This window comes from Hemitrygon akajei, chromosome 2, assembly GCF_048418815.1.
Source record: "Hemitrygon akajei chromosome 2, sHemAka1.3, whole genome shotgun sequence".
Classification (NCBI taxonomy): domain Eukaryota; kingdom Metazoa; phylum Chordata; class Chondrichthyes; order Myliobatiformes; family Dasyatidae; genus Hemitrygon; species Hemitrygon akajei.
The window spans coordinates 183,574,878-183,719,056 of NC_133125.1; the positions used below are offsets into that span (position 1 = coordinate 183,574,878).

Sequence of the window (144,179 nt, forward strand, 5' to 3'; positions counted from 1 at the left end):
CCTGTGTGGGACCTTGTCAGAAGCCTTTTGAAAATCTAAATATACAACATCCACTGGCTCTCCCCTATCCACTCTACTAGTTACATCTTCAAAAAATTCTATAAGATTCGTCAGACATGATTTTCCTTTCACAAATCCATGCTGACTTTGTCCGATGATTTCACCTCTTTCCAAATGTGCTGTTATCACATCTTTGATAACCGACTCTAGCATCTTCCCCACCACCGATGTCAGGCTAACTGGTCTATAATTCCCCGGTTTTTCTCTCCCTCCTTTTTTAAAAAGTGGGGTTACATTAGCCACCCTGCAATCCTCAGGAACTAATCCAGAATCTAAGGAGTTTTGAAAAATTATCACTAATGCATCCACTATTTCTTGGGCTAATTCCTTAAGCACTCTGGGATGCAGACCATCTGGCCCTGGGGATTTATCTGCCTTTAATCCCTTCAATTTACCTAACACCACTTCCCTACTAACATGTATTTCCCTCAGTTCCTCCATCTCACTAGACCCTCGGTACCCTACTATTTCCGGAAGATTATTTATGTCCTCCTTAGTGAAGACAGAACCAAAGTAGTTATTCAATTGGTCTGCCATGTCCTTGTTCCCCATGATCAATTCACCTGTTTCTGACTGTAAGGGACCTACGTTTGTCTTAACCAATCTTTTTCTTTTCACATATCTATAAAAGCTTTTACAGTCAGTTTTTATGTTCCCTGCCAGCTTTCTCTCATAATCTTTTTCATTTTCCTAATTTGCCCTTTGTCCTCCTCTGCTGGACTCTGAATTTCTCCCAATCCTCAGGTGTGCCGTTTTTTCTGGCTAATTTGTATCTTTCTTCTTTGGACTTGATACTATCCCTCATTTCCCTTGTCAGCCACGGGTGCACTACCTTCCCTGGTTTATTCTTTTGCCAAACTGGGATGAACAATTATTGTAGTTCATCCATGTGATTTTTAAATGCTTGCCATTGCATATCCACCGTCAACCCTTTAAGTATCATTTGCCAGTCTATCTTAGCTAATTCACATCTCATACCTTCAAAGTTACCCTTCTTTAAGTTCAGAACCTTTGTTTCTGAATTAACTATGTCACTCTCCATCTTAATGAAGAATTCCACCATATTATGGTCACTCTTACCCAAGGGGCCTCGCACGACAAGATTGCTAACTAACCCTTCCTCATTGCTCAATACCCAATCTAGAATGTCCTGCTCTCTAGTTGGTTCCTTGGCATGTTGGTTCAGAAAACCATCCCGTATACATTCCAAGAAATCCTCTTCCTCAGCACCCTTACCAATTTGGTTCACCCAATCTATATGTAGATTGAAGTCACCCATTATAACTACTGCTCCTTTATTACACGCATTTCTAATTTCCTGTTTAATGCCATCCCCAACCTCACTACTACTGTTAGGTGGCCTGTACACAACTCCCACCAGCGTTTTCTGCCCCTTAGTGTTATGCAGCTCTACCCATATTGATTCCACATCCTCCAGGTTAATGTCCTTCCTTTCTATTGTGTTAATCTCCTCTCTAACCAGCAAGGCTACCCCACCTCCTTTTCTTTCCTGTCTATCCCTCCTGAATATTGAATATCCCTGGATGTTGAGCTCCCATCCTTGGTCACCCTGGAGCCATGTCTCTGTGATCCCAACTATATCATATTCATTAATAACTATCTGCGCATTCAATTCATCCACCTTGTTACGAATGCTCCTTGCATTGACAAACAAAGCCTACAGGCTTGTTTTTACAACACTCTTAGCCCTTATACAATTATGTTGAAAAGTGGCCCTTTTTGATTTTTGCCCTGGATTTGCCTGCCTGCCACTTTTACTTTTCACATTACTACTTTTTGCTTCTACCCTCATTTTACACCCCTCTGTCTCTCTGCACTTGTTCCCATCCCCCTGCTGCATTAGTTTAAATCCTCCTGACCATCAGGACTTCCTTGAAACTCTTTTATTGGTTGATAAAATTAAAGAGATTGACAAGAAATATTCGACTACTCCTAGCATGGAACTTTATAAACAAAGGGTTGAACTTCAAATGGAACATAGTTTATTACTTACATCTCCAAATGAAAATCAATTAATGAAAACCAGATCTGATTTCTATATACATAGTGATAAATCGGGAAAACTGTTAGCTAGTCAGCTGAAGAATGTTTCAGTTAAACGCCAAATCACTAAGGTTCGACAGCAGAATGGGGATTTGACAGTTAACCATGATGAGATAAATAAGTCTTTTCAAGACTTTTATACCTCCCTGTATCAATCTGAATTCCCTCAGGATCATAATACCATGTGTGATTTTCTTGGGAAATTGAATTTTCCAAAACTATCATCTGATGATCTTTCAGTAATAGATACTCCATTTACGGATGCGGAAATTAAAGGGGTTATTTCCTCAATGAATTCTGGGAAAGCACCAGGTCCAGATGGGTACACAGTAGAATTTTTTAAATGTTTTTCTGCTACTCTATCTCCTTGGCTATGCAAGGTTTTTGAAGAAGCAATTAGATTGGGGAATTTGCCACAATCTTTTTATAGAGCTTCCATTTCTTTAATACTGAAGAAAGATAAAGACCCTACTGATTGTGCATCTTATAGACCAATATCTTTATTGAATGTGGATTCTAAGATTTTTTCCAAGTTGCTGGCTTCCAGGCTGGAGAAGGTATTACCCCAAATTATTTCGGAAGACCAAACCGGTTTTATTAAAAATCGCTATTCTTTTTTCAATGTTAGGAGATTATTGAATATTGTTTATACTCCTTCACATAATACTTCAGAATGTGTTATTTCATTAGATGCGGAGAAAGCATTTAATAGAGTTGAATGGCCTTACTTATTTTATGTGCTGGAGAAGTTTAATTTCAGTCCAACCTTCATTTCTTGGATTAAACTGATATATCAAACTCCAGTAGCCTTGGTGTTTACTAATAATCAAAGATCTCAATTTTTTCGTTTATTTCGGGGCACTAGACAAGGTTGTCCTCTTAGTCCATTACTATTTAACATCGCTTTAGAACCTTTGGCAATTGCCATCAGAGAATCACAGGATATTTTGGGTATTAATCGTGGAACAGATATTCATAAGGTATCTTTATATGCAGACGATTTATTATTATTCATCTCTAACCCTGAGAAATCTATTCCAGCAGTTTTATCATTGTTGGCTCAATTTAGTGAGTTTTCTGGGTATAAGTTAAATCTTAATAAGAGTGAATTGTTTCCTTTGAATAGACAGGTCCCAAATTATGATATTTTACCTTTTAAATTAGCTAATGACTCTTTTACTTACTTAGGGATTAAAATTACCAAAAACCATAAAGAATTATTTAGGTTTAATTTTCTACCCTTAATTGATCAGATTAAAGGTTTGTTTACTAAGTGGTCACCATTATCTTTATCTCTGATAGGTAGGATTAATGCTATTAAGATGGTTATTTTACCTAAATTTTTATATGCTTTTCAAGCGGTACCAATTTTTATTCCAAAATCCTTTTTTACTAATGTTGATTCAAAAATTTCTTCATATATATGGCAGAATAAAAATCCCAGGTTAGGTAAAATATACTTACAGAAGACAAAGAAGGATGGTGGGTTGGCATTACCCAATTTCAGATTTTATTATTGGGCAGTTAATATTAGATATTTGATATGTTGGTTGAAAGAATGGGATGGTCCTTTTGGCCCTCATTGGGTGAGTTTGGAAACTAAGTCGGTATCTGCTTATGCTCTGGGTTCTATTTTAGGGACATCTCTTCCTTTTGCTCTTTCTAAATTGCCGAAGCGAATCGACAACCCGATAGTTAAATATACCTTACGTATATGGTTTCAATTTCGGAAATTTTTCGGGTTGACTCAATTCGTGTTAAATAGTCCTATTGTATCTAATTGTTTTTTCCACCCCTCAATTATAGATCAAGCTTTTTTGGCTTGGAAAACTAAGGGATTATTAAGATTTTCTGACTTATTTTTGGACAACTGTTTTATGTCTTTTGAGCAATTAGCTAATAAATATAATTTGCCTAGATTTCATTTTTTTAGATACTTACAGGTTAGGCATTTTTTAAGTACGGTACTTCCTTCGTTCCCAAATTTTCTGTCTTCAGATATTTTGGAGAGTTTGTTTGAATTAAACCCTTTTCAAAAAGGGCTTATATCAAAACTTTATAATATAATTATGAAGATACGTTCAGTGCCCTTTGATAAGACCAAAAATGATTGGGAAAGAGAACTTAATCTTATTATTCCTATTGAGAATTGGGATAGAATTCTTCAATTAGTTAATACATCATCTATATGTGCCAAACATTCATTAATACAATTTAAGGTTGTACATAGGGCCCATATGTCCAAGGATAAATTAGCTCATTTTTATTCTCATATAAACCCTATTTGTGACAGATGTCAATTAGAAATCGCGTCTTTAACTCATATGTTTTGGTCATGTCCGCTTTTGAAAAAATATTGGAAAGATATTTTTGATATTATTTCGGCGGTACTGAACATTGATTTACAACCCCATCCTATTACCGCAATTTTTGGTTTACCGATGATGGACTTACTTCACTTATCTCCTTCCGCCTGTCGAATGATTGCTTTTCTCACTTTGATGGCTAGAAGATCTATTTTGTTAAATTGGAAGGAAATTAATCTTCCCACGGTATTTCATTGGCTTTCTCAAACTATGTTATGTCTAAATTTAGAAAGATTAGAAGTGCTGTATTTGATACTTCTATTAAATTTGAAAAGATATGGAGACCATTTATTCAATATTTTCATATGATGTAATGGCCCTGTGCCAGGCTTATCGGTTTTTTCAGCTTTAATCGTATGTATGTTGAGAGGATCGGATTTGACGTCATTGATGTTTATGTATGCTTGTGAGATACTATGAACAGCCTTTTTTTTTCTTTCCTCTTTTGTTTTTAGTTTTTTTTTAGTTTTTTTTTCCTTCTTTGTTTTTTTTCTTAGATATTAGATTAGTAGATTAGTTAACTTTCATATATAGATTTATTATTTTTTTCTCTTTTTTTAATATTATATAATATGGAATATCTAAACTTACCATGTTCATATATATACTATATGGTTTATGTTTTGGGAAAACTTACTTATACTGTATTCATTGCTTATGTATTCCTTCATGTGTAATGGGAGTCTATATGTTTGTAATCCCTTATCAATATTTTAATTGTATTTCATTTATAATATTTTTAATACTAATAAAAAGATTGAAAGAGGACTTCCTTGACTTATTTCTATTTTCCTCTTCCTCGACCCTAACACCCTGGTTTCCTTCCCCTTGCCAACTCAGTTTAAACCCGCCCCCCCAACAGCTATATTAAACAATCCCGCCAGGATATTAGTACCCTTTGAGTTCAGGTGTAACCCATCATTTCTGTATAAGTCATGCCTTCCTCAAAATAGATCCCAGTGATCTAAGAATTTGAAGCCCTGACCCCTGAACCAGTTACTTAGCCACACATTCATCTGCTTAATTCTGCTATTCTTACCATCATTAGCGCGTGGCTCAGGCAGTAATCCTGAGATTATTACTCTGGAGGTCCGGCTTTTTAATTTACTTCCTAGCTCCCAGTAATCTTCCTTCAGGACCTCCTCTCTTTTCCTGTCTATGTCATTGGTACCAACATGTACCAAGACTTCCGGTTGCTCGCCCTGTCTCCTGAGAATACTCTGGACCAGATCTGAGATATCTCGTACCCTGGCACCAGGGAGGCAACACACCATCCGGGTATCCTTGCCCGACTCACAGAATCTCTTGTCTGTTCCCCTCACGATGGAATCCCCTATAACGACGGCATTTCTCCTTGCTCTCTTGATCACAGCACTGGGCAGAGTGCCAGAGTCCTGTTCGTTGTGGTCTTTCTCTGTCAGGTCAACCTCTCCATCAGTATCTAAAACTATATATCGATTCCTGAGGGGGACTGTCACGGAGGTGCTGTCAACTATTTCTCTATAGGCACTATCGATCACCTCCTCACTTCCTCTAATAAGCTGAAGGTCATCAAGTTGTTGCTCCAGATCCCTCACACGATCCCTAAGGAGCTTCATCTCATTGCATCTGGAGCAGATGTACTCCTGGGGGAGGCTGGGAGTCTCCCAAGGTCCCCACATCTGGCACTCCAGGCACAGCACTAATCCTAAATGCAAACCTCTAATGCTACTGTTAGCTCTAAATAAATAAACCTGTAACCTACCACTTTACTGTAAGACTCAACCGTCACAGGCGACTTTCTCAATGAATATTGACGACTTTCTGGCATCACTAGACCTGGAGTTATTAGCGAAGGTGAAAAAGAGTGATGTATCTGAGATTGCTAGTAGGTTTGGACCTTAAGGGTATTTCGAAGGCTACAACAAAGCCTGTAATTCAGAGAAAAATCGCGTCACACTATGTAGATTCGGGTGTTTTTGATGAAGCGATATTAGATATGTTTCTAATAAGTAAACTAGAGATTCAGTTACAAATCGAACAAATGAAGTTAGAACAATGTAAAGCTGACTTGGAACTAAGTTGGTTAGAAGCTGCAAATAATCAGAGGGAACTTGAAGCCAAAGAAGCTGAAAGAAAGAGGGAGTTCGAGCTAGCGACAGAGAAATTAAGGTCCGAGAATCAGTCCTCTGGTTTTAGGAAACAGTTTGTTGCTAGCCAAGAAGTTATATTAACTCCTCCATTTAATGAAACAGAAGTGGATAAATATTTCCAGCATTTCAAAACTTGCTCTGATTTCAGAGTGGCCGACAGAAAAATGGCCAGTGATGTTACAGAGTGTAATTAAAGGCAAGGAACAACAAGTTTATACAGCTTTAACTGCTGAGCAAGCTCTTGATTATGATATTGTGAAGCAGCATATACTGAAAGTGTATGAACTGGTTCCAGAAGCTTATAGAGAAAGATTCAGAAATTTGAAGAAATCTGTGGAAAAAAACTTGCGTGGAATTTGCCTACGATAAAGCTGTGTGTTTTGAGAGATGGGTTTCCTCTGAAAATGTGAATGGGGACTATAATAAATTGAAAGAGTAGATTTTAATGGAGGAATTTAAAAGGAGCATCCCTGTTGAAGTAGGAGCATATGTAAATGAGAGGGACACTGCTACATTGCAGGAGTCTGCTAAATTAGCTGATGAGTATGCCATAACCCATGAGTAAATTTCCTCAGGGTAGAACTTTTAAAAGGAAAAATAGCACAGAGTCAAGGTAAACTAGAAATTAAATCGGAAGTCAGTGAGAAAGGTAAGGAGGAAGGAAAACGTGAAGGAAGGACAGTTTGGTCCCATTTGTAACTATTGTGAGAAACCTGGTCACGTAATAGCTAACTGTTTCCGATTGAAGAAGAAGGAGAAGGAAGCAGTCCCAGATGCTTGTGTGCAACACATTGAAACACTTGTGAATCCACAGGGTTCGATAAATGCAAATGAAGCTTTGTCAGAGTCTGACCAAGTTAAGGAGAGATATGATCATTTTATAACTGAAGGATTTGTATCTTTGAAAGAAATTAAGTATATGTTAGAAAATAATATTATTAGACCTTCTAATTGGAATTGGAGTTCACCTTGTGTTATGGTGCCTAAGTCAGACGGTAGTATTCGGTTTTGTACTGACTACAGGAAGGTGAATGCTGTAATGAAAACAGATGTGTGTCCAATCTCTAGAGAGGATGATTGTGTGGATAAAGTCAGAAAATCAAAGTTTCTTACAAAGATTGATTTGTTAAAAGGATATTGGTGTGTTCTATTGATGGATAGAGGGAGAGAGATTTCTGCATTTGTAACCCCATCTGGATTATATGAATATAATGTTCTTCCATTTGGGATGAAGAATGCCCCAGGTTCTTTCCAGCGGGTGATTAATTCTGTGATTTATGGGTTTAAAGGTACAGATGCCTATATTGACAATTTAGTTACAGGAAATGATACTTGGGAAGCACATGTTACTGCGGTGGAGAAGCTATTTGAAAAGCTTTCAAAAGCTAACTTAACTATTAACTTAGCTGATAGTGAATTTGGTCATGCCAATGTGACTTACCTTGGTTATGTTGTAGGTCTGGGCTTGGTTAAGGAAATAAATAAAACTCCAATTTAGCAACAAAGGTTTGATGTTACAGGAGTATAATATTTTGATAACTCTTATTAAAGGCAAAGATAATGTGATTGCTGACTATTTATCTAGATGTTGAATGTACAATATAATTTTTATGGAGTATTATGTCAACATTTGTAATACTCATATATTAATTAGTAAGGTGCTGTATGATAATACAATGTATATTGTGTAGATTATAGATTTTATACATTTGTATTTTTTTGTAAATAATTGTTAAAATTTTGCTCTTGACTGATCAGTATTTTTAATTGAGTATCTGGTGAGCATGATGTAATGGTCTTGTGATGGTGGGGTGATGTAATTTCCTGCCAGTGTGAGGTCACGTGATGTTGTTTTCCCGCCAGAGTGAAGTCAACAGATATAAAACAGGTCAACCATGTTCTCAACAGGTATAAAACTGGAAAGCCTGCTGTGATGCAGGAGTTTGTGTTGAGACCTCGTTTAAGTCGTCAGTTACCCTGTTATGCTGCGTATTTGGTTTCATGGTACAGTTTTGATTTAAAGTGGAGTTTTACTTTCTAACTTAAGTCTCAAAGGTTATTGCCAGCAGTTTCACCAAACGTTGCCAGTTTTGGTTTGATCTGCCTTTGCAATTCATTTGGAGAGTGAAGAATTTATCGAAGTACGGGAACCTGAAGAATCGAGTAAATTTGGTGTCGTCGATGGTTTAATACAGGATCAACCTTATTGGATCTTCATTCAAGGAAGTAGTAACCTGCATCCCAGATAACCCCTGCCTTGTAAGAGCAGAAAGGGTTGGAGCAGTGTTATTTGCCAAGGAAAAGGTCAGTTACTTTAAGCGGATTTAATTTCCTTCATCGTGATTCTTTTGGGCAAGGCATATTTCGGCTGGGATCAGCAGTAACGTCACATCGTCAAGGAATTCGTTACTTCAGGGAAGTCTCTCCTAATTGACTGTATAAATCATTTGGACTTTCACATTTACCTTTTTAAGAACTGTGTTCGCATTTATTGCTTTAAGAACTGTTGGAGTTGCCGTATAGCAGTTAACTTCTGGTTAAGTTAGTTATTTGTTTACTTTTCATTTTTGTTGAGGAGAGTTTAATAAATTGTTTACCTGTTTGTAAAAAACCTGTCTCAATTCTATATTCATTGTTGCCGGAGATGTACTGTAACACTTGGAGAAACTGGGAGAATGGAATGGAGTCACTCACAACAAGAAGTGGGGAGGGAATTACAGACAAGATGGGTGTTTGAATCTTGGCTTGTAATGGATAGTGGTGATCAGTGTATCTCCTGAACTATGATGGAGAGATCCAGGAAGGGAAGAGAAGAGACAGAGAAGCACCAAGGGAAGATGAAGGGAAGGTGGAAATTGGCAACAGTGGAACTTCTGTGTTGACTAAGTGCAGGAAACAGCACCAACAGATTTGTCAATGTACCAGAGAAGGTGTTGTGGGAGTGAGACACTGATGTTCCAAACAGGAGGACGATGAATGTTTTGGCTGAAGTGAGTGTCCATAACGAGGCCTTTGATATGGAAAATGCAGCTGAAGGAGAAAGTGTTCAATGTTAGGATGAATCTGATCATCAGACCCTCCTGATCTGAGACACCAGTGCAGATGGATTGCAAATCCATGGTGAAGATAAACTGACTGGGAACATGGAATTGTCAATATTCTGATAAAATTCAAAGATCATTTTTACTTTGCTCAGTTTATATTAACTCTGATTTATTTATTCAGTGATACAGTGCGGATTAGGCAACAACCAGTGTCCATGGGTGGGCTCGTAAAAAAATAAAAGTTGTTGGGTGATTAAAAATGAGCAAACATACCAATGAGGGAACTCGACTGATACAGACACTCAGTGGCTACTTCTGGAGGTACCTCATAAAGTGGCATTGAGTGTGTGTTTGTGTTCTGCTGCTGATATCGCCAATCCACCGCTAGGTTTGATGTGTTGTGCTTTCTGAGATGCTCTTCTGCATACTGATGTTGTCACAAGTGGTTATTTGAGTTACTGTCGCATTCTCGTCAGCGTGAACCAGTCTGGCCATTCTCCTCTGACCTCTCTCATTAACCCACAGAAATGCAACTCACTGGGTATTTTTGTTTTTCACACCATTCTCTGTAAACTCCAGAGACTGTTGTGCATGAGAAAGCAGGAGATCAGCTGTTTCTGAGATCATCAAACCATCCCATCTGGCACCAACAATCATTCCACAGTCAAAGTCACTGAAATGATATTTATATTGTATTAAATTATATTTCTTCCCCATTCTGGTGTTAGGTTTGAACAAGGACTGAATGTCTGCATGCTTTTATGCATTGAGTTGCTGCCACATGATTATCTAATCAGATGTTTGTATGAATGATCGGGTTTCGGGGTCTATCTGATAAATGGCCACTGAGTGTATTAGACAAGATGGCATTCAGTAATCAGTGAAATATCGGAAAGATATTCTTCACAATTTGTTCTTCAGAAGTATCCTCATTACTGTACTTGGTCAGGGACAACAGATAACAGGAATGAAAAGTTGGAGTAAAAACAAAATGATAAAAGAACGATAGAAATAAAATATTTTAACATAATCAGTCCCACAAGCTGAGCTTTTGAAGAAATACGCATGAACAGTAGAAAGCAGAAAACCCTGAAGGGAGGCAGAGATAGAGAAACAGCAGCTGAAAGTACACTTGACCAAAACTTTGTGAAACTAGATGCATGCTAAAGAAATGTTTACAAAATCAGGAGCTTATCTAAACAGCCCTACCTCTGGGAAAGAAAACCTATTGATCCACTGCTTTCACCAGAATGGAAAGGGAATGAATCGTACCCCTTGTCTGATTTCACACTTTCCAAAACATTCCTACCTGGGGCGAGGTGGGAATTCCCCCGAGTTTAGCGCAGGATGTACAAGTTAGTAAACAAAGTGTAGAAATACACAAATGCCATAATATAAGTAACAAATTTTTCAAAGTTATCATTTGTACCAAAACTATACGGAAGATGTTCAGAGTCAGGAAAACAGACCCTTTTAAAATGTTCCACAGATGGATGATCTGTGAAGTGGATAAGTGACCGAGATGAAAGTGTAGATGGGTGGGTTAGTAAGTTTGCAGTAAGTTTAAGATGAGTAATGTTGTGGGTAACGTAGAAGACTGGCAGAAATTACAACGGGACATAGATCATTTGCAGATATGGGCACAGAAATAACAGATGGAGTTTAACCCGGCCAAATGTGAAGAGTTGCACCTTAGTAGGTCAAATGTAAAGAGACACTACACTGTTACTGGCAAGATCCTTAACGGCATTGATGAACAGAGGGATCTCGTGGTCCAAGTTCATAGCTCATTGAGAATGGCTACACAGGTTGATGGGACAATTCAGAAGGCATATGGCACGCTTGCCTTTATTATTCAAGGCATTGAGACCAAAATCAGGAAGTTATGTTGCAGCTTTACGCAATACTCCAGATGCGGCCTAACTAGAGTTTATAGAGTTCCGGTCACTCTTGTAAAGAGAAAGGTCTCTGCTTCCACATTGTTCATGGGTGGTCTCATAAATAAAACCATGGGGTGATTTAAAATTGAGCAAACAGATCAGTAAGGGAACGAGACTGATCATACACTCAGTGTTACTGGTGACCCTCATGAAGGGGGTGCTGTGTGTGTGTTTGTGGTCTTCTGCTGCTATAGACAATCTGCTGCTAGGTTTGACGTGTCGTGCTTTCTGAGATGCTCTTCTGCACACCACTATTGTACGTGTAGTTATTTGCGTTACTGTCACCTTCCCGTCAGTTTTAACCAGTCTGACCATTCTCCACTGACCGCTCTCATTAACAAGGTGTTTTCACCCACAGAACTGCCGTCCACTGGATGTTTTTGTTGTTCACACCACTCTCTGTAAACTCGAGAGATGCTGTGCATGAAAAAACAGGAGATGAGCAGTTTCTGAGATACTCTCACAATCACCAATACACTCTACGAAAAGTTTGTGAAACTAGATGCATACTAAATAAATGTTTGCAAAATTCAGGAGCTTATCTAACCAACCCCACCTCTAGAAAAAGAAAAATTGCTGATCCACTGCAAAGCAAACAAATCATCTCCCTTATCTGATTTCACATTCTCCAGAGCATTCCTACCTGGGGCAGACAGAGGTGGGGGGTGGGGGGATGCCCCTGCATTCAGGGCAGGATGTACTGGCTGGAAAAGAAGTGTGGGAATACACAAATTCCATAGTATGAGTAACAAATGTTTCGAAGATTATCATTTGTACCAAAACTATACGGGAGATGTTCAGAGTCAGGAAAACAGACCCCTTTTAAAATGTTCCACAGATGGATGATCTGTGAAGTGGATAAGTGACCGGGATGAAAGTGTAGATGGGTGGGTTAATAAGTTTGCTGATGATTCGAAGACTAGTACTGCTGTGGGTAGCGTAGATGACTGTCAGAGATTACAATGGGACATAGATCAAACCCAGCCAAACATGAAGTGCTGTTTCTTGGTAGATCAAATGTAAAGAGACAGTATACTGTTAAGGACAAGGTCCTTGACATTTTTGATGAGCAGAGGGATCTTGGAGTCCAAGTTCATAGCTCATTGAAAACGGCTCGACAGGTTGATGAGTGGTTAAGAAGGTGTTTGGCATGATTGCCTTTATTAGTCGAGGCATTGAGTTCAAAGGTCAGGAAGTTATGTTGCAGCTTTATAAAACTCTAGTTAGGCCGCATCTGGAGTAATGGAAATAGTTCTATAGGAAGGAAGTCCAGGCTTTGGAGACGGTACAGAGGAGGTTTACCGGGACGCTGTCTGGATTAGAGGGCATCTGCTGTAACGAGCGGCTGGTTAAACTTGGGTTGTTTTCTCTGGAGCAATGGAGGCTGAGGGGAAATCTGTTAGAGTTTATAAGAATATCAGAGGCATAGATAGAGTAAACAGAGAGTATATGTTCCCCAGGGTAGGAATGTTTAATACCAGAGGGCATGGATTTAAGGTGCAAGGGGATCATTTCAGAGGAGATGAAAGGGCAGGTTTTTACACAGAATGGTGGCTGCCTGGGGTGGTGGTAGAGGCAGAAACATTAAAGACTTTGAAGGGACATTTTGATAGGCTCATGAATGTGAGGAAAATGGAAGGATATGGACAGTGTATGGAGATTAGTTTAGTTCGCCATTTGATTACAATTGTATTGGTTCAGTACAACATTGTGGGCCGAAGGGCCTGTTTCTGTACTGTACTGTTCCATGTTCTATGGATCATCCATGGTGGAAGTTGAGAGGAAAACGAGGTTCAGTGTTTCTGTTGAGGATTTTTTATTAATGTGTAGCACCAGACAGTCAGCCGTTCTTGTCTGGCATGTGGTGTCAGGATTGGTCTCCTTTCGGATTAACCAGATCACGATATGAACGTTCCTGACTCGACCCTTTTTTCTTTAACAAGGCCGAGTGGCTAGCTCGACGCTCACCGACACGGATGGAAACCGTGATCAGGGGGTGGCCTGACTAGGATTCGAACTCAGGAGCCTTCGCTCCGGAGTCCGGTGCTGATGCCATTGTGCCACCTGCTGGCCCCTGTTCAGGATGACAGCAGACAAGAGATTATGACAGCAGCTCAAACTATCAGAAACCACGAGTACAACACACTGAATTAGTGACGGTGACATGGACAGTTAGTGATTCAGAATAATTGGGGAGTCATAGAATCATTGAGCATTACACCACAGAAACAGGATCTCCAGCACATCTAGTCTGTGCTGAACTGGTATTCTGTCCAGTCCCATTGACCTGCACCTAGAACACAGCCCTCCATACCCCTCCAATCCATGTACGTATCCAAACCTGTCTTAAACGTTCCAGTCAAACCCTCATCCACCACTTCTGCTGGCAGCTCGTCCCATGCTCACACCACCCACTGAGTGAAGAAGTTCCCTTTCAGGTTCCACTTCAATATTTCACCTTTCACCCTTAACCTATGACCTTGCTCCTTACTGTCTGCGTCACCCAGGACATGTCCTCTTCTCATTGCTACCATCAGGGAGAAGGTACAGGAAACTGAAGGCACACACTCAATGATTCAGGAACAGCTTCTTCCCCTCTGTCATCAGATTTCTGAATGGACATTGATTCCTTGAACACAACCTCACTACATTTTTTGCTCTTTTAGCACTATTTATTTAATTTAACTATATATACTGTAATGACTGTATATAGTTACTGTCATGTAGTTATTTTATTATTATATATTGCAATGTACTGCTGCTGCGTAACAAAAATTTCATGACAAACGCCAGTGATATTAAACCTGACTCTGATTCTGCTCTTCACTTTGTTTGTCACGTAACAAATTATTCTGCATTGTTACTGTGATGAATTGCTCTGGTGTTAAATCTGCTCTTCAGTGGGAGTTCAGTGAAACACTCTCTCAGTGCTTCTCCTCTGTGATCACAAAATACTTTATAGATTCTGGGGTCAAAGTAACACGTACAACACGCTGGAGGAACTCAGCAGGTCGGGCAGCATCCGTGGATACGAGCAGTCAACATTTCGGGCCAAGACCCTTCGTCAGGACTGAAGAGGGAGGGGGCAGGGGCCCTATAGAGAAGGTGGGGGAGGGTGGGAAGGAGAAGGCTGGTAGGTGCCAGGTGAAAGACCAGTAAGGGGAAAGGTCAAGGGGTGGGGGAGGGGAAGCAGGGAGTGGATAGACAGGAAAAGTGAAGAAGGAATGTACGGGGAAAGTAATATGGGTAGTAGAAGGAGGCGGAACCATGAGGGAGGTGATAGGCAGCTGGAGGAGGATACCGTTTGGGTAGTCTCCAGCCCCTTGGTATGAACATCGAATTCTCCAACTTCCGGTAATTCCCTCCCTCCCCCTTTCCCCATCCCAGTTTCACTCTGCCTTTTCTTCCAGCTGCTTATCACCTCCCTCATGGTTCCGCCTCCTTCTACTACCCATACTGCTTTCCCCTTACATTCCTTCTTCACCTTTCCTGCCTGTCCCCTCCCTGCTTCCCCTCCCCCACCCTTGATCTTTCCTCTGATTGGTTTTTCACCTGGCACCTTCCGCCCTCCCCCCCCCACCTTCTTTATAGGGCCCCTGCCCCCTCCTTCTTCGGTCCTGACGAAGGGACTCGGCCCAGAACGTTGACTGCTCATTTCCACGGATGCTGCCAGACCTGCTGAGTTCCTCCAGCTTGTTTGTACAACTGCATTGGCGCTACTTCATGCATCCATGCTGAGCTCGTCAATTTTATCAACTTTGTCTCTAACTTCCACCCTTCCCTTAAATTCAGTTGTTCCATCTCTGACATCTCCCTCCCCTTTCTCGATCTCCCTGTCTCCATCTCTGGAGATAAACTGTCAACCAGCATCTTTTATAAACCTCTGATTTCTATGATTATGTCGACTAACCTCTTCCCTATCTATTGTAAAAATGTTATTCCCTTTTCTCTGTTTCTTCGCCTCCACTGCATCTCGTTTGTGATGCAGCACAAAGTTTCGAAAGAGCTCAGGGAAGTCAGGTTTCTTTCTGCTGGCTGAAATCAGCTCTGGATCAATAAAAAGAAAGGAGGTGTAAGCACAGTGGCCATTGTCAGAGTGGGCCAGCGTTAGTGGTCCAGATTTGGCTCAACAGTCTTGGGCAAACATATTTGGAGGTTCTAAGTAAGTAAGCAAGAAAGTGCTGAGAGTGGATCCGGAGTTAGTGTGTGTTACTTGTAGAGATGTGGGAACTCTGGGAGACCTGCAGTCTCACTGTGCACCGAGTTACATCTCCTCAGAGACTGTGTTAAAGAACTGGAGCTGCAGCTGGATGACCTTCAGCTCATACGGGAGAATGAGGAGGTGACAGACAGGAGATACAGGGAGATAGTCACCCCTCAGGTACAGGATGCAGGTACCTGGGTGACTGTCAGGAGAGGGAGAGGGAATAGGCAGCCAGTGCAGAGTACCCCTGTGGCCGTTTCCCACAATAATAAGTATAACACTTTGGATACTGTTGAGCAGCGGCTGGGTCTCTGTCACTGAGTCTGGCTCTGCAGCTTCGAAGGGAATGAGGAGAAGAGGAGTCCGTAATGACAGGGGATTCCATAATTAGAGGATCAGAAAGCAGATTCTGGGGATGTGAAAGAGAAACCCGGATGGTCTGTTGCCTCCCAGATCCCAGGGTTAGAGTTGTCTTGGATCGAGTCCATGGCATTCTAAAGGGGAGGGTGAACAGCTGTAAGATGTGGTTCATATTGGTACCAATGACATAGGTAGGAAAAGGGATGAGCTCCTGAAGAGAGAATCTAGGGAGTTCGACAGTAAGCTGAAAAGCTGGACAATCAGGGTAGTAATCATTGGATTATTACCTGTTCCACGGGACAGTGAGGGTAAGAATAGGATGATCTGGCTGAGGAATTGGTGCAGGGGGCAGGGTTTCAGATTTCTGGATCACTGGGATCTCTTCTGGGGAAGGAACCACCTGTACAAAAGGACAGGTTACACCTGAACCTGAGGGTCCAATATTCTTGCAGGCATGTTTGCTAGAGTTGTTGGGGAGGGTTTAAAGTAATTTGGCAGCGGGATGGGAACCGCAGTGATAGGGCTGAGGATGGGCAGTTGGTATACAACTAGTTGCAGTGTGCAGTGAGGCTGTGAGGACAGACAGACAAACGATGGGGCAAAATTGCAATCAGTGGGATGAGTTAAATTGTAACAGGGGGCCAGAAACAAAAAGGGTGATGAAGGTGTACACAGTAGATGGAATAAGGGAGTTGATCCTGTGGCTCAGTTAGAGATCGGCAGGTATGATGTTGTGGGCATCTGAGTTGTGGCTGAAAGAAGATTAGAGTTGGGAGCTTAATATCCAAGTGTACACATTGTATGGAAAAGATAGGCAGGTAGGCAGAGGGGTTGGGGTGGCTCTATTGGTAAATATTCAATTAAATCCTTGGAAAGAGATCGACATCAGAAGATGTAGAAACCTTGTGGGTAGAGTTAAGAAACTACAAGGGTAAAAAGATCCTGATGGGAATTATATACAGGCCTCCAAACAGTAGGCAGAATGGGGGCTGCAAATTACAAAGGGAGATAGAAAAAGGGCAATATTTTGATAATTATGGGGTATTTAAATATTCAGGAGATTAGGAAAATCTGATTGGAAGCTAGGTTTCAGCAGAGTGGCCATTGTGTGAATGGGCCAGTGTTAGAATGGGATTTAAGGGTTTGGCTCATCGAGTCTTAGGGGAGGATTAGTCCGTAGGTAGATTTTTCTTTGCCATTTATTCTTTCATTCTTCCTTTTTGAAGATTTAGAGCAGTGGGGGTGCCAGACAGGGCAGTGGAATGCTCTTCTTGCAGGATGTGGGAAGGCAGGGAGACCTTCAGTGTCCCTGACGACAAAACCTACAAGAAGTGCATCCAGCTGCAGCTTCTAATAGACTGTGTGAAGGAGTTGGAGCTGGAACTGGATGAACTCTGGATCATTCAGGAGGCTGAGATCATTTGATAGACAGCACACACAGTCAGGTAGTTCCACACACTGTGCAGGACACGGGTAAATGGGTGACTGTCAGGTGGAGAAGGTGAGAGGCAGTCAGTGCAGAGTACCCCTGTGGCCTTTCCCCTCAACAGCAGGTAGGATGTGTTTGATACTGTTGAGGCGGGGTATCACCTAGCAGAGGAAAGCCACAGCAGTCAGGTATCTGGTACTGAGTCTGGCTCTGTGCCTCAGAAGGGAAGAGGGAGAAAAGGCAAGCGGCAGTGACAGGGGATTCAGATTGATGAGGGTAACAGAAAGGAGCTTCTGTGGCTGAGAGTGAGATTCCCAGATGATATGTTGCCTCCTGGGTGCCAGGATCAGGGACATCTCAGATGAAGTCCACAGTATTGTTAAGTGGGTGGGTGAGCGGCCAGAGGTCGTGGCCTACGTCAGTACCAATGACATGGGTAGGAGGGTGACGAGATCCAGCAAAGTGAGTCCAGGGAATTAGGTGCCCAGTTAAAGGGCAGGATCTCCAGGGCTGTGATCTCAGCATTGCTACCCAGGCCATGTGCTAGTGAGGCCAGAAGTAGGAAGATCATATAGTTTAACATATGGCTGAGGAGATGGTGCAGGATGGAGGGTTTCAGATTTTTTGATCATTGTGCTTTCTTTCTGGAAAGTGAGACGCTTTCTTTCTGGAAAGTGAGACTTGTACAGAAGGTATGGTTTGCACCCGAACTGGGGGACTAATATCCTAGTGGGAAGGGTTACTAGTGCTGTACAGGTGGGGAGGGGGAGGGGGTTGAGTGGTGGTGGAGTTTAAACTCGAGTTGCAGGGGGATGTGAACCAGAGTGCCCAAACAGATCATGGAGTGGTTGTAGAGAAAGGTGTTGTTCAGCCCATGTACAAAGTCAGGTAATTGAAAGATTGAGCATAGTGGGGCAAATGTCCTGAGCTGTGTATATTTCAATGTAAGGAGTATTGTGGGAGAGGTGGGTGAGCTTAGGGCATGGATCAGCCTGTGGAGTATGACATTGTAGTCATTACTGAGATTTGTTTGCAGGAGGGAGGACTGGCCGCTCAGTGTTCTGGGGTTCCGTTGTTTTAGACATGATGGAGCAGGAGGGGTGGCATTACCAGTGAGGAAAAATGTCATGGCCGTGCTCAGTCAGGACAGATGGGAGAGATCATCTCGTGAGGCTTTTTGGGTGGAACTGAGGAATGAGAAAGGTATGGCCAAGTTAATGGGATAATATCATCGACCATCAGCAGTCCACGGGATTTGGAGGAGCAAATTTGCAGAGATTGCAGACTGTAGGAAAAAGAACTCAAGGTTCTGATAATAGTCAAATTTATCTTTCCACATATTGACAGGGACTCCCATGCTGTAAAAGAGGTGGATGGGAAAGAGTTTGTCAAATGTGTTTAGTGAAGTTTCCTTAATCATTGCATAGAAATCTGAACGAGAGAGAATGTGCTACTACATCTCCTATTAGGAAACGAGACAGGGCAGGAGACAAAAGTATGTGATCATAATGCCATTAGTTTTATGGTAATTATGGAAATGGATTGATGTGGTCATTTTATGGTAATTATGGAAAAGGATTGATGTGGTCGGGTTAAGATGCTAAATTGCAGAAAGGCTAAATTTGATGGTATCAGAAAGGATATGGCAAATGTGGATTGGGACAGGTTTTTTGGGAAAGGTATACTTGGGAAGTGGGAGGCCTTCAAAAGCGAAATTTTGAGAATACAGAATTTGTATATTCCTGTCAGAATTTAAAACAATGATAATAGATTTTGGTAATCTTGATTTTTGAGAGATATTGATGCCCTGGTTAGGTAGAAGGAGATGCATAACAGTATAGGCAGGTAGGAACAAATGAGATACTTGAGCAGTACAAGGAATAGAAGAGAACAATATAAAGAATGTAAGAAGAATCTTAAGAAAGAAATTAGAAAAGCTAAAAGAAGATACGAGGTTGCTTTGGCAAGTAAGGTGAAAATAAATCTAAAGGGTTTCTACAGTTATATTAATAGCAAAAGTATAGTGAGGGATAAAATTGGTCCCTTACAGAATCAAGAGTGGACAGCTATGTGTGGAGCCGAAAGAGATGGGGGAGATTTTGAACAATTTATTTTCTTCGGTATTCACTAAGAGATGGATATTGAATTGTGTAAGGTAAGGGAAACAAGTAGGGAAGTTATGGGAATTATGATGATTAAAGAGGAGGAAGTACTGGTGCTTTTAAGGAATATAAAAGTAGATAAATCTCCAGGTCCTGACAGGATATTCCCTAGGACCTTGAGGGAGGTTAGTGTAGAAATAGCAGGGGCTCTAACAGAAATATTTCAAATGTCATTAAAAACGGAGATGGTGGCGGAGGATTGGCATATTGCTCATGTGGTTCCATAGTTTAAAAAGGGTTCTAAGAGTAAACCTAGCAATTATAGGCCTGCCAGTTTGGCATCAGTGGTGGGTAAATTAATGGAAAGTATTCTTAGAGATGGTATATATAATTATCTGGATAGACAGGGTCTGATTAGGAACAGTCAACATGGACGTGCGTGGAAGGTCATGTTTGACAAATCTTACTGAATTTTTTGAAGAGGTTGCGAGGAAAGTTGACGAGGGTAAAGCAGTGGATGTTGTCTATATGGACTTCTGTAAGGCCTTTGACAAGGTTCTGCATGGAAGGTTAGTTAGGAAGGTTCAATCGTTAGGTGTTAATATTGAAGTAGTAAAATGGATTCAACAGTGGCTGGATGGGAGATGCCAGAGAGTAGTGGTGGATAACTGTTTGTCAGATTGGAGGCCAGTGACTAGTGGTGTGCCTCAGGGATCTGTACTGGGTCCAGTGTTGTTATATGCATTAATGATCTGGATGATGGAGTGGTAAATTGGATTAGTAAGTATGCAGATGATACTAAGGTAGGTGGTGTTGTGGATAATGAAGTAGGTTTTCAAAGCTTGCAGAGAGATTTAGGCCAGTTAGAAGAGGGGGCTGAACGATGGCAGATGGAGTTTAATGCTGATAAGTGTGAGGTGCTACATTTTGGTAGGAATAATCGAAATAGGACATACATGGTAAATGGCAGGGCATTGAAGAATGTAGTAGAACATAGTGATCTAGGAATAATGGTGCATAGTTCCCTGAAGGTGGAATCTCATGTGGATAGGGTGGTGAAGAAAGCTTGTGGTATGCTGGCCTTTATAAATCAGAGCATTGAGTATAGGAGTTGGGATGTAATGTTAAAATTGTACAAGGCATTGGTAAGGCCGAATTTGGAGTATTGTGTACAGTTCTGGTCAGCGAATTATAGGAAAGATGTCAACAAAGTAGAGAGAGTACAGAGAAGATTTACTAGAATGTTACCTGGGTTTCAGCACCTAAGTTACAGGGAAAGGTTGAACAAGTTAGGTCTTTATTCTTTGGAGCGTAGAAGGTTGAGGGGAACTTGATAGAGGTATTTAAAATTATGAGGGGGATAGATAGAGTTGATGTGGATAGGCTTTTTCCATTGAGAGTTGGGGAGATTCAAACAAGAGGACATGAGTTGAGAGTTAGGGGGCAAAAGTTTAAGGGTAACACGAGGGGAAATTTCTTTACTCAGAGAGTGGTAGCTGTGTGGAATGAGCTTCCAGTAGAAGTGGTAGAGGCAGGTTCGGTATTGTCGTTTAAAGTAAAATTAAATAGGTATATGGACAGGACAGGAATGGAGGATTATGGTCTGAATGCGGGCCAGTGGGACCAGGTGAGAGTAAGCGTTCGGCACGGACTAGAAGGGCCGAGATGGCCTGATTCTGTGCTGAAATTGTTATATGGTTATAGGTTTATATAGTTAATTTACCCGTGTCCTGCACAGAATGCCATGGGAAGGAGAGTCCCTATTGCAAGAGGTCCTTTGTGCAGGTGGATATCTCCAAGGATGAGTGCCAATACTCATGAGAGAAAGCCAGTTTGCTGAAGATGGCCTTCAAGTGAAGTTAGGACTGTGGTGGGTGCTTTCAGGGAGACCGGGGGTTCAGTACCGTGAGTAACGGTTATACCCAGCTTTGGAAAAGATGAGCTCCAATATTTAGACAGGTTTAACTGTAATAAGCCCTTTTTTAACTTCTTTCTTTTCTTTAATAACTATTTGATGAATCTGAAATTGGTAAATACACTTTCTTTATAATATTATGTGGTGTATAATCTGTTATTTCTTGCAAATTGATAATTGGGTTTGGGCAGAATTTACAGAGCATTTGCTCAAATTGAGGTTTCTTTAATCAGAACATCATTACGTTCCTGTTTGGTTTGAACCCGAAATCATACCGACCCCAGATGTATATTGTTTATGAAAGGTGGCTTCTCACCGCTGAGTCACGTGGCTGTTGTTGCACCAGGAACGTTGAAGACAAGGCGTGGATGTTGTTTACATAGACTTTAGCAAGGCCTTTGAAATGGTCCCACGTGGGAGGCTGCTCAAGAAGGTTCAGTTGCTTGGCATTCAAAATGAGGCAGTAATTTGGATTGGACATTGGCTTCACTGGAGAAGAGAGAAGCCAAAGAGTGGAAGTAGACAGTTACCTCTCTGACTGGAGAGCCGTGACTAATGGTGTGCCACAGGGATCACTGCTGGGTCCATTAGTTGTTTGTCATCCATATCAATGATCTGGATGATAATGTCGTATTCTGGATCAGCAGATTTGTGGATAACACTAAGATTGAGGGTCTGGTGGATCGTGAGGAAGACTTTCAAAGCTTGCAGCAGGATCTGGAGCAGCTGGAAAAATGGACTCAAAATGGCAGATGGAGTTTAGTGTAGACAAGTGTGATGTGTTGCAATTAGCAGGATCATCCAGGCTAGGGCTTGCAAGATGAGGAGTAGGGCATAGAGGAGTGTTTGTAGAACAGAGAGATCTGGGAATGCAGATGCATAATTCTGTGAATGTGGCATGACATGTAGATATGGTCGTAAAGAAAGCTTTTGGTACATTTTGAGCACAGGAATTGAGATTCTATATTCAAATTGTATAAACATTGGTGGTCATAATTTGGAGTATTGTGTCCAGTTGTGGTCATTCCCATAAGATATAGGAGCAGAATTTAGCCCATCAAGTCTGCTGTGTTATTTCATCGTGGCTGATCCAATTTTCCTCTCAGCCCCAATCTCTGCCTTCTCCCCATATCCCTTCATACTCTGATCAATCAAGACTCTATCAACCTCTTCCTCAAGTATACCGTACATAAATACTTGGCCTTCACAGCTTCCTAGAAGCATAGAAACGTAGAAAACCTACAGCACCATACAAGCCCTTCAGCCCACAATTCTGTACCTAACATGTCCTTACTTTAGAAATTACCTAGAGTTACCCATTGCCCTCTATTTTTCTAAGCCCCATGCACCTATACAGGAGTCTCTTCAAAGACCCTGTTGTATCCACCTACAACAACATCACCAGCAGCACATTCCACGCACTCACCACTCTCTGCATCAAAAAACGTACCACTGACACCTCCTCTGTACCCACTTCCAAACACATTAAATCTGTGCCCTCTCGTGTTAGCCATTTCAGCCCCAGGAAAAAGACTCTGACTATCCACACGATCCTTGTAAATCTCCTCTGCACCCTTCCTATGGTTTCCACATCCTTGCTGTAGTGAGCTGACCATAACAGAGCACAGTACTCCAAGTGGGGTCTGACAAGGGTCCTATATAGCTGTAGCATTACCACTCGACTCTTGAATACAATCCCACTGTTGATGGAGGCCAGTGCACCATATGCCTTCTTAACCACATAGTCTACCTGAACAGCAGCTTTGAGTGTCCTTTATACTCAGTCCCCAAGATCCCTCTGATCCTCCACACTGCCAAGAGTCTCACCATTAATACTATATTCTGTCATCATATTTTGACCTACCAAAAGGAACCACTTCACACTTATGTGGGTTGAACTCCATCCGCCACTTCTCAGCCCAGTTTTGCATCCTATCGATGTACCACTGTAACCTCTCCAGTCCTCCACACTATCCACAACACCTCAACCTTCGTGTCATCAGCAAATTTACTAACCCATCCCTCCACTTCCTCATCCAGGTAATTTATATAAACCACAAAGAGAAGGGGTCCCAGAACAGATCCCTGGGGCACTCCACTGGTCACTGACCCCCATGCAAAATATGACCCATCTACAACCACTCCTTGCCTTCTGTGTGCAAGCCAATTCTGGATCCACAAAGTGAGGTCTTTACTTTCTCAATAAGCCTTGCATGGAGTAACTTATCAAATGCCTTGCTGAAATCCATATACACTACATCTACTGCTCTACCTTCATCAATGTGTTTAGTCAAAAAATTCAATCAGGCTCATAAGGCACGACCTGCCTTTGACAGGTAAGACCCATTGGTCTATAATTTCCTGGGCTATCTCTACTTCCTTACTTGAATAAGAGAACAACATCTTACCTACTTTTTTGAACTTTTCTTGACAAGATTTTCACAGCCTTTGTACACCATGGTTTCTGTACCCTACCATCCTTTCCCTGTCTCATTGGAATGTACCTATGCAGAACACCACACAAATATCCCCTGAACATTTGCCACATTTCTGCTGTATATTTCTCTGAGAACAACTGTCCCCAATTTATGTGTCCAAGTTCCTGCCTGGTAGCTTCATATATCCCCTTACTCCAATTAAACGCTTTCCTAACTTGTCTGTTCCTATCCTTGTTCAACACTATGGTAAAGGAGATAGATTTGTGATCACTCTCTCCAAAATGCTCTCCCACTGAGAGACCTGACACCTGACCAGGTACATTTCCCAATACCAGATCACCTATAGCCTCTCCTCTTGTAGGCTGATGTACATACTGTGTCAGGAAATTTTCCTGAACACACCTTATGAACTCCACCTCATCTAAACTCCTTGCTCCAGGGAGATTCCAATCAATGTCTGGGAAATTAAAATCTCCCATCACGACAACCCTGTTAGATCCTAAGACCATAAGATATAGGAGCAGAAGTAGGCCATTCATCCCATCGAGACTGCTCTGCCATTCATTCATGGGCTGGTCCAATCCCCACTCCCCTGCCTTCTCCCCACACCCCTTGATTCCCTGGCTAATCAAGAACCTATCTATCTCTGCCATAAATGCACCCAATGACTTGGCCTCAACAGCCACTCGTGGCAACAAATTCCACAGATTTACCATCGTCTGACTAGAACATCTCTGTTCTAAATAGATGTCCTTCAATCCTGAAGTTGTGACCCCTTGTCCTAGACTCTCCTACCATGGGAAATCACTTTGCCATATCTAATCTGTCAGGCGGCCTTTTAACATTCAAAACTGTTATTACTGGATCGTTCCAGAATCTGTCTCCCTATCAGCTCTTCGATGTCCCTGTTACTATTGGGTGGTCTATAAAAAACACCCAGTAGATTTATTGACCCCTTCCTGATTCTAAATTCCACCCGTGACTTCCTCCTTTTCTGCAGCCGTAACACTATCTCTGATCAATTGTGCCACGCCCACACCTCTGTAGCCTCCCTCTCTGTTCTTTCTGAAACATCTAAAGCCTGGCATTCTAAGTAGCCATTCCTGCCCCTGAGTCATATAGTCTCTGAAATGGCCACAACATCATAGCAGTGATCCACGCTCTAAACTCAGCTGTTTTGTTCATGATACTCCTTGCATTAAAATAGACACATCTCAAACCATCAGTCTGAGCGCATCCCTTCTCTATCACCTGCCTATCCTCCCTCTCACACTGACTACAAGCTTTCTCAATTTCTGAGCCGCTTCCTCCCTCTCTTCAGTTCGGTTCCCACCCCCCCCCCCAACCCCAGCAATTCCAGTTTAAACTCTTCCCAATAGCCTCCGAAAATTTCCCAGCCAGGATATTGGTCCCCTTCAGATTCAAGTGCAACCTATCCCTTTTGTACAGGTCACGCCTGCCCCAAAAGAGGTCCCAATGATCCAGAAATCTGAATCCCTGTACCCTGCTCCAATCTCTCAGCCACGCATTTATCCTCCACCTCATTCTATTCCTATACTCACTGTCGTGTGGCACAGGCAGTGATCCGGAGATTACTACCCTTGTGGTCCTGCTTCTCAGCTTCTTTCTTAACTCCCTGTAGTCTGTTTTCAGGACCTCCTCCCTTTTCCTACCTACGTCATTGGTACCAACATGTACCACGACCTCTGACTGTTCACCATCCCACTTCAGGATATCGTGGATGCGATCAGAAACATCCTGGATCCTGGCACCTGGGAGGCAAACTACCATCTTTGTTTTTTTCTGCACCCTGGGGCAAAGAATTCCTTGGATTCACCACTCTCTGGCTGAAGAAATTCCTGCTCATTTTCCATCAATACATGATTAAGTTTGTTATGGATCCCCAAAACCAAAGGACTTTCTACAGGGGCACAATTGAGAACATCCTGACTGGCTGCATCACTGCCTAGTTATGGGAACTGTACTTCCCTCAATCGCAGGACTCCGCAGTGAGTGATGCGGACAGTGGTGAGTGTAGATGTGGAGTGCAGGTAGTTTTGAGGAAATAAGGAGGCAACAGAAGGACTTGGGTAGGTTAGGAAAATGGGGAAAGAAATGGCAGATGGAATGTGGTGTCGGGAAGTGTATGGACAAGCACTTCGGTAGAAAAAATGAAAGGGTTGACGATTTTCTAATTGGAGAGAAAATACAAAAATCTGAGACACACAGGGATTTGAGAGACCTTGTGTAGGATTCCCTGAAGTTTAATTTGCAGGTTGAGTCTGTGGTGAGGAAGGCAAATGTGATGTTACCATTCATTTTGAGAGGACTAGAATATAAAAGCAAGGTTGTAATATTTCCAATCAGAACCGTGGGAATGATTGTATTAAACACTGAGCTGAGGCCAATAAACAACATCCTGACGTAAGTATTAGTATTGTCCAGGTGACCAAGGCTACAGATCAAGTCGCCCTACACAGCTTGGTCCTGAAACTGAAGTAAAATGTCCAGTAACATCTGTTCATGTAATATTACTCCTGTGCTGTAGTTGTCTCACTTTCACCTGCTCTACAGTTTAAATGATTATATTTTCTTTCTATTCTAATCAGCTGAAAGGGAAGAAGTGGTTGGTGTCCTTGGTTCATCAGTTTTACTGGATCCTGAAATCACCGTTGATTCCAGCAAGAATGAAATCCTTTGGACGTTCAAAGCCAACAACAAAAGCCATGATGTTATTTTGGATCACATCCCAGGTGTCGCCACATTGGAACTGAGTGAACAGTTCAAGGACCGTTTAATATTCAATGCTTTGAGTGGTGTACTGATGATAAGCAGATTAAATGCCAGTGACCAAGGAGATTACACCTTCACTGTTGATGAGAAAGAGTTGAAAATAATGGAGTTGCTTGTCATTGGTAAGAAGTTTCAGATATTTGTGATGTAGTGTGTGATTTATTAATGGCAGAATCTGCCATAGAAACTATGATCTGTGATTTTTATTTCCATCAAAGTCTAAGCAGGATAACCTCTGCTGTGACTCATCAACTGAGTCATTGGAGAGACATTGAAGCTGGTGATATAAAAACAGCAGAATTTCTGCAGAGAATCTGATTCTCCTCTCATCACACACAGTCTTACATTTTTCAAACATAAATAAAGTGAAAAATGAGTCACCACAATTTCAATAGCTATGATTTCCTACCGACCTCTAACATTTTGAATATTTGTAGAATTACATATTTACAATAGTCGTACATCCCAGCTAGTAGAATCCTTTTGAAAGCTTCAGAGCACAAACTCCAAACACCCAAAATACATCTCTTTTGTTAAAGTGCTGAAAGATGGCTCTCTGAATACAGAACTGGCCAGAATATTAACTATGTATTGCATTGAACTGTTGCTGCTAAGTTAACAAATTTCACATCACATGTCGATGATAATAAACCTGATTCTGATTCTGACAAAACAGACCTGTCCTGAACGATGCATTGTGACAGGGATACACTTTGACATTGTGCTAATGCAGACAATGGCCACTTAACGACTTCCTTGATCACACCCTGACGATTTAAATGACCACCAATCAACATGAACATTCATGTATTGTCTTCCCCTGGGACCGAATCAGAATGTTCCAGAAGCTCCAAAACCTGGGCCTCTGTACCTCCCCTCTTGACTTCCTCACTGGGAGACCAGTCAGGGCAGATCAGAAATAACATCTCCACCTTGCTGACAATCAGCACTGGAACACATCTTGGATGAATGCTTAGCCCACTGTTGGTGACAAGGAGGTGTACAAGAGTGAGGTAGATCAGCTGGTTGAGTGGTGTGACAAGAACAACCTCAAACTCAATGTAAGTAAGGCCAAGGAATTGATTGTGGACTTCAGGAAGGCAAAGTCAATAGAGAATACTCCCCAGTCCTCATCAATGGATCAGCCGTGGAAAGGGTGAGCAGTTTCAAGTTCCTCGATGTCAACACCACTGAAGATCTGTCCTGGGCCGAACATATTGATGCAATTACAATGAAGGCACAACATCGGCTATGTTTCATTACGAGTTTACGGAGTCTTGGTATGTCATCAAAGACTCATGCAAGTTTCTACAAATGTACATGGAGAGTATTCTGACTGGTTACATCACTGTCTGGTATGGAGGGGACACTGCTCAGGATCAGAAAAAGCAGCAGAAAGTTGGAAACTCAACCAGCTCCATCATGGGCACTAACCTAGTATCAAGGGCACCTTCAAAAGGTGATGCTTCAAAAAGATGATATCCATCATTAAGGAGCCCTATCATCTAGGATGTGCCCTCTTCACAATGTTACCATCAAGGAGGAGGTACAGGAGGCTGAAGACACACACTCAGTGTTTCAGGAACTGTTTCTTCCCATCTGCCATTACATTCCTCAATGGACAATGAACCCATCAACACTACCTCACTTTTTTGCTCTCTTTTTGCATTCTTTATTTAATTTATTTTCTAATATGCACTTATTGTAATTCATTGCTTTTTATTATTATGTGTTACAGTGTACTGCTGCTGTAAAAGAACACATTTCATGACCTATGTCGGTGATATTAAACCTGATTCTGATTCTGATTCAATGATTAGTTTCAGTCGCCTTAAACTGTCAGTTGAAGGTGGAGGGGCCGGTCGTGTTGAGGAAGCAGAGAGGCTGCGGAAGGACTTTGACAGATTTGGAGAGGTGTCAGATGGAATACAGTGTCAGGAATTGTATGGTCATGCACTTTGGTAGAAGGATTAAAAACATAGATGATGTTCTAAACGGGGGGGAAAAAAATGAAAAATCTGAAGTGCAGAGGGATTTGGGAGTCCTTGAGGATTCCTGAAAGGTTAATTTGTAGGTTGAATTGGTGGTGAGGAAAGTGAATGAGATGTTCACATTCATTTCAAGAGGACTGGAACATAAAAACAAGGATGTAATGCTGATGCTGTATAAATTACTGGTGAGACCTCACTTGGAGTATTGTGATTAGTTTTGGGCCCTTTATTTAAGAAAGGATGTGCTGACAGTGGAGAGGGTTCAGAGGAGGTTCACAGGGATGATTGCTGGAATGAAAGAGTTATCATACGAGTAGTGATTGAAGTTTCTGGGACTGAACTCAGAGGAATTTAGAAGAATGAAGGCGATCTTATTGAAACCTTTTGAAAGTTGTAAGTCCAAGATGGAGTGGATGTGATGAGGATGCTTGCTTTCGTGGGCGAATCGAGGACCAGAGGGCACAGTCTCAAAAGAGAGGGATGTCCGTGTTGGCTGAGGCTGAGTGACCTGGACAAGAAATGTAATACAGGAACTAATCATAGACGCAAAATTGGCATCTTTGAATGTGATCAGTGTAAAGAGAACAGTGTGATGTGTCAACACCTTACAATAACTGGCCAAGGTCAAGGCTGATGTGAGTTTTTTACAGGAATGTGGGCTAACACACTCTGCAACTACCAGAGTTGGTAGTGCTGGTGACCCCATGGTCCATCTTTGTGGTTGGGGGCAACGATTGTCATCCTTCTGGCCTGGGAATTCTGTTACATGGTGACAACTTCTCAATCACCCAAGTCAGAGAGGTGGTTGGGGTGTGGCTCCTTGTGGCATACATAATGTACTGAAACACTCTGCTCTTGTTAATGAACACGTACACCCCACCCGTGCGGAGCGAGCGGCTGGCCATCCTCGAGCCGCTCCCACCACTGCCGGTGACGTCACAGCTGGTCATTCTGGTTGGTGACATCATCGATGCAGCTGGTAGTGCCGACAACAGGCTGGACAGCACCTCCAGATTCCTGATGGAAACAGTTAAAATAGACAAGCTGCACAATGCCTTCAGCACCCCTTCAGAAGGATGGTGATGGTTTACTGACTGAGTTGTACTCGGCTACGTGGGACTGGAAGTGTGGAGTTTGCAAAGATTCAGCATGACATCTAAAACTCTGACAAACCTCTATAGATGTGTGGTGGAGGGTGTATTGACTGGTTGTGTCACAGCCTGGTCTGGAAACACCAATGCCTTTGATTGGTAAATCCTCCAAAAAGTATCGGATATGGTCCAGTCCATCATCAAGGAAAGCCCTCCCAACCACTGAGCACATCTACACAGAGTAATGTAGCAGCAAAGTAGCATTCGTCATCAGGGACTCCCACCACCCAGGTTGTGCCCTCTTCTCACTGCTGTCATCAGGAAGAATTACAGGAGCCTCAGGACTCACACCACCAGGTTCAGGAACAGTTATTACCCCTCAACCATCACCAGGCTCTGGAACCAAAGGGGATAACTTCACTCAACTTCACTTGCTCCATCACTATAATGCTCCCACAACCAATGGACTTGCTTTCAAAGACTGTTCATCTCATGTTCTTGATATTTGTTGTTCATTTATTACTACTATTATTTTATTTGTATTCACACAGTTTGTTGTCTTTTGCACATTGGATGGGGGGGGGGTCATTTGTGTTTCTTGTAGTTACTGTGAATGCCTGCAAGAGAATAAATCTTATTGTTGTATATGGTTACATATATGTACTTTGATAATAAATTTACTTTGTATTTTGAACTTTAAATAATTGCCTGGACTGGACTGAGAGGATAAAACTGAAATTGGGACTGTGGGGAGGATGCTCCCTATCGATATCTGGGAAGAACCTGGTCAACAAGTGTGAGGTTCTCTCAGGCTGCTGTACTTGGTGCAAGTGTTGCCCATGCCCCGCTCCTCCAGCTTGAGAATCACCCGAGCTGTTTTCAGGTTCATCTGGGGGTCCGAGATGGAGTGGGTGAGGCACAGATCACAACGTACAAATCCCTGTATAACGGGCGCAACAGTTTACCCAATGGGTCCCTCACCCTGATGACCAGCTTCATGTGTGGCTGCATCAGGCTGTGTGTGGAATCTAAATACATGGGCACCAGGTACCACCACGTGCTGAGGTTCTGCCCGTCCCCTGTGTTGCCAAGGTGTTGAAACTGAGGGATGCTCCTGAAAAGGGGATGAATGAACCCCAGAGAAATCTGAAGGTGAGGCAATTCAACTTTCTGAGAGATGGAGAATAGAGAAATCTGAAGCCAGTGAATTGCCAGTTTTGGAGCCAGTGTAGATCAGAAGCACTGGGATCTGGCTTGAACAGGTATAGTGTGAGAGTGTTGGATCAGCCAAAGTTGATGAGGGGTTCGAGGTGGGAGGCTGGGCCAGAAAGAATTTCCACAACATTCTTGTCTGAAAGACAAGTTCCTGTAACCCCAGTAAAGAGTGTCACAATACCTATTCAGTAGTATGTTCTCATTTGCTGTAGTTTCACAAAGTTCTCTGTTTAAGTGTTTCACAGCCACCACATTTTAAATGAGTACAAATATTTTTATTAACAGATACAGTTAAAGAAGAGGTTGGTCTCCTTGGCTCATCAGTTTTACTGGATCCTGAACTCAAAGTTGATCCCAGCAAGAGTGAAATAGTTTGGACCTTCATCGACAGGAGCATTTTGCATCATGTCCCAGGTCACAGCTTAGTGGAACTGAGTGAGCAGTTCAAGTTTCGTCTGCACTTTAATACTTCTAATGGTGCTCTGACTGTGAATGGATCAGAACATGGTGACCAAGGAGATTACACCTTCATCGTGGATGGACAAGAGCTGAGAATAATACAACTACGCCTTGTTGGTAAGTAGCTTTATTTTTCATAGAACATAGAACAGTACAACATAGTTCAGGCCATTTGGCCCACAATGTTATGCTGACTTTTTAACCTATTCCAAGATAAATCTAATCCTTCCTTCCCTCATAGACAACCATTTTTCTTTCATCCCTGTGTTTATACAGGATGTGATTGGGTACAGAACTCGCCATAGTTTTTGTGGTTGTACTTTCCAGTCGAGGCTAAGTTGGGTGACTCACCTGATAGAATAAACACTGAGGTGTCAGATATTGAATGCAGCCGTCATTCAAACACCATCTCTGTGAGTACCTGCCATCCCAAGGAGGAGCCCGTTCGGGATTTGATCCAACATTCATTGCTGCACTGGTGGGGTGAGAGAAGAAGAACTGTTTGTCAAACCTGAGGCTTGGGTTTTCTGTTGGAGAGAACAGAAGGAAATGGTTGTGAAGTGAAAGTGTGGATGGATGGAAAAGGTGGAGAAATGGAAAAAGTAGCAAGAGAAGGGATGGGAGGGGAGGGAGGTACAAAATGCATTAGATTAGTGTGGGAAATGGGGAAAGGGGTGTGACATGATGGTGAAAGAAACATCAATAACAATGATAATAAATAAAAGATGAAATTTATTTATCGAGCACTTTTCAAACAGATGATGTAGTTCAAAGTTGTTTGCAATGGGATAAAAGTACAAATATGAAAAATAAAATAAAATAAAAATAAATGTAAATAAAAGACAAAACGATGCTCATTAAAAAGCAAGATTAAATAAATAGATTTTAAGCTCTCATTTAAAGGTGTTAACTGAGTCTGCATCCCCTATGGTTTTAGTATTGAATTCAACAATTGAGGAGCGCAGTTCAGAAAAGCTGACCTGCCTATTTTCTTCTGAGGGAGATTTTTTTAAATATAAGAGACCGGTGGCAGAAAACCTGAGAGTCTGAGCAGGATTATGAAAGGAAAGTGATTCTGTGATGTTCTCTGGTCACAAACCATTCAGAGTTTTAAAAACAGGGAAGTCAAGTTTAATATTAATTTTAAAAGATACAGAAAGCTCCTAGAGCTGCCAAATTCCACCCCACCAAATTTTTATTGGCGTGTTTATGTGGGATAAAGCCATTCTCTGCACTGTGAAGTCAGCAATGTATTGTAATAAACTTTTCCATTCTGTTTGGTAACTCCAGGTACTGAGATAAGGACTAGAATATTGGGAAACTGACCAGGGAGGAAGATGGAGGATATAAAAAGAATTAAGATTGGTGTCTCTGTTTATGTTTTTGAAATCCATACAATGCTCACAATGATCACATTAATCTTGTTGTTTAAACCCTGCTTCTGACATAAACATTCAGCCCCTGGTGATCTGTGAGAAATATTTCGAGCCTGGCTGACAAAAAGGCAACAAACCTAAGGATGTTCTCTGAAATAACAAGACCAGAATCTTATTGAAAAAGCTGAGATGTCAGGGTATCGATGTTCCCTGTGCAGATGGGTTACTGTGGGTCAAAATGCACTAATGGAGTGTGAGGGAGGGGGTAATTCCACAGCCTATTAAAGGTACACCTTCCCCTTCCTCCTGAGGTGCCGAGTCTGATGGTTTCCACGGCAGTGCCCGTTTCATTGATTTCAATGTCTGTTCCTCATGACAAAAGTCAGTAAAGCATTTCCATGTGTGAGGCTGCTCAGTCCCACTGGGAAAACAGCAAGAGTTCTTGGAGCTGGTGGTAATTCTGGGATGAAAGGTGGTGATGAATCAACATATAGGAGGGAGACTGAATATCTGTCTGAGTGGTGCCACAGCAATAACCCCTTCCTCAATGTCAACAAGACCAAGGACCTGATTACTGACTTCAGGAGGAAACCAGAGGTCCATGAGCCATTCCCATCAGACGATCAGAGTCAGAGAGGGTCGGCAACTTTAAATTCCTTGGTGTCTCATTACAGAGGACTTGTGCTGGGCACAGCAGTTAAGAACAAAATGAAGAAGGTGCAGCAGTGCCTCTACTTCCTTCGAAATTTGTGGAGATTCTGCGTGACACCTGAAAATCTGACAGACTTCTGTAGATGTGTGGTGGAGAGTATATTGACTGGCTGCATCATTGGAAACACCAATGCCCTTCAACAGAAAATCCTACAAGGAGTAGTGGATACGGCCCAGTCCATCATGGGTAAAGCCCTCCCCACCATTGAGCACATCTACATGGAGAGTTGTTGCAGGAAAGCAGCCTCCATCATCAGGGACCCCACCACTCATTCAGAAACAAGTTTTGACCCTCAACCATCAGACAGTTGAATCAAAGCGGAGTGAGTGGGGAGATGGATGATTGGGAAGCTTTTAAAATCCAGCAAAAGGCAACTGAAAAGCTATATGAAGGGAAAAGATGAAATATGAGGGTAGACTAGCCAATAATATAAAGCAGGATACCAAAAGCTTTTTCTGTTATATAAGGAGTAAAAAGGGAGGTGAGAGTTGATATTGGTCCACTGGAAAGTGATGCCGATGAAGTAGTAATTTGAGACAAAGAAATGGCAGATGAACTTAATTGGTACTCTGTATCTGTCTGCACTGTGGAAGACACTAGCAGTGTGCCAGAGGTCTGAGTGTCACTGCTATTACAAAGGAAAAAGTGTGCGGCAAAGTGGAAGGTCTTAAGGTGGATGTCACCTGGGCCAGATGGACTACATCCCAGAGCCCTGAGAGAGGTTGCTGAAGAGGTAACGGATGTATTGGTCATGAACTTTCAAGAATCACTTGATTCTGGCATGGTCCCAGAGGACCAGAAGATTGCAAATGTCACTCCACTCTCAAAGACCATAAGATATAGGAGCAGAAGTAGGCCATTTGGCCTTCTGAAAATGCAAGTACACCACGTCCACTTCATCTGCTTTGTCTACCCTGCTTGTAATTTCCTCAAAAAATTGCAGCAGGTTTGTCAGGCAGGATTTTCCTTTCAGGAAACCATGCTGACTTTTGTCTATCTTGTCATGTGCCTCCAGACACTCTGTAATCTCATCCCTAGCGATCGATTCCAACAAATTCCCAACCACTGATGTCAGAGTAACAGGTCTATAGTTTCCATTCTGCTGCCTGCCACCTTAAATAGTGAAGTATCATTTGCAATTTTCTAGTCATCCAGTACAATGCCAGAATCTATCGGTTCCATCAGTTGCAGGAGTTCTATCCACCCTCAGACCATTAAGCTTCCTGAGCACCTTCTCAGTTGTAATTTTCACTGCACAAACTCAACTTCCCTGACATTCTTGAATGTCCGGTATACTGCAGTGTCTTTCACTGTGAAGACCGATGCAAAATACGCACTCAGTTCCTCTGCCATCTCAGCATCTGTCATTACAATACCTCCAGGGCCATTTTCTATTGGTCCTATATCTCACCTCGACTCCCCTTTACCCTTCTGTATACTTAAAATAGCTTTTAGTATCTTCATTGATATTAGTCCCCAGCTTCCTTTCATAATTCATCTTTTCCTTCTTAATGAACTTCTTAGTTTCCTTCTGCAGGTTTTTAAGAGCTTCCCAATCCTCTATCTTCCCACTAGCTTTGGCTTCCTTGTATGCCCTCTCTTTTGCTTTTACTTTGCCTCTGACTTCACTTGTCAGCTACGGTAGTGTCCTTCATCCATTCTGATTTGGAATGTATCTGCCTTGCACTTCCCTCATTTTTCACAAAAACTCCAGCCATTGCTGCTCTGCTGTCCTTCGTGCTAGTGTCCCTTTCCAGTCAACCTTGGCCAGTTCCCCTTAAGGAGAGAGGAAGAAGGCAAAAGAAAGGATATTGTAGTCCAGTTTGCCTAACCCCAGTGGTTGGGGACATGTTGGAGTCTATTATTAAGGATGAGGTTTCAAGATATTTGGAGACTAATGGTAAAATAAGTCAAAGTCAGCATGGTTTCTGTCAAGGGAAATTTTCCCTGACAATTTTGTTAGAGTTCTTCAAGGAAGTAACAAGCAATGTGGACAAAGGAGAGGCAGTGGAAGTCATTTGCTTGGATTTTCAGAAGGTATTTGATAAGCAACCACAAATGAGGCTGTTTAACATGATAAAATCCTATGGTGCTACAGGAAAGATTCAGCAATGGATAGCAGAACGGCTGGCAGGCAGGAGGCAGTGAGTGGGGGAAAAAGGGGCCTTTTCTGGTTGGCTGCCGGTGATGAGTGGTGTTCCTGGGGGGGTGGGGGTCGGTATTGGGACCGCTACTTTTCATATTGTTTGTCAGTGATTTAGATAATGGAATTGATGGCTTTGTGACAAAGTTTGCAGATGATATGACTTTAGTTGCAGGGGTTGGTAGTGCTGAAAAAGTAATGTGATTGCAGCAGGACTTTGACAAATTGGAAGAGTGGGCACAAAAGTGGCAAATGGAATACAGTGTTGGGAAATATAAGATAATGCTTTTTGGTAAAAGGAACAATAGTGCGGACTGTTATCTGAATGGGGAAAAGGTTCAAACATCACTTCCTGAGCCACTCATTCATCTGTACCATCATCCTATTCCTGCTCTGACTGGCACGTCTATGAACTCGCAAATGAACATCTAAAACAGAGATGAAACAGTTTTGAGTTTTTGCTTCCACAGCTCTGAAGAAGATAGTTTGGAATCTGAAAATTTTAGAGGGAGAGGTAGATAGATCCTGGATAAGCAGAGAGGTGAACTGTTATCGTGGGAAATGGGAATATCTACCATCAGGTTAGCTGTGATCTTGTGCAGTGACAGAGCAGAGTTGCGGGGTTAAATGGCTTTTATTTCCATTGTTGTGTATATATTTGTTGTGTAGAACCGACTGTGCTTTTGTTCCTTTGTACTTATCTGGTGCAATGTCACATGGTAAGATTGCATTCTACATCAAGATAGGAATATTATGGTTTCATATTCTCTCCTTTAGATGAGCTGTCAGAAGGTTCCATACTTACCAACATCGAATCACTGGGTGTCACGGTCGAGCTCACCTGTGAAGTCTTTGGAGATTCGAATGTGTATCAGTGGCAAAAGAATGGAGGGGAAATCTCCCAGCGTCACCAACTAACAGATGAAAACAGGACACTTGTTATCCCAAGCGCTTCATCTGAAGACTGTGGAGTGTACACCTGCATCACAACTAATCCTCTCAGCTCCATCCAGACAAACTACACCTTAATGTTGCAAGGTGAGCTTCATTTATGAATGACATTTTGCAGTTAACATTTAGACCATATTGGTGGGCTATTGAATGCAGCCGATGCAAATCAGTGTTGCAGCAGAGAGAGGCAAAAGCTGAATTAATTGGGTCCATGGAATCCCAGAAAAGTTATCACAGAGAAGAAAGCCATTCAGCCCTTTAAGAATGGATTGGTTCTATCACTGAGCAAACAACTGAATCCTTTTGTTCTGTCCTCTCCCCACAGCTCTGTAATTTCTTTCTTTCAGATAATTATCCAGCCCTCATATGAAATTACAGTTGAATACCCCTTCACTATTCCTGATGATGAATTCTAGACCCTGTCCACTACTGTGCATAAAGAGAATCCCCAAGATATTTTCTGTTCTTCTCCCAATCACCTTCATTCTCACTCACTACTGCTTTTAGAAAGTTTTACTATGATTTTGTTCCACTTTATGCCTCTATTCATGAAGGCAAAGATCCTATCTTTGTTAAACTACTTTCTTAACCCTTTCTATAAATCTCTTGTTGGTGTAACCCTTTTAGAATCGGCTCCTTGAGTTTGTATGCTCTTCTCATTCTTCCTACTCTTGGGATGGATCAATCGGCAGATAATGCACTTCACCGATCAATGAGAACAAACTGCCCACATGTGCATTTGTGTAGCAGCCCCTGACATCAGGTGGAAAGTAGCACCAGAGTGTGTGGTGACACTTGCAGGCTGCCCTGCCCTCAGCACATCCTCAGCTTGTGTTGGTTGTCAATGCAAACAATACATTTCATTGTATAAAAAAACACAAAATGCTGGCAGAACTCAGCAGGCCAGACAGCATCTATGGGAGGAGGTAATAACGACGTTTCGGGCCGAAACCCTTCATCAGGAGTGAGGTAACATGGGATGGTCGAGGGGGGATAAGAAGTGGGGGGAGGGATGAAGTAGAGAGCTGGGAAGTGATAGGCTGGAGGGAAATGGGCTAGGGGGAAGGTGGAGAATTATGGGAAATAAAAGAGAAAGAAAGGTAGGGCTGGGGGGAGAGATTATAGTGAGGGGGGAAAAGAGAGAGAAAGAGAACCAGACTAAAATAATAGATAGGGATGGGGGTAAGGGTGGGGGGCAGGGGTATCAACGGAGGTCTGTGAGTTGGATGTTCATGCCGGCAGGAACGAGGCTACCTAGGTGGGAGATAAGGTATTGCTCCATCGACCTGCGAGTGGCCTCATCTTGACGGTAGAGGAGGATGTGGACAGACATGTCGTAGTGGGAGTGGTCTGTGGAATTGAAGTGTGTGGCCACAGGGAGATCCCGCCACTGCTGGAGGATCGAGCGCCGGTGTTCGGCGAAACGGTCTCCCAGTCTGCGGCGGGTCTCCCCAATGTATAAATGGCCAGATCGGGAGCACCGGATACAGTACATCACCGCAGCTGACTCGCAGGTGAAGTGGTGCCTCACCTGAAAGGACTGTCTGGGGCTTGGGATGGTGGTGAGGGAAGAAGTGTGGGGGCAGGTGTAGCACTTCTTCCATTTACAGGAATGAGTGCCCGGAGGGAGGTCCGTGGGGAGGGATGGGGGGGATGAATGGACAAGGGAGTTGTGTAGGGAGCGATCCTAGACTATTCCTCCTCCTACCCTGTCTCCTGCAAAAATGCTATCCCTTTCTCTCAATTCCTCCACCTCCGCCGCATCTGCTCTCAGGATGAGGCCTTTCATTCTCGGACAAAGGAGATGTCTTCCTTTTTTAAAGAAAGGGGCTTCCATTCGTCCACTATCAACTCTGCCCTCCATCGCGTCTCCCGTATTTCACGCACCTCTGCCCTCACCCCATCCCCCTGCCAGCCCACCAGGGATAGAGTCCCCCTGGTCCTTACCTATCACCCTACCAGCCTACAGATCCAACGTATAATCGTCCGTAACTTCCGCCGCCTCCTACGTGATCCCATCACCAACCACATCTTCCCCTCCCCCCCCCCTCTCGGCTTTCCACAAAGATCGCTCCCTACACGACTCCCTTGTCCATTCATCCCCCCCATCCCTCCCCACGGACCTCCCTCCGGGCACTCATCCCTACAAACGGAAGAAGTGCTACACCTGCCCCCACACTTCTTCCCTCACCACCATCCCAGGCCCCAGACAGTCCTTTCAGGTGAGGCACCACTTCACCTGCGAGTCAACTGGGGTGATATACTGTATCCGGTGCTCCCGATGTGGCCATTTATACATTGGGGAGACCCGCCGCAGACTGGGAGACCGTTTCGCCGAACACCGGCGCTCAGTCCTCCAGCAGTGGCGGGATCTCCCTGTGGCCACACACTTCAATTCCACAGACCACTCCCACTCCGACACGTCCGTCCATGGCCTCCTCTACTGTCAAGATGAGGCCACACGCAGGTCGATGGAGCAATACCTTATCTCCCGCCTAGGTAGCCTCCTTCCTGCCGGCATGAACATCCAACTCACTGACCTCCGTTGATACCCCTGCCCCCCATCCTTACCCCCACCCCTATCTATTATTTTAGTCTGGTTCTCTTTCTCTCTCTTTTTCCCCCCTCACTCTAATCTCTCCCCCCAGCCCTACCTTTCTTTCTCTTTTATTTCCCATAATTCTCCACCTTCCCCCTCGCCCATTTCCCTCCAGCCTATCACTTCCCAGCTCTCTACTTTATCCCTCCCCCCACTTCTTATCCCCCTTCGACCATCCCATGTTACTTCACTCCTAATGAAGGGTTTCGGCCCGAAACGTCGTTATTACCTCCTCCCATAGATGCTGTCTGGCCTGCTGAGTTCTGACAGCATTTTGTGTTTTTTAATTTATTTCCAGCATCTGCAGATTCACTCGTGTTGCCTTTACATTTCATTGTATGTTGTAATGTACATCTGATAAATAAATGAATCTGAATAATCCATTCTTGACGGGTATAACGATGCATTGTGATTAATGATTCTCAGAGTAGAGTCAGTTGGTGTCGGCCTGGGTAACAGATCGGTGAGATTAGACCGGGGTTGGAACATTCCCTTCTCCGCAGGAAATTATGGAACATTATGGTTGTTGCATCATTTGTCATCCGCTGCCCGTGAGATGTTTAATGATTTGAATTTAATTTTAATTTCAGGGCTTTCCCTCAAGGACATTATACTGATTGCTGTATTGACTGCAGGACAGGTGATTTCTGCACCATCTCTTCATTCAGCCGTGTTACCGGACCAGTGGAGGTGGAAAACCCTCGAAGGTATCTGTCATTGATTAATTTGCTCTTGCATGAACTTTCAGACACCACCCAGTAAACCTGAATGAACTTTAACATAAACAAGGGAAAATGTGGGTAGTCGATTACACCTTTGACCCCTCCCCCCACTTCCCCTCTGTCCCTGTGACCTGTGGGATGCAATTGCCCATTTTTTCCCAGTTTTGAGGTGCTTTGCAGTGACACGGAATACCTGAAACAGTCCTGGAGTCACCTCTGATCAAATTGCAGAAGATATTTGGGAGAAGTGGCCATGAGAGGAGCCATCTTCATTCATTCATGTTTGCTGCATTGTGTTGTCTCATCTCACTGTGTCACCAAGTCTGTTTAGAGGTGGGACTGAGGGAAAGATGCCCTTTCATCCTGATGGTGACTGTGCCTTTGGAAACAGGGGCCTCATTCACACAGAGGGCAGAGTTGTGAAGGGAGTTCTACTCCCCATCTAGTGTCAGGGTTTGAACAGTTGTCTCTCAGACCTGCTGGTGAGCGTACAGTACATGTGGCTCTTTCTTTCAGACTTGGCAATTTCTCTTGGGTGCTTGTAAAAGTTAATTTTGAAAGAACCTCTCTTTCCAATGCAGTTTCCACATGGGACACCTCTGTCTCCCAGAACCCAAGAAGATGCAACACCTGCTTTATCACCTCTTCCCTTTCCCCACTCCTGGCACACATATAACCCCTCCAGGTAAAGCAGTGAGTGACTTGTACTTCCAATTCTGTGTCCTCACAGCAGTTTCCTGCACATTGGAGAAACCATTACAGGTTGTGTGACCACTTTACAGAACACCGAGGGTAACAGTGAGCTTCCAGTTGCCCATCACTTCATTTTCTCTCTGATTTCCCATCTTTAACCTCTTCCCCAGTTCCAGCAAAGCCCATTGAGGAGCAGCATCCCTTATTCCACATTGAGTCCCAGGAGCTGCAATAATGAATTCATCAATTTCAGATAACCAGCCATTACAGTTTATGTTCGAACTGACCACTTCTGATACAAGATCAGAGTGTGTGACCATAACTCTGTTTTCCACTCTCCACAGATGCAGAAATGGAAATCTAGAATTCTTTTTTATTCCAAATGTCCAGCAACTGCAGTGTATCGTACTCCATTGTTTTTCTTTCTCTTGTATTTCTCAGGATTTCTCTCACGCTTCTCTGTGACTAGAAACATCAAATCTCTGCACAGATGCTGCTTCTACTGCAGTGTACCTCCAGCATTTTCTCTGATACACTCAGTGACCACTTTATCAGCTCCCTTCTGTACCTAATAAAGTGGCCACTGAGTGTGTGTTCATGGTCTTCTGCTGCTGTAGCCCATCCACTTCAAGGTTCGATATGTTGTCTGTCAAAGATGTTCTGCTGCACACCACTGTCGTAACACGTGGTTATTTGAATTACTGTCACCTTCCTGTCAGCTTGATACAGTCTGGCCATTCTCTGACAAAACATTTTCAGCCACAGAACTGTCACTCACTGGATGTTTTATTTTGCTTTTTGGACCATTCTCTGTGAACTCTAGAGACTGTTGTGCATGACAATCTCAGTAGATGAGCAGTTTCTGAGATTCTCAAACCACCACATCTGTCACCAACAATCATTCCGCAGTCAAAGTCATTTAGATCACATTTCTGCCCCATTCTAGCGTTTGGTCTGAACAACAATTGAACCTCATGACAATTTTTGAATGCTTTTATGCATTGAGTTGCTGCCACATGATTGGCTGATTGGATATTCACATTAACGAGCAGGTGTACAGCTGTACCTAATAAAGTGGCCACCGAGTGTATTTCAGATTCTCAACATGTGGGGTTTTCCAGTCACTATATTGTTTTGGACACATTGTGTTCAGCTCCAGTCACCAGGCAACCGGATGGATTTGAATGACCAGACAGTGATGTTGCCATGGCTGAGTTGCAGGATTTTGCTTTTATTTAAATACAGAGAGGTGACGATGGGAGATTTCAAAGTAGGAGGATCAATATCTGAGGAGAAGGAACCATTAACAATGTTAGTTAACATCTGCCCTGGAAGAGAAGTTGGCAGTGAAGAGGATCAATTGAACAAGAAGGGGCAGGATTAGAACGGGAATGGTACATCATAGTTCAAAGTACATTTATTATCAAAGTATGTGTACGATATACAACATTGAGATCCGTCTCCTTACAGGCAGCCACAAAACAAAGACACACAATAGAACCCATTAAATAGAAGACTGTCAAACACCCGATGTGTAGAAAAAAATGCAAACAATAAAATTAAACAGATAACATTCAGAACTGAAGTTGATGAAAGTGAGTCCACAGACACACGGTGGCTTTGTAGATAAACTGAAATTAGAACTGAGATGAAATAGAATCCAGTGAGAGAGAGATGCAATTTCAACACCAGGGCAACAGGGACATTTGGGAACATTGATCCAGGGGGCAAAAGGATGGGAGGGAACCACAGAGACAGGGGGTCAGTCTCAGTCACTCCCATCGATGGGCATCTAACATGTTGTTGGAGAAAAATTACAGAGTCAAGAGCAAATCAGGGATTATTCTTGCACTTCAGGTTAACCTTTGAACAAATAATTTAGTGATGGGGAGGAAGACCGATGATGCTGAATCAGGTGCATCTGGTTCTGATGGTTTAGAACATTTCTCACCAAGGACATTTACTGTTATGTCTTTTACATTTGGGGAGATGAGATGGAGGGTTTGTCATTGGTAACAACTGGAGTGAGAGAGTAACAGTTAAATGGGGTCTAGGGTGGGATTGTGATTGATCCCTGGGGAGCTAGCATTGATTGATGTCCAGAATGGCCTCCAGTGTTATAATCAGTCTGCATAGATTGTTAATGGCTTGCGTATTTTTTATTTCTCCACAGGACGTCTGGGATACAGATTTTATTTTCTAAGCCTGTGGATCTGTAATACTTTGTCACTTACCGCCATGTACATTGTGTTAATTTATTGGTCTGTGGTTGGAGGTATGTGACCAATACTCTTATCATTCACAATTGTTTAATGTAATGTAATGTATACCAATGTTAAGGAGAACAAAATAGTTATTATTCTGGAATGATGCAGCTAAATCATAATATTTAAATAATAATAATAATATTCACTTTAGAACCCATGGTATTGAGGTGGAAACAGATCAACCCTAATCCTGAAGGGCTGCTGATGTGCCGGATTTGATTGAGGTTTAATTGTGTTCATACAATGATATCACAGTGTCAGCACACAGAGACCAGTAGTTTATTGCCTCTGGGTTAGTTTCCTGGAGTCTCTACCCAGTTCCCATCATGAGAGATTCCAGTGGGATGCTCAATATCAGCCTCTCAGGACAAGCTGAGGGGAGTAACTACAGGACCCACATCCCCCAAACCAGTGCGAGGGAAGTGTTGCATTTTCAGAAGTCTGGTCTTGGCCATTTAAACAAGTGATGGGGACTTCAGACGGTGTTACTGAGGCTACATTTACTCACTGAGAGGAGACCATGGCAGGTAGTCAGGAGCATCTCCAAGTTCCAGTCTAATGACACTGCAGTTTCCCGACAGGAGGATGTTGCACAGGAAATGACATCACCAGTGTTCCGGATGTGGAAACCCCATTAGGGTGTGAGGATGACCACTATACACAGCACACTATTGAATTTCTGTGGACGGCATTTCCACTCTGGAAAAAGTAAATCCCAACTGTAAAACACTGAATCAAAACGGTGCTTTGTAAGGGAATTTCTGTGGTAACGTTTCTCAGTCCCAACGTGTGGAAATAGCTTCCACCTACCATTAATATTTTGAAAACTCCAATTACACCTGAGTAAACGGCAGGGAATGCAGTCCTAGTCTGTGTAATCTCTGATAATTTAACACTCCAGTACACCTCTGCCTTTGGATGAGACATGAAACCAAGGAACCATTTATGTTCCCTGGGAGAATGTAATGGATCACCTGGTGCTATTTCCTAAAGAGCAACAAAGTTCTCACCAATATCCAAGAAAATAATTCTCCCAACCAGCATCACTAAAGCAGATTTAGCTTGGTTGTCAGAGGCAGAGGTGGCAATGGATGACAAATAGTGTACTGCAGTGATTGGTGCTCAGTCCCCTGTTGTTTGTCATTGATGTTAACGATTTGGACAAAAATGTAGGTGACATGGTCAGTATATCTGTGGACAACAGCAAAATTGGTGTGATAATGGACAGTGAAAAAAGTTGTCTAAGTGAGCTGTGTCAGTGGGCACAGGAATGGCAGATGGTAATTAACTTAGGACAAGTACATGGTTCCCTGGAAGTGGTGACACAGACAGACAGGATTGTAAAGAAGGTGCGTGGTGTGCTTGCGTTCATCGGTAGGGCATCGAGTACAAGGTTGGGACGTCACGTTACAATTTATTATCTTTAGTTGGGCCACACCTGGAGTATACTCTTCCAATCTTACAGACATAAATAAATATTACAAATAAATGTAATCATAAAATGAATATTACATAATCAGAATTAGGTGTATTAGCACCAGCATGTGTCGTGAAATTTGTCAACTTAACAGTGCAGTTCAATGCAATACATAATATAGAAGAAAATAATAATAACTAACTAAATCAATTACAGCGTATGTATATTGAATAGATTAAAAATTGTGTAAAAGAAGAAAAACTGAAATATTATATGTTAAAAAGGTGAGGTTATGTTCAAGGGCTCAATGTCTATTTAGGAATTAGATGGCTGATGGGAAGAAGCTGTTCCTGAATCGCTGAGTGTGTGCCTTCAGGCTTCTGTACCTCCTACCTGATGGTAACGGTGAGAAAAGGGCATGCACTGGGTGCTGGGGGTCTGTAATAAAGGATGCTGCCTCATGTCCCGGGTACTTTGTAGGGTGGTACCCAGGATGGAGCCGACTAAATTTACAACCCTCCAGCTTCTTTCGGTCCTGTGCAGTAGCCCCACCGCACCCCCACACCAGACAGTGATGCAGCCTGTCAGAATGTGATTAGACTAGAAAGAGTGCAGAAAAGATTCACCAAGATGGTGGGCAGAGTTAAAGTAGATTTTCACTGTGGCTCCCATTCACAGAATTTGTCTGAATTTTTCAATCTACGTACATCAGTGAATAGATATGCAGAGTCAAAGCAGCTGTCAGAAACACTCCTGTTCCCTTCCTCTGTTCACCATCTGACATTCCAACACAAACATCTGGAGTGATGGAGCTGGTGACAGTGACTGACATGTCTGAGTGATCGATGAATGCCATGTACAGCTTTCTCTTCTCTGATGGACTGTTACCACATCATGAAATGAGGGAAATTAGGTTGCAATCACATTGAATGCAGCCAGTGAGGAATTTCCACCAGTGAAGAACTGGCATCGAGCTCCAATTATGAGCAGCAGATGCTATGGAAACTGGTCAGAATTGGAATGGGAATTTCAGCAGGTTTCTGTGATATTTATAGGTTTCTCCATAAGCAACTGTTGTGGATGTTGGGAGAAAGAGACTATGGACCTTAATGAACTCCTTAAGGTCTGGCCATTGGAACCAGAAGGAGCAGCCAGTGCAGAAATTGGCAGCAGGTGACTTCTAAAAACTGGGCTGGAGACCCACGTGGAAAATAGATTGGGCACCGTGAATTATTCATTCTTGCCTGACATTGCAGTTCAGTGTCTTGTTAATCTATACAGGGTCTGCTGGTGCAGGTCTGGGTCACAGGTTGGCACACTGGGTGGGAATTGGCATCTTCCCTTCACTGGGACATCAGTGTAAGAGTTTGGTTGTTGCAACCACTGGAAGTTTTCATTGACCTTTCTCTGGAGCTTTGTTACATGTTTGCTTATTTGATTTATTTTTAATTGCAGGCCTTTCACCGTTGGACTTTGTTGTGATTTGTGTGTTGATCGTAGGATTTCAGCTTTCTTCATTTTATATCAATGAACTTCTGGATGTGACCGAGATTTGGGAATTACTGAAAGGTATCTGTCATTGTTTAATGCACACTTGCATATAAATTTGCAAGCACGTAAAATGTGACATATCTTCAAAAAGAAAAGGGTATCAAATTAAATCTCGTCTGAATTAACAACACCTTATCCCAACTCTTCCATCCTCTACGTTTGGGTGAAGTTGTTCTTTTCCTTCCAGTTATAAGCTGATATTTTGCACTGACACAGAATGCCTGGAAATATTTGGGAATTGTCTCTGAACTGACTCCAGAGGGGTCTTTAACAGAAGGGGCCCTGAGAGGGGCTGACTCAAATCTTTTGTGTTTCACATTCTGTTGAACTTCAATGTAACACAAAATCAGTTTGGAGCTGAGGACTGAGGGAAAGGTTCCCCTCATGATCCAGACAGTGGTAAGGTTGGGAAGGAGTAGAACAGTCTCCCTGGTGTCTCTGTTGGATACTTACAACAACATTTTCATTCAACAGCAGCTTTCAGCTCTGTGGCTTTTACCCCCAAGTTCCTTTCCAGCTTATAAAACAAAGTTCAAAATATTGTTATTCCTTCCTCTTGTCCTCATTCAGGAACTTCCTGGACAAGTCCACTTCACAAATAAACTTTCAACACAGATTATAGTTCAAGAATAGTAGCAAAACCTCCAGCTCCTGGTATTAATATAATGAATTATATTAATTCATAAGGTTGTGCCTTATGAGCCTGATTGAATTTTTTGAGGATGTGACTAAACACATTGATGAAGGAAGAGCAGTAGATGTAGTGTATATGGACTTCAGCAAGGCATTTGATAAGATATCCCATGCAAGGCTTATTCAGAAAGTAAGGAAGCATGGGATCCAAGGGGACATTGCTTTGTAGATCCAGAACTGGCTTGCCCACAGAAGGCAAAGAGTGGTTGTAGATGAGTCATAGTCTGCATTGAGGCCGGTGACCAGTGGAGTGCCACGGGGATCTGTTCTGGGACCCTTACTCTTTGAAATTTTTTATAAATGACCTGGATGAGGAAGTGTAGGGATGGGTTAGTAGGTTTGCTCATGACCCAAAGGTTGGAGGTGTTGTGGATAGTGTGGAGGGCTGTCAGAGGTTACAGTGGGACATTGACAGGATGCAAAACTGAGTTGAGAAGTGGCAGATGGAGTTCAACCCAGATAAGTGTGAAGTGGTTCATTTTGGTAGGTCAAATATGATGACAGAATATAGTATTAATGGTAAGACTCTTGGCAGTGTGGAGGATCAGAGGGATTTTGGGGTCCGAGTCCATAAGACGCTCAAATCAGCTGCGCAGGTTGAATCTGTGGTTAAGAAGGCGTACTGTGTATTGGCCTTCATCAATCATGGAATTGAATTTAGGAGCCGAGATGTAATGTTGCAGCTATATAGAACCCTGGTCAGACCCTAATTGGAGTACTGTGCTCAGTTCTGGTCATCTCACTACAGGAAGGATGTGGATGTCATAGAAAGGGTGCAGAGGAGATTTACAAGGATGTTGCCTGGATTGGGGAGCATGCCTTTTGAGAATAGGTTGGGTGAATCGGCCTTTTCTCCTTTGAGGGATGGATGATGAGAGGTGACCTGATCGAGGTGTATAAGATGATGAGAGGTATTGATCATGTAGATAGTCAGAGGCTTTTTCCCAGGGCTGAAATGGTTGCCACAAGAGGGCACAGGTTTAAGGTTCTGGGGAGTAGGTACAGAGGAGATGTCAGGGGTAAGTTTTTTACTCAGAGAGTGGTGAGTGCGTGGAATGGGCTGCCGGCAATGGTGGTGGAGGCGGATACAATAGGGTATTTTAAGGGACTTTTGGATAGGTACATGGAGCTTATTAAAATAGAGGGCTATGGGTAAGCCTAGTAATTTCTAAGAGAGGGACATGTTCAGCACAACTTTGTGGGCCGAAGGCACTGTATTGTGCTGTAGGTTTTCTATGTTTCTGTGAAATATACTGTGAAGCTTCAGAGGCAAATTGCACAATAATATGTCAGCAAGTCACAGGGAACAATAATGATGCCAGTGACCCTGGACTGAACATAGAGTTCAGTTTGAAAGGAGGAGAACAAGTGCAGAGTTTCAGACAGGGAAATTCAGAGTTTGGTCTTTGTGGTAAATCAAAGCACACACACCAGTGGTGGAGAGATGAAGATCAGGAGTTCACAGGAGAAGAGAGTTAGAGAAGTGAAGAAATTTCAAATGCATCTGGACTAAACTGTTGTAGAACTAGGTCAGGGAATGTGAGGTATAAAGATCTAGCAGGTTCTGAGAGCACAGATGAGATTTTAATCATTAGGCATAATAACAGGACACCTAAAACAAACATCCCTGAATCAGTAAAGATCAACATAGTTTTGTGAGAGGGATATTATTTTTGATCTATTTATTGGCCTCTTTTTACAGTGATAACGTGATGAGGGTAAAGGTGGATCTGCTGTATTTAGATTTCCAGTGAACATTTACTATGGTGTCATATCAAAGGTTATTGTGGAGAATGTAAAACAGGAAGAAGACAGTCGGCATAAATGGGTCTTTTCTGGTTGTCTGGTTGTAAAACTGGATGCCGCTGTGTTTGGTTCTGGGAACAGAGATTTTCATAATTTTCTGTAATGTTCTTGCTGAGGGAGATGAAGGTACCAATGATTTGGTGGTTAAATTTGACACCAACATAAGGAGGAAAGTAAATTGTGATGAGGACATATGGAGGGTCCAAAGTGATGAGAATGGGCAAGTCATCTGACAAATGGAGTGTAAGGTGGCAGAATGTGGAATTGTTCATTTTGTCAGGGAAAACGAAGGAGTGTATTATTGAAATGGGGAGAGGCTGCAGATGCAGAGGGAGCTGGGTTCACTGGGCATCATTTGCAACTGTCTCAATTTCAGCTTCAGCAAGTAATCAGAGAAGGTAACAGAATGTCACATTTATTGTAGAGTGAACTGACTATACAAGAGTTAAAATTATCTTCAGTTAAATATGACACAAGTTCAAGCTTATTGTCATCTGACAGTACATAATACAACCAAATGAAACAAATATTCCTCCAGACCACGGTGCACCCACAAAACACAGATCACTCACAGCACAGAAAACAAAATATTACCACAAATACATTAATAAAACATAATTCAGAGTGCATGTAGTGTGCAGCACAGGTAAACAGTAAACAGCTTGCTGAGGAGGAGCAGTTTCAAGTTGCTGGGTGTCAACATCTCTGAGGATCTATCCTGGCCCAACATCTTGATACAATTACAGTGGCAGCGGCACGACAGCGGCTATATTTCCTGAGGAACTTGAGGACAACTGGTTAGTCACCACAGACACTCACAACTTTCTGCCGATGCACTGTGAAGAGCTTTCTAACTGGTTGCATCACCGTCTGGTGTGAGGGTCACTGTACAGGATCGGAATAAGCTGCAGAAAGTTGTAAACTCAGTCAGCTCCATCATGGGCACCAGCCTCCCCAGCATCCAGGACATCTTTTAAAGGCGATGCCTCAGAAAGGCGGCATTGACCCTTCAGGCCCCCCAACAACCAGGATATGCCCTCTTCTCATTGCTAAGATCAAGGAGGAGGTAGAAGAACTGAAGACACTGATGTGAAGTTCCAAACCAACCTTGAGTCAACAATGGATCCTCGACAGCTGTGGCAGGGTTTGAATGCTGTCACTTCTTATAAAGTTAAATCAAGTGACATGGGAGACAGCAGAGCTTCACTTCCAGATGAGCTCAATGTTTTCTCTGCTCATGTTGACAATCAGAACATGGATGAACCATCGCAAACTCCCACATCCCCCGATGATCCGATGATGTGAAGTGTGGGTTGTCTTCAGGAGGGTGAATCCCAGGAAAGCATCTGGACCGGACTGGGTAACTGGCCACGTACTAAAATGCTGATCAACTGTCTGGTGTGTTCACTGAGATCTTTAACCTCTTGCTTCGGCAGAGTGTGGTACCACCTGCATCAAGCAGGCTTCATTCATATTGGTGTTCAGGAAGAGCGTGGTGACCTGCTTCAGTGACTATCGCCCAGTTACACTGAGGTACATCGACAGTGATGACGTGTTTTGACAGGTTGGTGATGAAACATATCAGCTCCTGCCTGAGAGGCGACTTGGATCCACTCCAATTTGCATCCGGAGCAACAGGTCCACAGCAGATGCCATCTCATTGGCTCCTCACTTAATCCTGGAACATCTGGACAGCAAAGATTCATCAGGATGTTCGTTATTAACTACAGCTCAGCATTCAATACCATCGTCCCCTCAAATGTAATCAATAAGCTACAGGACCTTGACCTCAATATCTCCGTGTGCAATTGCATCCTGAATCTCCTCACTTGTAAACCCCAGTCAGTTCAGATTGGCAACAACATCTACTCCACGATCTCCGTCAGCACAGGTGTACCACAGGGCTGTGAGCTTAGACCCTGCTCCACTTGCTTTACATTTATGACTGTGTGGCTGAGCACAGTTCCAATGCCACATTCAGGTTTGCTGACAACACCACTGTCACAGGCCAAATCAAAGTGTTGATGAATCAGCATACAGGAAGGAGATTGAAAATCTGTCTGAGTGGTGTCACAACAACAACCTCTCCCTCAATGTCAGAAAGACCAAGGAGTTGATTACAGACTTCAGGAGTAGGAAACCAGAGGTCCATGAGCCAGTCCTCATCAGAGGATCAGAGGTGGAGAGGGTCAGCAGTTTTAAATTCCTGGGTGCTACTATTTCAGAGGACCTGTCCTGGGTCCAGCATGTACAGGCAGTCCCCGGGTTACGTACGAGTTCCGTTCCTGAGTCCGTCTTTAAGTCGGATTTGTACGTAAGTCGGAACAAGTACAACCGGTATTATTTAGCGTCAGTTAGTCAAACGTTTGTCTTAGTATATAGTATATATTTTACCTTACTGTGCATATAAAACACTTAAGAAACATATGTATTCCAATAATTAAACCACTGCGTTGCTTAGTAATAATTGTAGCTTTCATCGGGGCAGGGCATTTCACATGCTCCATTATTCTCACTTTATCCATTACCCTTTAAAATTGTTCCAATCATTGACCAACTGTAGCCTAACGCTTTTCCAATGACTGATGGCGTTTCACCTCTTTCCAAACGCTTTATTATTTCCACTTTATTTTCGATCGCGATTGCTTCCCGTCAATGGAACAGAAACACTGCGGGCGGCGGGTCCCGAGCTCCGCCGGCTTCTGAGGTCCGCTGGGTCCTAAGGACCACCGCACTGAGACAGGCAAAATGGGACAAGTGGGGGCTGTGCTGGGCTTGGGTATTTGATCCTCCACATATTTCGCATTGGAATTTAAACTGGAGGTGGCAGTGTTTTTTTTAACGAGGTCGAGTTGTGAGCTCGACATCAACCCGGCACGAACGGTACGGGAGTCACTGGATCTACATCGACCCGGCACGGACGGTACGGGAGTCACTGGATCGACATCAACCCGGCACGAACGGTACGGGAGTCACTGGATCGACATCAACCCGGCACGGATGGTACGGGAGTCACTGGATCGACATCAACCCGGCACGGATGGTACGGGAGTCACTGGATCGACATCAACCCGGCACGGATGGTACGGGAGTCACTGGATCGACATCAACCCGGCGCGGGAGCGATCTGTCACTGGATCGAACCTCGGTTCTTGAGCCCAGCGCTGATCTCACCACACCACCAGCTGACCGGAACCGGGGGGAGGGGGTTGGGGGGTGTGGGGCGGGGTCAGGGTGAATCTTACTAAGAACAATTTAAGCTAAATACAAAGTTAAACACTCAACACAGTGGCAAAGACTTACAATGGCGGACGGTGTTCTCCTTCCTCGGTTCGTAAGTACGAGTTGTCCGTAAGTCGGACGTTCGTAACTCGGGGACTACCTGTAAATGCAATTCTGAAGAAAGCATGGCAGCACCTGCACCATTTCCTTAGCAGTTGGCAGAGATTCGGCACGACATCTAAAACTTTGACAAACTTTCTAACATCTACACTTCTATCGATGTGTAGTGGAGACTGTATTGACTGGCTGCATCATAGCCTGGTATGGAAATACTAATGACTTTAAATGGAAAACTTGACACAAAATAACAGATTCATCCCAGTACATCACGGGTAAAGCCCTCTGAACCATTGAGCACATCTACATGAAACACTGTCGTAGGAAAGCAGCACCCATCATCAGGGATTCCCACCAACCAGGTCATGCTCTCTTCTCACTGTGGCCATCAGGTAGAAGGTACAAGAGCCTCAGGACTCGCACCACCAGGTTCAAGAACAGTTACTACCTCTCAACCATCAGGCTCTTGAACAAAAGAGGATAACTACACTCAACTCCACTTGTCCCATCCTTGAAATGTTCCCACAACCAATGATCTCACTTTCAAGGACTCTGTCTCATTATCTCATGTACTTGTTATTTATTTGCATTTGCGCAGTTGTTGTCTTCTGCACTCTGGTTGATCTTTCATTGATCCTGTTATCGTTACTATTCTAGAGATTTGCAGGGCAGCACACAAGAAAGTGAATCTCAGGGTTGTATATGGTGATATTTATGTACTTTGATAATGAAATTGACTTTGAACTTTAAACAATTGACACTGCCAAGACCCTCAGGATTGTCACATAGAACAGTACAGCACAGGAACCGGCCCTAAGGCAGAGTGTCTGTGCTGAACATGATACCAAATCAAACTCATCCCTTCTGCCTGAACACGATCCATATCCCTCCATCCCCTGCAGATTCTTCTGCCTGAACATGATCCATATCCCTCCATCCCCTGCAGATTCTTCTGCCTGAACACGATCCATATCCCTCCATCCCCTGCAGATTCTTCTGCCTGAACACGATCCATATCCCTCCATCCCCTGCAGATTCTTCTGCCTGAACACGATCCATATCCCTCCATCCCCTGCAGATTCTTCTGCCTGAACACGATCCATATCCCTCCATCCCCTGCAGATTCTTCTGTCTGAACACGATCCATATCCCTCCATCCCCTGCAGATTCTTCTGCCTGAACACGATCCATATCCCTCCATCCCCTGCAGATTCTTCTCCCTGAACACGATCCATATCCCTCCATCCCCTGCAGATTCTTCTGCCTGAACATGATCCATATCTCTCCATCCCCTGCAGATTCTTCTGCCTGAACACGATCCATATCCCTCCATCCCCTGCAGATTCTTCTGCCTGAACACGATCCATATCCCTCCATCCCCTGCAGATTCTTCTGCCTGAACACGATCCATATCCCTCCATCCCCTGCAGATTCTTCTGTCTGAACACGATCCATATCCCTCCATCCCCTGCAGATTCTTCTGCCTGAACACGATCCATATCCCTCCATCCCCTGCAGATTCTTCTCCCTGAACACGATCCATATCCCTCCATCCCCTGCAGATTCTTCTGCCTGAACATGATCCATATCTCTCCATCCCCTGCAGATTCTTCTGCCTGAACACGATCCATATCCCTCCATCCCCTGCAGATTCTTCTGCCTGTCTGAATGCCTTTTAAATGTCTCCCCCACCCCTGGCAGCCCACTCCAGACACTTGGCACTCTGTAAAATAATTTGCCTTGCACATCTCCTTTAAACTTTTACCCATTGACCTTCAAGCTACAGCCTCTAGTTTTCGACATTTCCACCCTGGGTAAAAGACTGACTGTCTTACCCTATCTACTCCTCTCATAATCTTATAAACTTCTGTCAGGTATTCCGCCTCACCCCTCAGCCTCTGACACTCCAGATAAAACAATCAGAATTTGCCCAACCTCTCTTTACAGCTCATACCCTCTAATCCAGGCAGCATCTTGGTAAAGCTTTTCTGCACCCTCTCCAAAGCCTCCACATCCTTCAAACAAAACTGCACACAATATCTGTACAATGTCTGCAACTCTGTCAATATTCTTTTTGTCGTCAGAAAAGTTACCATCTAAGTTTCCATTCAAGTCACTTCTGCATTACAAACAACAGAGGTCCCAGCACAGATACCTACAAAACACCAAGAGTCACAGACCCCCACCCAGAATAACAACCATGCTGAAGAGTAGAGGTCACCAACTTTTTTAAGCCCAAGGTCCCCTACCTCGGCCTTAGTGAAAGGTAAGATCGACCCCAGATCGATTAGTTACACGCATGCGCACCGGGGTAGAAAAGACTGGAAGTAAAACTCAGCAACCTGGAAGTAGAAATAATGCACGAACACCAGCGGTCACTACAATTTTTTGCACCACGGATTGGTTAAATATTAACTATATTGTTGCAGACCGGCTGATGGGGAGGGGTGGGTGTGGTTAAACACGACCAGAATACAGCGATACTCAAAGCAGGCTCCTTATGTCCAGTCCATTCCGCAATTTAGTTTTCGTGGCTCTCAGCAATTAGCTTCTGTCCCACTTGCTCATGTTTTTTCCACTGAAACAACTCAGTGGGTTTGTCTTTAAGTGCAGGGTGCTTGGAGTCAAGGTGCAGAAGCAGTTTTGAGGGATTCATTGCCTCATTATACAACCGCTCGCCCACCTGCTGCCAGGCGCCTTAGCCAGGTGCAGCTATTCCCGTACCAGGGCCGCGGCGGTCGCAGTCCAGAGACAGTGACCGACCGAGCGGGGAGTGTGACAGAATGCGCATCCACCCCCCCCCCCACCCCCGTAGGATCTATCGGCCGACAAAAGTTTGGCTCGAGGGATGACTTTCAGTAGACCACAGCGAGGTAGCGGCTCTGCTACTTACGAAACCCTGAGCCCGAATTAGGTCGTCTGCGAATATTTTAGCAGCAGGTTCATGAATATTCGGTGTGGTAAGCAGGTTTAGAGCCGGCGCCCATCTGTCCGTCCTCTTGGCCAGTAGCAACGGCACTTCCCGCCGGCCGCATGAGGCGGCCAGTTACCCGAGGCCAACTAGTGATCCCTGGTGGGATGTAGAGGGATTGTCCAACCCAGCTAACACAGGTCTTTACAGACATCTTTAACATCTCTCTGAAACAGTTCACTGTCCCTGCAGGTTTCCAGGCAGCCACCATCATTTCAGTGTCCGAGAGAGACAGTAATTGGCCGAATTGATTACCACTCAGTGGCATTGACCTCAACAATCATGAAGTGCTTTGAGCAGCTGGTAATGGATCGTATGAAATCCCACCTTCCAGCTACATTGGACCCTTCCCAGATCACCCACCACTCAAACCACTCATGTCAGAGAGTTAACCATAAACACACACCTTCTCCTTTTGCCTTCCCCGAGTCAGCAGTTGGGTCCATTCTGTGAATCGTGAATCCCTCTGGACTGTCTGCTGCATCCGGCGTGTCTGGAGAAAGCCACGTTTCCATAAAGCATACATTCCCTACAGATTCTTCTGCCTGTCTGAATGCCTTTTAAATGCCTCCCCCACCCCTGGCAGCCCACTCCAGACACTTGACACTCTGTAAAATAATTTGCCCTGCACATCTCCTTTAAACTTTTACCCATTGACCTTCAAGCTACAGCCTCTATATTCGACATTTCCACCCTGGGAGAAAGACTGACTGTCTACCCTATCTATTCCTCTCATAATCTTATAAACTTCTGTCAGGTATTCCGCCTCACCCCTCAGCCTCTGAGACTCCACATAAAACAATCCGAGTTTGCTCAACCTCTCTTTATAGTTCAAACTCTCTAATCCAGGCTTTACTGCACCCTCTCCAAAGCCTCCACATTCTTCCTACAACTGGGCAAACAAAACTGCACACAATATCTGTACAATGTCTGCAACTCTGTCAGTATTCTTTTTTTGTCATCAGAAAAGTTACCATCTAAATTTCCATCCAAGTCACTTCTGCATTACAAACAACAGAGGTCCCAGCACAGATACCTACAAAACACCACGAGTCACAGGGTCCCACCCAGAATAACAACCATGCTGAAGAGCGTGGCCTCACTCTTCCCAAGGTTGCCACTGGTCCCCTAAAACTTTGGTAAGGTCTAATTTGGAGTACTGTGTGTAGTTTTGGTCACCTACCTACAGGAAAAATGTAAATAATTTTGAAAGAGTACTTTTCATTATATTAATGCCAGGAGCTGGAGGTTTTGCTGCTATTCTTGAACTATAATCTGTGTTGAAAATTTATTTCCGCAGGGATCGGTGCTGGGTCTGTTGTTGTTTGTCATCTATGTAAACAATCTGGTTGATAATGTGATTCACTGGATCAGTAAATTTGCGGCTGACACCAAGCGTGGGGGTGTCGTTGTCAGCGAGGAAGGCTGTCATTGCTTGTGGGGAGATCTGCACCAGCTGGAAAAATGGGCTGAAAAATGTCAGATGGAATTTAATGCAGACAAGTGCTTGGTGATGCACTTGGGGAGGACCAACCAGGGCAGGTCTTACACAGAGAATGGTAGGGCACTGAGGAGTGTGGTAAAACAAGGGCATCTGGGAATACAGGTCCAGAGTTCATTGAAAGAGGTGTCACAGTGAGGGAGGGTCATAAAGAAACCTTTTGGCACATTGGTCATCTTAAATCAATATACTGAGTACAGGAGTGGGATGAAATGTTGAAGTTGTATACGAAATTGGTGAGGCCCAGTTTGGAGTACTGTGTGTAGTTTTGGTCACCTACCAACAGGAAAGATGTAAATAAGGTTGAAAGAGTGCAGAGAAAATTTGCAAGGATGTTGGAGGACCTGAGTTACAGGGAAAGTTTGAATAAGTTAGGACTTTATTCCTTGGAAAGTAGAGGTTTGGGGGGAGATTTGACAGAGATTTTGAAGGGTACAGATAGGGTAAATACAAGCAGGATTTTTCCACTGAGGCTGGGTGGATCAACAAATAGAGGTCATGGGTTAAGTTTCAAAGATCAAAGTTTCAAAGTGTGTTTGTTATCAAAGAATGTCAAAATTATACAAGGTTGAGATTTGTTTGCTTAAAGACAGTCACAAAGCAAGGAACTCGAAAGAACCCAATTGAAGAAAATGAGACCAACTCCCCAGTGCCCAGAGAGAAAGAGAAACAGAAACACCAAAACAAATCATATAAACAATAGAAGTGAGCAACAACAACAGCATTCCGAACCAAACTGAGTCTTTAGATCCAAATCCCTGGAGCAGCCTGGAGTAGGCCCAAAGCCTCGGTATTCACTTCATCATTGTAACGGGGTAAACAGCTGCAAAGTTCACAGACACGAAGCACAGCAACCGGGGGCAGTCTCACAGTCTTAGCATCACGGAGAGAGAAACCCCCAGACTATCTGAGCCAGTGTTTAAATTCAAAGTACATTTTATTATCAAAGTATGTATACATTATACAACCTTGAGATTCATCTCCTAACAGGCAGCCATGAAACAAAGAAACACAAACACTAACCCCAGATATCTGAAAAAAGTCTAACACCCAATATGCAGAGAATTAAAAAAAACACATGTCCATAAGAAAGTTAAAGAATAAATTAACCCACAAAAAAGACCTTCAACCCTCCAAACCTCAGTGGTTGAAGTTGTTGGAACCTCACACTGGAACCCAGGCCTTGCTACTGGTGAATCACTACGGGCTGAGATATAGCTTTCGAAAGAGCTGTTCTCGACCTCTCCAAATCGCCCAGAGCAATCCAACCTCGTCTGACTCTCGACATCCTGCCTTTCCAGTCTATATGGGCCAGCATTTAGATGGTCCAAACAGTGGATTGTACGTCAAATTAGGAGCCTTGAAAACACAGCCCACGATTCGGTTCAGACGCGGATTTTGCTGCTGAAGAAGCTGTTCTCGCTCTCTCCAATTTGGCTCAGTGCTTCGAGAGTTCCATCCTCATACCCGGTTAGTTGGACGGGCATCGAACTCCTCTGTCCTGTCTTCTCCCCTCCGAACCATTCACTCCAACCAGCACGGCTCCAACTCCAAGTGTGTTGATCTTGCAGCACACCAGCAGAGCACATCCGGTGAATTCGCTTTGACTTCACTCGCTTCTTCATTGCTTGTGGTGGTGGTTTACCACAATTTATTTAAAGTGTCATTAATGATGTTTTTAATCGAATTCCTTTGCTTTCAAACTAGCAGTGAGCTGTCACCTGCCTTCGGTAGTGCTATCATAAACTGGAAAGGTGAAAGTTTAAGAGGAAACTTGTTCATTCAGAGGGTCGTGAGATTCTGCATCGAAGTGCCAGCAGAAGTGGTAGATGAGAGGTCAATTTCAATGTTTAAGGGAAGTTTGGATAGGTACATGGATGGTAGGGTATGAGGGCTATGGTCCAAGTGCAGGTTGATGGGAGTAGGCAGTTTAAATGGTTCGGCATAGACTAGATGGGCCAAATGGCCTGTTTCTGTGCTGTACTTTTCTATGACTCTATAGGTCCTGGCAACATCCTTACACAAGTCTCCTGTGCACACTTTCCAGCTGATGGCTTCTCTCCTGTAGGAGGGTGACCAAAACTGCTTCACTACTGTAACAGGACTGGGAACACTAACATTCAAACATCAAATTTCCCACTGACTTAGGAGATGCCATAAGTTCATATTGTTGAAAAACATCAAGGTGATGACCTGGGGGATGACTTTGAATTCCAGTTCATCTTTAAACAGTTCGGTGGGCAAGAGCTGAATCTATTTGTGATTAGTTAAACCAATTTATCAGACAGGGTGTTCAGGCCTGTTAATCTTGAGTGTATAGTGATGGAAGTTGTACCAATGGGCAGAGTCTCAGGTGAATGAGTTATAGTTATAATGGGGAAAGGAGATTTGGTGATATGAAGAGGGTTTGATTCAACACCTCAGTAACTCCTGCGATGTGGACGATAAGCTTGGGAATGTCAAAGAGCACTTGTGAGGAAATTGAGAGAAATTCTTTTTCAGTAATGTGGGGTCTGAAGAGGGTGGGAATTTAGGTGGTGGGTGCAAAATAAGAAACCAGCTCTTCCATTCCCCTTTCTTGAGAGCAATTGGAAATGAACAAAAACCACTACAAGAGAGGTGTCCTTGGATCGTGTGCACTGCTCACCACTGGATGTCCTGGACAACCTCTCCCCTTATCTGTATTAAATATCCCAGCATTTGGACAGTTCAGCCTGCACCCTTGAGCTGTTTAGTTTCAATGTTGGAATAAGCCACTGCCTGATGCTGTGAGCAGCTGTTCCAGTCCTCGGCATCAGAACAGGATTCACAGTCAAACAGTGGAACCTCAGTGTTACAGCTGGGGTTGGTTTTTGTTAACACTGGCAACTTGATGTCAGTCTCAGCCCTTGAGATCATGAGGGAATACAGCAGAGAATATCGACAGTGGCTGTTGCCTTATCTGCTGGACATGTCCAGAGGGAAGCTGCAGTCTATCTGTTTCCACATGCACAGTCACTGGCTGAGGGTTTATCTAAGTTATCAAATGTAAAACAAATGCTGGTAGCAGCCACAAACTGTGTTTTGTGTCTCTCTGAGCTCCCCATTTGCTGCAGTGATGAGTGATCTCCTGAACCTCCTTCAATCCAAAGCTCTGACATCTGATCCGTTTCAGAGTTGTTTGGGTTGCTTGATGTTTAGGACATGCAATATCATCACCAATCGAAACAACCCTGAGTCAAGCTCTGTTACCGGGGACATTTGTCCATCGATGCATGTGTTAAATCATTTATGTTGTGTGGTTATCAAATGTTTTAAATTTCTCTTTATTTTTGGAAAGGTTCTCAGGTGATCACAATTTGGTGGAAGTTGAAAGCCGTCTGTGATGTTGTCCTCATCAATTGTTTCATCATTGCCTGGATCGTCAGCGCTACGACTTTTGGTATGTGGTCAAATAAACTTGTATGAAAATGATGAACTCAGTTCTCTGCAGGGTGGTTGGAATGCATTGAGTATCTCAGTCAGTACATTGTCAGATGCTTTATCAGGACCACCAGCATCTGCAGTCCTCAGCCCCACAACTGGGTGCAGGGAAACCTGCTGGAGGTTCAGACAGTAATGGCCAAACATCAACAGTTCAGAACCACCAGAAACACAGCACAGGTCAGTTGCACACATACAGGTCAGATAAATCACTGGAGGGCACATAGGTAAACCGGACTGAGTGATGGAACTTGGGTGATTCGGTGAGTTTCCAGTGAAGTTGTTGGACAGCTCCATAACCAGTTGTTGTGGATGTCAGGAGAGTCAAACCATGGACCATGTGGGATGTCTGGCTGCAGTGTCGTGCACTCCTCAAGGTGTGGCCATTGGAACACCAGAAGATGCAGCCGGTGCAGAATATTGACAGCAAGTGACCAGGATAGATTAGACTGCAGGGAATAATTCAGGTCTGGAATAACAGGTCAGCATGTTGTTATCCCACATCGGAGGCCATGCAGAGTCAGTTGGTTCAGTCATGTAGACAAAGTTAGCAAGTCTGGGCAGAGGTTGGTACATTTCCTGCCCTGTGGAGATAAGTGGAATAGTTTGGTTCTTTGCATCAATAGGCAGCTGTTATGGTCACTTACCTGATGAATTGTTACAGGTTTACTCATTTGAATTTCTTTTTAATTACAGGCCTTTCCACTGCAGGAATTGTCAGTATCGTCTTGTCAATCGTACTGCCAATTGCATTAATTTTAATTCTGATGTGTCGGTCCTTGGTCGCAGGTATTTGTCATTGTATTTTCACACTTGTGTATCAACTCCAGTCACATCTCCAAGTAATTTTAGACTCATTTTAATAAAAAGATAGAAAAGAAAAAACCCTGAATAATCTTCACCCCCACCGAACCCTCTGGATTCCTGTGATCTGTGGGATGAAATTGTCTGACATTTTTCCCAGTTATGAAAGTCTGATTTACAGTGTCACCACAGCTGGAATGATTCTGGAGTCGCCTCTGATCTGACTCCAGAGGGTCTTTAGAAAAGGTAGTCTGGAGAGGAACGTGTCTCAGCTCACTGGTGTTTGATCATGGTGTTGTCAAATTTCAGCATCATATCAGGTTGGTGTAAAGGATCCCAATGATGGTGAGGTGAGTGAGTGAGTGTTTGGGGCCTTTCTCAACCTTGATACAGTTGGGTGTGGGAAGGCCTCTCCTTCAGGCTTATTGTGTATGGAAGTGCCCACAGAGGAAGCATGGCTGTAGATCCGGGTTACAAGTGTGTTTAAGGAAACGGGGTTTTAAACTCCTTATACCGACTATCTTGCTGGCAAACATTCAGTCTCTGGTGAATAAAATCGATGATCTCACACCCAGGGTGCTGAATCAGAGGGACATTAGGACAGCTTGTGTCCTTTGTTTCACGGAATCCTGGTTAACCCCTTCCATACTGGATGCAGCAATTCAGATTGACAGGTTTACAATACACCATCAGGATAGATCTATAGAGTCTCTCAAAAGCAGAGGTGGAGGAGTATGCCTCATTATCAACTCTTCTTGGTGCACAAATATACCAGTGCTGTCCCAGTTCTGCTCACTAGACCTGGAATATCTAGCAGTTAAGTGCTGTCCTTTTTACCTACCACGGGAGTTCTCCGGGGTCATTTTGGTAGCAGTATACATTCCACCTCAGGCCAATGTCAATCAGGCTTTAGATGATCTGAGCAATGGGATCAACATGCACGAAACATCGCATCCTCATGCCTTCACCATTGTTTTGGGAGATTTTAACCAGGCCAGTCTGAAAAAGTCACTAAGCAATTACCATCAACAGATCACTTGCAATTCCAGAGGAAACAACACACTGGACCACTGTTACACCACCGTCAAAAATGCCTACCGTGCTATTCCACACCCTCACTTCGGGAAGTCTGATCACCTGGCTGTACTTCCATTCCCTGAGCACAGGCAGAGACTGAAGACTGAAGCACCGTGAAGGTTTGGTCAAGGAGCAGGAGCACCTACAGGACTGCCTTGAATCGGTGTACTGGACTGTATTCAGGGATTCATCTTCGAACCTGGATAAGTATGCTGCAGTTGTTACCGTCTTCCTTAAAACCTGTGTGAATCAGTGTGTGCCTACAAAGATTTATTGTACATTCTCAAGTCAAAAGAAGTGGATGAACCAGGAGGTACGTTGTCTGCATTCAAGACTGGTGATCCAGACTTGTACCAGAAAACCATGTATGAGTTGCAGAGAGTTATTTGAAGGGTAAAGAGATCATTTCTAATGAGGTCGAAGGTGACCGGATGCCTGACGACTCTGGCAGGGTTTACAAGACATCACTTCCTACAAAGTGAAACCCTATAGTATGAATGGCAGCAGTGCTTCATTACCAGATGAACTCAACGCCTTCTATGCCCACTTTGAAAGGGGGAACACAACTACAGCTGTGAAGATCTCTGCTGCACCTGGTGACCCTGTGATCTCTGTCTCAGAGGCTGACGTTAGGCTGTCTTTAAAGAGAGTGAACCCTCGCAAGTTGGAAGGTCCCGATGGAGTACCTGGTAAGGCTCTGTAAACCTGTGCCAACCAACTGGTGGGAGTATTCAAGGACATTTTCAATCTCTCACTGCTATGGGCAGAAGTTCCCATTTGCTTCAAAAAGGCAACAATTATACCAGTGCCTTAGAAGAATAACGTGAACTGCCTTAATGATGATCGCCCGGTAGCACTCACATCAACAGTGATGAAATGCTTTGAGAGGTTGGTCATGACGAGACTGAACTCCTGCCTCAGCAAGGACCTGGACCCGTTGCAGTTTTCCATTTGCCACAATAGGTCAACGGCAGATGCAATCTCAATGGCTCTCCACACGGCTTTAGACCAGCTGGACAACAGAAGCACATATGTCAGGATACTGTTCATCGACTATAGCTCAGCATTTAATACCATCATTCCCACAATCCTGATTGAGAAGTTGCAGAACCTAGGACTCTGTACTCCGGTCTGCAAATGGATCCTCGACTTCCTAACCGGAAGACCACAATTTGTGCAGATTGGTGATAATATCACTGACGATCAACACTGATGCACCTCAGGGGTGTGTGCTTAGCCCACTGCTCTACTCTCTGTATACCCATGACTGTGTGGCTGGGCATAGCTCAAATACCATCTATAAATTTGCTAATGATACAACCATTGTTGGTAGAATCTCAGGTGGTGATGAGAGGGTGTACAGGATTGAGATATGCCAACTAGTGGAATGGTGCCACAGCAACAACCTGGCACTCAACGTCAGTAAGATGAAAAAGCTGATTGTGGACTTCAGGAAGGGTAAGACAAGGGAACACATACCAATCCTCATAGAGGGATCAGAAGTGGAGAGAGTGAGCAGCTTCAAGTTCCTGGGTGTCAAGATCTCTAAGGATCTAACCTGGTCCCAACATGTCAATGCAGTTATGAAGAAAGCAAGACAGTGGCGATACTTCATTAGGAGTTTGAAGAGATTCGGTATGTGAACAAATACACTCAAAAACTTCAATAGAAGTACCGTGGAGAACATTCTGACAGGCTGTGTCACTGTCTGGTATGGAGGGGCTACTGTACAGTACCGAAAGAAGCTGCAAAGGGTTGTAAATTTAGTCTGCTCCATCTAGGTTACCAGCCTACAAGGTAGCCAGGACATCTTCAGGCTGCGGTGTCTCGGAAAGGCAGCGTCCGTTATTAAGGACCCCCAGCACCCAGGGCATGCCCTTTTCTCACTACTACCATCAGGGAGGAGGTACAGAAGCCTGAAAGCACACACTCAGCAATTCAGGAACAGATTCTTCCCCTCTGCCATCCGATTCCTAAAAGGACATTGAACCCTGGACACTACCTCACATTATTTTTAATATACAGTCGGCCCTCCTTATCCGCAGGTTCCGCATGCGCGGATTCAACCAACCGCTGATCAGGAAAACCCGGAAGTTCTCTCTCCAGCACTCATTGTTTGAGCATTGTTCACCTCGCGTCTTGTTTGGTCGCGACTTTGTTTCTGTGAAAAAATGGCTCCTAAAAAGCAATTAAGTGGTCAAAGCAATTCTTCAAAGGCTAAGAGGGAGCGTAAAGTGCTATCTCTCGCTGAGAGAGTAGAAATCTCAGATCTTTTGAAAAGTGGCATGTTGCTTGCAGAAGTGGCCGTAAGAATGAATCGAGCATTCACACCATAAAGCAGAAAGAAGCTGAAAATCATGGAAGTGTTAGTGCTGCCCCGACAACGGCAAAAATGGCCTCTCTGGTTCGTGACTGAGAAAGCATTAAGTGTGTGGCTAGAGGACATGTCACAGAAGCATATCCCCGTTGATGGCCAAATTATACGTGAAAAAGCACTTAGTCTCTATGAGCACTACACTGACGGGGTTGAGGAGAGTGAGAGTAAGGGATACTGGCTAACTCTGTAAAGCGCTACAGCCTCAAGAACTTAAAGATCACGGGAGAATCGGGATCGGCTGGTGCCGAAGCAGCATCAGCGTTCCCAGAAGAGCTCAAGAAACTCTGGTCATTATTCCCTAAACAATCCAGTATAACAACTATTTACATAGTGTTTACATTGTATTACGTATTTAAGTAATCTAGAGATGATTTAAAGTGTACGGGAGGATGTGCGTAAGTTATAGACAAATACTACACCTTTTTATATAAGGGACATGAGCATCCGCGTTTTGGTATCCGTGGGGGGTAACGGAACCAAACCCCCGTGGATAAGGAGAGCCGACTGTATAGTATTTCTGTGTATTTGCACGAATTTAATCCATTCAATATACGTTTACTGTATAAAGTATACTGAATAAGATTGACTTGTTTATTATTATTTATTTTCTTCTATTTTATGTATTGCATTGAACTGCTGCTGCTAAGTTAACAAATTTCACATCACATGCCGGTGATAATAAACCTGATTCTGATTTTTGTTTTCAATAACACCTTCCAATCAATGAATGCAAGGGAACACCACCTTCTCCCTCTTCCTCCTCAAGTTATAAACCATTCAAAGTTCAAAATATTGACATTCCTTCCTCATGGCCTAACTTTTGCAAGTCCTGGCTAAGTTCACTTTGAGAATAACTTAACCACACAGACTATAGTTCTCCAAGAACAGTACGAGTAACTACTGGTGTTTGTAGTGTAAATGTTCTCTGCTGATTCACAGACTAATTATCAAATGAAGTCTGTCACCGAGAGACAGGAGTCAGGAAAAGGGCCGATGACCCCGGGTTTGGTCAGGGGGTTGTGTATTAAAGAAGAGTTTAATGGATCAGGGAGGGATAGGGAGCTTTATTGGGGGTAAATTCAAGATAGATAGATAGATACTTTATTCATCCCCATGGGGAAATTCAACATTTATTTTCCAATGTCCCATACACTTGTTGTAGCAAAACTAATTACATACAATACTTAACTCAGTAAAAATATGATATGCATCTAAATCACTCTCTCAAAAAGCATTAATAATAGCTTTTTAAAAAGTTCTTAAGTAGTTTACTTAAATACATTAAATACAATCAACCCCGGCACTTTAACATATCTTACTCCTGGCAGTTGAATTGTAAAGCCTAATGGCATTGGGAAGTATTGACCTCTTCATCCTGTCTGAGGAGCATTGCATCGATAGCAACCTGTCGCTGAAACTGCTTCTCTGTCTCTGGATGGTGCTATGTAGATAGATAGATAGATAGATAGATAGATAGATACTTTATTCATCCCCATGGGGAAATTCAACCTTTTTTTCCAATGTCCCATACACTTGTTGTAGCAAAAACTAATTACATACAATACTTAACTCAGTAAGAACTAACTCAAAAAGCATTAATAATAGCTTAAAAAAAGTTCTTAAGTCCTGGCAGTTGAATTGTAAAGCCTAATGGCATTGGGGAGTATTGACCTCTTCATCCTGTCTGAGGAGCATTGCATCGATAGTAACCTGTCGCTGAAACTGCTTCTCTGTCTCTGGATGGTGCTATGTAGAGGATGTTCAGGGTTTTCCATAATTGACCGTAGCCTACTCAGCGCCCTTCGCTCAGCCACCGATGTTAAACTCTCCAGTACTTTGCCCACGACAGAGCCCGCCTTCCTTACCAGCTTATTAAGACGTGAGGCGTCCCTCTTCTTAATGCTTCCTCCCCAACACGCCACCACAAAGAAGAGGGCGCTCTCCACAACTGACCTATAGAACATCTTCAGCATCTCACTGCAGACATTGAATGACGCCAACCTTCTAAGGAAGTACAGTCGACTCTGTGCCTTCCTGCACAAGGCATCTGTGTTGGCAGTCCAGTCTAGCTTCTCGTCTAACTGTACTCCCAGATACTTGTAGGTCTTAACCTGCTCCACACATTCTCCATTAATGATCACTGGCTCCATATGAGGCCTAGATCTCCTAAAGATAAGGAACAAGACAGCTCAAAGCACAAAGTGATGATGATCAGGTTGTCTCAGGTGGACAGGAGGAAAGGGATGCAGAAATGCAGAAACTTGTAGACTGAGAGAGACGGGGAGTGAAATGTAAAGTCAGAGGGGTCTGAAAGAACAGATCAGCATTTTAATATTGAGCCATTGTCTGAGGGAGAACCATGTGGGGCAGTAAACTGGGTACATTACCATCACCAGGGAAGAGGTACTGAGCACATTGTCAGAGCTTCCATCTGCCAAGTCCCAGGTCAAGATGGACTTCATCCTGGGGTCTAAAAGAACAAACTAGAGTTATAATTTATGATCGGTATTAATTTTCTCAAGTTCTCTTGATTGGGAGAAGGTTCCATTAGATTTGAAATCCATTTGACACTCTTCAGCCCTCTTCCCTAAATGGTCAAAAATCCCCCTGCAACCCACAATAGCCGCCCTCACTATCAACGACAACACCTAGTTTTGTGTAATATGCAAACTTACTGATCAAGCCTTGCATTTTTGCACCCAAATCACTGATAAAAATATCAAATAACAAGAGTCCCTGCACTGATACCTGCATCACACCACGAGTCACCAGCTTCTATAATGGAAAACAATTTTCTACTACAGTCCTCTGCTTTCTATCTCCGAGCCAATTTTGAATCCCCCTAGAAGCCCCTGGATTCATGTCAGGATCATGTCAAAATAGATAACGTTCATTGTCCTCTCTACCCTTTTGGTTATCTCTTCAAAAAAAAACCACCCTGAACGATTCATCAACCATGACTTCCTGTACATAAAGCTATGATGTCTCCTCCTAATCAGATTTTGTCTAATGAAATCCTGGTAGATCCTATTGCTCAGAATTCCCCCCAGTAACTTCCCCACCACTGATGTCAGGCTGACCAGGCTGTAGTTCCTGGGCTTGTCCTTGCTGCCCCTCTTAAACAACAGACCAACACCCAGCGTCACCATGAGAACAACAGAGGTTCCAGTGGGAGGCTCACCGTCCCCCTGTCAGGGTAAACGGACAGGGAATATCTGTGGCTTTACCAGCATCACCCACATTCTCAGAACCAGTGTGGAGGAAGTGTTGCACGTTGAGAGATCTCCACTTTTGGATGAGACATTAAGCCAGAGTCCCATCTGCCTTCTTCGGGAAGGTGTAAATGATCCTTCAGCGTTATTTCTAAAAGAGCAAAGGATTTCTCCCCAGAATCGGAAAAATAATTCTGTTAACCAACATCACAAAGCCAGCTTTTACATGACTGTTTGTTCAGCCTTACTCAGTACAAACTGAGTCTCATTCCCTCCAACAGTGACTGCACTTAAAGTACTTCACTGTCTGGACCAGAGACTGGTAAAAGATGCTGTGAGATTACAGGTTCTGTTTCTCACGTGGAGAAGTTCACTCTGCCCCCGCTCACAGGAGTTGGCTGAATTTTTCAGTTCCTGTGTGACGTCATTGAAACGATATGAAGAATGTAAACAGCTGTCAGACACACTCCTGTTCCTGGCACGATGCAACATCAGACCCTGATATCTGAAATAAAGTAGCTGGTGACAATAAGTCTGATGTGCAGGTGTCAGTCAGCTGTCTGGGCATCAACCTGCCCTTCACAAGGAGACTTTCTCTCCTCAAATGTGCCCCTGACCAGATTGTGGATATCAGCCTGAGCTCCTCCGGCTAAATGAGTGGGAGAACTTTTGTGACAAAATGTGGAATCGAGCCAGAGGTTGAGAGTTTCAGTGACTTTCCAGTGAAATTGTGGGTTAACTCCATAACCAATTGTTGTGGAAGTTGGGAAAATCAAACCTGGATCATGTGGGTCAGTGTAGTGCACTCCCAGAGGAGTGGCCATTGCAACACCAGAAGGAGCAGCTGGTGCAGAATATTGGCAGGAGGTGACCTGGAAAGATCGGACTGGAGACCTCTGAGGACAACTGATCAGGGCTCGTGAATTGTCTGTTCCAGGTTTCCCACTGTACAGGACATGCAGTCGATAAGACTGGGCAGAGGTTGGCACATGCCTGTCCCTGCAGGGTGAAAGTGGAACAGTTTGGCTGTTTGCAACATTGTGCAGCTGTTACGGTCATTTCTCTGGGGAATTGTTACATGTTTTCTTATTTGAATTTATTTTCACTTGCAGGTTATTCCATCAAGGATGCTTTAAATGATATCTTGCTGATGTTGCCATTGGTGAATGTTCTGCTTCTGTTTTACTTGATCTACAAGAAGAAGTTTTATGGTATGTTACTTTACCTTTGTCTATAAGCTCCAGTTATCTCTCCAAGGAATTTGTGACTAATTTCAACAGACATTAATGAAATGAAAAACTTGAAAAATCATCCCCCCTTCCCCCACAGAACCCCCCCCCCCCCCGACACACAGTGACCTGTGGGATGAAACTGCATCATTTTTCACCCAGTTGTGAAGTGTTGGTCACAGTGATACCATCTCTTACCTGACTCCAGAGGGATCTTTAGAAGACGTCGGGTTGAGAGGGAGCTATCTCAGCTGTCTGGTGTTTGACACGTGGTGTTGTTCAACTTCAAAATGAAATCAGCTGAGGAATGAGGGACAGAATCCCCTTTATCCCAGTGATGGTGAGGTGTTTGCATGATAGGTATCCCTCTGATCCTCGATAGAATTCAGTGTTGGGAGGCCTCTCACCGATCTTTCCTGGATATTTGCAATAGTTTTGTTTTCAACAGCACCTTCCAGATAGTCAGCACAAGGGAACACATTCCCCCCCTTCCTCTCCAAGTTGTAAACTATTCAGGGTTCAAAATATTGACATTCCTTCCTCATGGCCGAATTCAAGCAAAGCCTGGCTAAGTTCAGTTTGAGATCTACTTCACCTTACAGACTAAAGTTGTCCAAGAATAGAATCAATGTTTGTACAGTAAACGCCCCCGGCTGTTTCACAGGCAAATGACCAAATGAAGTCTATCACCAAGCCAAGTAAAGCAAGATGAGGGCAGATGACCCCAGGCTCGGTCAGACAGTGGGGTGTCAAAGAAAAGCTTGAAGGATTAAGAAAAGGTGGTGAGCTTTAGTGGGGTAAATTTAGAGATAAAGAACAATTTGCTGAAAGCACAAAGATCAAACTTGCTGAGAAGGAGGGGATTAGAACAGAAATATAATGGGTTTATAGACTGCAGAGAGGAAAGGGGGGAAGCGAGTTGGAAAGTCAAAGAGGTTTCTGAAAGTATTGATGAGCATTGAGCTGTAATCTGAGTGAGAACCAGTGTCGGGCAACAAATCTGAGAAAATGACAATCACCAGGGAAGAAATACTGAGTCAGTTGTTGGAGCTGCCATCTGACAAGTTGGATATCCACATGGACTTCATCCTGGGGTCTGAAAAAGGCAGCTAATGACATACTTCATGCAGCAATTTAAATGTTCACCCTATTCTGAAAAGTTTCCATTAAATTGGACAACGGCAAACATGATTGCTTTATACAAAGATACCAAGAAACGACAGGACAGTATGGGTGAGGGTGATGTGTGGATGTGAAACTTAGCAAGGAGATGGGGTAGAATATAGAGACAGATGAATCTGGAGACAGATACAATTTTCAGTACTGGAGTGATGTGTAACATTTCAAAGGGTTGATCCTGTGGGCAGATTGAAGGAGCAGAGACAGATGTATGATCTCGATCACAACCATCATGGCATCCTGATAAGTTGCTGCAAAAGTTAAAGGATGGAACTAAGGTATTATTTTTATATTCAGGATAATCTTTCAACATGTCTACATAAAATGTTCCAGCATGTGGACTGTTCAGCCTGCACCCTCGTGGAGTTCAGTTTTCAATTTGAACCAGAACACTGTCCGATGCCATTGAACAGCTGGAAACAGTGATGTTGTGATTCTCTGCATCAGAACAGGCTGTACTGTCAGACATGGAACTCAGCCACTGGCAAAATGTTTAATTGCAGTCCTCCAGGTCACTGGGGTAATTCAGCAGAACTGATTTACAGTGGCCTGATATCCCATCCACTGGATGTACCCACGGACAAACTACAGAGTACCTGTCATTTCCACATGTGATGCCTGTGGGTCAGTAAGTTATCAAATGTAGTGTTTCCAGAGGGAACCAGAAGATGCTTTTGGTCCCTCCCTGGTCTCTCCACTTGTTGCCAGTGTGTGAGAGCTCCCTGAACCTCCTTCAGTCCAATGCTTGAATGTCTGGTCCAGTTCTGAGCTGGTTGATTGCCTCATGTTAGGACACTGAATATCACAATGAACCTGACCAAGCCCGGGTTCATCTCTGTTCACTGCAGCACTTCATTGATGCAAGTTTTGAATAAGTTGTGTAGATTGTAACTCAGGGGGATTACTACCATCAGGGAGGAGGCACAGGAGCCTGAAGACACACTTTCAATGATTTAGGAACAGCTTCTTCCCCTCTGTCATCAGATTTCTGAACGGTCCATGAACCCGTGAAGACAATCTCGATATTTTTGCTCTCTCTTTCACAACTATATATCTCAGTGTAATTTATAGTCTATTTTATTTATTGCTCTGTACTGTTGCCACAAAACAACGAATTTCATGATGTATGTCAGTAATGATTAACCTGAGTCTGAATTCTGATTCTGAGAATTTCAAATGGTTTTTATTTATTTGTTTTAGGTTGGATGTTCTTCCAAACTAGTTTCTTTAACCTGATGTTCTTACTTGGCATTTCTGTCAGCAATTCAATTTCAGGTAAGTGCTCAAACATAATTCTGTATTTACATGAAATGATGTACTTGGTACTGAGCAGAGGGATAGAATGAAGTGTCTCTGTCAGAACATTGTGAGCTGCTTCATCTGGACCACAAACACATACAGTCCTTGGCCCCACAGCTGAGGACTGGGGAACCTGCTGGAGGTTTAAAATATCTGAATGTCCATTTTAGTTTAAATCTCTGTTCAGAACATCTGGCCACACAAAATTTCAGACAGGCAATGATCTACTACCTGTAGTCTGTATAAAGTCCATGAAGTTGATGCCATTTTGCCTTGCTTCTATAGCCTCTGTGTCTGTCTGCTGAGTAAATACAGATGTAAAATATGCATTTAAGATCTCCTCGATCACTTTTGGCTCCACACATGTATTACCATTCTGATCTTCCAGAGGAGCAATTTTGTCACTTGAAATCCTTTTGCTCTGAACATATCTGTAGAGTCCCTCAGGATTCTCCTTCACCTTGTCTGCTAAAGCATCCTCAAGCCTTCTTTTCACCCTCCTGATTTCTTTCTTAACTCTTCTCTCATTTCTTATACTCCATGAGCACCTCATTTGTTCTTACCTGCCTGTACCTGCAATGTACCTCTTTCTTTTTCTTAAACAAGGCCTCAATATCTCTTGAAAACCAAAGTTCCCCACACCTGTTATCTTTACCTTTTATTCAGACAGGCTTTGTATTCTCAAAACTTTATTTTTGAAGACCTCCCACTTACCAAGTGCACATTTGCCAGAAAAAATCCTGTCTGAATCAACACTTACTAGATCTTCTCCTATACCATCAAAATTGGCCTTTTTCCAATTTAGAAACTTAACCTGCAGACCAGACCTATCTTTTTGCATATTTTCTTCAAAACTAATGACATTGCGATTACGAGATGCTAAGTGTTCTCCTACACACACTTCTGTCACCTTTCCTATCTCATTCCCTAACAGCAGATCAAGTATCACACACTCTTTCATTGGGACTTCTAGTACTGATTAAGAAAATTTCCTGAACACATTTGACAAACTCTATCCAGTGTGGACCTTTGACACTATGGGAGTCCAAGTCAATATATTGAAAGTTAAAATCAGCAACTATAACAACCTTATATTTCTTGCAACACTCTGAGATCTCTCCATAAATTTGTTCCTCTAAATCCCACAGATTTTCGTATAATCTGTAATTTGCCCCATTAACGTGTTCACACTTTTCTTATTCCTCAATTCCACCATAATGCCTCACTAGATGAGTTCTCCAGTCTGGCCTGGCTGAACACTGCCAGGATATTATCCTTGAATATTAAAATATCCCCTCCTCCTTTAATCCCTCCCACTCCATTGTGTCTAAAACAATGGAACCCCAGAATATTGAGCTGCCAGTCCTGCCCCTCCTGCCACCAAGTCTCCCTAATGGCTACAATACCATATTCCCAGGTGTTGATCCATGCTGTGAGCTCATCTGCCTTTCCTATGATACTTCTTACATTGAAGTATACACAGTTCAGGACATCAGTCGCTCCATGCTCAACCTTCTGATTCCCGTCTGTCCCCACAACCTCTCCACTATCTGTTCTGACACTCTGCTTCCCATCCAGATGCAACTCCAGTTTAACAACTCCTCCTCAACCCCGTGCAGCACTCGAAAACTTTCCCACTCGGATATTAGTCACCCTCCAGTTCAGGTGCAATTGTGACTTCTGTACGGATCTCATTTTCCCTGGAAGAGAGCCCAATGTTCCAAGAACTTGATGCTCTCCCTCCTACACCAACTCCCTAGCCATGTGTTAAACTGTATAAACTTCGTATTTCTGGCCTCACTCGCACGTGGCCTGAGTAGCAATCCTGAGATCACAACCTGGAAGTTCTGCTTCAACTTAGCACCGAACTCCTGAACTCACTTTGCAGAACCTTTTCACTCTTCCTACCTACCCGGACCACGACTTCTGTTTCACCTTCCACAGATACTACACAAACTGCTGTGTGTTTCCAACATTTTTTTTTATTAAACACAGAGCTGATAGATTCTAAGTAGTAAATATTGTTACGTACTCCGGAATGAGTTAAAAGAACCAGCAGAAATGGAACACACCTGGAGTCTGGTTTTGCTAGAAACAAAACACTATTTATTAGTATCTCCGTAGTGTGTAGGCCTCCGTTAGTCTCGATAGACCATGGATTTGCACCTTGGAAAGTTTCCAGGGTGCAAGCCTGGGCGAGGTATTTTTTTTATGGAAGACCGGCAGTTGCCCAAGCTGCAAGTCTCCCCTCTCCACGCCACCGATGTTGTCCAAGGGAAGGGCATTAGGACCCATACAGCTTGGCACCGGTGTCATCGCAGAGCAATGTGTGGTTAAGTGCCTTGCTCAAGGACGGACACGCAGCCTCAGCCAAGGCTCAAACTAGCGACATGTCCAGTTCCATGACATATGAAATAACTCCAACAGTGATTTGCCACAGGGGTGCCTTTCTTCAGTGAAATACCACATCCAGACAAAGGGTAAATAAACACGTGGTACTCACAAAGGTTTCCCCTCACCAGAGAACCCACTCCTGTAGATTAACTAAGTGACAATCACACTTCCATAGCTGAATGGAAACAACTCACCCTTAGGGGTTACTTAGAGAGAGAGTCCAAACAGCGATGTCTTTGTCACTAGGCTTCTTCTGTTCCAAACCTTCTTCTCCTCTCTTCCCTTCTTGCAAACTTGTTCTAGTTGCAGAAAACTTGTGAGAGTCATATATCAAATACTCGGGATCGATCTTAACTCACCCCTTTTGGGCCACTGAGAGTTTAAACCAGCGACCGACTCACTGGTGTCTTTCATTGACAGAATCCATCTTGACTCTAACTGTGTGTGTTTGAGTGTCTCTGTGTCTATAAGAGGAATCACCTGACCTTGCTTATTCAAAACAAGCTGCCACTTGTATGAACAATCACTGCTCACCATAGCAACCCAGCATTTCTGCAGTCAGTAGAAATCCAAAAAAAACAAAAGTTAGTCTCAATTCTTTTGGCATTTTAAAGTGACAGACCACAGAAAAAAAATGAACCCTAGGGGTACATAACAATATCTAAAAGCACCAGTGATCCAGTACCCACGGGAGAGCAGAGTTTCTAATTATTGAGTAATATAATATAAAAAACGGATATTGAAATTCTTCAAAACTGGAGGAAAAGCAAGTTCCAATGAGGAAATTCGGACTGTACAAAAAGATATCAATAGATATCCTATCATTAAAAAACTCATTCGTAAGGCCAGTGATGTTGTGGGGGTGGAACTGGACTCTCTGACGGTGGTGTCTGAAAAGAGGATGCTGTCCAAGTTGCATGCCATCTTGGACAATGACTCCCATCCACTCCATCATGTACTGGTTAGGCACAGGAGTGCCAGAGACTCATTCCACCGAGATGTAACACTGAGCGTCATAGGAAGTCATTCCTGCCTGTGACCATCAAACTTTACAACTGCTCCCTCAGAGTGTCAGACACCCTGAGTCAATAGGCTGGTCCTGGGCTTATATCCACTGGGCATAATCTACATATTATTATTTAATTATTTATGGTTATATATTGCTATATTTCTACACTATTCTTGGTTGGTGTAACTGTAATGAAACCCAATTTTCCTCGGGATCAATAAAGTCTATCTGTCTGTCAATGAGTGGGTGATAACTCAGCACATGGAGTTTAATGCAGGAAAGTGTGAGGTGGGGCCCTTGAGTAAGAGGAATCAGACTGTAATGTCAATGGAGGGGAATTGCAAATCAGTGAATTGCAGAGGGATCAAGATGTTCTTGTAAAGGAATCACAAAAGATTTGGTGCAGCAATAATTAGGAACAGGGGTGACGTATAAGGATTTGGAGTTTAGAAATGGGGAAGTATTGTTACAGTTGTCCAGAGTGTTGGAGACCCGCTTGGTACTGTGCACAGTTCTGGTCCCCTTGTTTAAACACAATTGCACTGACACTGCGGGCAGTCCAAAAGTGATCCATATGAGTAATTCCTGGGATGAGTGACTTTTCCCGCCACAAGCATTTGGGAGGTATTTAGAGAGATGGATAAATATTTGAAAGATTGGGGAATTTGGGATTGTGTGGGACTGGAACAGAAGAGGAGATGGATAAATATTTGAAAGATTGGGGAATTCGGGATTGTGTGGGACTGGGACAGAAGAGGAGATGGATAAATATTTGAAAGATTGGGGAATTCGGGATTGTGTGGGACTGGGGCAGAAGAGGAGATGGATAAATATTTGAAAGATTGGGGAATTCGGGATGTTGTGGAACTGGGACAGAAGAGGAGATGGATAAATATTTGAAAGATTGGGGAATTTGGGATTGTGTGGGACTGGAACAGAAGAGGAGATGGATAAATATTTGAAAGATTGGGGAATTCAGCATTTTGTGGGACTGGAACAGAAGAGGAGATGGGGCCTGAAGCAGATCAGCTCCAATTGTATTGAATGGTGGGGCAGGTTTAAGGAGCTGAGTGACCGACTCCCCTCTTATTTTCTTGTGTTTATTATCTTCTTGCAAAAGAACAATGGATTGTGGTCCTTAACACAAGAGATTCTGCAGATACTGGAAATCCAGAGAAACTCACACAAAATGCTGGAGGAACTCAGGAGGTCTGACAACACCTATGGAAAGGAATAAAGAGTTGATGTTTCAGGCTACCCTTCATCAGGACCAGAAAGAAAGGGGAAAGAGCCAGAATAGGAATGTGGGGGAAGGGGAAAGAGTACAAGGTGAAAGGTGAAGCCATGTGGAGGGGGAGGTAGGTGGGTGGGGGAGGGGTGAAGTGAGAAGCTGGGAGGTAATAGGTGCAAAAGGCAAATGGCTGACAAATGAATCTAATCGGACAGGAGAGTGGCCCATGAGAGGAAGGGATGGAGGAGAGGCAGGGGCTTCTGATAGTGAACTCATCAAAATTTGGCCGTCTCAACACCAGAAGGAGCACCCAGTGCAGAATATTGGCAGCAGGTAACAGGGAAATACTGACTGAGGAAGAGAGAGTGAGTCAGTCCGTTCTTGGCCGGCGTAACAAATCAGTGGCTTGTTCACCCAGCACAGCAGGTAGAGTCAGTCGGTGCAGACCAGAAGTCAAGGTTGACAAGACTGGGCAGTGATGAGCACATCTCTTCCCTGCAGGAGATAACGGGAACAAATTGGTTGTGGCAACAATTGGCAGCTCTCCTGCTCATTTTTCTGGTGTGTTGTTGCATGTTTGCTGATTTGAATGTATTTGTAATTGCAGGTTTTTACAGCGAGGACACTGTCACATTTGCTGCGTCAATCACAATGGTGGTGTTGCTTCCATTGGCTTTTATTTCATTTGTGATTCTTTGGTGGAAAGCATTTCAGTATGGAGGTAAATGTTATTGTCTACACTTGTGTTTAAACTTCAGGCATCTCTCCAAGGAAATTGCAGTTAATTTTAAAAGAAAAATCACCCCCCACCACCACTCTGGGTCCCTGAGACATGAGGGATGAAATTACCCTGTATTTTTGCCCAGTTGTGGAGTGGTGTTTCACAGTGACACCACTGCTGGAATGATTCCGGAGTCACCTCTGACCTTGCGTCAGAGATGGTACTTGAGGGTAAAATGTCTCAACTCAATTGTGTTACGCACATTATGTTGTCAAAGGTGATGTGACTCGTGATGTAGAGGTGAGGAGTGAGGGACCACTCCTCACTACACACACGTGGCTCCTCCATGGGGAGAGTTAAGAGCACCAAGTTTCTGAGAGTGCACATAAGAGATGATCTCACATCATCCCTCATCACCACCTCTTTGGTTAAGAAAGCACAGCAGCACCTCCTTTCCTTGAGGAGATTGTGGCTAACCCCCAACCCCATCCCCCATGGTAATATATGCACCTTGTTATTGGTTAGTTAATTTGTGGTGATATTACTTTGTGTTATGCACGTGAGTTACATGTACTGTGTTGTGAACATTAATCCAGAGGAAAGTGGTCTCATTTGATGGTATTGAATGACAATAACTTGAAAGTTACTCATTAATCCTGATGAAGGGGAGGTGAGAGAGTGGTAAAGCCCCTCCTCATGACATGGATTTTAGCAAAGTTTTGTTAAAGTTCCTCATGGCATACTCAAGAAACTAAATGTCTATGGGATCCAAGAAAAGATGGTGTTGGAATAAAAACTGGTTCAGAGGGAGGAAGCAAACAGTGAGGATCAATGGGAGTTTCAGTGTCTGGAGAGCCATGTGTGGTGAGTTAAGCAGGGATCAGTAACAGGTCCCTTGTTGTTTAAGGTTCATGTCAATGATTTGAACTTGAATTGAGCATCACGATCAGGAAGTTTCCTGTTGATCACAATATCAGCAGTTTGGTTGACAGCGAAGAAGAAAGGTCTGGGTCACTGGAAGATATCACTGGTCTCCTTGGATACACAAAAGAAGAAATGGAATTCAGTCTGGAAATGTTTACAGCAGTGCTTTTGGAGAGGGCATGAAGAGCAACTGTCAACTCTCAATGTTCATGTGCACAGATCCCAGAAAGACGGGTTGCTAGGTTACCTGTTTTCTGTCAGTTGCAGTAGCATAAGTGTGGTAGACTTGATGTGGATGTGGAGAGAAATGGTTTCAAGGAGAAGTAATCAGGAATGGACAGCTGAGTGAACTGGCATAGATGGGCTGAATGGCCTCCTTCCATGTGGTAAGGAAAGTGGGGTCTTGCCTTTTGTTTTGTGCACAGAGCTGGTGATGGGAGATGTGAAAGGGTGAGGAACAATACCTGAGGAGAGGGAACTATTAGCAATGGCATTAACATTGGAACCAGGAGAGGAGGTTGGTGATGAACAGGATCTAACAGAAGGAGGGTTGAGCATGAAAAAGAAATGGATAGAATCCAGACTCAATGCAATTTCAACACCAGGGCATCGAGGGACATTTGGGAGGGTTGGTCCAGTGGGCAAAGGAAAGTAGGGAAACTACAGGGGCAGATGCACAGTCTGAATCCCAGACATTCATGGGTTCAGTGCACATTGTTAGAATATTTCGGCATGGTGAATTGTGGAAACAGTGGTGAGTTAGGGGTTCTCTTTGCATTTCTGCATAGTCTTTGGATAAACAATTGGTGAAGGAGAGCAGGACCTGATGATGCTGAATAGGGTGCAGTCAGATCTGACGATGGGCGTTTAAAGCCATTTTTCACTGAGGACACACCCACACTTGTATCTCTCATTTGAGGGAGTGCAGATGGAGGCTCCACCACAGCAGACACTCAGATGAGGGAGTAATGTAGGTTTTCACAAATAAAATGAAGTGAGGCATTTTATGTTTAATGAAACCCTTAATGCATTTCATTGAACTCCCAAACCAACACTCAAAATGCGCTAGAACTCTTTACATAATAATGTCATCTCGTCAGACCAGCCTCTTAAAGTGAAACCCCAACTCAATGTTGATGGTTCTGAATTATGTATATTTCTACCAATCACGTTACCCTACACAGGCCCCTCTGGGATTAACTAAAACCAGCATTGGGAGCCTGTCTGAAGCTCGGATCAGCAGCCCGGCTCGGGTCCTGTGCTCGTCCAGAGGTGATGGCAGGGGCATGGCAGTGGAATACTCCAAATCTCGGTGGGTTTAAGGCGATCTTCTGAAATATGTTCAGGTTTATCCCTCTTATCAATGATAAAAGTCTTTTCCCTCCATTCCAAAATGGAGAATGGGCCATCGTAAGGGGGCCTAAGGGGATGTTGGTTTGCATCAGGGTGGATGAAAACAAACAAAGTGGAATTTAGGTCAACAGGAACCCAAGAGCAATTTATTTTGTAGCCATAAAAAAGTACACACTCAGGTCAACAAATACCTTTTCGGGTCTTTAATTCCTTTATCAATTTCAGATATTTTAATGCAGAAAGAGAGCATCAAAAGAAAAACAACAAAATGAATTTAAAGAAATGCACAGTTCCTGCTGTTACAATCTCAGCTTAACTTCAGTCCACACACTTGTGTGTCAACTAGTTACATATGCAGTATGAAAATAAACTAAACAAAATATACAAAACCAATGCAGTAGTGGAAATTCTAAAAACAATACAAACAACATTAGCACCCCACCATCCCTGTACCTTGTACACAACATCGAATATATCAATAAATACATCTTACCTTATGTACACTCACTTTGACACACACGTGCTTAACTTCCAAACACGTACAGGCTCACGCTACTCAGCCGATAAGCAAAGGTATTTTTCACCTCTTTAACTGCTTCTCTGAATGGAACTGAACCTCGACCAGCCAGTATCTGTGACACTGCTGCAGGACTTATGGAGGCCACATCTCGGACTGACCTTGGTTCGTGATGTGGGTTAGAGTGCTGTCCAGCATTTACTCTTTTACTCCTGTGGGATACTACAACAGGAGGGCCACCAACATCTGACCCTGTATCATCAGTCACAGGTGCTACAGTCTCAGTTCCAGACATTCTTACAGTTCCAGAAGATATGCTGTCAAGGCTGGAGTCAAGATTCTGTACACCCTGTCTGACACATCTTCTACCAATATCACATCATTCTCTAAATCCTCAGAATCTGATTCGTGTCCCAGGGACATGAGATTGTAGTCTCCTTTGAGGAGCTGGGGTGGGAAGGTTCTCTCAGGGCCTGTTCACCCTCCTGATAGGCCCTCCCTCCAAAGGTTCCACAGTGTATGTGCTGTCTAGTACCTACACCAGCCTGTAGACAGTTGATTTCCAAGCATCCTGGACCTTATTACGGCCAAATGGCCTGTTCCTGAGGTAAAACAGTGTATTTATGTCAATCTTGGGACAATGAATTTTATCCGCCTGCAAGGCAATACGTTCTGCAGCCTTCTCTTCAGAGTATTCCTTCACTCTGGCATGAGCATCACTCAGTTGTTTCTGGTGTGTGGCTAACCAGTCATATTTCCTGTCCACAGACTGTTCTCACCCCAGCAGGGCATCCACTGGCAAGTGGTGATCAACACCGAACAGTTGGTAATAAGGGGAATATCCGGTGGTGGCGTGAGGTGTCACATTATACACATACACTAACTCGGGTGGATGCTCTGGCCACCTGCGTTTCTTTTCTGGAGACAACGTACACAACAAATCACACATCGTCCTGTTGAAACGCTCACACTGAGTGTTGCCAGTAGGACGATGGGGTGTAGTACGGCTTTTCTTTACCCCGTACAGTTTGCAGAGCTCAGCTATGACCTCACTTTCGAAGTCACGGCCCTGGTCAGAATGCAACCTCTCAGGAACACCGTACTTCATAAACCATTCGCTCAAGAGCACCTTTGCTGTGGTATCTGCCTTTTGATCCTGAGCTGGGAATGCTTGGGTGAATTTTGCAAAAACATCTGTGACTCCTAAAACATTCTCACGCCCATCAGCTGTCGGCTCAAACACAGTGAAATCTACAACAACAACTTCGAGCGGCCGAGAAGCAAGGAATGATTTCATGGGGGGATGGATTTTAAGGTGAGGGATTTTAGTCAGCACACAATTCAGACAATTTTTGATCCACCATCAACATCCTCGTGCATGTTCACCCAAAAACATCTGCTTCTCAACAAGTGTGGAGTAGGCTCTATGCCTTGATGGCACATTGAGTCATGTACATACCCAAACACTTTACTCCTCAAGCTGGTAGGTAGCAGAAGCTGATAACACTCCCCATGCTCCTCATCCTCAACTAAACCATACTGTAACCACTTGCGCTGCCTGATCAATACATGGGAGAGGGAACTGTCATCAATACACGGGAACGGGAACGCATCATTATTGGTCTTAAGGTTCAGTGTCCAATAATCTACACAGTCTTATGCTGCCATCAGTCTCCACTATGAAAGGGTGTGTGAAATCGGCAGAGCTGAGGATGGGTGAAATGGCTAGTTTTTCTTTGAGCAAGTCAAAGGCAGTTTGACATTCTTCTGTCCAAGACTGTTTTGACAGCTGGTTTGTTTTACTCGGACTCCCCGCATTAAAACTACATCATGCAGCGGACCTGCAATCTTTGGGAATCCCTGAATGAGCCGTCGTTAAGAACTGCAAACACTGATAAATGATCTTCAGTCTTTGATTGTAGATGGTACTGGCCATTGCTGAACAGTCGAGACCTTCTCGGGATCTGTGCCTATCCCATTGGTTGATAGCTGGTGTCCTAAGAACTTAGCCTCTCACTGCAGAAAATGACATTTTTCGAATTTCACCTTCAGACCAGTTTCCCTGATTCACTGAAGCTCAGTGTCAAGCCTCTCCAAGTGTCCCTGGAAAGTCTGTGAATGCATCAGAATATCATCCAGGTACACAAGCATAATTTGGAAGACTCAGTGATTCATGGTTGCCTGCACGAGTCTTTGAAAAGTCACCAGCCCATTGCAGACCCAAATGTCATATGAAGATATTCATATAGAGCAAACGGGGACGAAAAACAGTCTGATGCCTATCACACTCCTCTACCACTACTTGGTGGTAACCACTCGTGGGAGCAGTGACATAACAAAATCATACTGATCCTTGTCAGTCTAATTTCTAGCATGAAGTACACGATCGACTTCTTCAATAAAGCCATCAACAGACCTCCCATCTTTCTCAGCATCCCCCATAAATGTGGCGATGTGTCTTTCCCTTGGAGTGTATACATCAGTCCTTTTACTTAATTTATCAACAGTTGCCATGGCTTCCTCGTGCCAACCAGGAATCTCTCTAATTTGTTCATTGAAATCAGGTTCAGTTTGCTCATCCTCTGAATGTAACATTATGAAAACTCAAGTCCTTCAAAAGTTGCTACAACAAGCCTGGAAAAGGGGTTGCTGACATCTTCTGCAGAAAACACAATGAGTTCACGGCCGCAGTTGCTCTGGATCACCGTCACGGTTCTACATCCTGGCTTCAGTCCCTGATGTCCCAACCCGGCATCAAGACTCTACCATGGTCTCCACGCGACACCGTCTCACGGAAACGACTGTCCTGTCCTTCACCACTACCCCATTATGTATTGTATATTGTACTGTAAACAAAAATCAAAAACCATCTAAACTGGCTTGGAATTACCCCACTGCTGGTACCAAAGTTTGTAGCCTGGGAAGAACACACACTCAGAACAACAGATACTTTTTCAAGTCTTTAATTCCTTTATCTGGTTGTGATATTTTAATGCAGAAAGCAACTATCAAAAGCTTAACTTTGGTCCACACACTTGAGTATCAACTCGTTACGTATGCAGTGTGAAAATAAATAAAACAACATATACTAAACCAATATGGTAGTGACAATTCAAAAAAAACAATACAAACTACATTAAAATCCCACCAACCTGTACCTTGTACACAACAACAAAAATCTGAATAAATACATCTCATCTTAACTCAGATCTATATACACTTTGGCACACAAGTGCTTAACTTCCAAACACGTACAGGCTAGACCAGCCTTTCTCAAACTTGTTGCTCTGGAGGAACCCTTGAATTAATTAATTTTCAGGTCTCAATGATCTCCTGATAAAAATTATTATATCTACAGCTCACAGTATGTTAGTGTGATCAGTACGTTGTATATATAATAATCCAAAACTAATTGTCAACCTTGTTTTGAATAGAGAATGAATTTTTTATCCAACCTGTCTTGAAAAAACAGGCAGTTACGTTTAGCTAACCGTTCTTGAAATTAATCTCTTCCTTTCCCTTTCATAATTTTTAAAAGTTCATAAGGCAAACATAAGAAATTTATGTTAAATAACTGACGTAAGTTAGTAAACTGACTTAAGGCACAGGAAATTTAATTGAAATAAAGGTTGTAAATTGATTTTAATTAATGCTATTTACAACATGAAAATTTATTGTCTACGTTGAAAAGTAAAGTTACTGAAAGGTGTAAGCCAATGTTATATAAATAACAATATAGCCTAAGACACAATTTTATACAAGACTTTGAAAAAAGATTTTCTTACTAAGTGACATGATCAGGCACAAATATAGGCCTAGCATATGAAACCTGTGCTTGTCTTTTGCTGCACAAATACTCAAATCTGGGTCAAACTTGAGATAAGTACACACAGATTTGACCCTCAACTGAACGGAAATGTTTTCTATTCTTGCTTGTGTGCTTGTTAAACAAAAGAAAGCTTGCTGACACATGTAAGAAGTTGAAAACTGCAGCAAAATGTTCATTGCTTTCCTATGAATGGCAGGATACTCCTCTTTCACAGAAATCCAGAACTTGTCCAGGGGCAGGTCAGTAAATCCCATCTTGAGTGCACGATCAGACGGCATCTCACAAAGTTCCTCCTTTTCTCTCAAAGTTAAGTTCTCAGGCTGAGCAGAAGATTCAGAGAAAGGGTCCCTCACCCAGTCATACACTTGTGTTGAAAGGGAGGAAAATACTGTTCAATTTAGTTCTGCATTTATTCCAGGGGGTTTTCAATAAGACTCAAGACTTTCTGATCCTTGCTCACTCTCAAGCCCAAGCAGCATTGGAAACATTTCATGATTTCCTTTTGCAACATGATTTTTCCAAAGATTCAGTTCCTTTTAAATCGAAGAGTTTTGTCAGTTGAAGTCAAAACATTTTCTCCAGCACCTTGCAGAGACTTGTTCAGCTGGTTCATATGATGAAAAGTGTCTGCTAAGTAGGCTAGTTTCTGCAGACATTCTTCATCATCAAAGCACTCGGCAAAACCTGGCCTCCCGCAATTCCCCTTCCAGCTCAGACATCCTGTTGAGAACTCTTCCTCTGCTCAGCCCCCGGATTTCTGCATGTGGGGGAGATCGGTGTGCTTTGTCCAGGTTTTCACACTTTTTTAAAAAACATTCTCAAGTGAATTGGTCTTTGTTAAATAAAGTCAACCATTTTTGAAGCATCATCCAGAATCTCTGTGAAGAAAGCAGTGTGTTGTGACAACATCAGGATTTTCTTTTTGACAAGAGAAATGAAACCTCTCATGGGGCCATCGAGGGGCACCATCAGTACAGATGCCAACACGGTTCCTCCAAGACAGACCTTTTGTTTCCGGATAGGAAGACAAAACATTAAATATATCTTGGCCTTAGCTTGTTTTGGGCAGCTCTTTGCAACAGAAAAAGTTTTCTTGAATTTCACCATCATTTGCAAATTTTACAAGTGCTACAACATGACATTTACTGGTCAAATCTGTTGACTCATCACCCTGGATAGAGAAGCTGTTGTTTTTCAGTTTGTCACACAAAACCTCTTCAGCATCATGTGACATGTCATCAACACGTTGACTTATCGAACTGTTTGAGGGTGGCCGCCTTCTCACCCGAACAAAATCCATGTTGGAGCCCATTCTCGAGCTACTATTTATGGACAACTGTGCTCGTCTCATGCACACAGAGGACATGCTACAGGCTGCAGTCACTCAGTTCACCAAGGCTGCGAGGGCTTTGGGGTTAACGGTCAGTCTGAAGAAAACAATGATCCTCCATCAGAAGCCCCCTGGTGGGGTTTACAACCCATCTCGGATCATCATTGACGACCACCCTCTCACCACGTTCACCTACCTGAGCAGTGTCAGATCCAATGACGCTACGGTAGTAAGGGACGTTGACGATCGACTTGCCAGAGGTAGCAGTGCCTTCAGATGCCTCCAGAAACGTGTGGAAGAACACCAGCTGTGTCTGTCCACAAAAACCCAGGTGTACAGGGCTGCCGTCATCACAACACTGCTATACGGCTCCGAAGCCTGGGTCTTGTACCGCAAGCAAATCCAGTTGCTCAAGTACTTCCATCAGTGCTGCCTCTGCTCCATCGTGGTTATCAGCTGACCGGATCGTGTCTCCAACAGTGAGGTCCCGGAGAAGCTCAACGTCCAAGCATTGAAGCCACTTTGCTGCTCAGGCAGCTCTGCTGGCCAGGACACGTCTCACATGGACAACTCCAGGTTACCGAAAGCTGTACTCTACAGAGAACTCTCTCAGGGAAAGAGAGATCACCGTGTCCTGCACAAGAGGCACAAAGACCAACTTAAGCAGCAGCTCTCTCAGACAGATATGGAGGTGAATGAGTGGCAGCAGCTGGCTTGTGACAGAGACCGCTGGAGAACACTGATCCACGGTGTAGACAGGAATTTTCAGGAATCCAGAAGAGCGACTGCTGAAGAGAAGAGGAGACGCAGGAAGGATGCAGTAAGTTGTTTGTCACAGACTGGGCTCAATGGAATAGGACAACTTGGATCACCAGTCCATGTAAAACCCATTGATAAATAGCTTTCATTGTAGAGATGGACTTGCTGATGATACAACGATTGGTGGAGGGGCCGGTAGTGTTGAGGAAAAAGAAAGGCTGCAGTAGGATTTAGACAGATGAGGAGAATGGGCAAGAGAGTGGCAAATTAAATACAATTTTGGAAAATGCATTGTCATGCACTTTGATAGTGGAAATAAATGTGCAGACTATTTTCTAAACAGGGAGAAAATAAAAAATCTGAGATGCAAAGGCACTTGGGAATCCTTGTGCATAACACCCTAAAGTTAAGTCACTTTTATTGTCATTTCGACCATAACTGCTGGTACAGTGCATAGTAAAAATGAGACAACGTTTTTCAGGACCATGGTATTGCATGACACAGCACAAAAACTAGACTGAACTACACGGAGAAAGCTACACTAGACTACAGACCTACACAGGATTGCGTAAAGTGCACAAAAACAGTGCAGGCATTACAATAAATAATAAACAGGACAATAGAGCAAGGTGTCAGTCCAGGCTCTGGGTATTGAGGAGTCTGATAGCTTGGGGGAAGAAACTGTTACATAGTCTGGTCGTGAGAGCCTGAATGCTTCGGAGCCTTTTCCCAGATGGCAGGAGGGAGAAGAGATTATATGAGGGGTGCGTGGGGTCCTTCATAATGCTGTTTCCTTTGCGGATGCAGCGTGTAATGTAAATGTCCGTGATGGTGGGAAGAGAGACCCCGATGATCTTCTCAGCTGACCTCACTATCCACTGCAGGGACTTGCGATCCAATGTGGTGCAATTTCCAAACCAGGCAGTGATGCAGCTGCTCAGGATGTTCTCAATACAACCCCTGTAGAATGTGATGAGGAATGGGGGGTGGGAGATGGACTTTCCTCAGCCTTCGCAGAAAGTAGAGACGCTGCTGGGCTTTCTTTGCTATGACACTGGTGTTGAGGGACCAGGTGAGATTCTCCGCCAGGTGAACACCAGGAAATTTGGTGCTCTTTACGATCTCTACCGAGGAGCCATCGATGTTCAGTGGGGAGTGGTCTCTCCGTGCCCTCCTGAAGTCAAAAACCATCTCTTTTGTTTTGCTCACATTCAGAGACAGGTTGTTGGCTCTGCACCAGTCCGTTAGCCACTGCACCTCCTCTCTGTAAGCTGACTCGTCGTTCTTGCTGATGAGACCCACCACGGTCGTGTCATCGGCGAACTTGATGATGTGGTTCGAGCTGTGTGTTGCAGCACAGTCGTGGGTCAGCAGAGTGAACAGCAGTGGACTGAGCACACAACCCTGGGGGGCCCCCGTGCTCAGTGTGATGGTGTTGGAGATGCTGCTCCCGATCCGGACTGACTGAGGTCTCCCAGTCAGGAAGTCTAGGATCCAGTTGCAGAGGGAGGTGTTCAGGCCCAGTAGGCTCAGCTTTCCAATCAGTTTCTGAGGGATGATTGTGTTGAATGCTGAACTGAAGTCTATGAACAGCATCCGAACGTATCTTGCAGGTTGATTCAGTGGTGAGGAAGACAAATGCAATATACATAGAAACATCGAAAACCTACAGCACAATACAGGCCCTTCGGGCATATCTCTACCTTAGAAATTACTAGGCTTACCCATAACCCTCTATTTTTCTAAGCTCCATGTACCTATCCAAAAGTCTCTTAAAGGACCCTATCATATCCGCCTCCACCACCGTTGCCGGCAGCCCATTCCATGCACTCACCACTCTGTGAGTAAAAAACTTACCCCTGACATCTCTTCCGTACCTACTCCCAAGCACCTTAAACCTGTGTCCTCTTGTGGCAACCATTTCAGCCCTGGGAAAAAGCCTCTGACTATCCACATGATCAATACCTCTCATCATCTTATACACCTCGATCAGGACACCTCTCATCCTCTGTCACTCCAAGGAGAAAAGGCTAAGTTCACTCAACCTATTCTCATCAGGCATGCTCCACAATCCAGGCAATGTCATTGTAAATCTCCTCTGCACCCTTTCTATGGCTTCCACATCCTTCCTGTAGTGAGGCGACCAGAACTGAGCACAGTACTCCAAGTGGGGTCTGACCAGGGTCCGATATAGCTGCAACATTACCTCTCAGCTCTTAAATTCAATTCCACGATTGATGAAGGCCAATGCACTATCTGCCTTCTTAACCACAGAGTCAACCTGCGCAGTTGCTTTGAGCGTCCTGTGGACTCGGACCCCAAGATCCCTCTGATCCTCCACACTGCCAAGAGTCTTACCATTAATACTGTATTCTGCCATCATGTTTAACCCGCCAAAATGAACCACTTCACACTTATCCGGGTTGAACTCCTGCTGCCACTTCTCAGCCCAGTTTTGCATCCTATCAATGTCCCACTGTAACCTCTGACAGTCCTCCACACTATCCACAACACCCCCAACCTTTGTGTCATCAGCAAACTTACTAACCCATCCCTCCACTTCCTCATCCAGGTCATTTATAAAAATCACAAAGAGTAAGGGTCCCAGAACAGATCCCTGAGGCACTCCACTGGTTGCTGAGCTCCATGCAGAGTATGACCCGTCTACAACCACTCTTTGCCTTCTGTGGGCAAGCCAGTTCTGGATCGACAAAGCAATGTCCCCTTGGATCCCATGCCTCCTTACTTACTCAATAAGCCTTGCATGAGATACCTTATCAAGTGCTTTGCTGAAATTCTTATAGACTACATCTACTGCTCTTCCTTCATCAATGTGTTTAGTCACATCCTCAAAAAATTCAATCAGTCTCGTAAGGCACGACCTGCCCTTGACAAAGCCATGCTGACTATTCCTAATCATATTATACCTCTCCAAATGTTCATAAATCCTGCCTCTCAGTATTTTCTCCATCAACTTACCAACCAATGAGGTAAAACTCACTGGTCTATAATTTCCTAGGCTATCTCTACTCCCTTTCTTGAATAAAGGAACAACATTCACAACCCTCCAATCCTCCGGAACCTCTATCACCAGAGGCTCAGCAATCTCCTCCCTCACCTCCGACAGTAGCCTGGGGTACATCTCATCTGGTCCCGGCGACTTATCCAACTTGATGCTTTCCAAAGCTCCAGCAAATCCTCTTTCTTAATATCTACATGCTCAAGCTTTTCAGTCTGCTGCAAGTCATCACTACAATCACCAAGATCCTTTTCCATAGTGAATATTGAAGCAAAGCATTCATTAATTACCTCTGCTATTTCCTCCGGTTTCATACACACTTCCCCACTGTCACATTTGATAAGTCCTATTCTTTCACCATTCCTGTCCCTGAGCCATCCAAGTCTCTGTAATGGCCACCACATCATATCTCCAAGTACTGATCCACACTCTAAGCTCATCCGGTTTGCTCACAACATTCCTTGCGTTAAAATAGACAAATCTCAAACCTTCAGTCTGAGCGCGTCCCTTCTCTATCACCTGCCTATCCTCCCTCACACACTCTCTCCTAGCTTTCTCTATTTGTGAGCCAGCCGCCTCTTCCCCAGTCTCTTCAGTTCAGTTCCACCCCACAACAATTCTAGTTTAAACTTTCCCCAGTAGCCTTAGCATCCTCCCTGCCAGGATATTGGTCCCCCTGGGATTCCAGAGCAACCAGTCCTTTTTGTATAGGTCACACCTGCCCTAAAAGAGGTCCCAATGATCCGGAAACTGAATCCCTGCCCCCTGCTCCAATCCCTCAGCCACGTATTTAACTCCACCTTGTTCTATTCCTATACTCACTATCGTGTGGCACAGGCAGTAATCCTGAGATTACTACCTTTGCTGTCCTGCTTCTCAACTTCCTTCCTAACACCCTGTAGTCTGTTTTCAGGAGCTCCTCCCTTTTCCTACCTATGTCGTTGGTACCAATATGTACCACGACTTCTGACTGTTCTCCCTCCCACCGCAGGATATCTTGGCCATGATCTGATACATCCCGCACCCTGGCACCTGGGAGGCAAACTACCATCCAAGTTTCTTTCCTGCGTCCACAGAATCACCTGTCTGACCCCCTAACTATAGAGTCTCCTATCACTACTGCCTTCCTCTTCCTTTCCCTACCCTTCTGAGCCACAGGGGCAGACTCTGTGCCAGAGGTACGGCCACTGTTGCTTCCCCCAGGTAGGCTGTCCCCACCAACAGTACTCAAACAGGAGTACTTATTGTCAAGGGGTACAGCCACAGGGGTACTCTCTAGTACCTGACTCTTCCCCTTCCCTCTCCTGACTGTGACCCACTCATCTGTCTCCCATGGCCCCAGTGTGACCACCTGCCTATAACTCCTCTCTATCACCTCCTCACTCTCCCTGACCAGGCAAAGGTCATCGAGCTGCATCTCCAGTTCCCTAACTCGGTCCCTCAGGAGCTGCAGCTCAACACACCGCAGATATGGCCGTCCGGGACATGTTAACATGAATGTTAACATTCATTTCAGGAGGACTAGAATATAAGAGCAGGGATGTGATGCTGAGGCTTTATAAGGCACTGGTGAGGCCTCACCTTGAGTATTGTGAACAGTTTTGGGCTCCTCCTCTCAGAAAATATGTGCTGGCATTTGAAAGGGTTCAGAGGAGGATCACAAGGATAATTCCGAGAATGAAAGGGTTATCATATGAGGAACGTTTGATGGCTCTGGGTCTGTACTTGCTAGAATTTAGGAGGATTTTGAATTTTGAAAGGCCTAGACAGAGTGGATGTGGAAAGGATGTTTCCCATGTTGGGGGAAGTGTAGAACAAGAGGGCAGAACCCCAGGACAGAGAGGCATCCATTTGAAACAGAGATGTGGAGAAATTTCTTTGGCCAGAAGATGGTAAATTTGGTGTTGAATTTGTGGAATTTGTTAACAGAGGCAGTTGTGGAGGCCAGGTTGTTGGTTGTATTTGAGGCAGAAATTGATAGGTTGTTGATTGGCCAAGGCATTAAAGGTTATGGGGAGAAGGCCAGGGAGAGGGATTGAGGAGGAGTGAAAAGAGATTAGCCATGATTGAATGGCAGAGCAGACTCGATGGGCCAAATGGCCTAATTCTGCTCCTAGGTCTTATGGTCTTGTAGCCTTCTAAACAATAATTACTGAACCCATCAGAGTGAATGAATTAAAAAATCTGGGTGAAGGAAAAGTGTCCCTTGGATCTTATGGTGGACAATCCCTCAGACATGTATCACTGGTTACCGATGGACTTCCTGGACAACCACTATCCTTATCCATGTTAAATGTCCCAGCATTTGGACAGTTTAGTCTGCACTCACAATGAGTTCAGTTTTTTCTTGGACCAGAACACTGTTTGAAGCCTTGAGCATCTGGGTGTGGTGATGGTTCAGTCCTCAACAACAGAACAGGCTTCACAGTGGAACTTCAGTGCTGTAGCTGGGGCTGGGTATTGTCACCACAGGCAGGACCACATCAACTGAAACCTTCACCATCTCTAGAATAATACAAAGCTGATTTGCAGTGGATTGTTACCTCATCTGCTGGATATGTACACAGGGAGACTGCAGTGTATCTGCCAATTCTGCATGTGCAGACACTCGATAAGGGATTACAGAAGTTATCAAATACGTGTTTGTGTTTATCTGTTGTTTCCTGGATTCTCTGCTTGCTGCCAGTGTGAGAGACATCCCTGGACTTTCTTCAGTCTGGTGTTCTGATTTCTGCTCCATTTCTAAACTGGTTGGGTTTCCGTGTGTTTGAGAAGCCTGACTGACTCAGGGTCCATCTTCATTACCAAGAACACATTGTAAATTGATGCTTATGTGAAATAATTTGTGTAGATCTGTTACTATTGCTTTCAAACTGATTAGTTTTCATTTATCCAAAGCCTATTATAGATTGACAAGATGGATACCTGTCTGTAATGTTGGTTTTCTCATTGTCGTCGTCATTGCTACAATTTCCTGGATGGCGTTTAAAGGTATGTGCTGAAATATTATTCTGTATTTTCATGTAAATGATGAGCTCTGTTCTCTGGAGTTTGGTTGGAATGAAGTGAGTATGTTACCGGGACGTGGCAGGAAGGACGAACCCAAGTGCAGGACTCTGACATGGAGGCAGGATCAGGAGGCAGAATCTCTGTAGCGAGCACAGAATCGAGACCAGGCTGAGTCAGGATTAGGGAGGCTTGATTCACGAAGAGATGCGGGGTTGGAGACTTGGAGCAAGGTTCCTCTCTTTCTGAGAGTCGACCAACAATCTGGCAAGGGCTGACCGAAGCTGTCGGGGTCTTATCCTCCAGTGGCTAATGGAAACCAGGTGCCAGCGATTGAGAGAAATTGGGATAGATTGGGAATCGAGTGTGGGGATTAAGGACCAATTAGGGAGGAAAGGGAAAAGGTGGGAAATGCCAGCCAGGACCATGACAGAGTATCTCAGTCAGGATGTTGTGATCTGCTTTACCAGGACCACCAGCACCTGAAGTCCTCAGTCCCACAGCTGAAGTCCTTTCCCACAGGGGGATCTGCTGGAGGTTTAGACTTTAATGGCATTTCACTGATGCTCATGGAACTGAAGGCAAAATGTTGACCTGAGAAGACAGTTGCCTCAATGGGACAAGGCAGTGTGGGGATAGTTTGCTGCAGATTATTCTGCCCATGTTAGGAGAATGTGACTAATGGTGTCCTACAAGGATCAGTGTTTGGATTACAACTTGTCTCAGATTGACGGAGGGGTGACAGAATGCTTGAACACATTTCCCAGTGAAGCAGGAAGTGGGAGCAGCTCTGTGGTCAACGGGGATTAATAGATGGGAATGAGCAAAACCAGGGATAAATGCCACTCCACAGCCAGACAAATTCATGTGGGCATCAGGATTCTGACAAGTCCTTAATAGGTCTTGGAGACAGACAGGAATTTTGTGTCCCAAATCACAGGAAGGAGAAATTGGTCTTTAAGGATTCTAGTGTACATTTACTGAGCAGAATTTTCAGAAACTCGGGCTGTGCTGAATGGATCTGAGACAGTTAAAGGAGGAAGTAGTTAAATTTTACAAGAAGTCAAATTTTACAAGAAAAAGAGCTTTGACCAGCATCAGAAGTTTGGAGAGGAGGGGACATCAATCTGGTTCATTTCTCGAGGATAAAAGGCAGCAGCAGGTGACGGTTTAGTGACCAGTCACCAATCGATGTTTGGGATTGATTGGTAAGAGCAAGTTAAAGGAAGGCAGGGACAAGCACAGAGTCCATCGTCTCAGTGGACATCGTCATGTTGGGCTTGAAATTCTGCCCTGTGTTCGTTTAGGAAGAGAGACAACCAACACCGGAATATAGCAAAATGTGGCTTTATTGTAGAATCGTAACTGGCACAGCGAGTACACGGAGTCGTTGGAGAAGGCGCGTTCTGTCTTCCCCTTACAATCTGCTCTTATTTATACCCTTTTTCCCCATTCCAACCCCTCGCTACACATATTTGGTAAGGCCGAACTTTGTTGTACATATTAGGTAATATCGGGCACTTGTGTCCACCTTATTGGCCCGATGCCATTCACTCACGAGTTACCTGTTTCTTTTGTTTACTGAATCGCGTGACACTAGTAGTTTCGGTGTAGCGGAATCCTCAGTTTCGCTTCCCCCCTCCCTTGCATTCCTGTCTCCTAATATCACGTGAGACACTCCTGACCTGTAGTGGCAGTCTCGAATTAACCCTAACATTAACCCTAACACTCCCTCCCTTGGCTTCCCTGAGGCCACATCCCTTACAAGCTTTTCCGCGGCTGCCGGGATCAGGCAGGGAGGTGAGCGTCCCCCGGCACTCTTTGGCGTGTCCTCCCTATTTGCTTATCCTGATTTGTCCGACCTAGGGTCACAAAATATGGGTAGGGGTTCCCTAAACATCAGCAATTTTTACAAGTAGCACGCAACATTTCAGAAAACTTATTCAAGAACAAATTCACAATCCCCCCTTGCCATGGTCCATTCCAGTCCGTGTCCTCCCATAACGCGTCCGCTTTCGGGAGGGCCGTGTCCTCCCCTTCCACCGGGAACAAGGGTGCCTGGTACGCCGGTGGAGGTCCATCCTTTCCAGTCAAGGCTCGATCTATAGTTCGGACGACTAGGGTCCTGATACAGGGTATGCAACAACAACCACACGTGATAAAGATAGCAATTGAAATAGACAGTCCTAGAGCCGACTGTCCCAGAAACGCTCCCCACTTACCAAAGCTCTTATTCAGCCAATCTACCACTGGGTTGTTTACCCCAGACTGCTCTTTCAGCTCGTTGGCCAACGCCCGGAGTTCTATCAGGCTCTTAGTCAGCTTTCCGTCTGGTCCGCCCCGTTCCCCACCAAACATCATCCCAGGAGGCACACCACTGCCCTCCCGCCATTCGTTTATTGGGAAAGATGGGTGGATACCCTAGTCCGAGTGCCGCAAAGGGACACATGTAGACTTCGTATCCTTTCCATCCGGCCTGTGAACCTCCCCAGCAGTCAATCACATCACAAAGGTCAAAATGAAAAACTTTATCCCTCTTTGGGTCGACGTCTAATATCACTCTGGCCCCACAGGGGTCCGGCGCTCCCTGAACGAGACGTCCCAGGAGAGCGGTGATACTTATCCACCCCAACATCCAGCCACTCATCCTTGCCCGTTTCCTTCCCCGTGCCCTCTTCGTCAATCGTTTCAATTAGATTAATTTGGCTTCCTTTTGCGGATCTGGAGCAGTGAGAAAATGATGCCAGTTATTGTCCCCCTCCCTTCTTACCTTTTAATGCCCTGTTGGAGACCTCGGTGACAGGGTATGGACCATGCCACCGTTTTTCGTTCCAGGTGAGCTTCCCCGGGCCTCGGAGGAATACTTCCACTCCTACCTTGATGGTGTCCGACCCCTGCGGCTGCTCACTGTTAGATTATTGAACTCGCACAGTTATCAATTTTACCATATTTCTAAAAACTCTCATATACTCTGTCACTCAACACGCAAATGTCTGAGTTTTGGTAACTTGAAGTTGAAGTGCTCCATGGCTCCCTAGTACACGGAGAGGATCAAATGTGGGACAGTCGCCTTTTAAAACCTAACCTTCGCGTGGGAGATTTCTCCTCTTAACAACCAGTCTAAGGTAGGCGCCGTCAGTATCTCCGTGCACTACGGCGGAACACTTTCTCCTCCTCACTTCTGAGACTTTTATGCCCTTTATGGGCGGCGGGGTTCTCAACTCCCCTCACTCAGAAGACTTTTCCACGGGCGGAGGATCCTGCTAAAACGGATAAGAAAAAGTAAGTACTTACCAGTCACGATTCCGCACCGGGAATAATCTTTCCCTGGGTAATTTGGGGTTGGTGAGGGTCCGTCAGCAGACAAGATCTAACTCAGTAATTTAACTATCTAATGGAAGTCTTCGATATAACAGGCACTTCCTGACCTTACTCGAGGTGCGGCCGCAAGTTGTCTGCCATCGGACCCGCCAGCCTGTGTTGTCTCTTCCCTCCCCACGTCGGGGTCACCAAATGTTGGGCTTGAAATTCTGCCCTGTGTTCGTTTAGGAAGAGAGACAACCAACACCGGAATATAGCAAAACGTGGCTTTATTGTAGAATCGTAACTGGCACAGCGAGTACACGGAGTCGCTGGAGAAGGCGCGTTCTGTCTTCCCCTTACAATCTGCTCTTATTTATACCCTTTTTCCCCATTCCAACCCCTCGCTACACATATTTGGTAAGGCTGAACTTTGTTGTACATATTAGGTAATATCGGGCACTTGTGTCCACCTTATTGGCCCGATGCCATTCACTCACGAGTTACCTGTTTCTTTTGTTTACTGAATTGCGTGACACTAGTAGTTTCGGTGTAGCGGAATCCCCAGTTTCGCTTCCCCCCTCCCTTGCATTCCTGTCTCCTAATATCACGTGAGCCACTCCTGACCTGTAGTGGCAGTCTCGAATTAACCCTAACATTAACCCTAACAGTCAGAGTGGTGATCTTGAGACTTTAGCTCTTCAAAGAGAGGCTTCACTCAGAGAAAGCAATGAAAAGACAACCTTAAGTTGTTTTTCCCTTCTCTTCTTTATATTTGCCCAGTTAGAACAGTAGAGATGCCAAGCAGGATAGTGGAATGCTCCCTTTGTGTGATGTGGGGAGGCAGGGAGACCTCCAGTGTCCCTGACGACTGCAACTGGGAGAAGTGCATCCAGCTGCAGCTTCTAACAAATGGCATTAGGGAATTGAAGCTGGAAGTGGATGAATTCCAGATCATTCGTGAGGCTAAGGGGGAGATAGATAGGACATATCGAGAGGTAGTTACACCCAAGATGCAGGACACAGGAAACTGGGTGACAGTCAGGAAGGGGAAAGAGGTTAAGGAACCAGTGTAGAGTACCCCTGTGGCCGTCCCCTTCAACAACAGGTGTATCACTTTGAGAACAATACAGAAGGGACGGTTTGCCCCTGAACTGGAGAGGGAAGGTTTGTTAATGCTTCATGATGGGATTTAAACTGGAGTTGCAGGGGGATGGGAACCAGAGTGCCAGAACAGTCAGTGGAGAGGTTGTGGAGGCAGATGTTGGTAAGACCACAGATAAAGATAGAAATCAAAAGTTTGAGCATGGTGCGACTGGTGTCCTGAGCTGCAAATATTTCAATGCAGGAAGTATTGTACAAAAGGAGGATAATGGTGACCAGTGTTGTCCCACAGGGATCTGTGTTGGGACCGATTCCTTTTACTTTATATGTCAATAATTTGGATGATGGAATTGATGGCTTTGTTGCAAAGTTTGCAGATGATATGAAGACAGATGGATTGGCAGGTCGTTTTGAGGAATCAGAGAGGATACAGAAGGACTTAGACAGATTAAGAGAATGGGAAAGAAATGACAGATGGAATACAGTGTCGGGAACTGTATCGTCATGCTCTTTGCTGGAAGAAGGGAAAGGATTGACAGTTTTCTAAATGGAGAGAAAATACAAAACAATGAAGTGCAGTGGGGCTTGAGAGTCCTTGTGCAGGATTCCCTAAAGGTTAATTTGCAGGTTGAGTCTGTGATGAGGAAGGCAAATGCAATGTTAGCATCCATTTCAGGAGGACGAGAATAGAAAAACAAGGATGTAATGTTGAAACTTTATGAAGCACTGGTGAGTATTGTGAGCAGGTTTGGGCCCGTTATCTTAGACAGGATGTGCTGAAACTGGAGCGGATTCAAAGCAGATTCAGGAAAATGATTCCAGGATTGAATAGCTTTTCATATGAAGAACGTTTGATGGCTCCAGGCCTGGATTCACTGGAATTCAGAAGAATGAGCGGTGACCTCATTGAAACCTATCGAGTGGTGAAAGGCCTTGGAGTAGATATGGAGACGATCTTCCCTATGGTGGGAGAGTTGAAGTCCAGAGGACACAGCCTCAGAATAGAGGAGATGAGGAGGAATTGTTCAGACAGAGTGGTGAATCTGTGGAATTCTTTGCCACATGCAGCTGTGGAGGCCAAGTCTTTGTGTACGGCATATTTAAGGAAGAGGCTGAAAGATTCTTGATTGGTCAGAGCATGAAGGGATACAGGGAGAAGGCAGAGATTGGAGCTGAGAGGAAAATTGGATCAGCCATGATGAAATGGCAGAGCAGACTCGATGGGCCAAATGCCTAATTCTGCTCCTATATCTTACGGTTTTATGGTCTGAATATAGGTCATGGAGAGATAGAGAGTCCTGTTGCTGCTTGAGGGCATCTGGGACTGGGAAACTTGGGGCAGGAAATTTAATTGCAGAACATTGGTTTGTTCGTGTTTTCCAACTGGGAATCCCTTTTCCTGGGGTGAAAAAGGAGTAACACACACTGTACAAATGTAACCGGGAACTGTGGGTGCCGGTCACCCTCATGCCCCATCATTTCCATGTCAGGGACATGTGATGTCATTCCCTGTGCAACACTCCCCTCTAGTGGAACTGCAAGGTAACTGCATCATGTGTTTCTGGCCTCCCCTGTAACTATTGGTTTCACTGTGGCAGCTCTGAACGTGGACACCTGCAGCTATTAATTACTGACCTTCATCCCTCAGGGCTCCCGACCACCCCGACAACAACCATTTGTTATGGTTGTGGTACCTTTGGTACCAATGACATAGGTAGGAAAAGGGAGGAGGTCCTGAAATCGGACTACAGGGAGTTAGGAAGGAAGTTGAGAAGCAGGACCTCAAAGGTAGTGATCTCGGGATTACTGCCTGTGCCACGTGACAGTGAGTATAGGAATAGAATGAGGTGGAGGATAAATGCATGGCTGAGGGATTGGAGCAGGGGGCAGGGATTCAGATGTCCGGATCATTGAGACCTCTTTTGGGGCAGGTGTGACCTGTACAAAAAGGACGGGTTGCACTTGAATCTGAGGGGGCCAGTATCCTGGTGGGGAGTTTTGCTACAGCTATTGGGGAGAGTTTAAACTAGAATTGCTGGGGCGTGGGAACCAAACTGAAGAGACGGAGGAAGAGGCGGTTCTCTTGCAAATAGAGAAAGCTTGTAGACAGTGCTAGAGGGAGGATAGGCAGCTGATAGAGAAGGGACGTGCTCAGACCGATGGTTTGAGATGTATCTACTTCAATGCAAGGAGTATTATGAATAAAGAGGATGAGCTTAGAGTGTGTATCAGTAACTTGGAGCTATGATGTTGCGGCCATTACAGAGACTTGGATTGTGCAGGGACAAGTATGGTTACTTGGAGTGCCAGGCTATAGATGTTTCAGAAAGGACAGGGAGGGAGGCAAAAGAGGTGGGGGCATGGCACTGTTGATCAGAGATAGTGTCACGGCTGCAGAAAAGGAGGAAGTCATGGAGGGTTTGTCTACTGAGTCTGTGGGTGGAAGTTGGGAACAGGAAAGGGTCAATAACTACTGGATGTTTTTTATAGACCACCCAATAGTAAATGGGACATCGAGGAGCAGATGGGGAGACAGTTCTGGAATGGTGTAATAATCACAGAGTTGTCGTGGTGGGAGATTTTAGTTACCCAAATGTTGATTTGCTTCTCCCTGGAGCAAGGGGTTTAAGTGGCGTGGAGTTTGTTAGGTGTGTTCAGGAAGGTTACTTGACACAATATGTAGATAAGCCTACAAGAGGAGAGACTGTATTGATTTGTTATTGGGAAATGAACGTGGTCAGGTGTCAGATCTCTCAGCGGGAGAGCACTTTGGAGATAGTGATCATAATTCTATCTCCTTTACCATAGCATTAGAGAGGGATAGGAACAGACAAGCATTTAATTGGAGTTAGGGGAAGTATGAGGCTATCAGGCAGGGACTTGGAAGCATAAATTGGATGTTCTTGGAAATGTATGGTAGACATGTGGCAAATGTTCAGATGATGTTTGTGTGGAGTTCTGCATAGGTACGTTCCAATGAGACAGGAAATTGATGGTAGGGTACAGGAACCGTGGTGTACAAAGGCTGTTGTAAATCTAGTCGAGAAGAAAAGAAAAGCTTACGAAAGGTGCAAAAAGCTAGGTAATGATCAAGATCATGAAAATAATAAGGTTAGCAGGAAGGAGCTTAAGAATGAAATTAGGAGAGCCAGAAGGGGTCATGAGAAGGCCTTGGCGGACAGGATTAATGAAAACCCCAAGGCATTCTACACGTATGGGAAGAGCAAGAGGATAAGATGTGAAAGAATAGGACCAATCAAGTGTGACGGTGGAGAAGTGTATATGGAACTGGAGGAGATAGCAGAGGTACTCAATGAATACTTTGCTTCAGTATTCACTGCGGAAATGGAACTTGGTGATTGTAGGATGACTTACAGCAGATTGAAAAACTTGAGCATATAGATATTAAGGAAGAGAATGTGCTGGGGCTTTTGGAAAGCATCAAGTTGAATAAATCACTGTGACTGGATGAGATGTACACCAGGATACTTGTGGGAGGTGAGTGAGCAGATTGCTGAGCCTCTGGCAATGATCTTTGCATCATCAATAGGGATGGGAGAGGCTCTGGAGGTTTGGAGGGTGGCAGATGTTGTTCCTTTATTCAAGAAAGAGAGTGGAGATAGCCCAGGAAATTCTAGACCAGTGAAACTTACCACTTCAGTGGTTGATAAGTTGATGGAAAAGATCCTGAGAGGCAGGATTTATGAACATTTGGAGAGGTATAATATGATTAGGAGTAGTCACCATGGCTTTGTAAAGGACAGGTCGTGCCTTATGAGCCTGATTTAATTTTTTGAGGATGTGACTAAACACATTGATGAAGGTGGAGCAGTAGATGTAGTGTATATGGATTTCAGCAAGGCATTTGATAAGGTACCCCATGCAAGGCTTATTGAAAAAGTAAGGAGGCATGGGATCCAAGGGGACATTGCTTTGTGGACCAGAATTGGCTTGCCCACAGAAGTCAAAGAGTGGTTGTAGACGGGTCATATTCTGCATGGAGGTTGGTGACCAGTGGTGTGCCTCAGGGATCTGTTCTGGGACCCCTACTCATCGTCATTTTTATAAATGTCTTGGATGAAGAAGCGGATGGATGGGTAGTAAATTTGCTGATGACACAAAGGTTGGAGGTGTTGTGGATAATGTGGTGGGCTGTCAGAGGTTACAGTGGGACATCGATAAGATGCAAAACTGGGCTGAGAAGTGGCAGATGGAGTTCAACCCAGATAAGTGTGAGGTGGCTCATTCTGGCAGGTTAAATATGATGGCAGTATATAGTATTAATGATAAGACTCTTGGCAGTATGGAGGATCAGAGTCCATAGGATTCTCAAAGCTGCTGTGTGGCTTGACTCTGTGGTTAAGAAGGCAGACACTGCATTGGCCTTCATCAATCTTGGCATTGAGTTTAGGAGCTGAGAGGTAATGTTGCAGCTATGTAGGACCCTGGTCAGACCCCACTTGGAGTACTGTGCTCAGTTCTGGTCACCTCCCTGCAGGAAGGATGTGGAAACCATAGAAAGGGTGCAGAGGAGATTTACAAGGATGTTGCCTGGATTGGGGAGCACGCCTTATGAGAATAGGCTGAGTGAATTCCGCTTTTTCTCCTTGGAGCAACGGAAGATGAGAGGTGATCTGATAGAAGTGTGTAAGATGATGAAAGGCATTGATTATGTGCATAGTCAGAGGCTTTTTCCCCCAGGGCTGAAATGTCTAGCACGAGAGGGCACAGTTTTAAGGTGCTTGAAAGTAGGTACAGTGGAGATTTCAGGGGTAAGTTTTTTACTGTGAGAGTGGTGAGTGTGTGGAATGGACTGCCGGCAACAGTGGTGGAGGCAGATATGATAGGGTCTTTGAAGAGACTCCTGGATCGGTACATGGAGCTTAGAAAAATAGAGGGCTATGGGTAACCCTAGGTAATTTCTATAGTAAGGAATTGTTTGGCACAGCTTTGTGGGCTGAAGGGCCTGTATTGTGCTGTAGGCTTTCTGTGTTTCTGTTTATTCTGCCGGTGCTGATTTTCTTTCCCCCTCCCTCCATTCCATCCCGTGACTCTGCTGATTCTCTCTGTTTTAGTTTTGCCATTTGAGTGAGTGTGGTGTAGATTTCCCAGATCTGTATCTGGATCCCGGGGGTTCTGGTCTCAGTCCCCATCCCCACAAAGCCTCCGTAACACTGGCCGTGTGGAGCTGGGTCATTTGTCAGCCATGAACAGTTCGAGGGACTAAATCACCTGCTCCTGGAATTAAAAACTGAATCTGCTGGGAATCCTCAGCAAGTAGCAGGTGAAGCACGGACAAGAAATAGGTTGCAGGGAAATAGGGGGGTGGTTGGGAATGGGGTTGATGAGATTTGCTCTGAGAACTGACAAAGTGTCAGTGACGTCCCTCTGTATCATGAGGAAATATGAAACCAGCATCACTCATCAGCTTGTCGGTTTCTGTCACACTGCTTTTTGTTCAGCCTTGCTCAGTATAAACCACGTTCCACATCCCCTCCCACACTGACTGCACGAGATCATTGGCAGAGATCTGCTCTTGGACAGAGTGTGATGAAAGGTGTGTGAAATTGGAGAAGGTCACTGCTGTCCCACTTCACAGGAAATTAGCTGAGTTTTTCAGTTCATGTGGGCATCAGCCTTCTGTTCAAGAGGCAGCATTCTCTCCTCTTATCACCTTGATTTTGTTACAGATACAGTTATTCAACTGTTTTTAATTGCAGGCCTCAGACCAGAGGATGTAGGAGTTGCCATTACATCGATGGTGGGACTGGTGTTTTCTACAGCATATGCTATTATATTCATGTGCTGGTCAAGGAAAGGATCTCCAGGTACCTGTTATTGTCTAATTTGCATTTCAGCAGAAATACCAAGTGACTCATGTTGACAAAATGAACTCCTCCCACACCCCCCACCCCACCCCATCCCCACAGAGTCTCTGGATTCCTGTGGTACCCAGAATGCAATTGTCCTACATGATTGACAGGTTGAGATATGAAGTGGTGACACAGAATGTCTGGTGTTGTTCTGGAGTCAACTCTGACCCGACTGCAGAGGGGTTTTGGGAGGAGTGACCCTGAGGAGGGAGGGTCAATTCATTCATGATTGACACATCTTGCTGTCAAATCATAATATAACACCAAGTTAGCGTCGAGGTGAGGATCAAATCAAATGAAATCAGGTTTAATTTTCATTCAAACGATACAGCTGAATGAGACAGTGTTCCTCTTGGGCCAAGGTGCAAAAACATGTCCGCGCATTCAAAATAACAAAAAAGTAAATAAAAGTGCATAATCACGTTGGAAAACACATTTTTCAAGACCCTGCGTGACAAGTCCATAAATGATGGTTCCCAGCAGTCCAGCCTATAATTCCATCAAGCCAACACCGGGGTGGGGCAGCACCAATGGGAGAGCCCACCCCCACACTGTAACACAAGCCCAAGGACGGAGGCATAGACATCACTACAACTGAGGCGACACTGCTGCCTCGCTGCCTGGGAAGCAGCCCTGCGGCAATCAATGTCCAACAGGGTCTTGCGATCACAAAAGAAATGTCCAAGACAGTCACTCGTGGTTTCACTACACGCTGCCATCACGCCAACTCGAAAGCACCAACTTCAAGTAGCCGGCAGCTGCGTGGTCTGCTCTCCGATCAGCCTCGACCTTCATTTACCGTTAAATGCCCAATCTTTCATGCTGACCTAATGTGGTGAACTAGATATACCTGTCTGACTGCTCCTGTGGCTCCTCCCAAGACCCTGCTGACTACCCCTGTGGCTCCTCCCACAGACCCCTGTATAAAGGCGACTGTGGCCTGCTGCTCTCCCTCATTTTCCCCAGGATGTAGTGTTGTCCTTCAGTCAATAAAAGCCGATATCTCACTTCCTAAGTCTCGGCGTGAGTTATTGATGGTGCATCAATTTTATTGACTGAATCGGTGGCACGAACCTCCTCTAAGTACGATTGGAAGCACACCAGCCAGTGTTCAAAGGCAAGAGCTGCTCCCGGGTCTCGGGGGTCCAAGTCTAGGCGTTCTGGGCGTAAAGCGGTTTCCATGTTGTGCTCAAAGGGCCAGGTGGACATGATCCCGAACACCGAGAAATCTGTTTTGAATCAAGGGTTTATCTTGGAGCCAATGAAATGCTCACACAAGGTTGAATCTTTCCCGTCATTTAATTCAGTGGCCATTGATGTAGCCAGAACTCAAGATTATCCCTCAAGTCTCCGTTGCTGCACGTTAGAAAATGACTCGAGCAGGAGAGGTTCGGGATTTGCAATGACGGCTCTGTGCATCTGGGGGACGGTGCTGACCTCCCTCACGTACGTGACTGACCAGCAGAACCTGGAGAAGGAGCCTGGAATCCCGTCACCTATTTCCTGCTCCAACTGCTGCAAACTGCAAAGTGAAACCGGACTGGCTGTCCAATGTGGGGCATCTAATCTCACATCCATTACAATTGCCATCCGCCATAACCCATCAGAGGTGTTCGCCACCTTTGATTCCTGCAGTGTGTTCTCCCCGGGGTGTAGAAGCTGCACAAAGGACAGGGTCATAAAGCAGCGGAATTTTTTTAAACAAAGGGGGGGTGAATGTGGTGAACTAGATATACCTGTCTGACTGCTCCTGTGGCTCCTCCCAAGACCCTGCTGACTACCCCTGTGGCTCCTCCCACAGACCCCTGTATAAAGGCGACTGTGGCCTGCTGCTCTCCCTCATTTTCCCCAGGATGTAGTGTTGTCCTTCAGTCAATAAAAGCCGATATCTCACTTCCTAAGTCTCGGCGTGAGTTATTGATGGTGCATCACCTGCCTGTCCCCATATTGTCACGTTTTCACCTTGGATTAGAGCATCACCTCTCACCACCGACACCTTTGAGCATTGAGGTGCCGTAATGTTCCAATATTCACCATGGGGACGGGGTTCCCAGTCAAACAGTGTAACTCCATTGCTGAAGCTGGGACTGGTTATTATCACCACTGGCAAGACCATGTCAATTGCAGCATTGGATCACTGGGATAATACGACTGAGCTTATTTACAGTGGGGTCTTGTCTCATTGGCTCAGTGTGTACACAGAGAGACTGCAGTCTCCCTGCCATTTCCATCTTCACGGCCTGAGGATAACGGATACCCAGGTTTTACAATATATTTCCAGAACTAACGACAAGGTCTTTAGTCTCTCCGGGGATCTCCACACACTGACAGGGGAGTGAACTCTCTGAACCTCCCTCACTGCATTGCTCTGACACCTGGTCCTTTTCCAACCTGGTGGGATTGTCTCATGTTTAGGACATTCATTATCACAGCCGACCTGACCAATCCCAGTCCATGTCTGTTATCTGGAACACTTGTCCACTGAAACATATGTAGAACTGTTTGTGTTGATCAGTTTTGAAACAGTTTGAAACAGTTCTAATGTTGTTGTTCATTTCTCCCTGTGGACTCTAGAAGACAAGCAGTGGTGGTGGTGCCTGAATATTTGTAACATTGTGGCTCTTGTCTTCATCCTCGTTGCCCTCATTTGCTGGATTGTGTCTAAAGGTATGTGCACAAATAATCTTAAATTACATTAAAATGGTCGCTGTGTTACTCAGTGCAGGAATGGAATGAGTATCTCAGTCAGTACATTGTGAACTGCTTTATATGGAACACCAGCACCTGCAGTCCTCAGCCCCACAGTCTACAGCTGGGGACTGGGAGACCTGCTGGAGGTTTGACCCAATATAGATTGGTTACAGACAGTGTGTCAGGGAGTTAGCCACCAAGTTGTAGGCAAGAATTTGAGCTTTGTCGTATCGGGATTATCCCCCAATGTGCAGGGAAGCAGACAGGTCAGGAGAATTCGGAAAAGGGGTAGCTTTTTGTAGACAACACACACAAAATGCTGGTAGAACACAGCAGGCTAGGCAGCACCTATAGGGAGAAGCGCTGTCGACGTTTCGGGCCGAGACCCTTCGTCAGGACTAACCAAAAGGAAAGATAGTAAGAGATTTGAATGTAGTGGGGGGAGGGGGAATTGCGAAATGATAGGAGAAGACCGGAGGGGGTGGGATGAAGCTAAGAGCTGGAAAGGTGATTGGTGAAAGTGATACAGAGCTGGAGAAGGGAAAGGATCATGGGACGGGAGGCCTCGGGAGAAAGAAAGGAGGGGGGGAGCACCAGAGGGAGATGGAGAACAGGCAAACAACTAAATATGTCAGGGATGGGGTAAGAAGGGGAGGAGGGGCATTAACGGAAGTTAGAGAAGTCAATGTTCATGCCATCAGGTTGGAGGCTACCCAGCCGGTATATAAGGTGTTGTTCCTCCAACCTGAGTTTGGATTCATCTTGACAGTAGAGGAGGCCATGGATAGACATATCAGAATGGGAATGGGACGTGGAATTAAAATGTGTGGCCACTGGGAGATCCTGCTTTTTCTGGTGGACCGAGCGTAGGTGTTCCGCGAAACTGTCTCCCAGTCTGCGTCGGGTCTCACCAATATATAAAAGGCCACACCGGGAGCACCGGACGCAGTATACCACACCAGCCGACTCACAGGTGAAGTGTCGCCTCACCTGGAAGGACTGTCTGGGGCCCTGAATGGTGGTGAGGGAGGAAGTGTAAGGGCAGGTGTAGCACTTGTTCCGTTTACAAGGATAAGTGCCAGGAGGGAGATCGGTGGGAAGGGATGGGGGGGACGAGTGGACAAGGGAGTTGCGTAGGGAGCGATCCCTGTGGAAAGCAGAAAGGGGGGGGGAGGGAAAAATGTGTTTGGTAGTGGGATCCCGTTGCAGGTGACGGAAGTTACGGAGAATTATATGTTGGACCTGGAGGCTGGTGGGGTGGTAGGTGAGGACAAGGGGAACCCTATCCCGAGTGGGGTGGCGGGTGGATGGGGTGAGGGCAGATGTACGGGAAATGGGAGAGATGCGTTTGAGAGCAGAGTTGATGGTGGACGAAGGGAAGCCCCTTTGTTTAAAAAAGGAAGACATCTCCTTCGTCCTGGAAAGAAAAGCCTCATCCTGAGAGCAGATGCGGCAGAGACGGAGGAATTGTGAGAAGGGGATAGCCTTTTTGCAAGAGACAGGGTGGGAAGAGGAATAATCCAGGTAGCTGTGAGAGTCTGTAGGCTTATAGTAGATATCAGTAGATAAGCCATCTCCAGAGAAGGAGACAGAAAGATCAAGAAAGGGGAGGGAGGTGTCGGAAATGGACCAGGTAAATTTTAGGGCAGGGTGAAAGTTGGAGGCAAAGTTAATGAATACTGACGCCAATGCTGGGATGGCAAGAACTGTGCCAACTGGATAGAGTCCACCTGAGGTAGGACCTGTGTTGTAATGAAAGGGAAGGTGGTAAGCGGGGAGCTGGCAAAGTCCATAATCAGTAAGAAAAGAGAAGGATCTACAAGGAAGTAAGTATTCTGAATATAAACAGAGCAGAAGTGAAAGGATTACTGGAGTTCAGAAATGGTTAACGTTAAAATGAGAGGAAATCCTGTTCCAAATGAGTCAAACATTCTCTTCAGCAATGCAGTGCTGGGGGAAATTCTGTACTGGGGGAAACCAGACACGGTAGTAAAGGGAAGGGGACAGGGAATTGAGCTTTGCAGAGTACAGCAAGGGTAGAGAAGATGAAGAGACAGAGTGGTGCTGTTTCTCAGGAACAGTATGAAGGGAAAATGAAAAAGTGATGTCAGTGTTGGTGATGAGTCCAATTCCTCCGTCCTCACCAGACACTCCCCTCAACAGTAGGTGGGACTGGAGCAGGAAGGGACGTCTCCATCTCCTGCAGTGGTGGATATCGGAAGAAGTCTGGACCCAGTTGGTGCTTTCTCTGCTTCTGTCCACTGATCACTGTGGACGGTGTGAAGGATTAGGGGGAGAGAGGTCTGATGGCAGGGGGAGTGTTTCCGTACATCGGCACATTGTGCCAGGTTAGATGTGCTTGGGGAAGTCTGGGCTCAGTTGGTGCTTTCTCTGCTTCTGTCCATTGATCACTGTGGGTGGTGTGAAGGATTGGGGGGGGAGAGGTCTGATGGCAGGGGGAGTGTTTCCGTACATCGTCACATTGTGCCAGGTTAGATGTGGCCAAACAAAGTTATTGAAGATCTGAGTTTTATGTTAATTGGCTCTGCAATTAATCACATGGTTTTATTTGTGATAAATTGAGAGCCTGAAGTGTGTTCTTACATTTAAAGTGGGAATTCCAGACCAAACTTGAATCGCAGAAGGATGCTTGACAAATAGGAGAAAATCTGCAGATGCTGGACATCCAAATCAATGCAGAGAAAATGCTGGAGGAGCTTCAACTTGCCGACAGACACAACAGGTCAACAACAGATGCCATTTCATTGGCTCTTCACTCAGCCCTGGAACATCTGGACAGTGAAGATGCAAACATCAGGATGCTCTTCATTGACAACTCAGCATTCATCACTATCATCCTCTCGAAGATAATCACTAAGTTCCAAAACCTAGGCCTTAATACTTCTTGTTCAACTGAATCCTCAATTTCCTCACTTGTAGACTCTAGTCAGTTCCGATTGGGAGCAACATCTCCTCTGCAATCACATCTGTACAGGTGTGCCACAAGGCTGTATGCTTCGCCCACTGCTCCACTCGCTTTATTGAATTGAATTTATTTCTTACATCCTTCACATTCATGAGGAGTAAAAATCTTTATGTCTCCATCTAAATGTGCAATGTGCAATCATAGTAAACTTAATATAATTGATAATAAATAGAACAGTCAATGTAATATAGAGTACACTCAATTCAGTGTGAGTTCCTCAGTCTGATGGCCCGGTGGAAGAAGCTGTCCCGGAGTCTCTTGTTCCTGGCTTTTATGCTGCGGTACCGCTTCCCGGATGGTAACAGCTGGAATAGATTGTGATTTGGGATGGCTTTCGTCCCCAATGATCCTACGGGCCCTTTTTACACTCCTGTCCTTGTACATGTCCTGAATAGTGGGAAGTTTACACCTACAGATGCTGGACTGTCCGCACCACTCACTTGTGACTGTGAGGCTAAGCACAGATCCAATGGCATTTTAAAGTTTAAAGTGGTCAGGTTGGCACCGGGTACAATTCTTCTTCAGTCAACATCTTCCAGTAAGCCCACAAAAATGTCTTCTACGTCTGTTTTTCATATTTAATGTGTTTCTGCACCTGTTAGAGCCAGTGATTTAGTCTGGAGATCGTTTGTGTGATCCGGCACTTCACTCTCTTCAAGAAGATTCCAGGAAGCAAGCATGTACTCGGAAGGCCTCAAGGTGAAGAAATTTTGAGACGGGATGTGAGCCAATGTTCGACTCCATTTCACCGATTAAAGCGCGAGGAAGATTGAGATATAGAGATGAATGCGGAAGGAACGCGAGAGCTCAGTGCCGACTACCTTCCTTTTGATCAGACAGACAGACAGACGTACTTTATTGATCCCGACGGAAATTGGGTTTCGTTACAGTCGCACCAAACAAGAATAGTGTAGACAATATAGCAATATGAAAACCATAAATAATTAAATAATAATAGGTAAATTATGCCAAGTGGAAATAAGTCCAGGATCAGCCTATTGGCTCAGGGTGTCTGACACTCTGAGGGAGGAGTTGTAAAGTTTGATGGCCACAGGTAGGAATGATTTCCTATGACACTCAATTGCATCTCGGTGGAATGAGTCTCTGGCTGAATGTACTCCTGTGCCTAACCAGTACATTATGGAGTGGATGGGAGTCATTGTCCAAGATGGCATGCAACTTGGACAGCATCCTCTTTTCAGACACCACCGTCAGAGTCCAGTTCCACCCCCACAACATCACTGGCCTTACGAATGAGTTTGTTAATTCTGTTGGTGTCTGCTACCCTCAGCCTGCTGCCCCAGCACACAACAGCAAACATGATAGCACTGGCCACCACAGACATGTAGAACATCCTCAGCATCGTCCAGCCGATGTCAAATGACCTCAGTCTCCTCAGGAAATAGAGATGGCTCTGACCCTTCTTGTAGACGGCCTCTGTGTTCTTTGACCAGTCTAGTTTATTGTCAATTCGTATCCCCAGGTATTTGTAATCCTCCGCCACGTCCACACTGACCCCTTGGATGGAAATGGGGTCACCGGTGCCTTAGCCATCCTCAGGTCCACCACCAGCTCCTTAGTCTTTTTCACATTAAGCTGCAGATGATTCTGCTCGCACCATGTGACAAAGTTTCCCACCGTAGCCCTGTACTCAGCCTCATCTCCCTTGCTGATGCATCCAACTATGGCAGAGTCATCAGAAAACTTCTGAAGATGGCAAGACTCTGTGCAGTAGTTGAAGTCCGAGGTGTAGATGGTGAAGAGAAAGGGAGACAGGACAGTCCCCTGTGGAGCCCCAGTGCTGCTGACCACTCTGTCTGACACACAGTGATCGCAGTCGGGAAGGAGTCTGTGAGCGGCCTATCACTGTGTGCCTCGCAGTGGCAGGCGGGGAAGCCTCTGCACTCGCGGGGTGTCTCCCTCTTCGTTGTAGAAGGAAGATGTTTCCGTGGTTCCGTGTTATGGATTGGACTACTGTGTTTATGGACCTGTGGACTTTGACAGATTTATGGTCTTTATATTCTGCGTTTCTCACCCATTTCTTTCTGAGATGAGGGTTTGGGGTCAATATTCTAGTTCTGTTTTGTGCAGGGAAGTGGGGCGTGTTGGGTTTGATGTTTCTCTCTGAACAATTTTCATGTTCTTTCTTTGTTTTGTGGCAATCTGGAGAAAATGAGTCTCAGAGTTGTAATGGATACACTCTTTGATAATAAATGGACCTTTAACCTTTGATGACACCACTGTTGTTGGCCAAATCAAGGTGGTAATGAATCAGCATATTGGAGGGAGATTGAAAACCTGGCTGAATGGTGTCACAACAACAACCTCTCACTGAGCATCAGAGAAACAAAGAGCTGATTATGGACTTTAGGAGGAAGAATCCGGAGGCCCATGAGCCAGTCCTCCTCAGAGTGGATAGAGTCAGTAACTTTAAATTCCTGGTTTTATCACATCAGGACCAGCATGTAGGTGCCATCACAAAGAAGGCATGACAGCTCCTTGACTTCCTTAGGAGTTTGCAAAGATTCAGCATGTCATTTAAAACTTTGACAAACTTCTATAGATGCACAGTGGAGAGTATCCTGACTGGTTGCATCATGGGCTGGTATGGAAACACCAATGCATGAAAATGCAAGAGTCCAGAAAAAGTGGTGGACACAGCCCAGTCCATCACTGGCAAAGTCCTTCCCACCAGTGAGCACATCTTCGAGTACTGAAACAAGAAAGCAGCATCCATCAACAAGAACCGCCACCGTACAGGACAAGCTCTCTTCCGACTGCTGCCATCGGGCAGGAGGTACAGGAGCCTTAGGTCCCACACCACCAGCTTCAGGAACAGTTATCACCCTCAACCATCAGGCTCCTGAACCAGTGTGGATAACTTCACTCACCTCAGCACCCAACTGATCCACAAACTATGGACACATTTTCAAGGACTCCACAACTCGTGCTTCTTTTAGTTGCACATTTTGTTTTCTGTTGAACTGGCTGTTTCTCTCTCTCTGTTTGTATATAGTTATTCACTGATTCTATTGTACTTCCCTGGTCTACTGTGAATGCCTGCAAGTAAGTGAATCTTAATTAGTAAACAGTGACATATACACACTTGGATAATAAATTTACATTGAACAATGATTAACTTGTTGCTTTGTCTCATAAATGCCATTGGACATATGACTGTGTTAAATGTACGTTTAAACTGGGAGTGGGTGTGGAGAATCAGTGTGAATTTACTCAGTGGGTTCACTTCTGTCCATTTCAGATCAAAGCTGCAAGACCAACATTCCAGTCTGGATCATATTGACTGTATCAGGGGTCACAGTTGTGATAACGTTATCCAGATCCTTTCCAGTTTGCGGTAAGTATCAAAGTCAAAGCATTTTCTGAAGATCTCAATCACTGTGAAAACTTTCCCCTGGTCTCACCATCACTTCAGCTTCTAAAGGGAGCCTTTGTGGGGAAATCTCCAGCACATTATCAACTCTGTCCCAACTGGCTGCTGTCACTCGGGAACAGATCTGGCCCGAATTTTACTGTTTCTGTTGGAAGTTCTGCTCAGAGATGCTGGAATCTCACAGTCGGTGAGCTGATGGGGTTTTGGTCTCCTGCTGGAGTGTGGAAGTCTGGAACTTTTGGGCTGAGTTCAGGTGATTTCCTTCCGTGCCTGCCGGGAAATTATTGGAGGGAATTCTAAGGTATTGAAGTTGTGTACAATTGGAAAGGTCAGGATCTGATTATGGATTTGTCAGTAAGGCCCGGAGTCGGGGAAACCCAACTCTCTAATCTGAGGAGACAGCAAAGAAAATTGATGAAGGCAATGTGAAAGATGTTCTCCATGTGGACTTCAGTAAATCATTTGACATGGTCACACATGAGAGACTGATCCAGAAGCCTAACACACCCGGGATCCAAGGTGACAGAAGGCAGAGGTCGTGTTGGAAAAATGTTTTTTTTCTGATTTAAAGTCTGCACCTAATTGTGTACAGTAGTGAATGGTTGTAGGGCTTCTGCACTTTGTGATATATATTAATGACTTAGTTGTGAGTGTAGGAAGTATGATCAGCAAGTTTACAGATGACATGGCAATTGGGGGTGTTGTGGATGGTGAGGAATGTTATCCAAGTCTGCAATAGGATATGGAGCAGATGGAAAGTTGGGTAGAGCATTAGCAACTGGAACTTAATCCTGACAAGTACAAGGCTGTGCATTTTGTCGAGTTGAAACAGGGCTTGGACATCTGCAGTAACATAGTAGAAATGTTGAACAGAGAGACTGAGGATTCCAAGTTCATAGCAACACACACAAAATGCTGGAGGAACTCAGCAAGTTAGGCAGTATCTACGGAAATGAATAAATAGTTGACATCTCAGGCTGAGACGCTTCTTCAGGACTGGAAAGGAAGGTGAAGAAGCCAGAACAATGTGCTGGGGAAGGGGAAGGAGTACAAACTACAATGTGATATGTGAAGCCAGCTGGGTGGGGGAGTGGGATGAAGTAAGAAGCTGGGAGGTGATAGTTAGAAAAGGTAAAGGGCTGGAGAGGAATCTGACAGGAGAGGAGAGTGCACCATGGGGAAAAAGGGAAGGAGGAGGGGCACCAGGGGAGGTGATGGGCAGGTGAGGAGAAGAGAAGAGGGAAGCAGAGGGTGGTGCCAGAGTGGGTATAGCAGAAGAGGGAAGGGGAGGGGAAAAATGACTGGAAGTTGCAGAAATCGTTATTCATGCCATCAGGTTGGAGGCTACCAGATGGAATAATGGGTTTTGCTCCTCCAGCCTGAGAGTGGCCTCACATTACAGTGGAGGAGGCCTTGGACTGACATGTCAGAATGGGGAATAGAATTTAAATGGTTGGCCACTGGAAAACTCTGCTTGTTTGCAGATGGAGGGAAGGTACTCAACAAAGTGTTTCCCGATCTGCATCGTGTCTCAGTAACGTAGAGGAGGCTGCATCAGGAGCACCAGTTACAGTAGACAAGCCCAATAGATTGGAGATGAAGTGTTGCCTCACCTGGGGGCAATACATTGGTGCCTTGGACCGAGCTGAGTGATGAGGTGAATGGGCAGGTTTAGCACCTCTTTCACTCGCAGGGATGTGCCAGGAGGGAGATTAATGGGGAGGGATGAATGAACAAGGGAATCACAGAAAGCAGAAAGGTGAGGGGGAGGTAAAAATGTCGTTTGGTGGTTGGGTCCCATTGAAGATGGCAGAGGTTGCAGAGAATGATCTGCTGGATGTTCGTGAGTGGTAGCTGAGGACAAGGAGAACTTTACCCCTGTTAAGGGGCTGAGATGATGTGGTGAGGGTGGATGTCCAGGAAATGGAGAGGATGCAGGTGAGGGTAGCATCAATTGTAGGGGAAGGAAAACCCTGTTCCTTGAAGTAGGACTTCTCTGATGTCCCGGCAAGGGAAACCTCATCCTGGGAATAGATGTGGTGGCATTTTTACAGGAGACTGGGTGGGAGGAGCTGCAGTCAAAATAGCCAAGGGAGTCAGTAGGATTATGAAAGATATCAGTAGATAGTTTATTCCTAGAGATGGAGACAGGTAGATCGAGAAAGGAGAGGTGTCAGAAATGGACGGAGTGAATTTAAGGGCAGGGTGGAAGTTGGAGACAACTATCCAAGTTCATAGTTCTCTTCAAGAGGGAAGTTCTCTTAAAGAGGCCTTAATGTGGATAAGAGGGTGATAGTGTGGAGAAGAATGTAGACAGCATGCTTGTCTTCATAATTTGGGCCATAAAATATAAGAATTGGGACACTAAGTAAGGTCAGAAATTGAAAGATGGGCTGGATGAATTCATGGTGGAGAAGCTGGGGCACTGGCAAATGTTCAGGTTCTTGGGTCATTGGGATCTCCTCTGGGGATGGAGGCAACCTGTAGAAGATAGACAGTATACACTTGAGCCAGAAAGGGGTCAATATCCTTACAAGAAAGTTTGGGAGTGGGATGGGACTCTGAGCTGGAGCAAGACATGGGGATAAAGCAGTAACTTGCAAGAGCAAGTTTAGTCATCTGGATAGCCAGGGTAGTCTGTTATAGCACAGAGGCAAAATTCACCAGGGTGAAGAATGCAGGACTGAAGGTGTTGTATTTAAATGCATGTATCATTCGGAATATGGTGCATGAACTCATGACGCAATTAGAGATTGGTCGATATGACATTGTGGGCATCTCTGAGTCATGGCTGAAAGAAGGCCCAAGCTGGGAGCTTAACATCCAAGGATATACTTTGTATTGAAAGGAAAAGCAGGAAGACAAAGGCAGTAGTGTGGCTCCATTGGTAAGAGATGGAATTACATCTTTAGAAAGAGGAGACATGGGGTTAGAGAATGTTGAATCTTTGTGGATGGAGATAAGAAATTGCAACGGTAAATAAAAACCATTATGGGAATCATATTTAGGCCTCAAAATAGTATCCAAGATGTGGGGTTAAGATTGCAAAGAGAGCTGAAGAAGACATATAAAAAGGGTAGTGACACAATTGTAAGGGTAGACTTCAATATGCAAGGGGATTGGGAAAATCAGGTTGGTGTCGGATTGCAAGAGAGGGAATTTGTTGAATACCTACAAGATGACTTTTTAGAGTAGCTTGTGCTTGAGCCTACTTGGGGAAAGGTTATCTTAGATTGGGTGTTGTGTAATAACCCAGATCTTATTAGGGAGCTTAACGTAAAGGAACCCTTAGGAGACAGTAATCATAATATGATTGGATTCATACTGCAATTTGACAGTGAGAAGCATAACTCACGTGTATCAGTATCACAAGGGAATAAAGGGAATTACAGAGGCATGAGAGAGGAGTTTGCCCAGATGGATTGGAGGAGGCTATAGGTAGGGATGACGGCAGACCAAAGATGACTGAAGTTTCTTGGTATAATTCACAAGGCCCAGGATAGATATGACCCACAGAAGAGGAAGTTCTCAAATAGCATGGGTAGGCAACCGTGGCCAACAAAGAAAGTTAAAAACTGCATTAAAGCCAGGGAAAAGTCATATGAGGTAGCAAAAGTGAGTGGGAAGTTGGATGATTGGGAAGCTTTTAAAATCCAACAAAAGGCAACTAAAAAAGCTATAAGAAGGGAACAGATGAAATATGAGGGTACACTAGCCAATGATATAATGCAGGATACCAAAAGTTTTTCACTTATAGAAAGAGTAAAACGGAGGTGACAGTTGATACGGGACCACTGGAAAATGATGCTGGGGAGGTAGTAATGGGGGAGAACGAAATGGCAGATGAGCCTATTGGGTACTTTGCATCTGTCTTCACTGTGGAAGACACGAGCAGTGTGCCAGAGTGTCAGGGAGCAGGAGTGAGTACCATTGCTACTACAAAGAAAAACGTGCTAGGCAAACTGAAAAGTCTTAATGTGGATAAGTCACCTGGACCAAATGGACCATATCCCAGAGTCCGGAGAGATGTTGCTGAAGAGATAACGGATGCATTGGTCATGATCGTTCAAGAATCACTTGACTCTGGCATGGTCCCAGAGGACTGGAAGATTGCAAAAGTCACTCCACTCTTTAGGAAGGGAGGAAGTCAAAAGAGAGGAAACTTTAGTCCAGTTAGCCTAACCTCAGTGGTTGGGTAAGTGTTGGAGTGTATTATTAATGGTGGGGGTTCGTGGTACTTGGAGACTAATGATAAAATAAGTCAAAGTCAGCATTCTTTCCATGAAGGGAAACCTTGCCTGCCAAATGCGTTAGAGTTCTTCAAGGAAGTAACAAGCAGAGTGGACAAAGGAGAGGCAGTGGATGTCATTTACTTTGATTTTCAGAAGGCATTTGATAAGGTGCCACTCATGAGGCTGCTTAACAAGATAAAATCCTATGGCATTACAGGAAAGATACTGACATGGATAGAGGAATGGCTGACAGGCAGGAGGCAGCAAGTTGGAATAAAAGGGACCTTTTCTGGTTGGTTGCCGGTGACTAGAGGTGTTCCTCAGGGGTCAATTTTGGGATCGCTGCTTTTCACATTGTTTGTCAATGATTTAGATAATGGAATTGATGGCTTTGTGGCAAAGTTTGCAGATGATATGAGATAGGCGGAGGGTTAGTGCTGAGGAAGAAATGTGATTGCAGCAGGACTTAGACAAATTGGGAAAATGGGCAAAAATGTGGCAGATGGAATACAGTGTTGGGAAATGTATGATGATGTATTTTGGTAAGAGGAACAAACGTGTGGACTATTATCTAAATGGGAAGCAAATCTGTGCGTATATTTAAGGCAGAAGTTGATCGTTTCCATTTGGTCAGGACATTATGGCGACAAGGCAGGTGTATGGTTGAGTGGAATCAGGGATCCACCATGATGAAATACAAAGCAGACTTGATGGGCTGAATGGCCTAAATCTGCTCCTATGTCTTATGGCCTTTTAGATTTTGCACATCCATACTCACATCTTTCTACAGATGCACTACAAGCATCACTGCTTGGTACGGAAACTGCATTGCGGTGGACAGGAAGGCTCTACAATGGATAGTCAAAGCTGCCCAACCCATCTCTGGCACCAGCCTACCTGCCATCAGGTGGCACTTTGGCTCTGGTGACCATAATTCTTTTAATTTTAAGGTAGTGATGGAAAAGGATAGCATAGGCCCACAGGGTAGATCCAAAACTGGAGTGGGGCTCATATTGAGAAAATTAGCCAGGATCCAACAGGTGTTGATGGGAAGGGGTTGTTTGATGGGTAAGAAACAAATGGAACACGTGGGGGGATTTTAAGAGAGTGGTAAGTGGAATTTAACATGCTGACCATCTTCAGTCAGGACATTGAGTAGAGGAGTTGGGACATTATGCTGCAGTTGTATAAGTCATTGGTAAGGCCACACTTGGAGTACTGTGCACAGTTTTGTTCAGCTTGTTATAGGAAAGATGTAATGAAACTAAAACGAGTGCAGAAAAGATTTACAAGGATATTGCCAAGACGAGAGTTATAGTGAGAGGCTGGCCAGGCTGTCTCTATGGATTAGGACATAGCTGTCAGTACCTCCAGTTGACCTCTGTCTGTTTGTGTGTTTCCCCCTCGCTGTCAGTCTGTGGTTTTGTATTGCCGTGTGCTCCTGTCCCCGCTCCTGCTCTACTCCAGCCTCTGTATTACTGACTACTCCCTATCACACCTGTTTCTCATTATTACCTGTGTTGCTGCCACCTGTATCTATTGCTCAGTGTATTTCAGTCCTGTGTTTTCACCTGCTTGTTGCCAGATTGTGCCGGAGAGTTTTCCTGAGCCTTTCCAGCATTTGTCTCTGTACTCTGGCTGTCTGTCTGAATATCGACTCAGCCTGTTTCCTGATTCTGGTTTTTGGATTTCTCAGTATGTTTTGATCTCTGCCTGAACTTTGATGTACCTCAGGATTTGTAACTCAATTGGTATCACTGTGTGCACAGTACTGGGTCTGAGATTGGATCCCTGCTCCAGTGCCCTGACAATAGGGGAAAGAGGCCATATGGAAATGTTTAAAATAATGAGAAACATAGATAAGGTGGATGGAATCAGCCTTCCCCAGGGAGGGGAGCCCAAAACCAGGGGGCAGAGATTTAGGGTGAGAGGGGAAAGATTTAACAGGGATCTGAGGAGCAACTTTTTCACACGGAGTTTGGTGAGTAGATGGAAGGAACTGCCAGAGGAAGTGGTTGTGGGAAGTACAATCTTTTCATGTGGGAAATACTAGGATCGGTACATTCGGGGACAGTGCTTGGAGGGATATGGGACAAATACAGTAAATTGTTACGAGCTGGGAGAACAATGTGGTCAGCATGGACTGGTTGGGCTGAAGGGCCTGTACCTGTGCTGTATTCTCTATGATTCTACATTGCAACTTTACAAAACACTGGATAGGCCACACTGGGAGTACTGTGTGTAGTTCTGGTCACAACACTACAGGAAGGATGTGGTTGCACTGGAGAGAGTGCAGAGGAGATTCACCAGGATGTTGCTGGATTGGAGGAGTTTGGTTCTGGGGAGAGATTGCATCGGCTGGGCTTGGTTTCCCTGGGGTGAAGGCAGCTGAGGAGTGACCTTTATAAGTATACAAGGTTGTGAAAGGCATAGATGGGGTAGAGAGTGAAAATCATTTCCCATGGAATGGCAGGGGTATCAAAATCAACTTTTGGGTTTAAGCTGAGTGGAAGGAGTTTTGAAGGAGATGTGTGGGATTAGTTTTTAAAACAGTGATTGAAATCTGAAACACACTGTCAGAGGAGGACACATTATGTTTAATATTGCAAGAAGGATTTAGAAAGGCATTTAAATAGACATGGTTTAGAAGGGTATGGACCTCGTGGACAAATGGGATTGGTGTCAATGGGCAAAATGCACAGCATGATGAGATGGGCCAAAGGGCCTGTTTCTGTGCTGTAGAAATCCGTGACTCAGCTGTGAATAAATGGTCGGTTAAAATAGTAACAAATAATCTTCAACAATGTGTATCATTCATCTAGAATTTATAAAGGATTATTTCATACATTACAGGCAGAAACAAAGGAACTAATGAGAACAACCGTGCTGAAATAGAACAGGTATTTTGTTCATATAAATTCCTGCAGTTTTCTTGTGTTTAAACAGTTTGTAAAATCACTGTTATTTCTCCCTCTCTCAATTCACACATGTATAAACTCACTGGAATCTTCCTGCTGTATTTATAACGCCACTCTCTCTCATTTATTGACACATGGGTCAGTGGGAATCATGACCTCTGTTACTGTCAATAATATCTGGTTAAATTTAATTTAATGGACAGTATCCCTTAGTGTTTCATGACATTCTTGTTTGGACACGATAATGGATATTTACCATTTCCCCCAGTCTGTGTCTGTTCTGCAGAAAGTGGTTGTCTCTGTCTGACCCCTTTGTAACATCAGTTATGTCCAATTAGTCACCTCTGCCTCTCCCTCGTCCCACTCCCCTCCCCTGTCCTGTCCCACACCTCTCCCCCCACTCCACCCATCACTCTGTCTCATCTTTATCTCAGTGAATAAAGTGAAGATTTGTCATCATGTATAACAAACGTATTCTGTCCCTTTTAGGATCGTGGAGAAGTGCAGGAATTACAAACTCTCAGCCCAGGTCACGAAGCTGAACCTGAAAATCATCCGGTCAGTTAGAAGGGACACGGCAGCCTTCAGTTCCAGAGGTGACTGTGAGGGCAGGTTCTAGATAGATAGATAGATAGATACTTTATTCATCCCCATGGGGAAATTCAACCTTTTTTCCAATGTCCCATACACTTGTTGTAGCAAAAACTAATTACATACAATACTTAACTCAGTAAGAATATGATATGCATCTAAATCACTAACTCAAAAAGCATTAATAATAGCTTTAAAAAAGTTCTTAAGTCCTGGCAGTTGAATTGTAAAGCCTAATGGCATTGGGGAGTATTGACCTCTTCATCCTGTCTGAGGAGCATTGCATCGATAGTAACCTGTCGCTGAAACTGCTTCTCTGTCTCTGGATGGTGCTATGTAGAGGATGTTCATATATATGCTAACGTATATTATCTGTATATTTGCATTGATACTATTTTGTATATTTTTACTAATAAACACTGTTGAAAATAGTACCACCAGACTCCAACGAACACTTCTATCTTTGCTGGTAAGACACCCAGTTACGGGGTACGTAACAGTACGAACTCCTTACAGACAGTGGTGGGAATTGAACCCGGGTTGCTGGTACCATAAAGCGTTGTGCTAACCAATACGCTACCATGCTACAGAAAATGCTAGAAACACTCAGATGTTCAGGCAGAAATGTGGAAAGAGAAACAGAATTAACGTTTCAGGCTGAGGACGTTAGAACTGGGAAAGATTGAAAACTGGTTGGTTTTAAATTACACGGAGGATGGAGAGGTCGGTAAAACAAAGGGTCAGAGTTCTCGTGGGGTACGTTGTAGATGAGGTCACTGGGTTTGTAATGAATGACTTTATTAGGGAGGTGGAACATGAGCAAAGGAACATAAAACTCTACAGTCCATCCGCCCACTGCTCCAGCTCACCCCAGTTTACTGCCATTCGCCTGACTGTCGGCTGTTTCTAACTGTGCAGTCGGCAGCTTTAAATTTAGTTGTTAAAAGCCAAATTTTAAAAGAGAGCACCAAGTAGATTCCTTCTCCTGTCGCCCAGAGTGTAAAGGCAAAGTTTCTATTTAGAGTTTTTATCACCAGGTCTATATCTCATTGAACATTTATAATAACCCACAAGTTACAAACAGGGCATCCTCTTAGTGCTGAAGGTGCTGTATAAGTGCAGTCCATTTCGTTGGACTCTGAGGAGCGTTGAAGGCCAAGTCACTGGGAAATTTGCACCTCTTCCTTTTTTCATAGAAGGTCGTGAGATCTTTGCCAGTCCCACGTGTGAGGGAGAGGCAAGCGGCTCATTAGTAAAACATCCTTCTCCGAGGATCGTCACCTTGTCATGGAGAGGCTGGTGATGGAGATCCCAAGAGCGATGCCATCTGGAATTTATCTCCTGGTATGGTCACCACAGTGATGATGACAAAGGGAAGGTTCCAGATAAAGAACGATCCAACTAAGACCTCAATGGTGGAGCTGGCAGAAGATGATCAAACTCTACAAAGACAGTGAAAGCTGCAGCAGTGAAGGGTCCCAGTCACTGGGCCCTGACCCTGATCTGTCAACGAACCTGTGGTAGCTGCCCGTGCATCTGAACCCAAAGGGGTCCAATATCCAGCAGGCAGGTTTAATAGAGCTGTTAGGGAGGGTTTAAACTAATCTGGCAGGGGGATGGGAACCGGACTGATAGGGCTGAGGAAGGTGAAACAGAAATAAGTCAAAGATAGTGTGCAACAGAGATAATAGAAAAGACAGGCAGGAGATGAGGCACAATCACAGCCAGTGGCATGAGTTACAGGGCAATAGAGGTGTGGTGCAGTTAAAACAGAAAGCAACAAATACTGGACTGAAAGTGTTGTATTTGAATGCATGCAGCATAAGAAATAAAATGGACGATCTTGAAATTCGGCTACAGATTGGCAAGTATGACGTTGTGGCCCTCTCTGAAACTTGACTGAAGGATGGCTGCCATTGGCAGTTGAATGTCCAAGGATATACAGTGCATCAGAAAGATAGGTTGTAGGCAGAGGGGGTGGTGTGGCCCTGTATATAAGAAATAATATTAAATCATTAGAAAGGGATGACAGGATCGGAAGGTGTAGAGTCTCTATGGGTTGTGATAAGTAATGGCAAGTGTAAAAGGATCCTAATGGCAGTTTCATACAGGCCTCTAAACAGCAGCCGGGATGTGGATTACAAATTAGAGCAGGAGATAGAAAAGCCGTGTCAGAATGGCAATATCATGATTATCGTTGGGGATTTTAACATGAAATTGGATTGGGAAAACCAGGCTGGTACTGGACCTTAGCAGAGAGAACTTGTAGAATGTCTAAGGAATAGCTTTTTAGAACAGCTTGTTGTTGAGGCCATTAGGGGATCAGCTGTGCTGGATTGGGTGTTGTGCAATGATCCGGAGCTGAAAAAGAAGCTTAAGGTTAAGGAACCCTTAGGGAACAGTGATCACCATACGATCAAGTTCACTTTGAAATGTGAGGAGAAACTAAATTCCAATGTATCGGTACTTCAGTGGAATAAAGGAAATTACCATGGCATGAGAAAGGAAGTGGCCAAAGTTGACTGGAATGGGACACTAGCAAGAAGGACAATAGAGTAGGAATAGCTGGAGTTTCTGTGAAAAATGAGGGAAGTGCAAGAAAGATATATTCCAAATAAAATAATTTTTTGAATGGAAGAAGGACACTACCATGGCTGACAAGTGAAGTCAGAGCCAAATTAAAGGCAAAAGAGAGGGCATACAAGGAAGCCAAAGCTAGTGGGAAGATAGAGGGTTGGGAAGCTTTTAACAACTTGCAGAAGGAAACTAAGGTGGTTATTAGGAATAAAAAGATGAATTATGAAAGGAAGCTGGCAACTAATATACAAAAACCTTTATTAGGAATATAAAGGGTAAAAAAGAGTTTAGGGTAGATATAGGACCAATAGAAAATGACACTGGAGATATTGTAATGAGAGATGCAGAGATGGCAGAGGAACTGAATGCGTATTTTGCATCAGTCTTCACAGTGGAAGACACCTGATGTATATCAGACATTTAAGAGTGTCAGGGAAGTGAAGTATGTGCAGTGAAAATTATGATTGAGCAGGTGCTCAGGAAGTTTAACGGTCTGAAGGTGGATAAATCTCCTAGACGTGATGGCATGCACCCTCGGGTTCTGAAGGAATTAGCTAGTGAGACTGTGGAGGCAGTGACAATGATTTTTCCAGAATCAATAGATTCTGGCGTTGTCCTGGATGACTGGAAAATTGCAAAAGTTACTCCGCTATTTAAGCGGGGTGGGAGGCAGCAGAAAAGAAACTATAGACCTGTTAGCCTGACATCAGTGGTTGGGAAGTTGTTGGAATGGCTTGTTAGGGTTGAGATAATGGAATACATGGAGGCATATGACAAGATAGCCCAAAGCCAACAGGGCTTCCTGAAAGGAAAATCCTGCCTGACTAACCTACTGCAATTGTTTGAGGAAATTACAAGCAGGGTAGACAAAGGAGATACAGTGGATGTAGTATACTTGGATTTTTTAGAATGCCCTTGACAAGGTGCTGCACATGAGGTTGCTTAGCAAGATAAGAGCCCATGGAATTACAGGGGATTTACTAGCATGGGTGGAGCATTGGCTGATTGGTAGAAAACAGAGAGTGGGAATAAAGGGATTCTGTTCTTGGGAATCCTTGAGCAGGATACTCGAAAAGTTAATCTCCAAGTTGAATCAGTGGTGAAGAAGACATATGCAATGTTGGCATTCATTTCTACAGGCATAGAATATAGTATATGAGCAGGGATGTGATGTCGAGGCTCCATAATGCACTCATGAGACCACACTTGGAGTATTATGTGCAGTTTTGGCCTCCTTATTTTAGAAAGCATATACCAACATTGGAGAGGGTTCTGGGAAGATTCACGAGAATGATTCCAGGAGTGTATGAGGAACGTCTGGAATCTCTTGGGCTGTATTCCCTGGAGTTCAGGAGAATGAGGGGGGACCTCATAGAAGCATTGTGAATGTTAAAAGGCATTGACAGATTAGATATGCCAAAGTTATTTCCCCTTGGTAGGGGAGTCTAGGACAAGAGGGCACAACTTCAGGATTGAGTGACGTCCATTTAGAACAGAGATGTGGAGAAATCTGTGAAATTTGTTACCAAGTGGCTGTGGAGGCTAAGTCATTGGGTGCATTTAAGACAGAGATAGATAGGTTCTTGATTAGCCAGGGCATCAAAGGGTAGGTGGAGAAGGCAGCGGAGTGGGGGTGACAAAGAATTGGATCAGCCCTTGATTGAATGGCAGACCAGACCCCATGGGCCGAATGGCCTACTTCTGCTCCTATATCTTATGTTCTTCTGCATCAGCCTCCCCATGTTAAACAAACTCACACACATGATGGGAATTAACCCTAACATCCCGGAGATCACCACTTATGGGAGCTTCACATTCAAAGTTCAAAGTAAATTCATTATCAAAGTACATATATGTCACCGTAAACAATCCCGAGATTCATTTTCTTGTGATCATTCACAGCAAATGCCAAGAAACACGATGGAATCAATGAAAAGTCGCTCACAACAAAGCAGGACAAACAACCAATGTGCAAAAGACAAAATTAATTGGTCAAATAGAAAAATTAAAAAAGCCAAAATAAAAATAAGCCATAAATATCGAGAACATGATTTGAAGAGTCCACAGGTTTCAGGATCAGTGTTGGGGTGAGTGAAGTTGAGTGAAGTCATCATCACTGGTCCAAGAGCCTGATGGTTGAGGGAAATAATTGTCCCTAAACCTGGTGATCTGGGACCTGAGGCTCCTGTACCTCCCTCCTGATGGCAGCAGCGAGAAGAGAGCACGGCCTGTATGGTGGGGTCCATGCTGATGGAAACTATTTTTCAGCAACAGGCGGAGTTGCGAAGCCCCGTACATTTCACTCTTGGGAAAAGCTATAGCCTGAGTTGTAACAAATGGTTTTAGTTTCAACAAACCTGAGCACGTCTGTCCCACACTGACCCCGTCAGCTGTTCCCTCGGCACCTATTCAGTGAATGACGGGAACAAGGGACACTGCAGAGTCTCAGCCTTTTCCAACGATGCCGGATCATAGTAGACGGGGCCAAGGGTAAACACAAGAGATTGTGCAGATGCTGGAAATCCAGAGTAACGCAGACAAAATGCTGGAGGAACTCAGCAGGCCAGGCAGCATTTATGGAGAGGAATAAGGAGCTGATGTTTCGGGCAGACCTTTTATTTTGATGGCTCTGGGCCTGTCCTCACTGGAGTTTGGAAGAATGAGGAGAGATCTCATTGAAACGTGTGTAATGTTGAAAGGCATGGATAGTGCGGATGAGGAGAGAATGCTTCCTGTAGTGGGGGAGTCTACACAGCCTCAGAATACAAGGACCTCCTTTTAGAACAGAGATGAGGAGGAATTTCTTTAGCCGTGGATCTGAGATGTTGACCCATCGCAGGTCTTCAATCGGGAGTCTTCAGTGCGCCCGTCCCAAGGAAGTTAGTGTTGACAGATCCCCATTGACAATGTCCGCTCTGAGATGTGGGAGCTCACAGCCATGGGGCATTTCCACTATTCCGCCGAGCCTGCGGTGCGGGGCCCGCAGATTGCGGAAAGTGGACATCCCCCCGATGCCGGTTTTGTCCTGACACTCCCCACAGGTTAAAACACTAACCATCAAAGGGTTAAACAACAACACACACAAAATGCTGATGGAACACAGCAGGCCAGGCAGCATCCATAGGAGAAGCACTGTCAACGTTTCGGGCCGAGACCCTTTGTCAGGACTGACCGAAAGGAAAGATAGTAAGAGATTTGAAAGTAGTGGGGGGAGGGGGAAATGCGAAATGATAGGAGAAGACCGGAGGGGGTGGGGTGAAGCTAAGAGCTGGAAAGGTGATTGGAAAAAGGGATACAGAGCTGGAGAAGGGAAAGGATCATGGGACGGGAGGCCTCGGGAGAAAGAAAGGGGGGTGGGAAGCACCAGAGTGAGATGGAGAACAGGCAAACAACTAAATATGTCAGGGATGGGGTCAGAAGGGGAGGAGGGGCATTAACGGAAGTTAGAGAAGTCAATGTTCATGCCATCAGGTTGGAGGCTACCCAGCCGGTATATAAGGTGTTATTCCTCCAACCTGAGTTTGGATTCATCTTGACAGTAGAGGAGGCCATGGATAGACATATCAGAATGGGAATGGGATGTGGAATTAAAATGTGTGGCCACTGGGAGATCCTGCTTTCTCTGGCGGACCGAGCGGAGGTGTTCAGCGAAATGGTCTCCCAGTCTGCGTCGAGTCTCACCAACATATAAAAGGCCACATCGGGAGCACTGGACGCAGTATACCACACCAGCCGACTCACAGGTGAAATGTCGCCTCACCTGGAAGGACTGTCTGGGGTCCTGAATGGTGCTCCTGGCACTTATCCTTGCAAGTGGAACAAGTGCTACACCTGCCCTTACACTTCCTCCCTCACCAACATTCACTGAGGCTGCAACTCCTCCATCCTCATCATCGTCGATTGCCTGAAAAATAAATCTACGAGTATCATCAACTCCGCCCAGAGCATCCCTTTGACAATGTGCCTTATGGGCCTACTACAGAACATTGACCATCTTCAAGCAACTTAAACTGGTTAATATGACACCAACCTAACTTATTTGCAGCAGTCTGGATTTGATAAACTGATGGACTGTCTCTCTCAACGACATCGTACGGTCCCACGAATATTGAAGTTGTATAAGGGCCTGGTTGATGTACTGAGATCATAACCTTCTGTCCTATCTCCAACTCACTCGGTTTTGTTCACACATCAAAATAAGCTTTACTCTGCTGTTTCGTCCTTCCCGTGTTATGGGCTGCAACATAATGGGCTTCCTTTATAGTGCCGATGAATTGTTGCACCCACTTGTCCTTTACAATACTATCACACTCAGGCTCCGATAACTCTAGCCCAACCAGGAATTCTAACCCTCTCATTTCTCTCCCGCTCTTCAACTTCAAAGGTGTAAATAGAAGCTTGAGTGGTACGGATTACCACAAGGACTTGGGGTTAGACATTGACCCATATGGCCCTGTGTTGCTTAGCCACTTTAGCTAACATTCTCCTGAAAGTTCTGTTCATCTGTTCAACAATTCCACTGACTGGGGTCGATAAGGGATAAGAAACTTCTGCTTTATCTCAAACAGTCTCATCAGATTTTGCATCACTTTTACGGTGAACTGAGGCCGTTGATCTGATTCTAAACTCCTTGGCAATCCCCAATGAGTAAAGACTCTCTTGCTGAACTTGTCACACTTGTCCTTCACCCTTGACCTAATCAGGTCACCTAAGAGGCTCCACTACAGCCTATTCCTGCATTTGGTGAACCCTTTTCTAAAGTTATTGTGGATTGTGTTGGCCCATTGCCAAAGACTAGAGCTGGCCATCAGTATTTGCTAACCATTATGTGTACAGCATCTAGATCTTCAGAAGCAATACCTCTCAGGAATATCAAAGCTCCAACTGTGTCGAAGGCTCTCATAAAATTTTCCACCCTATTTGGTTTGCCAAAAGAAATCCAGTCTGATCAAGGAAGTAATTTTATGTCAGGGTTATTCCAGCAGGTAATTTACGAACTGGGAGCCAAACAGATTACGTTTTCTGTGTACTATCCAGAATTCCAAGGGGCTGAGAAAGATTCCATTCTACCCGCAAAACCATGATTAGGACCTTCTGTTTTGAAAATGAGAAGGATTGGGATGAGGGAGTTCATTTGCTTCTATTTGCAGGAAGGGATTCTGTGCAAGAGTCCCTAGGCTTTAACCCCTTAGAGCTTGTGTTTGGGCAACAGGTTCGAGGTCCTTTGGCATTGTTAAGAAAGCAATGGACCAGCCAGCAATGACCTGCATATAAATTTGTTGGACTATGTTTTAAAATTCAAGGGCAGATAGCAGAGGGCTTGTAACCTAGCTGGGGAGATTTTAAAATCTGTTCAGAGTAAGATGAAGACCTGGTATGATAAGAGAGCCAGAGCTAGGACACTTAAGCCAGGAGATACAGTGATCGTTCTTTTCCCTGTGCAAACAAATCCTCTGCAGGCCAGATTCCATGGTCCTGTGAAATTGTGTCCAAGGTCAATGATGTCGATTATATTGTCAAAACTCCAGATAGAGGGAGGCCAACACAGCTCTGTCACATTAACATGATTAAGCCGTACTATGAAATGCCAACTGCAGTTGTAGCAGCTGCTGTGAAGCGGGACGGATCTGGGCTCTCTGAAGATTTTCTGGATGACCCTTCTGAGGCCACTTTAAACCAAACATCATTTCGGCTAGATTGCCAAATTCCATTATTTTAGAAAACCTTGATGAAAAACTGGCTCATTTACAACCAGATCAGCAACAGCAAATGAAGCAGTTATCATGAAATTTCAGTATTTGTTCCCTGATTCCAAAAAGAACAACAGTGGCCTCACATGGTGTAGATGTTGATGATGCTAAACCTATAAAACAGCATCCTTATCGCATGAATGTTGAAAAGTATAAACTTGATGATCAAGAAATTGAGTATATGTTAGAAAATGGTATTATTAGGCATTCTACTTCAGATTTGAGTTCATGCTAACTAAACCAGATAGTAGGATCAGGTTTTGCACTGATTACAGAAAGGTGAATGCTATAACGAAAACGGATGCTTATCCAATCCCTAGAGTAGTTGATTGTGTAGACAAGGTTGGAAAAACTAAGTTTCTTACAAAAATCGATCTGTTAAAAGGGTATTGGTATGTTTCATTAACAGACAGAGGTAGAGAAATTTCTGCATTTTAACACCTTCTGGGTTATATAAATACAATGTTCTGCCATTCGGAATGAAAAATGCTTTGGGAACATTTCAGAGAATGATTAATTCTGTAATTCAAGGGTTAGAACATACAGCGGCCTATATTGATGACTTGGTCACAGGAAATGACACATGGGAAGCCCATATCTCTGCAGTAGAAAAACTGTTTGAAAGGCTCTCAAAGGCCAACTTTACAGTTAACTTAGATAAGAATGAATTTGGCCATGCAACTGTGACCTATCTTGGTTACGTTGTAGGTCAGGGCAGGTTGGCTCCTGTTCAGGCAAAGGTTCAGGCTGTCTCTGAGTTTCCCATTTCATTTGGTAAGAACGCTCTTAGAAGATTTCTAGGACTGCTCAGGTATTATCTCAATCTCTGTAAGAACTTTGCTGATATTGCCCTTCCATTGACTAACATCCTGAAGAAGGGTGAGAAATTTGTTTGGACTGAGCCTTGTCAGAAGGCATTTGACAAATTGAAGGCCATCTTGTGTCATCAACCTGTGCTCAGGTCACCTGACTTTGAAAAGCCATTTTCCATAGCAGTGGATGCCAGTGACGAGGCTGCAGGAGAAGTGTTATTACAAAGAGATGATCATGATGACATTGACCATCCTGTGGCATACTTTTCAAAGAAACTCGATAAACATCAAAGAAACCATTCCACAATAGAGAAGGAATTATTGTCACTTGTTTTGGCTTTGCAACGTTTTGATGTTTCCATCTGTACAGCGAGACAGTGAGTTGAGTTGAGTGAGTTGAAGAGATCACTACAGCAGTGGCCGTTCCCAATATTTCTCTGTGTCCAGAAGATTGTGATAATTTGCGGCACACAGTGCATGTTGGGTATGTGACTGTCAATTTGTATGATCCATACTTGGATTTCTGGAGTATTCTGTGGCAACCACTTTTTGTTGATCCATACATGGATTCGGGTGTGTTACGTGGTGACCACTTGTGTTAAGGTATACCCCGTGACTGTCACCTTGTGATATCCCTACGTGGATCTTGGAACTCAGGTGTCACTTTGTTATCTCTGCGTGGACTCTAGTATTTCAGTGATGACCACTCGACTTCTGGAATCTTCTGTGACTGTCACCTTGTTACCCCTGCATGGATCCAGTCTGATCACTTGTCCTCTGGAATGTATGAACCCTTCCTCACAGACACCTGTACCTGTTCCCGTGGATTCCGGAACTTTCTGGATAGCCATCCTAGGACTCTGTTTGAGTGAGACTTGGGAAGAACTGTTTCCAGGCTTCCACAGTTTGTGAGCTAAGATGCATTGCACTGTTAATTTTTGGTTAGGGAAGCAATTGTTTTAATTATCTATATATTGGGTAGATCTTGAAAATATATTTGTTTAACATTAAAATCTGTGTCTGTTGTCTATGGCTGCTGGCACGTTACATGTAGGAGATTGAACTGAGCTAAGGGACAGTGTGCAAATGGTAAAGAGGATGTTGAGGGATTGATCCTCAGTGAGTTTGAGTAATCATTCGGCAGGAATGGGAGGAGAGGACACTGAAGATGATTTTCCATCTATTATATAACAAATAGAATGGAACCCAGCAAGGTGAGACACATCCATCTGGAGAACAAAGAAAATCCTAATTAAAAGATTCAATAAGGTTAAAGATGCAAGTTAATCAATGAGGAAAGCACTTTTGATGTAGTGTACGTGGATCTTAGTTAGGAATTAAATTTGAAATCCTGATGTGGTCTGATACTATCGTGTGGTCTGGTTGGAATGTGACAGATTTGAACATCAGAAAATTGAAAAACAATAAGGATTTTGGAGCAGCAAGAGAATGATGATGGGAGCAGAAATTTGCAAAGACTGTGGTTATCTTCGGGCTTGGTTTCATACAGTGGGGTGAAAATGGAGATTCAATAGCAGGTATGACAACACCTGAAGGCGAAACTATTAAAAATGTCAGTAAACATTGAGACTGAAAGGGAAATAGGTTGATTCAGATGAGTAGAGAGGGCAGCGGTAGGTGTATGTGTGTGTGTGTTTTGTGTTTATAAATGATATACAGAGACTTTTTTGATGTTGCGCTTGGAAAGGAGGTAATACAGAATCCCCACCGTTGAGCACATCGACACAGAGCGCTGTCACAGGAAAGCAGCATCCATCATCAAGGACTTCCATCACCCAGGCCATGCTCTCCTCTCGCTGCTGTCATCGGGTAGAAGGTACCGGAGCTTCAGAACCCACACCACCAGGTTCAGGAACAGTTACAGGTGTCCCCCGATTTACACCACTTTGCTTTTATGAGAGACCTACATTTGTACCTGTTTTTGCTAACTGAAAGAAATCTGAAGAGGATTTTCGCTTTTACTAAGAAAGGCACCCAGTTTAAACTTGTGTTCACCCTGAGAAAGACTACCATGACCGTGAAGCCTTGCGCGGGCAGATGTGTGCGCATGCGTATACATGCATATTTTTTTTCTACAAATCGGTTTTTGGCTAAATCTTTCCGATTCTGGTAAGTGAAACTACACTGTACATACATTATTTCTACTTTATATAGAAAAAAGGTGCCCACGTTTAACTTGTGTTTACCCCGAGAAAGACTACCATGACCGTGAAGCCTTGCACGGGCAGGTCTGTGCGCATGCGTGCACGTGCCGATTTTTGGTATGATTTGGTAGGTTATTTTTTGGGTCTGGGAACGCTCGAAAATGTTTCCCACATAAATTAATGGTAATTGCTTCTTTGCTGTACGCCATTTCGGCTTACAAAAGGTTTGATAGGAACGCTCTACTTTCAAATAGCAGGGAAAACCTGTATTACCCTTCAACTATCAGACTCTTAAACCAGAGGGGATAACTTAACATGAAAAAATCTGCAGATGCTGGAAATTCAAAGCAACACACAAAATGCTGGAGGAACCCAACAGGTCAGTGCCTTCTGCACCCACGCTGAGCTCATCGACTTCATCAACTTTGCCTCCAACTTCCACCCTGTCCACAAATGTGTTTGATCTATTTCTGATGTCTCTCTCCCCTTTCTCAATCTCTCTGTCTCTATCTCTGGAGACATTCTATCCACCAAGATCTTGTATAGGTGGTGGATACGTGGAATGCACTCCCATTGACAGTGGTAGAGACGAATACAATAGCGTCTTTTAAGAGACTCTTAGATAGGCACATGGAACTTAGAATAGCAGAGGACTATGTGGTAGGGTAATTCTGGGCCATTTCCAAACTAGGTTACATAGTTGGCACAACATTGTGGGCCGAAGGGCCTGTAATGCGCTGTAAATTTCCATGTTCTATAATCTCACAGCTCCCTGCACTATAGCTCTTCCCACTCTGTCACGTAAAATTGTCGTCCACTTCTCTTAGCTCTTCCATCTCCACAGCATCTGCTCTCAGGATGAGGCTTTTCATTTCAGAACTAATGAGATGTTGGCCTTCTTCAAAGAAAGGGGCTTTCCTTCCTCCACCATCAATGTTGCCCTCACCCACATCACTTTCATTTTGTACACGTCTGCCCTCACCACATCCTCCCACCACAATACCAGGGATAGGGCCTGTTGTCCTCACCTACTCCCCATTAGCCTCTGCATCCAGCACATAATTGTCCGTAACTTTCACCATCTCCTACGGCATCCCAGCACCAAGCACATCTTCACCACCACCCCCAGCACCCCACTTTCTGCTTTCTGCAAGGATCACTCCCTGTGCAACTCCCTTGTCCACTCGTCCCTTCCCAACAATCTCCCTCCTGGTACTAATCCTTGCAAGCAAAACTATTGCCACATCTGCCCCTACACCTCTTCATTCCTTTTATTCAATTGTCTTCTGCCCTCTCGTATCAAATTCCCCCTCCCCCAGCCCTTTATCTCTTTCACTAATCAACTTCCCAGTTCTTAACTTCACTCCGTCCCCCTCTCACCTTGTCCTTCTTCCTCTCCTCCCCCCACCTCTTCCAGGTGTAAAGCCCTGGTTCACACCTTTACTGTTGTGTTGTCGGTATTTCATTCGGCAGCTCGGCTTTCAGCCTGGTTAGGTCATTGTTGAAGATAAGGGATGATGTGGAATGTGTGCCAGGAGATTTTCTGATGAGGGACAGTAAGGTTGTGCTTGGGGTTTTTTTGTTTGAGAGGAGATGAAGAGGGAAGATGCTGGGGAGAACCAGCCGTAACATACGATCTGGTGAGAGACCTGTTTGTTCAAGTTGAACTGTGAGCGACGTTCAGAAGGTGTGTGTCCTTTCATGTTGACCGAGGGCCCAGCCCGTGAGTGACAGAGAAGTTCAAGATGAGCTCCAACTTGTGCACATTTGACTGTTTAATTAGAATGGGCTTTTTTCTTTTTGTTATTCTTTACTAACCCTTCATTTAAGATTCATAAATATAATTCCTTTAATCGTACGCAGTGTACTGTGTTATTTTGTGGCATTAATTTGTAACAGGGTAGTAATTGACACAACACCCACACAGATCTGGGGTGGGATCAAGCATGCCTCAATCTGACGAGTTCGGTGGGGCCGGAGGTTGTCTTTCTTAGACTTATGCAGCCTAGGAAACGGGGTGTTTCACACTGATTTCTCATCTTTTTTCCAGTCTTGATGAAGGGTCTCGGCCAGAAACATTGACTGTTCATTCCTTTCCAAGAGAGATGTCCCTTTGACCCGGTGGTGATCGATTCTTTGGATCTGGTTTACCAGTTACCAATGGACTTCCTGGGAACCCTCTCTCTCTCTCTGTACTTCTAAATGCCAAACCATTTCTACATTTCAGCCTGCTCCTCGTATATGGAAGCTTCAGTTTGAATCACAATGCCGGGGAGCATCCCAGTGTAGTGATGTTCCAATGTTCAGCTTCTGAACAGTATTCACAGAATAACAATGTAGTTTCACTCCCAAGGCTGGGATTAGTTATTGTCAAGACCATATCAATTGATCATTGACAATGGGTCCTTATTTCATTTGCTGGATGTGTACATGAAGAAACATCAGTGTAGTGGCATGCACATCAGACTGGACTGCAGATTGGGAAAACCCCAGGTTATCAAATGTGTTTCTGGAAGCAACAACAAGCTAGTTTTATCTCTGCCAGTGACTCCACACCTGCCCATGTCATTGAGCTCACCGTAGCTTCTTCATCCCCGTGCCCTGACGTCTGACCCATCTGTGAGATGGTTGGGTTGCATCATATTGAGGAGGCTCGATACCAACCTGACCAACTGAGGCCCATTTCCATAACCTGCAACACTTTGTTTGTTAATCCTGCGTTGAATCATTTGTGTCAATCTGTTATTTCAGTTTCCATACAGCTTTAATGTTGTTCATTTCTCCACATGGAATCTAGGAGACAAACGCTGGGGGTGGTGCCTGAATATCATTAACGTTGTGTCTCTTGTCTGCAGTCTCACTGCCTTCATTTGCTGGATTGTATTTAAAGGTAAGTGCAAAGATATTCCTTATTAACATTACAATGCTAAACTTTGTACAGTGTAGAATGTTGGACTGGGTAAGTACCTCAGTCAGTACATTGTCGGCTGCTTTTTCTGGAACAACTACACCGGCATGCTTTGGTTCAGTGTAGCAGTTTATGAAAGATCAGATTGTGTATTGGAACATAGAAGGCATTTGATAAATCCATCGTAAATTCAATCTCACAGAATGGAAGACATTGATAATTGGGTCAATGCATGAACAAATAGGTCACTCGCAGGAGGCGGAGGATAAGGATAACTTGCAAAGATGTAAGTAATAGTGTCCTGCAAGGAATTCTGGGTCTGCAACTTTCCACATGCTGACACAGGTGAGTAGATAGAGTCATAGAAGCAAGTTTTCCTAAGATGATATTCAACAGGGTGGATGGTAATGTTACATCGGAGAGACTAAAAGGTGATGTGACGTAGGACTAGAAAATGTAGAATCCTCAAGTAGAGTTAAGAAACTTCAAAGGCAAAAAATACACAGGAGATAAATACAGGCCTCTGAACAGCAGCCAGGATGTAGGGTACAAATTACAGAGGGAACCAAAAAAGACATGTAAAAAATTTCATTGCCTTGGGCATGGGGAATTTCAATTTCCAGGTAGGTAGGGAAATCAGATTGTTGCTGGATCCAAGGAGAAGGAACTTGGAGAATCCCTGTGAGATTCAAGTTTAAATTTAATTATCATTCAACCATACATGAATACCCATGAATACAGCCAAACGAAACAGTGTTTCTTCAGGCCAATATGCAAAACACAGTACCAACAGTCACACACAGCACAAGCCCACATATCACACATACAATATAACAGTAAGGTACAGTCACTCAAAAAAAAACAGTATCTAGTCCCTGAGTCCATAAATGTTGCAGCAGTCTGCAGTTGAAGACAATACAGCTTGTCTTGGCCCAGCGAACACTGGAGCTGCACCACATCGCCTTCGGAACCAACTCCGATGCCTCTCTCCTGGATGGCTTAAGGCCTGGTTCTCACTACAACTGAGGTCACACAGCTCCCCCACCATCAGTCCAACCAATAACCCAGTGCATCGGACTTGCAGCATTCCACGTTACCAATGTCCAACAGGTCCTGCAATAACAAGAAAGGCGATTAAGACAATCACTCACTTATTAGACTGCACGCCTCCTTCACACACCAACTCTGATATTTCTCTGTAGCAGGCAGCAACACGGTCCACACCAAGTCCAGCTCCTTCAGTTTCTCTACCAAAGAGCAACTCACTGATGGGGTAGACCTGTGTTGTTTTCAAAACATGAGAAAATCTGCAGATCTACGAAATCAAACCTCCAGCTGCCTCAGTTACTCTCGCCCAGTGGCATTCATATCAACTGTGATAATGTGCTTTGAGAAACTGGTCATGGCAAGAATCAACTCATGCCCAAGCACCTGGGCCCACTCCAATTTGCCTATCGCCACAATAGGTTTACAGCAGATACAACCTCACTGGCTCTCCAGTCGGCCCTGGATCACTGGATAGTAATGCTTACGTCAGGCTGCTGTTTGTTGACCACAACCAGTGTTCAACACAATCATACCCTCAGTTCTAATCAAACAACTCCAAAACCTGGGCCTCTGTAACTCCCTCTGCAACTGTATCCTTAACTTCCTCACCAGGAGACCACAGTCTGAGTGGATCAGGAATAACACCTCCCCCTCGCTAGCAACAACACTGGCGCATCTCAATGATACAGACTTCACCCACTGCTCTACTCACACTGCATCCGTGACTGTGTGGCCAGGCACAGCTCAAACACCATTGATAAATTTGACAATGACACAACTATTGTCGTCAGAATTTCAGATGATGACAAGAAGCCGTACTGGAGTGAGATAGTTCTGCTGGTTGAGTGGTGTTGCAGTAACAACCCTGCACTCAATGTCAGTAAGATCAAGGAGCTGACTGTGGACTTCAGCAAGGGTAAGTCAAGGGAACACACACCAGTCCTCATCGAGGGGTTGGAGGTGGAAAGGATAAGCAGTTTCAAGTTCATGGGTGTCAACATCTCCGAGTATCTATCCTGGGCCCAACAGATTGTGCAATTACAAAGAAGGCACAACAATGGCCATATTTCATTAGGAGTTTGAGGAGAATTGGTGTGTCACCAGAGACAATTGTAAATTTCTACAGATGCACCCTGGAGAGAATTTTAAGTGACTGCATCACCCTGTGGTATGGAGTGGCCATTGCACAGGATCAGAAAAAGCTGCAGAAATTTGTAAACTCAGTCAGCCCCACCATGGGCACCAGCCTCCCCAGCATCCAGGGCACTTTCAAATGGTGATGCCTCAAAAAGGCGACATCCATCATTGATGACCACCATAACCCTCAAAATACCCTCTTCTCATTACTACCATCAAGAGGAGGTACAGGGGCCTTAAGATACACACTCAGTGTTTTAGGAACAGCTTCTTCTCTGCCATCAGATTTCTGAATGGACATTGAACCCATGAACACATTCACAGTGTTTTTCCCTCTCATTTTGCACTATTTATTCACTTATTTTACACATATTTTTCTAATTTTATGACTATGTACTGCAATGTACTGCTGCTGAAAAACACAAAGTTCACAGCACATGCCAGTGATATTAAACCCGAGTCTGGTTGTTACTCGTGGACACTGACCCGGGGAGCGGTTCAGCTACTGGTGAAAGTGAAAGCCAGATAGATTCATTTTGTGAAGTGAACCGTGTATTCAGAAAGAAGGGTAGGTTACACCACTCGAACCTGCTCTGTCATTCCATGAGATTTATCACAATCAAGGACTCTGCCCGGGGTCTGCACACCCTCACAGGCGGTCTGGGGAATGGGTCTGGCAATCACACTTGGTCCAGACAATTAGTGTTTCATGGCAGCAGTAGTTAACTCCCTTCCTCTTGTTTCAGTCTTGTTGAGACTTGATCAAAGCCAGAGCACCATCAATGCTCCCCACTGGTTCTGGAAAAGAAAACAACCATGTAGAATGACACTGTTAGTTGTGATACTTACTGACTATTAAACTACTACCACTGAGCTACTGTTCCCGTGTTAACTTTAGTTTGAAAGTTCTAGTTAATGGCCCTGTTGGCCAAGTGTTTATTCTATTTCCCTTATTTCTGCACATTTCCTGTTAAAAGTCAGTCAGCTGTTTAATAAGATTCAAGTCCTAGGCCTCAATACCTCCTTGTGCAATTGGATCCTCGATTTCCTCACTTGCAGACCCCAGTCAGTCCGAATTGGCAACAAATCTCCTCCACAATCTCTACCAGTACAGTTGTACCAGCAGGCTGTGGGATTAGCCCCTGGTCTACTCGCTTTACACTTGTACAGAAAAGCCCAGAAACAGTGGTGGATACAGCCCAGTCTATCACCAGTAAAGCCCTCCCCATCACTGAGCACATCGACATGGAGCACTGTCACAGGAAAGCAGCATCCATCATCAAGGACCCCCACCCTCTAGGCCGGGCTCTTTTCTCACTGCTGACATCTGGAAGAAGATTCAGGAGCCTCAAGACCCACCAAACATCAGCGATTGAAGCAGAGGGGGTAACTTCACTTGCCCCAGCAGTGAACTGTCCCCACTCAACCGGACTCACTTTCAAGGACTCTTCCATCTGATGTTCCTGATATTTGTTGCTTATTTATTCAGCAGTATTATTGTTGTTTCTTTTTTCTCTTTCTTTTTGTATTTGCACAGATCTGTCTTTGCTTTTTTGCAGTTGGTTGATGTCCATCGTGTTAGGTGTGGTCTTTCATTGACTCAATTTTGTTTCCTGTATTTTCTGTGAACACCTGCAACAGAGCAAATCTAACGTTGTATCTGGTGGCAAATATTTACTTTGATAATAAACTTACTTTAAACTTTGATCAGCTTCAGTGTGTCTCTCACTGTACCTGGGTCATAGCTGATGTTTACAGCACCTCATGCAACAAATAACCAGGACACAGCATTCCAATTCTCTTTTAGCAACAAAAATTTCCACTTTTGTATTAAATGGCCTTTTCCTTTTTAGCGGACTGAGAGGTATTTGACAAATTGTGAAACCCTTTTTACTGGGTGTCTCTGGAAATGCAGCTTGTCAGCCGCTCGTTAACAGCCACGGAACTCCACGATAAGAAATGCACCTTTCAGGTTTTGTATGTCTAGGGTGTAAACGACCTTTATCCCACCAAATCAGTGAGGCTGGGATGTCTCGCCCATCCAAACCCCGGTTTGTGTGAATTAATGTCCACAGCAAGAACTAACAAATCATACGCTGCATATAATTATAAAGAAGTACATTTAAGAATGTTAACTTAAGCAAACATTTATTGAGGGAAAGAAAAAAACCCAAAAAGGGCCCATTATACTAAAACAGTCAAATATGCAGACAAGTGGAGCTCATCTGTAACTCACTCACAGGACCTTTGATCTGCATGAAACCACACACGACCTTCCGAATGTCTCTCAAAATCCATATTGAACAAACGGGTCCCCCACGAGAGTGCTGGTCCTTCCTCCGTGAAGCCATTCATCCGCACAAAGCACCTTGTCTCCCAGACAACCTTGCCCAGGCCTGCGCCCTGGAAAACTTCCAAGGCGCAAATCCACGGTTTCACGAGACTAACGGATGCCTACTCCTGGAGTAACCAACATCAGCTGCATCAGTAGAAAATGCATCTTCATGTCCCAACACCTACTCAGTTAATCTTCTTATCCATTCCTCAGACATTCTGGCAAATTCTGGGGCTCCTGTCTAGCTACTCTTCCAGGATGTAACACGACAGGTTTAGACTGGGTGCACCACACAGTTCCTTGTTTCCATTCATCGTCCTGCTTAGCAGAAACCTGTACCTTCTCAAACGCATCTCTGAACACAGGGTGAATGGACAAGGTTTTCAAAAAGTTCTCTCCATTTGTCTCCTTGCACGCTCCCAGGAGCCTCCTCACAATGGCAGTATTTGCCCCACAAGAATGGAAGCTCCACCCTTTTTGATCAGATCCGGGCAGACCGAAATGGGTGTGTCAATAGTCTCAGTTACTCCAACATCTGCTTCCGGAAACTTCAGTTTCAAAAAGAAGTAACCATCGTAATGGTACTCATCAGTACTAGGCTTCCGAATCTCAAGGGCACAGAGTGGCGTCAATGATAAATGCATCGAATACGGTTGTAAAAGGATATATAAAGAAAAGTAAAAACACAAAATGCTGGCAGAACTCAGCAGGCTAGACAGCATCTATGGGAGGAGGTAGTGATGACGTTTCGGGCTGAAACCCTTCATCAGGAGTCACTACATCCTCCAATAGATGCTGTCTGGCCTGCTGAGTTCTGCCAGCATTTTGTGTTTTTATTTATTTCCAGCATCTGCAGATTCACTCGTGTTGCCTATAAAGCAAAGTAACTTGAGAGCCTGTGTCAAGTATGGCTCTAGCATAAACACCTTCAATCAGTATGGATACATCACAGCCTGGAGTTTCTGAACCTTCAGGAATAGTGTTTGATACTTTAGTATTTACCTTGATACACTGATAGGAATGTATAGTCTCTGAAGCATCAGTCCATTCCTTTACTAGGTCCGTACGTAATTTTAATTATTTTCTTCTCTTTTTGAATAGCCGCTGATTTACTTTCTGAAGATCTACCTGTCCTTCGCACTCCCACTTGAAATGTCCATCTTCTCCACTAGTGTAACAGGTCACTTCTCTCGTCAAGGGACCCCACTCAGGAGCCGCCCTCGCCTTGATACATCCCACCAGTGAGTCCAGCTTCCTATTGGCCGTGTCAGGCTTGGTGACAGCACCAACCGATATCATCCGAAATTCCTCAGCTCTCAGATTTTTCCCAATGTCCTGTAACCCCTGCGTCTGTGGCATCAGGGTTCACTTTAGCAACAGAGGCTACTACTGAGGACTGTGCCCCACTGACGGAAGCCTCCCGCTCCTCCATTACGTTTTCCTTCTCTCTAACTTCTGTGAGTAACTCGGTAAAAGATGGTGGAGTTAATCGAATACTTCGATCAATCATGACACGTGACAGCACGCCCTTCGCAACTTGCTCGATCATCAAACAGTTTCTCCCAGACAAGTTGAATGCTCCCTTTGCGGCACCAACAAGGCAGCAGCTTCTCCAGCTTGAAAATGTGGACAGACAACGACCCTCCTTCCTCCTGAAATGTGTTCCTGAATTTCATCCGAAGATCGGCTGCACTTCCAGCAGAGCCAAAGCATCTTCCACAAAATGCTGGAGGAACTCAGCAGGCCAGTCAGCATCTATGGAAGAGTACAGTTGATGTTTCTGGCTGAAACCAAACCGGCAACTGTACTCTTTACCATAGATGCTGTCTGGCCTGCTGAGTTCCTCCAGCATTTTGTGTCTGTTGCTCAGATTTCCAGCATCTGTAGATTTTCTCTTGTTTCCAAAAGTATCTTCCAGAGCTTGTAAGGAGTTAGCTGACATGGCTAATGGATTTCCTTCCTTGAGGAACTTCACTATATCAGCCGCCGACCCTTCAAGCTCTCTACCAGCCGCTGTCTTTTCATATTATCTGAGCACAGTCATTCATCCTGTAACTGAGATGTCTGCTCAGCCCAAGCCTCATATTCTTCTTCCCCATCGGGTGTGGGCTTGACTCCAGAGAACACTCCCAGCCTGCAGTAACTTTGCCTCTCACCAGGTACACCTCTGCATTTATCAGCCAGTGATATAATAGCCAAAACGAGCTCAGGATTTAAATCAACAGCTGAAGGAATCAGTAGACCTCTCACATCAGACAACTCCTTTCCCTCACTCCGCAGAAACGAGAGCAACTTTTCTTTAACGTCCCCACTCTCAGCTATGGGAAACACAAATTCCAATTGGGCACTCTCACCTCCACTCCCCTCTTCTCTGAAAGTATGGACGGCCTCTCCCGGGACCCCAATGGTAAAAGGCAGATCCATTCCTGTTACGTCAGCTCTGGTCTGAACTAACACCACATCTTTCCCCTCCGTTTGATCAAATTGCCGCTTCACGATTCTAACTTTCCCTCATGCTCCAACAGTACTTAAAACCCCAATCAACATTCATCTGGGCTGTGGAAGCACAGGCAAATCTTACTCTGCTGTGCTGACCACTGCATTGGTGCTGCTTCATGTACCCATGCTGAACTCATCAAATTCATCAGCTTTGCCTCTAAATTACACCCCGTCCTTAAATTCACTCAGTCCATTTCTAATACCTCCCTCCCCATCTCCGGAGACACCAATATCTTTAATAAACCTACTGATTCCCACTATTACCTTAACTATACCTCTCCCACCCTGTCTCCTGAGTGGGTGGGATGGTGGGAAAGAGCCTTGTCTTGCTGTTGTCTTATTTTCTTCTGTTGTTGTTGCTGTTTGTGTTATTGTGTGTTGTGTTGTTGTGCTGAACATTGTAGATGTGCTACGTTTGTGCTAGAATGTGTGGCAACACTTTCAGGCTGCCCCCAGCACACCCTTAGGTGTGTTGGTTGTTATTACATGTTTAACTATATCGTTTGATGTTTACGTGATAAATAAAATGAATCTGAATCTAATGTCACTATTGCAAGAGGCTGAAGTTATGTCACAAGAGAGACAACTGACACTAGAAGTGTAATGTAATGGCTACACACTTCACAGTACCAGCGACCCGGGTTCAATTCCCACTGCTGAATGTAAGGACTCAGCACGTTCTCTCCATGACCATGTGAGTTTCCTCCGGGTGCTCTGGTTTCCTCCCATAGTCCAAAGATGTACTGGTTGGCAGGTTAATTGTTCTTTTTAAATTGTCCTACGATTAGACTAGGGTTAAATTGGGGGCAGCAGGGCAGCACGGCCTGGCTAGAATGGTCTGTTCCTTGCTGCATCCCAATAAGTTTATAAAATCTGGATCAATACACACACAAAATGCAGGGGAAAATGAGCAGCCGGAAAGCATCTACAGAGAGAAATGCACAGTTGATGTTTTGGGCCAAGACACTTCATCAGACAGGAAAGGTAGGGGGTAGAAACTAGGATGAAAAGGGAGGGGGCTTGCAGGTGATAGGTGAATCAAGGTGAGGGGGGAAGGCAGGAGGGAGGGACAATGAAGTGAGAGTAATGTGAGAAGCTGGGAGATGTCTGCAAGACAATGAATCTCAGTGTAGCACATGGTGACAGAGACACCCAATGATAAATTGACATTGAACCTTGAACTTAGATAGGCAGAGGGCTGAAATGGAAGGAATTTGATAGGACAGTAGACCATGGATTAATGGGAAGGGGAAGGAGGTGGGGGCCCAAACGGAGGAAGATGAAGTTGATAGACAGGTTGGGAGGGTGGGGAGAGGAAAGACAGAGAGTAACGGGGCCGCTATTAACCATGCTGTGGGTTTGCTTCTCCTTCTTCTGAATGTTAACATTTTATCACCTTTGTGTTTATTTACATCCATTGCATCGTCTTAAACAATCTTCTCCACAAACTCGTGTCAGACCCATCTGATGTAATTGCTGCAGAAAGAGGCTAAAGTTATGTGCTGATGGCTTTGTTTCTGTTGTCTTCAGAAAACTGTTTTTCATTTCTTTGTCAGACTGAAGTTTTGTGCCATTAACTCAATCCACCCCCACCCCCACTGAGATTTGGAGTTATTTCCCTCACCTATTGCTGTCTCAATTGTCACCCATACCCAATAGGCTCTGCTGTTGGTGTGTGGGGCTCTCTAGAATAACCCCCATAGGGTGATTGCTCCATTCCTATTTCCAATCCCACCAGGACGTCCACCAGTTGTGATACTCTCCCTGATTAGCAATGCCACTCCCCCATCTCTTTTACCTCCTCCCTGTCTCATTTTAAACATCTAATTCCTGGAACATCCAGTAGCCTTTCCTGCCCTTGTGACAGCCAAGTTGCAACATCATAGTTCCATGTACGGACCTTTGATCTAAGTTCACCATCCTTGTTCCTGATACTTCTTGCATTAAAAAAGGGCACACTTCAGTTTTGCTGTGTCAACTGCCTGTCTTTCCTCACCATTTCCCTATATCCTGTTTCTACCTGTAAACTAATTGCCCATCCTCTGACCCAGCCTTTCTCAACCTTTTTGCCCTGGAGGAACCCTTGAAATAATTTTCAGGTCTCAGGGAACCCCAGTATAAAAATCATTATATCTACAGTTCATGGTACATTAGCATGAACAGCAATTTGTAGATACTTATTTATTACTATTATTTTATTTTTTCTTCTGTATTGTGTATTGCATTGAACTGCAGATGCTGAGTTAACAAATTTCACATCACATACCGGTGAAAATAAACCTGATTCTGATTCTGATATAATAATCCAAAATAATTGTCAATGATGTTTTGAGGAGGGAATACATTTTTAGTTTACATTTCTTGAAATTAAACAAGAAAAAGCTTGCTCACACATAAATGACAGGATACTCTTCTTTCACAGAAATCCAGAACTTGTCCAGGAGCAGGTCAGTAAATCCCATCTTGAGTGCACGATCAGTCTGCATCTCACGAAGTTCCTCCTCTTCTCTCAAAGTCAAGTTCTCAGGTTGAGGAGAAGATTCAGAGAAAGGGTCCCTCACCCAGTCATACACTTGTGTTGAAAGGGAGGAAAAATACTGTTCAATTTAGTTCTCAGTTCTTCAGGCGATTTTCAATAAGACTCGAGACTCTCTGATGTCCTTCCTCACTCTCAAGCCCAACAGCATTGGAAACATTTCAAGATTTCCTTTTGCAAAATGATTTTTCCAAAGATTCAGTTTCCTTTTAATTCCAAGAATTTTGTTACTTGAAGTCAAAACGTTTTCTCCAGAGCCTTGCAGAGACTTGGTCAACGAGTTCATATGAAGAAAAATGTTTGCTAAGTAGGCTAGCTTCTGCAGCCATTCTTCACTTAGCAAGATGTGTCTATTTTCACAGTTTTTATTTTAATAAAGGGAACCATAGGAAGACATGAGGGGTAGGTTGGCTGTGACAGGTTGGGAAAGTACTTCAAATGAGTGTCAATGTAGACAGAAAATGGCTCAAACTCAAAGAAATGATACATAATTTGACACAAATATACCTGTGTCAGGGCAAAAATATTGGTTCAATTTGAATTACAGGAGACATTAAAGATGGATCAGGAACAAAGGAAAGGTAGTAAATCTGGTGATTGGGAACATTAGAATTTATGGAGTCATAGAGCACTACAGCACAGAAACAGGCCCTTCAGCCCATCTCGTCTATGCCAAACTATTAATCTGCCGAGTCCATTGACCTGCACCAGACCATAGCCCCCCCTTACCCCTCTCATCCATGTACCTATCCAAATGTCTCTTAGTTGTCGAAATTGACCCTGCATCCACCACTGGCAGTTCATTCCACACTCTCATCACCCTCTGAGTGAAGAAGTTTCCCATCATGATCCTTTTAGACATTTCACCTTTCACTCTTAACCCATGACCTCTAGTTGTCATCTCACCCAACCTTGTATTCACCTTATCTATGCACATTCTTCATAATTTTGTATATCTTTATCAAATGTTCACTCAATCTTCTACATTCTAGGAAATAAAGTACTAACCTATTCAACCTTTCCCTATAACTCAGGTCTGTAATATCCAGCAACATCCTTGTAATCTCCTCGGCACTCTTTCAATCTTCTTTACACCTTTTTTGAAGGTAGGTGACACAAACTGCACACAATACTCCAAATTAGACCTCACCAGTGTCTAATACAATTTCAACATAACATCCCAACTCCTCTATTGATTTATGAAGGACGATGTGTCAAAGGGTTTTTCACAAATCTAAAACCCTAACTACCTATGATGTCACTTCCAAGGAATTATGGATCTGTAGACTGAGACCCCTCTGTTCTACCACAGTGCCCTACTGCTCACCGTGTAAGACCTACCCTGGTTGGTCCTCCCAAACTGCAACAACTTGTACTTGTCTGCATTAAATTCCATTTGCCATTTTCCAGATCCCACTGCAAACTTTGATAGTCTTCCTCGCTGTCCACCACACCCCCAAACTTAGTGTAAACCCTAAATTTGCTGATCCAGTTTACCACATTAACATCCAGATCATTGACATAGATGACAAACAACAATGGACAAAGCACTGATCCCTGTGGCATTCCCCTGTTCACAGGCTTCCAGTCTGAGAGACAACCATCTACTACCACACTCTTGCTTCTCCCACAAAGCCGTCTAATCCAATTTACTACCTCATCTTGAATGTCGAGCAACTGAAACTTCTTGACCAACCTCCCATGTGGCAGCTTGCCAAAGGCTTTGCTAACATCCATGAAAACAAAACCCACTGCCTTGCTATCATCAGCTTTCCTGGTAACTTACTCAAAAACTCTATAGATTGGTTAGGCACAAATTACCACACACACAGTCATGTTGACTGGATATAATCAGTCCCTGTCTATCCAAATATATCTGGTCCCTTAGAATATCTTCCAATAATTTTCCCAATATTGATGTCAGACTCACCAGTCTATGGTTTCCTATCTTTTTCATAGAGCTTTTCTTAAGCAACAGAACAACATTACCTATCGCCCAATCCTCCAGCACCTAAGGATGTTTTAAATATCTCTGCTGAGGCCCTTGCAGTTTCTGTACTAGCCTCTCGCAGGGTCCGAGGGGACACCTTATTAACCCTGGGAATTTATCCACCTTAGTTTGCCTAAAGACAGCAAACACTTCCTCCTCTGTAATCTGTGTAGGGTCCATTAACTCACTGCTGCATTGCCTCACATGTGTAGACTCTGTGCCTCGCGTCCATCTCCCAAAACAGAGGGAAAAAGATCCA

General features: G+C 44.2%; 2 protein-coding genes across 2 annotated transcripts; both read left to right on the top strand.

Annotated features, from left to right (window-relative positions):
* Positions 1–36,543: 36,543 nt before the first annotated feature.
* Positions 36,544–65,008, top strand: LOC140721560 (uncharacterized). Its single transcript, XM_073036382.1, has 8 exons — positions 36,544–36,553; positions 36,612–36,872; positions 39,975–40,091; positions 42,973–43,074; positions 45,939–46,052; positions 59,664–59,765; positions 60,503–60,595; positions 65,004–65,008. Exons 1-8 carry the CDS (start codon positions 36,544–36,546, stop codon positions 65,006–65,008), a joined length of 804 nt encoding a protein of 267 aa, XP_072892483.1.
* A 3,393-nt stretch (positions 65,009–68,401) lies between these two features.
* Positions 68,402–118,538, top strand: LOC140719047 (uncharacterized). The gene is made up of 9 exons (XM_073033416.1): positions 68,402–68,487; positions 70,885–70,959; positions 76,225–76,338; positions 90,968–91,060; positions 101,200–101,307; positions 103,927–104,019; positions 110,292–110,387; positions 117,509–117,555; positions 118,063–118,538. Exons 1-9 carry the CDS (start codon positions 68,427–68,429, stop codon positions 118,138–118,140), a joined length of 765 nt encoding a protein of 254 aa, XP_072889517.1. The 5' UTR covers positions 68,402–68,426; the 3' UTR covers positions 118,141–118,538.
* The last annotated feature ends 25,641 nt before the right edge of the window (positions 118,539–144,179 follow it).

Coding starts and splice junctions, on each gene's coding strand:
- LOC140721560 (XM_073036382.1), top strand. Junction 40,092..42,972: donor GAGGTGGAAAACCCTCGAAG/GTATCTGTCATT, acceptor ATTTCTCCACAG/GACGTCTGGGATACAGATTT. Junction 43,075..45,938: donor TTATTGGTCTGTGGTTGGAG/GTATGTGACCAA, acceptor TTTTAATTGCAG/GCCTTTCACCGTTGGACTTT.
- LOC140719047 (XM_073033416.1), top strand. CDS start 68,427: ATGTTGCCATTGGTGAATGTTCTGCTTCTGTTTTACTTGATCTACAAG. Junction 104,020..110,291: donor TTGCTGGATTGTGTCTAAAG/GTATGTGCACAA, acceptor TGTCCATTTCAG/ATCAAAGCTGCAAGACCAAC. Junction 117,556..118,062: donor ACCGTGCTGAAATAGAACAG/GTATTTTGTTCA, acceptor TGTCCCTTTTAG/GATCGTGGAGAAGTGCAGGA.